At 34.7% G+C, this 101,726-nt stretch overlaps 3 protein-coding genes, 3 long non-coding RNA genes, 18 other non-coding genes and 2 pseudogenes across 25 annotated transcripts; 10 read left to right on the plus strand and 16 right to left on the minus strand.

Annotated features, from left to right (window-relative positions):
* Positions 1–16,467: 16,467 nt before the first annotated feature.
* LOC145643172 (DNA (cytosine-5)-methyltransferase 1B-like) lies at positions 16,468–31,689 on the minus strand. The gene is made up of 14 exons (XM_081694326.1): positions 31,434–31,689; positions 31,097–31,347; positions 24,278–24,377; positions 21,792–23,277; positions 20,053–21,553; positions 19,574–19,738; positions 19,293–19,485; positions 19,068–19,179; positions 18,636–18,783; positions 18,327–18,524; positions 17,692–17,970; positions 17,445–17,606; positions 17,112–17,330; positions 16,468–16,632 (listed from the first exon to the last, which is right to left on the minus strand). The coding sequence occupies exons 1-14, from the start codon at positions 31,687–31,689 to the stop codon at positions 16,501–16,503; spliced, it is 5,202 nt and encodes a 1,733-aa protein (XP_081550452.1). The 3' UTR covers positions 16,468–16,500.
* Positions 31,690–36,210: 4,521 nt separating this feature from the next.
* On the minus strand, positions 36,211–39,876 carry LOC145556243 (uncharacterized). The gene is made up of 3 exons (XR_014091815.1): positions 39,479–39,876; positions 38,230–38,275; positions 36,211–37,820 (listed from the first exon to the last, which is right to left on the minus strand). It is a non-coding gene; the product is annotated as an uncharacterized LOC145556243 (long non-coding RNA).
* LOC145556909 (U2 spliceosomal RNA) lies at positions 37,975–38,170 on the minus strand. The gene has a single exon (XR_014092002.1). It is a non-coding gene; the product is annotated as a U2 spliceosomal RNA (small nuclear RNA).
* Positions 39,877–39,999: 123 nt separating the features above from the next.
* LOC145556996 (U5 spliceosomal RNA) lies at positions 40,000–40,116 on the plus strand. The gene has a single exon (XR_014092080.1). It is a non-coding gene; the product is annotated as a U5 spliceosomal RNA (small nuclear RNA).
* An 802-nt stretch (positions 40,117–40,918) lies between these two features.
* LOC145557176 (U1 spliceosomal RNA) lies at positions 40,919–41,079 on the plus strand. Its single transcript, XR_014092227.1, has one exon. It is a non-coding gene; the product is annotated as a U1 spliceosomal RNA (small nuclear RNA).
* Positions 41,080–42,975: 1,896 nt separating this feature from the next.
* On the plus strand, positions 42,976–43,091 carry LOC145557031 (U5 spliceosomal RNA). The gene has a single exon (XR_014092112.1). It is a non-coding gene; the product is annotated as a U5 spliceosomal RNA (small nuclear RNA).
* Positions 43,092–44,943: 1,852 nt separating this feature from the next.
* On the minus strand, positions 44,944–51,971 carry LOC145556244 (uncharacterized). The gene is made up of 4 exons (XR_014091816.1): positions 51,684–51,971; positions 50,840–50,974; positions 48,775–48,859; positions 44,944–45,164 (listed from the first exon to the last, which is right to left on the minus strand). It is a non-coding gene; the product is annotated as an uncharacterized LOC145556244 (long non-coding RNA).
* On the minus strand, positions 45,074–45,175 carry LOC145557088 (U6 spliceosomal RNA). Its single transcript, XR_014092163.1, has one exon. It is a non-coding gene; the product is annotated as a U6 spliceosomal RNA (small nuclear RNA).
* Positions 45,656–45,852, minus strand: LOC145556873 (U2 spliceosomal RNA). Its single transcript, XR_014091965.1, has one exon. It is a non-coding gene; the product is annotated as a U2 spliceosomal RNA (small nuclear RNA).
* LOC145556897 (U2 spliceosomal RNA) lies at positions 47,128–47,324 on the minus strand. Its single transcript, XR_014091988.1, has one exon. It is a non-coding gene; the product is annotated as a U2 spliceosomal RNA (small nuclear RNA).
* Positions 48,612–48,753, minus strand: LOC145556932 (U2 spliceosomal RNA; annotated as a pseudogene).
* LOC145557053 (U6 spliceosomal RNA) lies at positions 49,947–50,049 on the minus strand. The gene has a single exon (XR_014092133.1). It is a non-coding gene; the product is annotated as a U6 spliceosomal RNA (small nuclear RNA).
* A 1,235-nt stretch (positions 51,972–53,206) lies between the features above and the next one.
* On the plus strand, positions 53,207–53,367 carry LOC145557238 (U1 spliceosomal RNA). Its single transcript, XR_014092284.1, has one exon. It is a non-coding gene; the product is annotated as a U1 spliceosomal RNA (small nuclear RNA).
* On the minus strand, positions 53,225–57,464 carry LOC145556245 (uncharacterized). Its single transcript, XR_014091817.1, has 3 exons — positions 57,429–57,464; positions 54,610–54,690; positions 53,225–53,459 (listed from the first exon to the last, which is right to left on the minus strand). It is a non-coding gene; the product is annotated as an uncharacterized LOC145556245 (long non-coding RNA).
* Positions 54,353–54,467, plus strand: LOC145557042 (U5 spliceosomal RNA). The gene has a single exon (XR_014092122.1). It is a non-coding gene; the product is annotated as a U5 spliceosomal RNA (small nuclear RNA).
* Positions 57,465–64,905: 7,441 nt separating the features above from the next.
* On the plus strand, positions 64,906–65,021 carry LOC145557008 (U5 spliceosomal RNA). Its single transcript, XR_014092091.1, has one exon. It is a non-coding gene; the product is annotated as a U5 spliceosomal RNA (small nuclear RNA).
* Positions 65,022–67,113: 2,092 nt separating this feature from the next.
* LOC145557099 (U6 spliceosomal RNA) lies at positions 67,114–67,215 on the minus strand. The gene has a single exon (XR_014092173.1). It is a non-coding gene; the product is annotated as a U6 spliceosomal RNA (small nuclear RNA).
* Positions 67,216–67,675: 460 nt separating this feature from the next.
* Positions 67,676–67,872, minus strand: LOC145556861 (U2 spliceosomal RNA). Its single transcript, XR_014091954.1, has one exon. It is a non-coding gene; the product is annotated as a U2 spliceosomal RNA (small nuclear RNA).
* A 1,309-nt stretch (positions 67,873–69,181) lies between these two features.
* LOC145556885 (U2 spliceosomal RNA) lies at positions 69,182–69,378 on the minus strand. The gene has a single exon (XR_014091976.1). It is a non-coding gene; the product is annotated as a U2 spliceosomal RNA (small nuclear RNA).
* A 1,374-nt stretch (positions 69,379–70,752) lies between these two features.
* Positions 70,753–70,920, minus strand: LOC145556920 (U2 spliceosomal RNA; annotated as a pseudogene).
* A 1,141-nt stretch (positions 70,921–72,061) lies between these two features.
* Positions 72,062–72,164, minus strand: LOC145557065 (U6 spliceosomal RNA). The gene has a single exon (XR_014092142.1). It is a non-coding gene; the product is annotated as a U6 spliceosomal RNA (small nuclear RNA).
* A 636-nt stretch (positions 72,165–72,800) lies between these two features.
* On the minus strand, positions 72,801–72,903 carry LOC145557077 (U6 spliceosomal RNA). Its single transcript, XR_014092153.1, has one exon. It is a non-coding gene; the product is annotated as a U6 spliceosomal RNA (small nuclear RNA).
* Positions 72,904–75,488: 2,585 nt separating this feature from the next.
* LOC145556838 (U1 spliceosomal RNA) lies at positions 75,489–75,649 on the plus strand. The gene has a single exon (XR_014091932.1). It is a non-coding gene; the product is annotated as a U1 spliceosomal RNA (small nuclear RNA).
* Positions 75,650–76,707: 1,058 nt separating this feature from the next.
* On the plus strand, positions 76,708–76,823 carry LOC145557019 (U5 spliceosomal RNA). Its single transcript, XR_014092102.1, has one exon. It is a non-coding gene; the product is annotated as a U5 spliceosomal RNA (small nuclear RNA).
* Positions 76,824–82,206: 5,383 nt separating this feature from the next.
* Positions 82,207–85,491, plus strand: LOC145643173 (meiotic recombination protein DMC1 homolog). Its single transcript, XM_081694327.1, has 10 exons — positions 82,207–82,229; positions 82,334–82,469; positions 83,179–83,256; positions 83,366–83,445; positions 84,023–84,068; positions 84,572–84,633; positions 84,803–84,872; positions 84,960–85,053; positions 85,129–85,196; positions 85,405–85,491. The coding sequence occupies exons 1-10, from the start codon at positions 82,207–82,209 to the stop codon at positions 85,489–85,491; spliced, it is 744 nt and encodes a 247-aa protein (XP_081550453.1).
* Positions 85,492–90,975: 5,484 nt separating this feature from the next.
* On the plus strand, positions 90,976–100,236 carry LOC145641977 (aquaporin SIP1-2-like). 2 transcript variants are annotated; one of them, XM_081693014.1, is made up of 3 exons: positions 90,976–91,332; positions 98,339–98,611; positions 99,869–100,236. In XM_081693014.1, exons 1-3 carry the CDS (start codon positions 91,021–91,023, stop codon positions 100,034–100,036), a joined length of 753 nt encoding a protein of 250 aa, XP_081549140.1. In that variant the 5' UTR covers positions 90,976–91,020; the 3' UTR covers positions 100,037–100,236. The 2 variants fall into 2 exon arrangements, with proteins under 2 accessions (XP_081549140.1, XP_081549141.1); XM_081693015.1 differs by lacking the exon at positions 90,976–91,332 and adding an exon at positions 96,763–97,239.
* The last annotated feature ends 1,490 nt before the right edge of the window (positions 100,237–101,726 follow it).

The following is a 101,726-nucleotide window of genomic DNA, read 5'->3' on the forward strand; positions in this document are numbered from 1 at the left end:
ATAATCATCGTTCATAACCGGTTACAACAATAACCGGATTACAAGAATTTTGCTCCAAAATTTTCTCTCTCCTCAATTTTTAATTATTTTCCTAGTTTCTCTCTCTTAATAACCATGCATAATGGTTATCCGCTGTGCATGCTCTAACCACTCTTATACCATTTTAATAATAATAACCAATTTACCCCAATAGTTAACCTCAACTTTTTTATTATACATTTTCTCTCTCCTACTTTTACCCAGCCCCGCCGCACAATCCCTTTCTTAAATCCTATCATATATAACTAATGTACTTGGTAATAATCAATTTAGCATACATTAATTGAATAAAATGACTTATGTTTAAAATTAATGCATTATATTATTTAATTAGTAAGTAATTAGTTGTTAATTAAGAAATACACAATAATTAAGAAATACACAATAATGCGAAATTTGAAAAATTGATATTTTGTGAACCATAATTCGAGAAATTGTTGAAAATTTGTATCTAAACCTGAGTTGACATCAATTGAAAGGTTAGAATAGTAAAGGTCTGTTCTCATAGACTGAACTCAGCTGAATTGAATAGAACTGAACTGAGCTGAGCTGAACTAAACTGAAATGAATATTTTATAAGAGAATGAAATTAGGAGCTGAACTGAACTGAGCTAAGCTGGACTGAACTGAAAAGAAAATAAACGTATGAGAACAGGCCCTAAGGTTGAAGATTTGGATTATTTTGGGTTGTGATGAGTTCTGAGATTTTGTAGTTTTTTTTCCTATTGGATTTTGTAATATTCATCTTTACACAATTTGATTTACAAGAGAGTAAAATATTCACTTTCACAAAAATTGTTTCAAAATACCTTAATACTAGTATAGCACCCGTGCGTTACACGATGGTGATAAGTAATTTTTCCATATTTCTTTTATATATTTTGTTGTTGATATCATTTTAAAGTAACTTGGCTTGCTTTAAAAAAGAAAAATAAAAAATTGGTATAGAAATATTTAAAAAAAAAAAAAAAACATGTACATAGTCCTTTTTTAAAAATGTTTATTATTTATTGTTGCATTTTAATATTTAATACAATTTAATATAAAATGTTCTAAAATGATGGTTAGACAAAATACATTTAATGTTTCATTATCTATTGTGCTTATATGTTTAGAGTGGAACTTAAAAAATGTATATTATTAGCTATCAATATCTAATGTTGTTGTATATTGAAAGATTCACAAGTAGTAATGAGTATACAACAATATTGATGCCAAAAACTTTTGTATTTTTTTGTTTTAAACCTACTTAATCTTAAAATCTAGCAAGTAAAAAGAAAGGGAAAAAAAATTAAAAAAAATACCACCTCTGGTCCAAATTACTCGCAACTTTGGAATATTTTATATCTCACAAATAATACCCCAATGTTGCGAGTAATTTGGACCGGAGGTAGTAAATAAATTGATGACATCATAAGTGAATTTGGAGGGAAAATTTTTAATGAGAGCTTGACACGTAGGGCACTTTAAGGAATTAATAACATCCCTTGTTTTAAGGAAATTTTAGAAAATAACACCACAAAAAAAAACCCAAATTTTGATTATAACACCACAACAAAAAAACTTTTGTAATAACACCACAAAAAACCTCGAAATTTTGATTTCACCACCTATTGCTAACGCCATCCAAAAAACCGTTAATGGACCCCACATTATACACGTGGCAGTAATGTATTGGATTAAAAAAATGAAATTTTTTTTTTTAAAAAAATAAAACCCAAAAACCCTAACCCAGCCACCACCTTCACCATCGGTGCCGATTCCCCCTAGACCCACCACCGTCACCCTAACCCCCACTGCCGGCTCCCCCATTCGACCACTCTCGAGTCTCGACTAACGAAATCCGCCAAGCCGACCACCTGAACAACGACGCACCACACTGTACCCAACCCCAGCCTAGCCACCAAGCCCGCCACTGGCGTTCACCCCCATCCTCCTTAACCAACCCTGAAAAGCCTATCGTCCACCAGACGCACCGATTAACCCAGCCCGTAACTCCCTTTACCCTAGCTACCACCGAAAACGGCCACTTCCAGTTGCAATCGGCCGGTTTAGGGCCGAAGTGGTCAAATTCGACCCTAAAGTAGCCGATCTCGACCGCTAGTAGCTATTCCGGTGGCTGGGAAGTGCGAATTCGATTTGGTGTTGTTGGAGCTGTGAGGCAAGGCGAAGCTGCGGTGGTTTTCGGGGAGGGGGAGGAGAGGGTTTCGCCGGTTTAGGTGGGGCAGGGGTGCCGACGGCTTGTGTTAGGCTGTTGGTGGTGGGGGACGTACAGGTGCTGCCGGTGGTGCAGTGGGCTGGGTTAGGTTGTTTAGGGTTTTTTCTTATTAATTTTTCTTCTTTTTTTTTATAATTTTTTTTAAAACCAATAAGTTATTGACACGTGTCTGTTATGGGCTCTGGTAGAGGGATAATCGGTCGTTGGACAATCACCCTCAAGCCAAACACTATTTCTACCTAAACTAACCTAAGACAAGTCTAGGGCAAGTAGAGGATCGTATCCACAGGGAATGGGTATGAGTACACCGAGAGTATGAAACGGTTGCAATCTAGTTCGGTCACAAATTGGAGGTTTGATTAAATAACTACTATATGGAGACAAACACTAGGGGGGAAATGGGAATAGACACCAACCAAACCAATGGATCAAAACAATAGGCAAGCATGTACACAAATTGGATGATAGAGAGGGCACTCAACATTGTCTTCTTTTGAAGTCACCACACTAAGCATTCTTAAACCAAACTCAACTAGCAAGATAGGCCAACCAAGTCTTAACAATAGGAAGTAGACTACTAACTCGGGTTTGTCTTTCGATCGGTTCGAGATAGTACTAAGGCACAAATAATTGGGATTTCTCACCTAATTACCGCAACTAAGACTACTACATCATCCAAACGAGGTACCGTAATCAAGATAGAAATTCGGTCTAATCATACAAGAAAAGGGTCACTTCTCTCGAAACTACAACACTAAGCATTCCTAAACTAAACTCGACTAACAAGATAGGCCAACCAAGTTTTAACGATGGGAAGTAGACTACTAACTCGGGTTTGTCTTTCGATCGGTTCGAGATAGCTTAGTACTAAGGCACAAATAATTGGGATTTCTCTCCTAATTACCGCAACTAAGACTACTACATCATCCAAACGAGGTACCGTAATCAAGAGGAATTTAGCATAATCATACAAGAAATGGCTCACAACTAGACCTCATCTTTCAATGCAAGCATAGAAGTGAATACATGAGCAATAAGTGGCCATCCAATTACACATGCAATTAACCAATTCTTTAACAATCAATCATCAACCCAAAATGAACATGCAAACACAAACATCAATTAACCCATGGCTTGGTTGGGTCTTCATCCAACCCCTAGTTAAGAAACTACTCACTAAACATGGTGAGGGACATCAAAACAACAAGTTCCAATTCAAACATTAAGTTAACAAGTTGAGAGGAGTAGTAGGAATAAGGTAGATCGGACATGCAACAACAATTAAGCAAGATCAAGAGAGAAATTAACAATTCAAAGTAAATAAAAACTGAAATTAAAGAGTAAGGGATAGAGGAAAGAGATTACTAATGAAGCTTCAAGGTTGAGAAAATGTTGAAAGGAAGAATACAAACTTCAATTAATCTACTTCAATGATAGAGTTTGAGAGAAACTAAGCTAATTAATAAGAGTTTAGAGAGTTAAGGGCCTAAGAAGACTAAAGGGAAGAAGGTGATCTTCTCCAAGGAAGAAGATGCAGAAAACTGAAGCCAAGGGTCGTATTTATACACCCCGAAATAACATTGTAAAATCCGCCCAAAAAGTCGGGTCTGCATGTAGGAGCGCCCGCTCCTACATAGAGGAGCGCCCGCTCCTCAGGCTGGAGCGCCCTCTCCTGGATCTTGCGCGCCCTCTCCTCCTGCAGCAATTTGAGGCAGTTTGTAGGAAAACAGGGAGGAGCGCCCGCTCCTATATAGGTGCACGCCCGCTCCTAAAAGTGCAGGGGAGGCAGAATGTGGCAGTTCAGGCAGGAGCGCCCGCTCCTAACAGGCTGCACGCCTTCTCCTCTTGTGCTTTGCTTCCAATATAGTTCTTCATGTTCATGCTATGTGACCAATTTCTCCTTGCATCTACAAACACGAACACACACATAAAAAGGAACGGGGAAGCCAAAAGTTGTAATCATACAAAAAAAGGAGTCGGAAAGGGGGATAAAGAGGGGAAAATGACAACAAAATTGTGCTAAAAATACCATGATAAGTGGACAAATAAAACACTTATCAAATTCCCCCAAACTAGCCAATTGCTTGTCCCTAAGCAATTCACTTGGCGCAAAAGAAACCAATAGATTAATCCGCTCAAAGAAAAGCACATGTAAAGATAAAAGAATCCTTAAGCAATAAAACTCGAGCATGAGGTATATGCCTAAGATCAACCACGGTCATGACTAGCCAAGGCCTAGCTAACCTTCCCGAATGTACTCAACTTTGGTCCATTCAACCAATCTTACCGCGTCCCCAACACAAAGTTCAAATTCCCCCTAATGGTAGTGTCTCATGACTCCTCGAAGGAGCCGGAAGAAAAATAGACAAAAGAAGGTTTAGAACACTCGACATCTCAATGATAAGTACCCTCTCCATATGCTTGTGAACCAACTCCCTCCACCGACTATGGCTTCAACTACTCTACTAACATTACAAGACTCAAGGATTACGGCACAAAGTTAAGGCATAGAGAAAACTAGAAGTGCTTTGCAATTAAAGTCAAGCTAAGATATATAGCACTAAGAGCAAACCTAAAGAGGTTTCTAACTTTGACCCAAATTGCAAAATACGAATAAACTTGAAATAAAAACGCACCCCCAAGCTTGTTTAATTGCTAGGATGATGGCTATTCATCACTTCTTTTCTTTCCCTTCTTTTTTTCTCTTTTTTTTTTCTTTCTTTCTTTCTTTCTTTTTTTTTTTCCAAACTTGAACATTTACATCACTAACTACTAATTACAATAAATTAAAAATTGAACTAAGAAAACAAGAATGATATGCCTTAATTTTTTGTGAATAAACAATACATAACAACCTTCATCAATCACTAAGAGTAGTTTAGGCCGCGATCTTGGGAGTTGGGACTCAAGTTGTCGATCTAGGTACTAAATCAAAGAGGATCCTTGCCACTCATTCAAAATGTAGTAGGCTTGAAAATATTACAACCTCACTTTTGGGAACAATATGGGATCAATTACTACCTTTTGGGGTTCAAATTCCTTTGATATGGGCGACAACCTTCTTACCACAATCCTAGACTTTAGGTCTCGTACATTCGGTAAGGTTATTGTCACACTAGCCTAAACTAGCCAATTCTATGTTCAACCAAGGGCATCTAAACCATGCTCGAAATTTTATTACCAAAAGAAAGCAAATATCCATCACATGCAATCCAATATCCTCATTGAGGACTATTCTAAAAGCAATTTTTTTTTTATTTTTTTTTAGAGGAAAAGCAAAAATACTCGGGTTGCCTCCCGGGAGCGCTTCTTTAACGTCACTAGCTTGACGAAAATTCGAAGATTGGTTTCTTCACTAACACCTACAACAAAAAGTTAGTCAAAGAAATCAAAGAAAAACAAATCTATACGAATGAACTAGTCTCACATGTTTCACAAGTAACTCAATGCTCAACGCCATTCCCCGGCAACGGCGCCATTTTGGTAGAGGGATAATCGGTCGTTGGACAATCACCCTCAAGCCAAACACTATTTCTACCTAAACTAACCTAAGACAAGTCTAGGGCAAGTAGAGGATCGTATCCACAGGGAATGGGTATGAGTACACCGAGAGTATGAAACGGTTGCAATCTAGTTCGGTCACAAATTGGAGGTTTGATTAAATAACTACTATATGGAGACAAACACTAGGGGGGAAATGGGAATAGACACCAACCAAACCAATGGATCAAAACAATAGGCAAGCATGTACACAAATTGGATGATAGAGAGGGCACTCAACATTGTCTTCTTTTGAAGTCACCACACTAAGCATTCTTAAACCAAACTCAACTAGCAAGATAGGCCAACCAAGTCTTAACAATAGGAAGTAGACTACTAACTCGGGTTTGTCTTTCGATCGGTTCGAGATAGTACTAAGGCACAAATAATTGGGATTTCTCACCTAATTACCGCAACTAAGACTACTACATCATCCAAACGAGGTACCGTAATCAAGATAGAAATTCGGTCTAATCATACAAGAAAAGGGTCACTTCTCTCGAAACTACAACACTAAGCATTCCTAAACTAAACTCGACTAACAAGATAGGCCAACCAAGTTTTAACGATGGGAAGTAGACTACTAACTCGGGTTTGTCTTTCGATCGGTTCGAGATAGCTTAGTACTAAGGCACAAATAATTGGGATTTCTCTCCTAATTACCGCAACTAAGACTACTACATCATCCAAACGAGGTACCGTAATCAAGAGGAATTTAGCATAATCATACAAGAAATGGCTCACAACTAGACCTCATCTTTCAATGCAAGCATAGAAGTGAATACATGAGCAATAAGTGGCCATCCAATTACACATGCAATTAACCAATTCTTTAACAATCAATCATCAACCCAAAATGAACATGCAAACACAAACATCAATTAACCCATGGCTTGGTTGGGTCTTCATCCAACCCCTAGTTAAGAAACTACTCACTAAACATGGTGAGGGACATCAAAACAACAAGTTCCAATTCAAACATTAAGTTAACAAGTTGAGAGGAGTAGTAGGAATAAGGTAGATCGGACATGCAACAACAATTAAGCAAGATCAAGAGAGAAATTAACAATTCAAAGTAAATAAAAACTGAAATTAAAGAGTAAGGGATAGAGGAAAGAGATTACTAATGAAGCTTCAAGGTTGAGAAAATGTTGAAAGGAAGAATACAAACTTCAATTAATCTACTTCAATGATAGAGTTTGAGAGAAACTAAGCTAATTAATAAGAGTTTAGAGAGTTAAGGGCCTAAGAAGACTAAAGGGAAGAAGGTGATCTTCTCCAAGGAAGAAGATGCAGAAAACTGAAGCCAAGGGTCGTATTTATACACCCCGAAATAACATTGTAAAATCCGCCCAAAAAGTCGGGTCTGCATGTAGGAGCGCCCGCTCCTACATAGAGGAGCGCCCGCTCCTCAGGCTGGAGCGCCCTCTCCTGGATCTTGCGCGCCCTCTCCTCCTGCAGCAATTTGAGGCAGTTTGTAGGAAAACAGGGAGGAGCGCCCGCTCCTATATAGGTGCACGCCCGCTCCTAAAAGTGCAGGGGAGGCAGAATGTGGCAGTTCAGGCAGGAGCGCCCGCTCCTAACAGGCTGCACGCCTTCTCCTCTTGTGCTTTGCTTCCAATATAGTTCTTCATGTTCATGCTATGTGACCAATTTCTCCTTGCATCTACAAACACGAACACACACATAAAAAGGAACGGGGAAGCCAAAAGTTGTAATCATACAAAAAAAGGAGTCGGAAAGGGGGATAAAGAGGGGAAAATGACAACAAAATTGTGCTAAAAATACCATGATAAGTGGACAAATAAAACACTTATCAGGCTCCACTAACGGATTTCATCTACAAATCCATTATGTGGTGGTTAAATCAAATTTTAGGAATTTTATATGGTGTTATAATGAAAAAAAAAATTATTGTGGTGTTATAATCAAAATTTGGGTTTTTTTGAGGTGTTATTTTCTAAAATTTCCTTGTTTTAATAATAGTTAATAGATTGGGCTTATTTTATAGAGCAAAAAAAAAAAGAGTTGTGTGTGTGTGTGTGTGTGTGTGTGTGTGTGTGTGTGTGTGTGTGTGTGTGTGTGTGTGTGTGTGTGTGTGTGTGTGTGTGTATAGGGGAGGGATCCGGTGAGAATAGGTTCATATGTGAGAATTCATACTTATATGAGAATTGATTTTAAATTTAGAACATGTGAGTAAAAGTTTACAACATACGAATAAAAATTTAGAACATGTGTCTGAAATTAAAATTTAGAACATCTGAGTAATAATTTAGAACATCTATGTGAGTAATATGTTTAGAACATTTGATTTAAAATTAGAACAAGTGATTAAAAATTTATAAAATATGCTTTATGAAATTTTAAACATATGAGTAAAATTTAGAACATCTAATTTAAGATTATGAACATGTGAATAAAAATTTAGAACAAACTGATATAGAATATAGAAAGTGTGAGTAAAAAATTTAGAACATATGAGTAAAAAAAATAGAACATACGCTTTAAAATCTGGAACATATAATTAAAAATCTTAGAACACACATTTTAAAATTTAGAACATATAAGTTAAAATTTTGGAACAAGTTATTTAAAATTTATGATATTAAACTTAACTAATTTATGGTTTAGAACATGTGAGTACTAAATTAGAACATTTGATTTAAAATTTAGAACATACGAGTAAAAATTTAGAACATAAAGAGTGTTCTCACATAAGAAAAATTCTCACATAAGAAAAATTCTCACGAGAGCCTCCCCCTATATATATATATCAGATAAGGGTAAAGACTAGAATAGACCCGGTATACAATAACTTATTGTAGACGACCCAACCTTCTAGTATACCATACAAATGTGATTATATCATACGGAATGTGATTATATTACTACAAAAGTGATTATATCATCCTGAAACTGTTATGTATATGTATTACTCAAAAAGTGATTTCATCATTATAAAAAGTATCAAATAGTAAATTACATCAAGATGATTTTTAAATTTTATCATCCTAAAGATAATTATATAATCTCATTAAATGGTTTAATATGAGATTATATAATTCAAAATATGACTCATAAAAAGATAATTATATTGTCTAAAAAAGGGATTATATCATCCAGAATGTGGTTATATTATTTGAAGTGTCAAATTTTGGGTCTACAATAATTTATTGTAGACCGGGTCCATACAAGACCAATTGTTTCTTACAAATAATGTCATGATTCTAATGGAGAAATTTTTTTTGAAACAGACGAAATAATAAACAAATAGTTACCAAGAAACTAAACATGTTGATAATAGATCAAATCAAGCAAAATATGATCAGCTTAAGTTCTTAAAAATACCCTTATAAGATCATTTCAAATATGCTCTTTGAACCAACAAATTATGTTCAATCAATAATCATGAAACCAACCTATCCCAAACCTAATAGGAAGTATAAGTTAAGTCAAGACCTTCACAGCCAAACTAAGGCCCTGTTTAGTTCACCTGATTTTTACTTATCTGATATGGGTGTGCTCTGATCTAATTTGGTCTGGTCTGGTCTAATCTGATCTTATTATCTGAGTTGACCAATCTTTGACATTAATTGTACAATAATCTGTAGAGTAAAAATATATCAAGTGAGATCTTGTTAGATTCGTATTAATGTGTATTTTATTAATATGTAATTTTCATAATTTTTTTCATTAAGAAATTAGAGATATTTAGCGATAAAAAATTGTACATAAAACGATGATCTGATATGAACTTATTTTTTATGATCTGATCTGAACTTATTTTTTATGATCTGATCTGATCTGAACTTTTTTTTTTTTTTGAAATAAGTAAAAATAAGGGGAACTAGACAAGGCCCAAGAGTCATTACTCCCTCCGTTCTTTTCTAATCACAACGTTTGAGATTTTGCGCTATTCACGCACAATCCTTAACGTTGCAGTTAAGAAGTACGAATGAAGTTATTATTTTTAACCATGTCAAACTCGAAACCAATCCAATCCAAAAAAGTAAAAGTTCAATCGCGAATACACGACTCATTCCGACGGGTTAACCCATGGTGAGCTTTTAGCACAACAACAACTGGGCCTATTGCACTATGTCATTTAAACCAAATAACAAATCCATCATCAAATCTCAGCAATACTGAACTCAGCAATAGCAGGTCTTCTTCAACTCTAGAAGTGGTGAAAGATTTGAGGAGAGAGAAAGAAAGAAAAAGAGAAGAAAAATGGGGGGAGGTATGGAAGCATCGAAGAACAAATTCATTGAAGAATGGGGTTCTGCTAGAGAAAATCTTGAGCACAATTTCAGATGGACTCGTCGTAATTTTGCTCTCATTGGTATCTTCGGGATTGCTCTTCCTGTTTTGGTTTACAAGGGAATCGTCCGAGAATTCGTAACTCTTCTTTCTCTTTCCTTTTTGATTTGTTGATGTTGTTCTGAATTTTTTATTTGATTTGTTGCAATTTGATTTTGTTTTCTGATTTATGGGATTAGGGTTTTGGGATCTTACCAAATGTGGGTCAAATTCAAATCCAGGGATTGAAATGAATTGGGTTTGATTTTATCAGTTTTTAAATTTAAATGTTGTAATTTGCTGTTTGTTTGTTTCGTTGAGCTTGTGTTGTTCTATGTAATTTGTGATGGGAATCGTGGGATTTGCAAGAAATAACTGTAGCATTCATGGATTATAGAGAAAAAGTTTCGTAATTTGAAGAGAAAGTGTACATGCTGCTGGAGTTTGGTTTGGATTAGTGTTTGTTTCGCAGGTGGAATTGGGAATCAATTGAATTCTGATGTTTGTACCAATGGTAGTTGTTAGTCGGGGTTGTTCGTTGGGCTAATAATCAGCAAGAGTAGGTTAGCCGACTATGGTAGCGTATTTTACCGTAGGGTGTTTGTGTACATGTTGTTGGAGTTTTGTTTCCAATGGTATTTGCTTGGGAGGTGAAAAGGGGAATCAAATGACATTTTATGTCTGTTTCGATTCAGGTTGTTAATCGAGGTTGGTTTGTCTTTATTAAATTGCCAGAAGACATTGAATGCGTTTTACTTGGTGATTCAAGTTTTTGGGTTTAAGTAGTCGCTAGAATTCCAGAAATTCTTGAAAGAGCATGAGTAGGTTCGGTTTGGTTGGCTAGAGTCAAATTTCTAGGAAAATTGGTTTCCAAAATTCTTCTATCTGATTCGGGTTGGAGTAGAAAATGTGATACTGGGCAAGAACTATATTTCAAGGGAGTAAAATCGCCCTGCTCTTAAAGCTAACAAGGGCACTGTATGCAGCCCTTCTACTAACCTTTTGATCCAAACGCCTTCGCTTATTTTTGGTATGAGCTTCTGGCAAAAACTTCCTTCTACCTCTATATGGGTTTATAAAAAACTCGATTTAGCCTTTTATGCTCTTGTTCATCTAACTTCAAAAAAGCAATGGCTGTATATTGCTGATCTGTATCAATGAACTTAGGTTCATTCACCTGTGGAGCTTCACTAGTGAATAAGGTTTAAAATGTTATATTTGTACTGAATAGAATGGAACTTTGGATTTGTTGAGTTACGTGGTTGTGTTAAAGGAAGCTAACAGTGGTTGTGGGCTTCCAGGGATTGTGTCTGTTTAAGATGGAAGTGGAGATGAGACATGAGAGAGGGGTTTGAATGTTTAATACAATTGGTTATCTCTACAACAAATAGTGAACTTGAAAAGTTAAATCACAAAATCTAAGAGAACTACCAAATGACCACCAAATTCTCTAGTGCTTTATACTACTACCTCCGTTAACAGTTATTTTCAACATTTGCCATTTTCGGTTGCTATCTTTTATGTGCAACATTTTTTTTTCTTTCCACTTTTAGTAACTTTTTGCCAATTAAATGACCATATTACCCTTACTTAAACAACTTAGACATCTAATTAAATCACTAACTTGATTTAACTCTTTACCTAATGAATTTGATTATTGTAATCATTTTCACCAAAAATCATTTTCATCAAAATCATTTATCTGTCTCACCATTCATCTCCCTCACCCTTCTTCCATTTCATCAGAATCATTCATCTCCCTCACCCTTCTTCATCTTCATCAAAATCATTCATCTCCTTCACCATTCAACTTCATCAAAATCATCCATCTTCTCTTGCAATTTGGGTTCGTGTGGTCGTGGGTTCAAATTCGTGGAATTGCGTTCGCCTGGTTCGTGGGTTTGAGTTCGTGGGGGTGGTTTTTAGGGGTTTCAGTTCTAGTTCGTGGGGGTGTCTTGAGTTTCGTGGGGATGGGTTTCAGATCTGGTTTGTAGGGGTGGCGTGAGTTTCGTGGGGGTGGTTTTAGATCTGGTTTCTTGTTGGTGGCTTAATTGGGAGTAAATTTAATTTGTGGTGGTTTCGATTTAATTGAATTTCGTGGTGGTTTCTTGGGTCGTGGTGGTTATGGGTGTGTTCGTGGAGGTTTTCTGGGTTTTTATGTGTTCGTGGTGGTTTGCTGGGTTCGTGGGTGGTTTGTTGGGTTCGTGGTTGGGTTTTGGTGTTTCTGGCTGGTTCGTGGTTGAGTTTCGGCGGTTTGGGTTCTAAGTGTCGGCGGTTCTGGTGGTTGTCGGTGGTGGTCTGGTGGTTGTCGGTGATGGTTCTTGGCTTATGTGGTTATTATGGGTTTTTGTTTATTTTTTTTAGGTAGGATTAATAGTTAATCAAGTGCCCTTAGTTTTTAATAATCATCCTTTAAAAGTTTTGCCTAGGAGTCCGTGCTACCCCCATTTGTTGCAAATAACTGTTAACGGAGGTAGTATATAGTTTCTATTCAGTATTCCCTATTTGTTGAGTTATGTGGTTGTTTTAAAGGAGGCTTACAGTGGTTGTGGGCTTCTAGGGATTGTGTCTGTTTAAGATGGAAGTGGAGATGAGACATGAGAGAGGGGTTTGATACAATTGGTTATCTCTACAACAAATAGTGAACTTGAAAAGTTACATCACGATATCTAAGAGAACTACTGAACGACCACCAAATTTTCTAATGCTTTATAGGAGTACTATATAGTTTCTATTCAGCATTCCCTTGGTTAGGTGCAACATTCATTAATCCCAAGATACAAACCTTTGCTTAGTACACCATGTCTCAGATAACTAGGGACTGGGAAAGGGGTATTTAGTTAGATGAAATTCGTTCTGACCCTAGGCTGCTTTTAAAGTTACAGGTTTAATCCTCTTATCTATGACACTTGTAAATATATAATCTTAAAATGTCTAGTTTTCTTTGCGACACACTCATTCTGTTCCTTTTACTTGTAAAAAGTGTACTCATATCAAAGAGACTCTCCTTCCACTTTATCCTAAGAAGGCATTAATATATCCAATTGGCAATATGTGTCAGCTCAAAATATTTGATTTGTAAGGTTCTCATTATGTTTTAATTTTGGATATTGGAAATTTTGGAATGTCTTAACACTCAAACTCTTGAATTTACCTTGCTGTACATGGTTTATAATTTGCCTCAAACTTATATGGATACGTGGGTATGTTCCTCGAAGCGTAACAAGGAAATGTAAAGCCTTTAAATGTCAGTGTCACTAGTCTGACATTGTTGAGTATGGGTACAGGTCCAAGTATTAGACTTATTGGAGCTTAATTCTATTGTTTATTTGTTATATATCCCTTTTCATAAAAGGCCTTTGCACTCAAAGGGGTTGAACAGTTATGAATTATCATAGCCTTATTAAGCTTCCTCTATATGACTGGAGATAAGTCAAACTGGTGGTTCTTTGATGGCAAGGGCAGGACCTGGTAGCTTTTAAGGTTTTAGACTTTTAGTAGACATCATGATGGAGACATGAAAGGGGTATTCTATAGTCTGTAACTTAAATGCTTCTGAGGTAAGTGATTTGACTATTTGAGGCTTGTGGTTGGAGTTATACTGGTAATAGGATGGGTGTAAGTCATCTAGGCATATTATTGGATCTGATTCGTTAAGTGGCCGAGATTCAAGGGCTTGTTTAAGGGAATGTCTTTAACTTCATTGATATTGCATTAAGTTAAATGATTGGATTTAAAGTGCAGCACACTATCAGTACACGAATCTGAAACTAATACTTCGTATATTGGCTAGGAAAAGGTAATGGAAAAGTTTTGTTTTGTGTGCCTGCTTTACTTGTAATTTTTTTCAACGTTGTTAATTATTCTTGCTATTTTCTACCATGGGGGCTCTCTGTGGCACAGGAATGTATAGCTTTTGTCTTTTTGACCTATGTTAAGTAGGATGTCTTTTTTTTTTTTTTTTTTTTTTTTTTTTTCCTTCCAAAAATTAAAGAAATGGTAATAGCATGTAAAATATACAGTAATAATTAAAAGTACTTCGAGCCGGTTCATGAACTTTTTAAGTTGAGCAAAGTTTTCGAGCTGAGCTGCAATAGTTCACTAGCCAGCTAGGCTCATGAACACCCCTAACCTTACTGCAGATAATGTTGTATATCAACAAAGAAAGCAATGTTTTGTTGTAGTTTAGTTGCTGTTCTATGTGCACTTCTTGAGTAATCATATGATGGGATTCTTGGGAACTCCACGTAGTGTTATCTAGTTTAAGTTAGCATTTGGTAAATCACCATGTCTGAGCAGAATCCTAGTTATCTGAGTGTTTCCTAAAGAAATTGTTTGTATCTATTTGATGCTTTTTTATTACTAGGATGAACGGAGTAGCATTTTGTGATTACCATTTCTTGACTGTTAATTATGATTGTGCAGCACATGCAAGACGAGGATGCTGGGAGACCATACAGGAAATTCATATGAGTATTGCTGGTATCTTGTGTAATAATGGTGTTTAAACACACAAAACAAAGCTTTGTTAGGCACCAGGACAATTGCTTTTCAACATTGGCTATTTCTGTCTCTTGATTTCCCTTGTAGATTTTATATTCATCTGCTTTGAACTGAACTCTGATTATCGTTGGAGATCTTAAAGGTTTTGTTGCTATTCTTCTTACTCCTGTAATGAAGCATGTAATTTTGCTCCCTATTTGCAAATACGCATCCTTTCCCTTTTTGCTTAATTTTTGCTCACGATTTTAGAAAGTGAAAAGGTATTGTGATAAATTGGAAGGATAAATGTGAGACTTTACTCAAAAAAGAAGAGAAGATTTACCAAATTATAAATGGTGCAAGCTGTGACACCCCAAAAGGTGAGGGCAGGTAAATTGGGACAAAGGTCCCAAAGTTATTATTCACAAAATGCATGAGATTCAGTTTGTAGTTTTTCATCTTGGATTATCCGAAAAGATTTTATGTTTACCACTGCAAATGTGTTGTAAGATGTACATGAATTTCACTTATGTTCGTCGTAGGATCCTCATGATATTGGGATTTTGGCTGTTAAAGACTTCCAAATGTCTTCGGCAAATGTCTCTTTAGTCATGTGAAAAAGAAGTCATCCTACCCTTATTTTTTCTTTTACAAACAATAATCCTACCTTTCCGTAGCAAACAACTAAACACTCCTACTTTGCCTCTAAAAATAAGCAATCTCTGTGGCTGGTTGATGCAAAACACCCCCAATCTTAATTCTATGAGCGATTGAGCCCGACTTTCAATCAACTCTAGAGAATTTAAGATTAGCTTTACCCCTTAACAAGCTTTGTTCAGAGGGTGCTTACTGCTTAGAAATGCACAAAAAATCCATCTTTAAAAAGTTTTCTAGAGATTTTATCTTGCAAATATGAAGTAGTTGGGCATTACCTCTGCCATTTTTTGTATGAGATGTTGTGAAATTAGAAAATTGGGGATAGCGTTGCTGCATTGGGATTATTAAGGTGTTGAGATTGTTGACTTGTTGTATGCTGCTGCTAGGGATACGAAAGAAAACAAATTCAATCCAAAACTGAACCAAACTCGGGTTACTCTGTATTAGGAATTACTAACACCCATATCATAGTGTTAAACTTGTCTAAGTGGTCAGTGAATTCATCTGTAGGTCTTTATGCCAGAGCTTTGCTATCTAAATAGCGTATAGTACCGTGTCACACTATATGATCTAGCAGTTAACTTGCCTGAGCTCAACAAACCTCTTGTGTACTTTTATTGTTGTCGTTGTTTCTTAGATTTGGCTCCATAGTACTTTAAACCTGATGCTCATTGTACTGCAGTTTTATCTGTGGCAAATTTAAATACTAGTACTTTCCTGCTACAACACTGTAACTTCAAGATTCTATACATTACCTTGTCTTCTCCTATCTTGAAGAGAAGCAAGGCTCAACTGTATCGACTAAGAGGCGAAAAATAATCCAATCTATACACACTAAAGGACATGATGGATCAAATGTTCTACGATACCTCAACTTCTCAAGGCCTATATTGCATCATTCATATATGACTGATGATATAAAGGCCGAGCTCTCAAACAAGCTTTCAAAGAACGGTTATAAGTGATGAAAAGAAATGGTTCATACGATATCCTCTCTGGCTTGAAAAAGAAAAACACGTCCGACACTCTTAACAGTATTATGAAAGGTTCAGTTTAAATTGGAAGCTTCAATAAGTTTTAGTTTTTTCCACTGTGGTTCATTAGGCAACAGCCTCCAATGAGGAGAATAGTTTGCTGTGCAAAAAATGTACATCTTAAAATCTCATGTGAAAAGTTCACTACAAGAAAAGGTAACACAATCTTAATTCCTCATCATTTGGCAAAAGAAGTGACTTATCATATGAATGTCAGAATATGATATTTTGTTAAGCAGATCTTTGGATCACCTCTTTTAGCTTCCTTCCAAGTGCAAACGCCAAAGGTGGTGGAACTGCATTACCAATTTGCCTGTACCTATGTTGAATGTTGCCAGCGAGTTTATAGCCGTCTGGGAAGCCCTGAAGGCACAAACAACAAAACTTCATTATTAAAGCCATAGCTTATTGTATAAAAGCCTAAATTCGGCATGGAAATCATTTCAGAACCTATTGCAGGTCTTGACCGAGTTTGAAAACTTAATTGAGGAACACATTCTGATCTTGTAACACCAAAAAGTTCCTAGAACTATGGTTTGTACTGGCCATGTAATGGCTACTGAAGCCAGAAAACATGCGTGTACTAAACTTAAGAACTAACTCGTATCAGTGGCTCTAGCAAATGAACATTTTATAGTTTGCTTGACTTGTAACAAGTACTACAGCTATATACTTCAAGCAAGCAAAAGTTTTCAGTGTTGTAAATGATGAATAGCACTAATTTTCGTTAACTTTCAAGAATATGATTTGTGAATATTTGCTGTTCCAATCAATTTAGCTTTGTGAACCCTTGAGCAAAAAGTTAAGCAATTGAGAATGAGGTTAGGAGGACAATGAGGTACCTGAGATCTAGCGCATTCACGGACAGTAACAATTCTATCCTGATCTGGATGAAAGCACATCCCAACCTTACCCATGGGTTGAGGGTCAGTTATAGATGTAGGAAAATTCCCTTCCCAATCCAACCTCCCAAACAACCCCTTCCATTGATTATGCCTTTCAGCTGTGTTTGGCAGGCACCAAGGAACCAGATCAACCATCTGTCCTGTAGACAAGCGAACCTGCAACAGAGAAGGATATCGCCAGTGAACAAAAGATTTTGTTACTCCCTCTGCCTCTTGATAATGACAACATTTTTATTTCAAACTGTCATAAAATAAGGTAGGTAAACTTACCTTCTCTTCTGGTAAGTCGCGCCAATCAGCACCAGGGCGTTTTGGGATTCTTTGACAGCGAATCAAATTTAGCTCATTCATTTCTTTTGTTATATGATCAGTTAAAGTCATAGTATCTCCTCGTATCATCTTTTGATACCAAGACATTGAATCATTTTTGTACTGCGAAACATAAGATCAGTATAAGTGAGCAATGAGAAGTAACCAAAAGCTGAAAAATTAGAAAGTTGTAAATGGTAAATTTTACCTCCATAGGTGTTATGGAAGCCCCATTTTTGACATCAGGGAGATCACCAATCGTATCTCTGACAGTTATAGAACGGAAAGGGGCACCAGATGCTGTGCTTCGCACAGCAGCATATTGGCGACTGCTGTCCAATGAGACCTTCAGCTCAGAACCGGCAAAAACATGCATCGGCTCAGGCCATTCAGGTAAGGTCTCTTGAGGAGATGCAGCCCATATGAATGCTCTCTTACGAGATTGAGAAACTCCAAAAGCACCAGCCTCCAAAATGCCAAACCTCACCTACACAAAGGCCATTGAAGAAGGTTCAGAGACATATCTACCTCAATCCAAAATAAGTTTATACATTCTCCTAACCTCTCATAATTTAGGTATGAGTTGTATGACATGATTTTGAAGACAACTTTTTACTATGTATTATAGTTATACATCTATTCTCTCTTTCTCTCTCAATCACTTGATTTGTAAGCTTGTATTAGGAAATTCAATCATAAATTTTTGATTCATTACTATGGACTATGGAGTATTTAGAAACGCGAATACCTTTTCCGTACATCCTAAGATTGTCTATTACATACAGACAAGGAGTGGTGTTTTATGCTTGACCAAATGATTCAAACTGAAATAGAAAAGCATACCTGATATCCCATCTCAAGAAGTGAAGCTATTGTCAATCGAAATGTTTGGCCTTTGTTGAATGAGATGAAGTTCCTTACATTCTCCAAAAGGAAATATTTAGGGCGAAAGTAGTCAACAAATGACAAGAAGGCCAAGATCATTTCACATTGAACCTTACTCCATGCACCTTTATTGAACCTGTTCATCCCTGAAAACCCCTGCAGAAGAAGAAATAAAAGTATACAGAAGTGAATTGCTTATACATTTGTTACGAGTGTCATTGGCAAATGTATCTTTAATGAGGAAAACCGAGAGCACTTCACATCTACCTGACATGGTGGCCCTCCATTAATAAAATCCACTTGTCCTGGCCGAGGCAACTTTCTGATAATGTCGTCATCAAGCTTTTCAGCCAACTCTGAAGTTTCAGAATCAGTAATGCAGTCATCTTCATCTCCACAAGTAGACATAATTGCCCTGCACAAGTCTCATTAAACAAGATGTCAAAACTGTCACTACCTCATTCTGGTATAAACCTCTAAAAAATAAGATAAGACATGATTTTTAAATTATATGAAGATCATAAGTTCATACTATCCTTTCCCATATTTGGTTTAAGTAAATCATAAAGCAATACTGATTTTGGACAGCATACTATGAATTCCGGACAGAGGAGTGCATCATATAAGACGAAATGAAAAATAAAGGAGCCTCAAAACAACATAATAGTGGGCTGCAGAACAAGAAAAGAGTTCTCTGACCTGAGGATCACATTGCAGTTGTTAATGAATACAACACTTTCAGGATGATTAAGGTTAAAAGCTTGTCCTGCAGGCTCTTCGTACTCGATTGCCCATTTGGTCAGTGACACACCTACAGTTACCGGAAAACAGGTCATCTATGGTGATCTTTTACATGTATAAAAAGAAACAGATGACCACCAAAATGACTATACAAGACATCCCTTACTATATGATCAGAATTACCTGATTGCTGCAGTCCTTCTGACAAACCTCCACAACCAGCAAAAATGTCTAGAGTGGCAAGCTTATTCTTCAGCAATTCATCTTGGACAGTACCTTCAGTTTCTCCCTCCTTAACCTTACCTTTGTTCTTTCTAGATGCAGAATCATCAAAAAGCTTTTCATTCGACGAACTCAGCTTGAGAGAGGTGGGTAGCTGTATAAGAAGTCCAACACAAGCAGTTAAAATGATACAGTAACTGTGCTAGCTCAAATGACATTGCAGGACACAGAAAGGAAACTACCTGTTTTAATGCCCCACTATCCGGATCATAAAGAAGCTCACAAAAGAAGACGTGCTCGTGGATAAAGGAATAACCTGAAGATAGGAAGTCACTCTTCTTCTTTACGTCACACTTACCTTGAATAGCAGTTAAGGTCAAGACATGCACTTTCTCACTGTAATAAACCTGAAAGTATCATAGGAGCATGTCACTGTGATCAACAATAACCTCAAAACTGTGCATAGAAACTTAAAAGCCTTGAATTTATGTACATAGTCATAGTTGATAGAACGATATTCACACAATTCTCATACAAATATTAGCCAAGGAAGCTTAAAACCTGACAGTACTCTAAATTAGTCCCTTCTGCTATCTAGTTATCTCATTGCATATTTTTGATAGAAGTATTTCTGTGATTTGAAAAAAGAAATTATCGGATATTCACCAAACACACTTAAATGGATGTCATGTAAAAATAAAAGCCACTTTCATTTTTTTACCTCGCATATATGAGAACGATATGCTTTTTCCTCAGAGATGTCATCTGGCCTGAAGAATCTCCGAGCTTTAATTTTCACAGATTGAGGAGTAACTTGCCGTGAACCCTTAGGTGTATCAATCCCCAAGAGCTGAAAAATGATGTATGGCTTCAAGCCAACATTTCTTCCACCTTTAAATTTTTCGCTTTCCTTCTCATCTTCAAATTGACGCGGAGCAACATAAACAAAGTCCAGAAGATTGTACTCAGTTCCCAAATACATAAATCCAGTGTTGGATGAATTAATTCCGAGCTTGTTATTCTCCTTCTCCGTTTTCTTAGTTTTGCAAGCATGACATATTCCGTTACCAATACCCATAGCATCACTTGGAAGTGCAAGAAATGCACAATTTTCAGGGCAGTAAAAACTTCTTACATAGTATTCCATTGGTAATCCTTTGCTTTTCCTCTCATCTGCTCTTGCACGGTCCATCTTTTCGCTGTCAGCATTATTTTTACGATGCTGATAACCCCATGGCAATGACCGAATCTCAACCACAACACTTTCTTTAACTTCCTTCAGATCAAAGTCCAAGCAGTCATTTGTTAAGAACACTTCTCTTTCATTAGCAACATTGCCTAGGACCGTCTGAAATCCTCTTAGCATAAGTCGGCCATGAGCCATCTTTCTCCCATCTGACTTTTCATACATGTATTCCACAAAATATATAGGAAGAAGATCTTCAGAATCAATTGTTTCAACAATGACACAGCCCCCTACAACCACGAAATCTCCAAGAACATCAGCTTTTTCGTACAGTGCCTCATTAGCAGACGTGTTTTGTGTTGACTCATCAACCCACTTAATATACTGTACCGAACATTTCAGCTTAACTCTCCTCACATTTTGATGAGATTTAACAGTCTCCATCACTGGAATATCATCGTCTTGCTCTTCAAGATCTTCTTCAGCATCTTCATCTTGCTCCTCCAAAGGCTCTTCTTTAGAGTCAGACAGAACTGTATTCTTCGAGTCCTCAGGAGAATAATTAGAATAAAATTCACCCCAAATTCTATTGATCAGCCTAGTTGTCGTAGCTGGAAGCAGCTGCTTTTTCTTAATAGGAACCATAGCTGCTCTCGGATTCAAATTGATTCCTTTCTTTGTCACCGCCTTTTTCTTCACTAAACATTTTGTATGATGCCTTTCTTCCATTTTAGTTTGAAGTCCAGAAACAAAAGGACACCTTCTGATATTATTGTCAGGATATTCTGCAAACTGCTGTAGTATTATCTGCCCATGAACTACAACATATCTCTCAACAGCAATTGGATTGGAAGATATAAAAGCAGGGTGACACTTCTCAAATTCTGAGAGTCTCTTTATCACCTCTTTAACAGAAAATCGTGCCACACGACTCTGCTCCTTCAACAAAGTAATGATGCTGATAGAAAGCCTTGCTGTTCTCAAAACCGTCTCATACCACGGGGCGTACTGCTTTGAGGGCTTCCCAAGCCTGTACCTGCATTGAAGAATCAAACACACTTTTGTTCAAATACTAAGAGAATTAGGCCCTGTTCAATTGAAAATCAATAAAAATAACTTCAGTTCAGTAAAATTAATTTCAGTTTAGCAAAAATAATTTCAGTTCAGTAAAAATAAGGTGAACTGAACGGGGCCTTAAAACATACTTGATCATTTAAAAAAGTGATAATCAAAAGTAAAGAACACAAAATCGGATAGTAAAAGAGACACATTACCAGGCCAAATCAGTTCTGATTGATATGAAAACCATAGAAGCTCCAAATTCAATCATCCACTCTTTTATTTCACTCAAATAAACAGGAATTCCATCTACTACATTCTCGAGTTCAGTAGAAGTGGAAGATTGGATAGAATCATCATCATAACAAAATCCACTCCCTGTGTCTTCTGTCATAATCCCAGACCCGAAAATTGCAAAATCAATCTCACCACAAGGTTTCATGGGCAGAAGTTCTAAAGAAACCAATCTGGAATCAGAGTTATAAAGTGACCAATTATGAAGCATGTTTTTTGGAAGCTGATCAGCATCATACATACACATATCGTCGAAGATAGTGTACTCATCAGTTTCATCACTTGTTGGTTTGTAGTATGCTGGAAGTGGATAGTCAGCCGCAATCTCATCTTCATTCATCATAATATAGTACTTACTTGAGCTACGTTCACGCCTTCCCTTTCTCTGATTCATGGACCACCAATCCTCTTCATCTTGCAAAAGTCTAGCCAGTTTTGCATCCTCATCTTCCTCAGGAGCAACTTTGAGCAAGTTTGAACTATCTGCCTGCTGCCCTGCATCTCCAATTTTTATAGACAAAGCTCGATTTTCTGGTAAACACGACGTATTCTTTTTGCACTCTTCCTGAAGGGCAATAAGTACAGGAAAACCACTGAATTTCTGATCACTGTCCTTGCTCATTGTATCCAACCCGATAAGCTGGTTATATATGAAATCACCCTGTGAGATGAGGAATTCCTTTATGGATACCCCGGTGGAGAAATTTTTACTGCCTTTCATGGACCGAACAACTGCTGCTAGCAACTCGTGAAGACCTATATCGACATTACCTCCAGAATACTTTGACAGTGTCCTGTAAACCTGAACACAAGCATGCACCTTCTCAAAGAAATGACTGAATATTTTCCTGTAGGAAGTTGCTGGCTTGATACATTCATAATCAGCAATTTGTGTAGAAACCCATATCACAGGTAAACCATCTTCAAAGCCAGATATTCTCCATGATTCAATCCGACCAAAACATCTACATCTCACACCATTTTCTTTACGTTTATCAGCATTAGGCTTGGATGGATGAATTACGCCAGTTATAAACAAGTCGGTGACTTGCAGCATATCGACTGACTGCAGTTTTCCACCCACATCATGAAAACTAAAGTTTGAGAGATGTCGAGTGGATGCATTGGGTTCAGGGTGGGAAATATCTTGACATACTGTCAAATTAATTGCAGCTATTTCTTCATCAACAACAGGTTCTCTTTTCACATTTACCACAGAATCATCCTCATCAGGCATACAAACTGCCTTCTCCTTAAAGTCTAAACATGCTGCAGCGCGCCTTGGCATCCTCCGGCATGGCAAAGCATCCACACCAGTTGTCTCATCTCTGCTTCTCTTTTTCTGTCTCCGTTTAGGAACAACTTGATCATTACTGGTTTCTGAGGAGGTGCTTCGGTTATTGGTGTCTGAAATGAGTAATTTTTATCATAACAGACGACATAAACCATTCTTCAGTCTTAAATCTTAATAAATTCATAATTACAAAATAAATTACAAAATATTTTGTTCTAATAGAGTAAAACTAAAAACAGTATCAATTAAGAAATACGGAGTATAAATGACAGATTAACTAGATTTTCATTTCTTAAGCAATACTCCATTTAAAGATTACCTCTCTAATTAGCTATATCTTTCTGATGTACCTCAATTAATTACAGACAAATGAACCATTTACATAACTCTCCATATGTGCCTTATTAAAAATCAATTTCAAATACTTCCCTCGACAGCAAAATTTACTGCATCAATCATCTTAAAAAGCCTATCAGATATCTGTTAACTCCCAAAGTATCTTTGCATCTGATAAAGCATATACTCTGTATTCCTTGTACTCGTATATGATATGCATCATGCATGGTCATAAATCCCTTACCAGCCATTGTATGTATAATTTAAAGATGAAGTACTTTGTATGACATAAATCATGTGACACAGATACATAACACTACACTACATGTAATATAATCATACAAGGTACAATATATGCAGTAATAACATAAGAATGACATGAGTCAGGAAGAAGGAAATAAGCACATAAATGAATAAAACATATTCCTTGCGTCTCTTAAAGAATCATGCATCTACCAAATTTGGATGTCCGACAATGTAGTATACATTTCATTTTCGTAAGTTTTTCCTCTCTACTTTTTCCCTAAAACATGGCCCAACACCATTGAACTCAACACTTTTTCCTCTCTATCTTCACTTCCTCAAGATCTATCTATGCTACAAGCTAGTGTTTTAAAGGGAGTAAATATATCAGTTTTCAATTACGTCTGAGAGTTGCAAGTTCAACCGCCCCTTCACTTTACTAGTGACAGAGAACAATAATTGGCAAAATGCTCAAACAATCATAGACTCATGAAAAAAGTCAGACATGCACGTAGACATTGTAACTTAACCTACCGGCTTCATGGAGGCTCCCATCTAATGCCTCCGATTTAGATGGATGATCACTCACTAGGTTCTCTTTGCTACATAAAGTTACCAACGACTTAGACTGCACCTGCAGGGATGACAAGCAGAGATCATGAAATTATGTTATGAAACTTATGATATATAATGCATCAGAATAAGCCTGAAAATTTAAAGCTTACATAAAATGGTTCAAAGTTGTAGGGAATATCACGATGAGGGAATCGAGCCTAATAGCATATACCCATCTATTTATGGGAATGCCACCTTCCTAATCTAGCATGAAGCACAAATTCTATAATTCTTCTGAGCTAGATTTCTTACTACTACTAAAATTTATTAACTTATACGAATACAGACCAGAAATAATTAGAAATCTACAAGAAAACAACTACACACTGGTCTTGTACATAACAAGCCTCTGCTGAAGCCTAACATAGTTTCAAATTTGATGAATGATTGACACAATGCTTCCCCTCGAACATTTTCCTCCACTGGTCCATGATTCATGATCAATTGCTCATGCTGTTTTAAAAGCCCCAACTTGAAAACTATTACGTGCAATATTCACTTTAAGGCCAAAACTATAAACCCTTCAAGGGCTCCAACTTCTAGCTTCTAGCTATAAACACTTAACCATAGTAAGCGATTTTTTGTGTTCTCAAAGGATTGAACAATTGCATTGATTAGAACGTGTAAGAAACAAATCTTTCACTGCACTTCCACTCAACACCCATGCATAGTATTTCAAACACTAATCCTATTGATCTTAAACTCAGGACTGCACGTCTTCAACCTCAATATCGAATCAACGACTACCTTCATTTGATGATTATCATCAACGACCACCTTCATTTAATGATTATCATCATCAGAATTCCCTTGAAATGGGAAGCTTTTGCACATCACTTTTTTTACTAAAGAAAATTTAAATCTTTTGCGCATCAATAGTCTTCTGGCCTAGTTTATTTTTTTTGTATACAAATAAGATACAGAAGCTTTCCTAAGTACTTGTACTAACCAGCAGTAATTTAGAAACTCAAAGGCTAGTAGGAATTCTTCGAGCCAGCATATATGATAAATATATTAAGCTTAAAGTTTCAAAAAATTGAGTATAGCAACCACATTCAAAATTTTAAATTATACTCATAGCTCTATAAAATCAACTACTAACCTCATTTAAGAATGTATACCATTTTTTTTTTACTTGCATTCAAAATCACAAAAGACAATGATGTAGACGTGATTCAATCTACATACCCCGAGACTAAACACGTAATCAAGTTGACATCCCATAAACATAAATATCATTTAACCAAGTTGACAATCTCAGCTATACAACCACATTTAAATATGCACTATAAGTCCTATAATAACCATAAAACCTACTTCTCAAAAAACCTAGTATAAACTAACTTGTTCTTGAATAAGATATGTACAAGGGCCACCACATAGTACTAGTGCACGATTAATAATTTAGTACTCGTATAGTTATATTTGATATGTAGGTCCAAAAGAATTTCTAGATGAATGACATTCTTTCAAAGATAACATTGAACCTACTAAAATATATTGAATTTTTTATTTGTGGTATGTTAAAATTCTATTTTAACTAACTCACCCCAAGTCCCCAAACGGTGTATTTACAGATTTTCTAGTCAAAATCATAGATGCAAATCAAATGTATCACAATAACATTAAATACCACAACAAGTACAAATGTTGTTGTAGAAAAATTTACTCATTAGCAACGGTGATACATTTAACAGTTGGGTGATACATACATTGAACGCTGGTCACGATATATTATAATAAGCTTAATAGTATGATATAGTATACTCTGTTAAAGATTGTGATACTATGTTAAAGTCTGTAAGCGTCATAAAAAATAACATTCCATATGTATAGAATTCTGTTAGTAATTAGAGATATAAAGATTACATAATAATATTATAATAATACCCTAATAGTTACACAAAAATATGTACTATATCATCTACAATCTACACTATCATATCCATACAACTCTATCAAGCCACCAGTCTACCAGGTACCACGGTACCACCACCACCACACGTCCACACACACATATATGGTTCGGACAACTAATTAATGTAACATCGCGACTTACTAAGGTACATTCAACACTTGAGTGGTGAATACACAACTAAACAGGTAATTTTATTAGAGTATTAACAAAGATTTTAACTACTTTTAGATGGAAAGCGTCAAATGGAGTTAACTTACGCCCTTACATACCGTATCCAAAATGATTTATTGAGTATAATCAATGTAATCGAAGCTAATGTAATTTTTTATTTTCAAAAGCTTATTACAATTATGATGAAATCTCATTTACTCTTTGTTTGGATAGGAAGAAATGGAAGGAAAAGAAGAGAAGAGAAATGGAGAGGGACAAAATCTCTTGTTTGGGTAAAAGATTGGGGGGAAGGAAGGGGAAGGAGAGGGATGGATCCATTTTCCCTTTCTCTATAATAACCATAATCTCTCCAAAATTGGAGAGATTTGGAGGGAAAATGGAAATCACCTCCCCCTCCCTTTCTTTTCCCTTCCCTTCCTCCATTTTCCCTCCCCTTCTTTTCCTTCCTTCTTTGCTATCCAAACAAAGCGTTAATCTCTCAACAGATACAAACCAACATATTAAGAATTTGATATTAAAAAAAAAAAACAAGTAGTTTCGAGTTCATTGCAATTTTTAAAATCAACATGACTGTTACATTGCTATGAATTTTAAATTTCATTCAAAACAAAGTCATTAAAAAATTCATACATATTTAGAAATTTCAAGATTAAAACAAGATGTCAATCATTCTTTCAAAAATAATTCTTTTACCCATAATTACCCAAGATAATCCTTTGTATGTTATAAATTTTTTAAGACATCGGACAAATTGGAGTAACAAATCAATTTCAAACTCTAAATATCTACATTCTCCTTAAAAACAACAAACTTCCTAACCATTTAAGAACAAATTCATCAAATTGTATTCAATCTCGAGTTTTTGAAACCAAAAAATCACCTTAACGAATGTTTCCAATTTTCCATCCATCAAAATTAAAGTTGCACGTTAAGAAATTAAGAACGTAGAAAATGTAACAAATTTTAAAGGTGACAATGTAACACATTATAATGACAAACAAAACAAACGAACATAAAAGTTAATCAAATATATTTATGTACCATTTGAAAGTAACAAGAGACCAAAGTAGCACCCGAAGATTAAAAGTAAGTGTGCCGCCGCTATCGGAGCAACCGGGAAGAACGAACGTTCGCCGGACGGAGAGATTTTCCGACGATCGTACGGACTTCCTCTCTACTAGTACGACTACTAAGCTAGTGTTTTTGCTTTTGTTTTTTTTATATCTTTGGTTGAAGTGAAATAAAACGAAGAAGGAAGTTCAGTATATAAAGCAAAGTGAAATGAAAAGATGGATAAGAGAGTTGTCGGCTTTAGGAGTTGAAAGGGCGCCAAATTGCTTAACTCAGTTTACAAGTTACTGTATTAACATGAGGCTCGAGAAGGATTTTTCACTTTTTACTATTGAAATCATGATTCTTTGTAAGGTTTTTACCGTTTACATTTGACTTTTACAAGACTTTCTTTTACTTCCTCCTTTTTTTTTTTTTTTTTTTTTTTTTTTTTTTTCTCTTTTCTTTTTTTACTCCCCAAATTTTGACTACAAATTATTGTTAATATACGTAGTATTACCTCCTTTAACAGTTATTTGCAACATTTACTAAAAATGGGTGTTATCTATTATTTGCAACATTTCCAAATCTTTCCATTTTAAGAAACTTTTTTAAATGAAATTATAAAAACACCCTTATTTATAACTTTATAATATCATTTACATACTTAAAACATAATTGATTAAAAACTAATCTAATCTAATAAACTTATTTTATCTTTCAATAATCATCCATCCATATTCATCTCTTTATCCCCATTTTCTTTCTCTCTCCTCCTTCATCATCTTCTTTCTCTTCCCCATAGTCTTTCTCTCTCCTCTTTCAACCACTTTCATGAATTGAAGAAGAAAGACATTCAATTTCAGATCTGAAAAATGGTTTCAGTTTTCTGGGTTTGGGATCTAGGTTTGTGGGTGGTGGGTTCCTGCGGCTGGTGTGGATCTTGGTGCGAGGGTCTCGGTTTCTTGGGTCTAGGTAGTAGAAGGGTTTTGGTGGCTGGTCGGTGATTTTGGTGGTTTGTGGTTGAATTTGGTGGTTCATGGGGGTGATTTTGTTGGTTTGTGGGGGTGGATTTGGTGGTAGTCGAAGGGTTTTTGGTGGTTTGTCAGTTATTTTGGTGGTTAGTGGGGGTGGTTTTGGTGGTTCATATAATCGGGTTTTGGTAGGGGTGGTTTTGGTGGTTCGTCAAAGGGTTTTTTTGGTGGTGGTTTTGGATTTTGGGTTTTAGTGGTTTGGTGGTTTTGGTGGTTGTTGGTGGTTTTGGTGGTGGTTATGGGGTTTTTAATTTGTTTAATTGGTTTTTTTTCAAGATTAATACTTAATCTCATGCCCCTATTTTTCAATAATCATGCTTATAAACTTTTACCTAGGAGTCTGCGTAGACCCCTTTTGTTGCAAATAACCGTTAACGGAGGTAGTATAACCGTTAATGGCCACTGTATGTTTTCCGCACACTCAAACTTGATGACCGCACACCCCCTTTTGGCCCCACTATAATTTAATTACTTTCCTAATTTCATTATAAGTGCACTAAGTCTCACGTGACAATGCCAATGTTTTATTTTTTTTGACTTTTTCTTTACTTTATGCATTTTATTTTAGTTATTAATCTATTTTCTTTTATTATTATTATTATTGTTGTTGTTGTTGTAGCTTTTGTTTGTTTTAAGTCTGAAATAAGTGTTAAGTATTTCTAGCTGATTTTTTTTCCCCATAAATATAAATATGACATTTTTTTTCTTCAAAAAAATGACATTTTTTTGTTCAAAAAGAAGGATATTTTTTTCTTTACAAAAATGACACTTTATAATCAATTTGATATTATAAAATATTAAATTAAAAATCTTAAATTAATAGCTATGATTATCTCAAATTAAGTTTTTAACAAAATACATACAAATGTTGGGCAAAAGTTAAATCAACAAACATTGTCTCAAAAGATATATGAATACGATTCATCAACCAAAGCTATTCCAGAGATCTTGTGCCAGTAACTTCGAACTACCTACTCCAATGACGAAACTTGCATCCATTACGACAAAACTACAATAGGTGGACATCACACAATATCAAATATTCTTGACCTTCAAAATATTAATTAAACATGTTAATATAATATATTTTAGGAAAAATTAGAAAAAATAATCCCAACTTTCGTCAATTTTGGTAGAATAATCCCAACTTTCCTTTATTCTTGAATAATCCGAACTTTGGGGGGTATTCTTTTTCTTCAATCCCAAATACCGGTTACCGGTTGAATGGGTTTTTTTTTTTTTTTTTTTTTGTTAAAGTGACACGTGTCAAAATTAATTGGTTAAAAAATATATTTAAAAAATTAAAAAAACCAAAATTAAAAAAGAAAAAACCACCCAACCAAAACCTTAACCGCCCTAAAAATCCGGCTACCCGCCAGCCAGCCACCTCCCTCGTCGGCTGGCCGTCTCTACCCCACCACCTCCCTCGTCGGCCCAACCACCACTAGAGTCGCCGCTTAGAGCAAAGCCACCATCCCCTCCCCGAAACTCCCTCGCCACCAGCCAAACCCCAAAAACCACTAGCCTTACTCCTGAAAACCCCAAAAACCAGCAGCCCTACTCTCGAAAAATCCCTCTAAACCACCTTTCCCACCGTCAAAAACCACCAAAAACCCCTTCCCAACCGTCGAAAACCCTAGCCGCTAGGGTTTCGAGGTGGAGGAGGAGTAATTGGGGTTTTTCGGGAGTGGGAAAGGGCTTGCTTTGGTGGTTGCGTGGGGGGGGGGGGTTGAACGGGATTTCGGGAAAGGGGAAAAACGCCGAGGGAAGAACGCGGTCCACTGGGAAAGAACGACGGCTTTCCGGTGATGGTGAGGCGGCGGGTTTCTGTGGTGGTGGAGGTCGGTTATGGTGGAACGGTGGGGAGGGGAGGCTGCTGGCTGGGTTTATCTTTTTTTTATTTTTTTTTATTTTTTTGGACCAATCAGGACTTGACACGTGTCAAGTGACCTGATATAATAGGTCATTGACTTTGGTTGACCGGTTAGGGATTGAAGAAAAAGAATGACCCATAAAGTTTGGATTATTCCAGAATAATCCTAAGTTGGGATTATTCTAGCAAAATTGATGAAAGTTGAGATTATTATTTCTAATTTTCCTATATTTTATGTAATAATACAATAGCATGACAATATAAACACAACTTACCAAAACTTTGTACCTTAAGATGGGTTATTATAATCCGAGTTTGGAGGCAAAAGGTTCAATCAACAACAAAAGAGGTGGATGGACTAGTTAAGTCATTCAAAATTGGAGGCATGAGAAGGACATTGAAGAATTTTGAGTAGTATTTTTAGGACATCTTCTACGATCATGATTCGTGTTGCCACATACACATGCTGCACCTTCTAACCTTTTCGAACATCTCAAAACCTAAGGATCCCTCTTTGTAGAAGTACTTTGTTTTTTCTTTTTTCTTGAATTAGTTCCAAGAGTTTTAGATTGACGAATCATGGGTTCAAGAACCAAAGGACTTGAAGAACTAACAAATTGGAAAATTTGTTTTCAAATATATTCTTTTTTTTGTAAGAGGCAATTATGATATTTGAGTTGTAACTCTTGTACAAGCACATCAATCCGATCTCCATGAACATCTTGATTCTCTCTATTCTTTGAAAGTGATATGTTGTCAATTCTCCATTGGTAATGAATGATGTCAAGCTTTAAATCCTCATTTTTCATCCTTCTCATCATGTGAGCACAAGGGAGACCCATAGTATTTGAAAAATGACCAGTATTAGTAGGAGTCAAAGAACCGGAATAAGCTAGCTCAAATTGGTTAAGGAGTTTTCTTATTGCAAAATGAGAAACACGACCTATGAGCTTACTTAAGAAGGAGATATGCAAGTCATAAGGAATGCGTATCTTCTCACTTGACAATTGTGTTTTAATCTCATTATACTGATCTGATGATCAACATCATGACAAATTTTTTCCTTCACTGTGCGAAGGTCACCACTCGAAACTTCAAGGTATTTCTTCAAAGTAGAATGTGAACCTTTGGCTCTAGAACTAACAACATGCCCAAAATGCATATATTCACTTGACCATGCTCTAACAAAATATTTTTTCCATGGAAACCAAGTATTCTGAATGTAAATGAGAATCTCCCTGTACTTCCCATACTTCACTTCATTCAATTTCAGACCAAACTTCATTAAATTGATTTTCAGTTGAAGATTTGATCAAATTTGTCCAATCGGACATAAACACATCCCATTCATCACCATCATAAAAAAAAGGCTATCACTTTGCTAAAATATTTTTTTTAATGTGTCATACACACAACAAATTACAAGTATTAGGGAAAACAACTTTAATTGCATTCATCAAAGCCAATTCTCGATCAGTCACAATCACCGATGGTTGCTTATCATAACCCAAAATCTTACCAAATTTTTGTAGTGCCCGGCCCACACATAATCACTTTCCTCCTTTCTAAATAAGAAGGCCAAACTTCAAAAGAATGATGTATTAAAACTAGTAACTCCAACAATATCAAGTAAAGGCATTTTATACTTGTTAGTCTTATAAGTGCAGTCCATCACAAAAGTATATGAGTAAATTCTTGCTAATTCAATCGAACTTGGATGAGAAAACAACAAATGTGTCACATGTCCTTCATTATCACACTCAACATCATACATAAAACAACCTTTACCAAGTTCATCCATCAAAGCTTGGATCATTGAACAGCCTCGTAGCCCATCTTTAATAATTTCAGCCTTCACATTATAAAGTGTTCTAGATATTGCTTTTAGATTAGAGTTACCTTTTTGAAGTTTTATAAGTATATGTCGTGGAGTAATGCCGGCAACAATCATCTCTTTAATCTCATTAACTTCCTCCCTTGAGAAACGTCGGGTATAAGGATGTCCCAAAATATCACTTGATAAATCATGGTTATGAGAAAGATCTTTAATTTCAACTCTCCAACTAGTGTCTTGGTTCTTTCTTCCATAAATTTGAAATGGGAAATTCATTAATCGAGTTTCCGACTTTTTCTTTCCACTATTAGGGATACGGCTACGATTAGTTCGATATGATCCACCACAATCACAACCAATAATAACCCATATGTTTATTTTGGATTTTTGAATCACCGTAACAAAGCCTTTGAATAGGCCATTCCCCGAACAGTCTCCAACGATGTTTCTCTAATTGAAAATTTTTGTGATGAAAGTTAATGCATATCAGTTGGCATTTGTGGAGGTTGATGATTATCAAATTGTGGTGAACCTATAAAATCAAAAAATTTAACAAGAATAGTCACAAAATTATATTTTGAATAATAAAAAAGCCATTAGACATATACACTTAGCCTACTGCTAAGAGTACGATAATACGAGTTTGTTCTTTTGGTTTTACAATAATACTCTTTTGGTTTTGATTAACACCAAACTTAAAAAAAAACTAATCTTATTATACTATTTTTAATCTCAAAACCTTAAAAATCTGAAATTGAGACATATAGTTTGCAAATAAACTGATTTGATACTAAGGTATAACAATATTGGAATAAACTTGACTTATTATAAAAAAATTATGAAAAATTCCCTTTAAATTCCTAGGTTAATTTTAGGAAATTTTAGAAAATAACACCACAAAAAAAAAAAAAAAAAAGTTTTGATTATAACACCACTAAAAAACACAAAAATTTGATTTCACCACCGCCTAGAGGATGCCGTCAAAAAGCCGTTTGTGGACCCCACCAAGTACACGTGTCACTTATATATTGGTTAAATTTTTTTTAAAAAAAACTCAACCCTAAGCTTAGCCACCAAGCCCACCACCGGCAGCCCTTACATGCCACCGCCAGTACTACCCCTACTGCCGCCAAGCCACACCGCCGTCCACCCAGCCACCCCCCACCCTCCTTAACCAACCCCGAAAAACCCTATTTACCACCAAACTAAACGATTGACCCATCCCCCCACAACTCCATAAACCCTAGCCACCACAAAAATGGCGAATAACGGTTGAATTCGGCTAGTTTAGAGCCTGAGTTGTCAAATTCAACTCTAAATTGGCCGATCTCGACCACTAGTATCTAATTTTGTTTTGGAATGGAAGAAAAATGGCGGTGGCTATCGGTTTTGAGTGGGGAAAGGAGGTGGTTGCGGGGGTTGTTTGTTATAATAATTTTTTTTTTTTTTTTTTTTTTTTTGTGGTGTTAAAACCAAAATTTGTGTTTTTTTATGGTGTTATTTTCTAAAATTTCCTTAATTTTATTGTATAATTGAGTAAAACTCAATCCCCAATTACAAAGATGCTTGTAAAAAATAAAAGATTGAAAATTATTACCATGAATATGAGAATGTGAAGAATTGTAGTCTTCAGGGTCATTCTCCTCTATCACATTCTGCAAATCATCTAACCCAAAAAGCTCCCAAAATTCATTATCATTAATCCCTTCAAAATCAAATTCTCCATCCATCTTCCTAATTATAATAAAGTGCAATTACAATTGAGATATTTTGGACAGGTGAAGTTCCATAAAAAGGTATAAGCTTTTGGGGTTAAAAATTAATGGTGGGGTCTAGGGTGTGTACAGGGGAGTTGGAGTAAAAAGCAAAATCAATGTTTACGATCGACTTTGGGAGCTGGGTAATTTACCCACAAAAGGTCAAAATAAAAATTAAAAAAAAAAGTAAAACATTGGCATTGGCACGTGAGACTTAGTGCACTTAGAAGGAAATTAGGAAAGTAAATTATAGTGGGGCCAAAAGGGGGTGTGCGGAAATCACTGGCCCTAAGTGATTGGTGACCTAATGAACATGTAAGTTTCTTTTCTTCTACTGTATAATTTAAATGGCAACCACTTCCCATCCCCTTTCCAATTAGCAAATTCCCTTCCCTTCTGCTTTCACTCGGCAGCCCCCTCCCTTCTCTTTTCTACCTAGTACCCACTTCCCCTTTCTCCCTACATATCTTAATTTCCATTGAAATATTAACTCCACTATTTTTATTCTATTTTACTTACTTTTTTTGAAATAAAATTGATTCATTAATAAAAGTCATACGACATCTACAAAGAGATTTAGATCTAACAAATTAAATATATATAGTATAATAATTAAATCAAATAAAAACATTATGTAATTAAAGCTACGATCGTTGTTGCAAATCGTACATTCTTTATACCCTCTATCATATCGCTGTGATTTACAGCCTTCTTCAGCAAAGGGGTCTATCGATCTGCTGTGATTTTCGTCCGATTCGCTAGAATGTAATCGAAATATTAAACTCTTTTTCGATCCCGCACAAAACTTTACCCATGAAACATCTCCATAGCAATCCATGAAAAATAAAAACAAATCCTTTCTCAAAAGAGAGAAGAAAAACCTGATCTTTCGAAGGAGCCAAATCCTCTAAAGAAGAAGAAAAACCCTGTCTTTTGAGGGAGAAATGTTCCTCCTGGAAGATGAAGAGTTATTATAAACCTAAAACGGTAGAAAAAGCACACAAAAACAAACGATTGGGGCATTCCACCAATAAAAATCGATGGAAGCCCCGGACTACCCTCACTTACTTCTTATTATAATGAACTCAGATTTTTATTGCCTAAGATCATGTCCTGCTAAAGTGTAACACTAAAAAAATGGAGGGAATTCATTCTTTATCTAAACATACCTTTATGAAGATAATGATATGGCTCGCTCTTTCCGATCCTGTTTATCATTTGGAATTTTTCCATGCATGGTTAAAAAAATTTCTATCAATATTTCTATATTTATTTGAAATTTGTAAATGTTTTTACCTTTTTTTTAGTCTCATTTGTTAGATCAAAACCTTTTGCATGCCCCCGATTTACAATAATTTTATTGTACATCGAACATTTTACGAAAAGTGACCCTTTTTCTTACAAAAGTGACCCTTTTTATTTACAAAAGTGATCACTTTTTTCATAAAAGTAACCCTTTTTTTCCACAAAAGTGACTTTTTTTTTTTTCACAAAAGTGGTCTTTTTTTTTCTTCACAAAAGTGACCCTTTATATCACAAAAGTAATTAAGTTACATATGCAAATTGCAAAACAGAGTATCAAAATCTCACTAGTTTTTTTTTTTTGTTTTTTTAAAAAGTAACCCATATTGTGTTACTTTGATTCAAAATTTCTACTACTTTGATGTTATTGCTATTATTGTTACTTGATATGTTGTGAAAGATGAATTATCGATCAATTTCTATTCAATTTATCTATTAACGAGGCTCAAGCTCACGACAATGGCGGCGGCGGCGGTGGCTTTCGTAGTGGGTGAAAAAATAGATGAACATACATACATCGAAATTGACAGTATTGATCAAAACATGAAAATTATGTTACAAAATCAAGATAAAATCGAAAAAAAAGGAAATTGAAGAACAAAGGAGAGAAGAGAGAAGAAGGAAGTGCAGAGGAGAGAGGAGCAGAAAAAGAAGATAAAAAAGAAACCCATGAGAAGAGAGAAAAAATAGAAACTGTAGTACTCCGTAAAATTTTCGCACACTCAACACCGCCATTCATTAAATTATTGTAAACCCGCTTTTTTAAAACTTTTGTGTTGTTAGATTATGGAAATAATCTAATTATGTAGAGAATATATTAATATACTGTATTATTTTGTGTATATCTTTAGTTATTATTATTTTTTTAAACAAAACATGAAGGGCTTATTATTGTAAATCAAAATCCACTAAAGATAAAACACTTTGGGGAAACGAATCCATACAAACTAAAAATTCATCATTTTCTCTTATATCTCACCTAGCTATTAGGTGAGCTACTGTATTCCCGCCCCGTTTAACATGAGAACAAGAGAAAACATCAAAGCTATTAGATAAACGACTTATATCATCATATAACAGAAACATTGGAGCTTGACCCTCCCGAGGTGAAGCAACAGCCTTCATGACATTAATGGCATCTCCATCAATCCATATTTTGCTGTAGCCAAATCTGCGAGCAACTTGTAAATCAAACCTGGTAGCTACAGCTTCGGCAGCAGGCCTTGATGTAGGAGAGAAGACTTGCTTAGCATAGATGCAATCGTCATCCACCATCATCTTGAATCCCATGGTTGTGACTTGTGAGTACCGGATCAGGTGAAGCTTGCTCAAAGATATATTTGTAATTTGTTACGGCATAACCAAATACCCCCCAGCCAAAGACATAATGCTGTTAACTTCCTTTATATCCACCTTGCTTGCAAACCAAAGGAGTTTTGAGGAAAAGGAACCAGACGGGGATGCAGCAATTGTTTCATTGTACTCGCTATTACCCTACACCATTCGAGCATAGTCACATTCAAATAGGACACGATTAATGTACTCTACCTCCAGTCCACAATAAGCACATAACTCGTCTTGAGTAATATGGCGACGAAAAAGGATTTCCTTGTGACCTTTGCAAGCTTGCCAAACAAAGTGTGCTAATTTCGGGGCCCCTTGAGATTCCAAACTAGTTTCCACATTTCAGCATTTTCCATACTTTCAATCCTGTTTTGCCCCAATACACCTAGCCAATAACCTGATTTTACCGTATAAATCCCATTCTTTGTCGGCTGCCAAAACATCTCATAGAAGGTAAACTCAAAGACAGGTAAAATAGATTGGCACACAGCAGGTTGAAAGAACTCCTCTACAACGTTTACATTCCACACCCCACTGTTCTGATCAATGAGTTCTGCAACAGTAAGATCTGGCCTGTAATTGGCATTAGGATTGGGCAATGGGATTACGCTACCAGGCAGCCACTTGTCACTCCAAACCTTAATGTTCGACCCATTGCCAACTCTCCATCGCAGCCCCTCAATGAGACAGGGCAGCCTCACTGTCCCAATCTTCAACTTCTGTTCCCTGAAACATAGAGCAAGCACGCCGTGCTTCCTCCTTTGTGATCAACCCATGCTCCATGCTAGTCTTAAGCAAATACTTGTACCCCGACTTGATTGAGCTTCCCTCCACACCATCATTCTTGATGGCTTTAACAATTTGATCCTCACTTCAAGAATGGAAGTGTCCTAAATGGCTTTATCAGTTAAGATTCATCGCGCTCTTTCTAGAAATTTAGCTGATGTTCATAGATCAGATAACACCCCCTTGCAAAACACAGAACAGTTTAGAATTCAGATTAGCCTAAGTAAATACAAGGAACACTCAGCATATACTGTCTCACACCAATTAGGATCGTAGCCTAAGTAGTAGCCGCCATTGCACTTCACGAGGTACACCTATACCTCATAATTTGTGGCATCAATGGACCTGCGTTCGTGTAGCCTCTGCCCCACTCTAGATACAGCTTTTGTTACTCTGAAACCACAACATGCTGTCAAAAACTGATGCTAGTTAGAAAAAAAAACCATAGAAAGTAAATGCTTAAAGTCACTAACTCAGAATTGTTTCAACAAAAGTTCAAGATGAAATGCAAGTTTCAGCAGTTACAGATTACATTAAACTAAATTTGGTGGTGATTGCCAGGCCCGTGCAGTAGTGCAACGCATGGGCGACACTTGAGAATCCCAGCAGCAAGCTACTGTGATGGATTCTCGCCCTTAAAAATAAATTTAATATCGTTGTGAGTCATTGACCCACGTATCAGATATTAAACTGATAAGAACAGATACTACACTTGATCTTAGCCAAAAGGCCGAGAAAGGTATGATTTGCTAAGCTTTACAAACGTCTATTTATTTTCTGGTTGTTCCGGGTAATGCTTCACCTATCCAATGTGGGATCACGAACTCCGGAAATCTTCCCATCTCTACCTGGACAGAATTACGATATGGAGTCAGAAAAAGCAGGATTAATAGTGCACTAAGTAAAATGAAAAGAAAAGAAAAAAAAAAAAAAAAAAAGCAAGGAGCATATATGGGAATGGGGTAGTGTTCAACTTTCGATGAAATTCATATCACACATATCTCATGTTTGTTTGCCATCTAAAGAGGAAGTCTACATTCTAATGTGGGTGACTTCGAGTTATGTGACTTATGTCTATATCGGGATTTTCAAGGCATGTCATGTCTTAAACCTAAGAGATTGCAAATGAGTTATCATCATTAAATAGTTTAGTACTGCCTCCGTTCTACTAAAATTGCCCCATTTTCAATTAATGGATGTCCCAAAGAGTTAACTCATTTCATCTATGGAATGTTTTTCCCACTTGTCAAACCATGTGTATCCTCAAAAAGACAACAAAAAGAACCAGCATGCCTACTCAAATGAGCCAAATTTTAAATTAGTGGGAAAAAAATTAGAGCAATCTTCTTAGTGAGATAGAGGGTGTTACAGATATAGCAAACTTCAATAGTCCTAGATTTAATTTTCTTGTAAGTTGCAAATTAATTTTTATCCTCATTTGTGACAAAAAAAGGCCAAATATTACAATTAAGCTCTTCGTTAAATCATGCATCAAAGTTATAGGATGAGCCATTTGTTTTGTCCAGGATGAATTTAACATCATTACAAAACTACTATAGTGATAAACCAGAGCGTCAGGGTAGCTAATCCTTATGGTCAATGTATCATTGTCCAAAATGTGATAGGGGTTTAAAGGAAGTGGAGAGCATTAGGGCCTAGTTTCAACATTGACCATTTCCAATCTGGAAAATTCAGTTGTAACATCAAACTGATTGTTAATAGTGTGAAGCAACAACCTCATATATTGGAAGTAGGTTGAAACATTTGTTTTTTCACCTTTTCCAGCACACCTCATTCAACCACATAAATGTAATCATTTATCTATTGGTATACAGGGTTGTTCTGGATAAAGGTTTAGGGAACATGATAAGGGCCAGTATCTGGATATTGGTTTAAGGAACATGATAAGGGCCAGTAATGATCTTCTATCCGGTCTTGAGTGCCTATATAGTTAAGACATGTTAACTACCTGGAAACTCGCTCATATAGTTAAGTTACAAATAGTTCAATAGGAGTGTAAAGTAAATCTTTTTTTTATAGATGTTGTGTACCTTTGGAATGTTGTGGCTTGGGTATAGGAGTCAAACGGTAAGTGTTATGTGGTGATTGCCCCTCCATGTGAGTGGTCATGAAGCTAAAGAGCAGCTGCCCAAGGTGTCACATAGAAGAGATCCTTGGGGCAGGCTAGTACTTGTGATCTTACATCATTGTTTAGTGATCCCACAGATGTTGCAGCTATATTTTACGCATCGATATGAGTCCATATGACATCTCATACAACTAGCCCCAAAAGTGAGTGCATCTACATGGCAGCTGTGACCACTTTGAATAATCAACTTCATTGGCTGTTGGTTTCATATTTCATCTAGTTGTTTAACCAAGTGCGGATAAAAAAAGAAAAGTGTTACAATTAATTAGAAGAGGGAGTAAATTAGGATGATATGTCTATGATTTTATGAAGCCTACATATATTACTTCCAGTGAAAACCAAGACAATACCACATCGTGTAATTTAAGACCGCTAAGTACAACTCTATACATATGCTTCACTCTTTCGCAGTATACTCCACGCAGCCATGCAGTGAGCACAAAGCGAACTATTCTTTCGCCTTTTACTAAAGAATACCGTGTGCTCGCTGCTTATAGTGGCATACGTTTATTTTTGGAGGGAGTTCCTTAGATGGAGCTTCCATTAAACTAAGTGCAAGTATATATTGCGATCTATGTAATTATTTTTACATCATCTATTTTGTTTGTCGATTAAATTGTAAAAACATTTTGGCTGTATATTGACCCTACCCAATAAGGACCTTGTCTATTAAAGGCCCTATCCATTAAAAGCCCTTTAAGCTTGACCCTGACCCTATTATTATTGGGCTACCCTACCCAATAACCAGCTCTACTTGTCACAATAACTACGATGAGTTGGGCACAGATGGTGCACTACCCAATCACCAAGAGATATTCGACCACTATTGAACATACACGGCCAACAGGGGTAGAGATCAAATGCATTAATTTACCTGGTATATATAACACTACAAGATTTTGATCCTAACATCTTGTAAAACATCAGAAGCCAAATGCAGTATCACCCCAGCCCAGCCCTACTAAAACTAGAAATACCAACGAGCAAGACAGAGATACAAAGGAATCATGTGCTGCTGAAGATGCGAAGAGAGGAAAATAAGCATAGGAACTGTTTTAAAGATACAAGTCAATGCAATTCAGTCATCTGAATCTATTTTTTCCAAGAGATCACAAGATTGATCAGTTATGTATGCTTATTTAATCATTCCATCTTCAATATTCTGCACAAAGATCTGGGGAGTTGATACAATGATATAAACATGTATACATGAAATACTCAATTATTCACCGTAAATTTATGAAAGTCACTTTTGTAAGGAGATACTGTCCCACATCGATTATTTAACAAGGGGCGTACGAGAAAGATGACTATATAATAAAACTGATTGTGAACATACAAATTACTTACCTGGACGGGGTCAATGAGTGATCAAGAAGACTCATGGCCTAGGTAGGTGACCTCCATTGCACTTTAGGAGGGGTGCCTGCTTAACATCTTCCCAAGAGGAAGAGTGTACGTCATAATTTGTGATAGAGGGGGCCTGCGTTCGCGCGGCCCCTATCCAATATCTAGTTCAACCTTCATTGCTGTACTTTTTAATGTCAATGAATTATCTGAAAAGAATTTATGTAGTAAAAAAAATCCAAGTAAATTAGCAACCGCTTTATTATACAAGTGAACCAATTTGACGCAGCACATCAGACACTGTTGGAATTGATTAAACTCTACCAGCTGTGTGAAAGTTAACAAAAAATCCTAGTTCCTTTTGATAATGATATAGCAATATAGCATAATTGAGTTACATGTAGAATCATAAGCATAGAGTAGTCACACATAAGTAGGATAAGTTTCAGAGTGTAGGTAGCTTAAGTGATATACTAGATTAACAAGCTCGCCTCAGACTATTGTTGAATGATTGTATGGGACTTTCAGTCAAAATATTCGAAACTTAAACCAGACAAATTAACCAACCATCTAGGTTGGAGAGGTAAAATCTTACAGTCCCAATGATACACAAGCAAAGAAAAAGATATCCAACTATAGAGCACATAAAGGATAGAGGTCAACCATCATATATACGCGCAAGGACTTAAAATAATAGAAATTTCATCAACCAAGGTTGGGTTTACGCACTCCATTCATAATCTCAAAGAGCTCGTGCAAAGGAAATTCACCAAACTCACAATGCACAAATAAGTAGCTGTCTGTGAGCATTTGTGAGCATTACATGTGAGGAGAAACTATGAAGAGCCGTATCTGATCTCTAATTCTAGAGTTCAATATATTTTATCCCCAATATATTTTAGTGTTGGTCATTAGTTGCGATGGTAGGAGCTTTTGGACATCAACTAGCTTTTTGGCCCGTGCAATGCACGGCTTGTTCATAGAAAATTGCATTGAGAGATGAGTGAGGAAATACCAATAAATAATTATGAGTGTAATATGTAACTGAAAACATAATTAAATAAATAAAAATCTTGGGACTTTAATTTAAAATGAGACTTAATAGAAAGAAGATGGAGGGACTAAAATCAAAGAGAGAAAATAAAAAGGTTGAATTAAAGAGGGGAGATGAAGACAAAGTATTTAATGAAAGAGTTAAGAAGAATTGTATAATTAAAAATAAAAAATATAAAACGACATGTGTCACATTAAGTTGAAGAAAATAATAGAGAAGTGTAATAGAAAGATGACATATGTCTTTTTTGATTTGCTTTTTTAAATATTAAGTATAGATATAGATTTATTCGTTTGAACCTAAAATTGACTCTAAACCAAACATAAACATGTCACGTTTACCCAAATTTATCCCCTAATCTCTAAATTACACTATATGTCAGGCTCTCTTAAGTGTCATACCTTTTCCCATTCCTGATTTTTCCAAGCAGTTAGCTAGTAAACACAACTGTAATGTGGTGTGACCGACTACACATCAATAAATTAGGTACTAGGTTTCCATAGAAGTTACTTAGTTGTTGATTTTCACATGGAACACTGTTAATGGTATGTTTCTCACACATGCTGTAATGGAAGATCAATTGTTAAATTGTGTCATCTTAAAACTCCAGGTTCTGATGTCATTATTTTCAACACGGACTGAATGAACTATGCTATCCAGAGGGCCTGAGAAATCTCTATATCCAGTCTCCATGGCCAAACGGTATTTCAATTTCATATTAAGCTGGAAAAATTCAAATGTAAAACCAAAAAATACAGAAATAATGAGGAAGTAAAAGCCAGGATGACATTGTGTCTCTGTAGAATTATTCCCTATAAGACAGCAAGCACATGCATTTCTTAATCTGTGTGGATCAATGTTTTTATGCTTTGGAGCATAATTATTGCAATATTATGATGTAAAAGACAGGCACAACCTTCCCACATCAGTCAAAAAAGAAAATCTAAGCTAGGACTTTTTGGTATAAATAACAAAGCTTGTTACAGCAATCATCACGCAGCCATGCAGTGAGCACAGAGCGAACTATTCTTTCGCCTTTTACTAAAGAATACCGTGTGCTCGCTGTATTTAGTGGCATACGTTTATTTTTGGAGGGAGTTCCTAATAGGAGCTTCCAAAAAAACCAAGTACAAGTGTTTTAAAAAATTATCATGCTCTTCAAATCAATGATAAAGATCAATTTGCTAAACTGTTGTATGATATAAGCACCAACTCAATCACAGAGAATTAAGGACTCGAGGAGGATATATGCCATACATGACAACAATTTAAACTCTCCATATGACCATATCAGGGTTAGAAAAATAAAACTGTTAGTGGCGCATTTATAAAAAAGACTGCAGAAGGAGAACATAACCTGCTCGGCTGCTAAAAGGAGAAATAAAACTGTTAGTGGCGCTGTTAATTATAAAACAGACTGCAGAAGGAGAGCATAGCCGGCTAGGCTGCAAAAAGGAGAAATAAAACTGTTAGTGGCGCTGTTAAATATAAAACAGATTGCAGAAGGAGAACATAACCTGCTAAAAGAAGCTCTGAATGTCCCAAAAAAAAAGGAGAGAAGGGACAAATGTTAGGACTGTATCTCAAGGTGGCATCATCTCTGCACGCGAACCAGGATGACTGTCAGTACAACTGCATTTATTAAGCAGAAAATACACATGAAAACCCTCACACAGCAAGTAGTTTTCTATACTTACTGTTACACAGCTAGTATAGAAACCACAGAGAATAAGTCATAATTTGTGAGTGGGAGCCTGGGCTCTTACAGAACTTACCTAATTATATCAGAATAATAAACTTGCAGTATGTATAGCTACACTAACAGCCTCAGTAGTGCTTGTAGAAGTGTAAGTTCCATCAATCAGGACTCGGGAGAAAACCAAATACTACTGAAGAGACATCAAGTCCATTTTTCTTGTTCTTGCCAGCACCAAAACCTCAGCTCTAGCTGTTCAAGCACATTCTCTGGTCTCTTGAATTCTACTGAATTGGACAGGGGTGAAAAACACCATACATTTGTGTCATTTCACACAGAATACGCATGCATTCCATCAAATCAGCAAACGAATGGTGTATATGCACACAATATTTGAACCGGATAGTATGTATCAAATTGGTACATATAACCAGAAATATAGGCAGGTTTTATCGGAGTTTCTCTGTTGAAAGACTTGAAACCCATTGATTGAAGATGTCAAAGAGTAGTTGAGCAAACTATTCTTTCACACTTTACTGAAGAATACTATCTGCTTGTCGTATTAAACAGCATACATTAGTTGTTGAATGGGTTCCTTCAAGGAGCTTATAACTAGCCAGTTGTCCTTGACTACTGGGACTAAGGTACAAACAAATTACAACTGTAACAATTACTACTCTTTGAAGCTCAGCTCGGCTTATTAACAGCCCTACAGAAGGTACAAGTTTAAAAAAAATATCACATTGGTTCTCCTTTTCAACTACTCTCTTCTCTCATACTAAATAATGTTCACGATGTTCCTTAAATGGCTTGTACTATCATTTCCTTCTCAATTTTGCATTGACAGTAACACATCCAAAGAGTTCCTACCAACATCTAGTTTTCATGAGCTTAAACCTAATTCCCTTGACTCGCAGTCGGGCACCATCGATTAGGGCGTCCATCACAAAAGGGTATTTAGGCAGCTTATCTCATTAAACAACCTATATGTCTCTAGCATCTTTACATTGGATTACAATTCATGTGCTTGCAATAAGTGTCACCAAACACCATTTTCTATTTCTTCTATATCCACTATGTCTCCTCTTCAAAATTGTTATTTAGCTATAAATAATTTGTACGTATAAGTTGGTATACATACAAATTATTTACAGCTAAATAACAATTTTAAGGATTGACTTGACCTAGTCAATCCTTATCAAGCACATTATGTGGAAATGTATGTCATGAGCCACATTAAAGCATACCATGTCCATCAAAACTCAAGACAGCTTTAAAAATAAAGAAGGTACGCTATTAAAGATAATATTTTAAACAAAATAGGAAGAAAATATATTTCCTGTAAAAATTATAAAATAACAGCAGAAAGGGGGCAAAAGAATAAAAATAAGAGCAGGAGAATAGATTTGGACCTTTTCTGGATTTTGTGTATCATCTTGGTGTAGAGGCCATGCTAATCTTCACAGTATAGTTCCAATTTATGGGATGTACCTGAAGTGAAAATTAAATAGTGAAGTTAAAAAAAACTATTTAATGAGGACTTCGCATATTTCAGCACCACAATAATGTATGTTGATGTAGAATTGCAGGTTTAAGTTACAGTACCACAATGAATTTCCGGTCACATAATTGTCTAAGAGCCTAACAACATATCAGGAATTTGCACTGGCAAGTGCCAAGAAAAATATATTCTCATTGGATCCACCTCTTCACCAGTCACTACATATTCCACCACTACTCAAATTGTGAACGCTGTAGAAACGACAATTATTTGATCACAGTAATCAGACGGGGTAAATTTAACTAATAAAGAACACTTCTTGAACAATTGACCATCAAGCCTTAGTAGATTAGTCATCTCAGTAACAAAAACTCAGAAACATATTACTTAAACAACATAAATTTTTCCATGCCATCATAGAGTACAGAATACAAATCCATACAGTTCGAGAGATTCTGAGAAACTTTTGAGCTGAGTATTGGTGAGGTGCGCCAGGCCCGTGTAGTAGTGCAACGCATGGGCGACGCTTGAAGATCCCAGTAACAAGCTACTGTTGTAGATCTTCCCCCTTAAAAAATAAATTTAATATCGTTGTGGGCCATTGGCCCACGTATCAGATATTAAACTGATAAGAACAGATACTACACTTGATCTTAGCCAAAAGGCCGAGAAAGGTATGATTTGTTAAGTCTAATCTCCTGCCTTTTATTTCCTGAAATCGCCGTACTCTCATTACTTCTTTTCGATGTGGTACATCAATCCATAACTAGAGGCCAAAAGAAGGGCTAAGAGAAGGACTGGATCATAAAAGACTTGAAGAAGCCTGAATATAAAGCAAACAGCATGGGAACTCAGCTTTCAGTTCCATGGAGGAACACCATAAAAGAGAACTAAAGAAGTGTGACGGTCCAAATAGAAGCTTTATCAAAAGACTATACATGAAGATTAAAAATGAGCCAGCCAGTTGATCTTTATGATTGACGAAATTCGTCAATCTAATGGCATAATTGTAATATTGAAGAGCAGTTTCCATGCCATCTCATGAGTGAAGATAACGCTGCTTTGACGACTGTTTGTCATTACTTCACCAACACCACCATTAAAATTCCCTCCATTGAAAAGCTTCCTGCTTCTTCCTCTATTAAATCTTCCCCAACCTCGACCACCATTGAAGCTTCCCGACCTTAACCACCATTAAATTAAAGCTTCCCCGACCTCGACCACCATTGAAGCTTCTCCAATCTCCGCCCACCTTCCCCGATTTTAACCCTATGAAAGTAAGGTGAAATTAGGGGCATGGTCAACCCCAAAGGGTAGGGGTGACTATGTCCTCCATTGAAGCTCCATCAATTGAGCTTGATTTTTGAAAATGTAGAAAAAAGTGATGTCGACGGCAAAAGGGATGAGATAGCAAATGTCAGTGGTTATGATGGTTGTGGTGGTGAAGAAATGAGGTTGAAAATTTTGGAGTTGAGAACCATTGTTGATGTGAGTTAGAGGAGTAAGGAGAGAGAAAGTACTAGAAAAGAGGAAAAGGGAAGGAAGAAGCTAAACTAATAGACATCCTAGCAAATTTACAAACATATCCCAATTAATTCATTAAAGTGTCAATTTTACCCTTATTATTAACATATTATGTCAATCATAAAAATTATCTGAACTAATCAACCCTTACCTTATCGGACTTTATTAGACCTTATATCAGATATTATATAACCTCATAGAGTTATTATCCCTTATCTCATATATCACCATGTGACCTGTTTTGAAGCAGAAAACCTTCAAGATGGGTGTGACAGCTGCTGCAACAAGTCCACTTCACAATGAAAAAAAACACCACCATCTCAAAAATGTTGTAATTTAACAAGAACTATGTGTAACCAACGAAAAAAGAGACCTACACCTTAATATATGCAATATGCTCCTCAGATAGAAATTTGAAATAATGATTTGGTGAGGAGTGCCAGGCTTGTGCAGTAGTGCAACGCATGGGCGACACTTGAGAATCCCAGCAGCAAGCTACTGTGGTGGATTCCCCCTCTTAAAAAATAAATTTAATATCGTTGTGAGTCATTGACCCACGTATCAGATATTAAACTGATAAGAACAGATACTACACTTGATCTTAGCCAAAAGGCCGAGAAAGGTATGATTTGTGCTGTTTCATCTCCAGCCTTTTATTCCATAACGTTTCCGCACCCTCGTTATTTCTTTTCGATGTGGTACAGTACTTCAGTTTTGAATAATAAATCAATATCATTTCTTATTAGGAGTTCTGTTCACATAAAGCTTCTAGAACTCAGAGTAAATAAAGAGTGTGTTAGCAATAAAAGGACCAAAGTCCAAGAATCTAGTGGGTTTTGTGACGAATATAGAAAGGTTTATCACACATAAATACTCCATATTCAGAAATTTACTACGTATTAGGGTGGAGTGGAATGTGAGAAAAGAAATTTAATAAAGGGGTCCACATCACATGGATTGAGTGTAAAATTTTTCATTTTCAGGAAGATTATGTGTGGACATCCTAAACGGAGTGCAGGAAAAATCATTTGTGAACGGAGGGAGTAATATATAACAGTAGGTTAGCTGCTAATGTGCATATCCAAACTTCCATCCTGAGCAAATGAAGAAATTGGTTTATTACACAAAAACATCCGTCGGTTTTATAGTCATTGCAATTTTCACATAATCCAACTTTGTCCATAAGTTTACTTCATTTCTTTTTAGTTATTCTTCCCTATTTGGAATGTTTGAAAATAGTTATTCAATTTCACACTTTGGTAATACGACCTAATTGCTCTTACCGATGATACAAATCATACAATGTTGCACCATATATTGGCGTCATATGATTCGTATCCGAGGATTTGGCACTCTACTGATTTTGTCCCATACTTTGATACAATCAAAAGAACGTCTGGACGAATTTTCTATATATCATATAAAATTTTCAAGGATAATCTTTTGGCACTCTACATTTACACCCCTCTTTAACAAGAGTAAAGAGACCATGTTCCAAAAAAATAAAGCCCAACTTTTAGTGGTTCGCGAATAAAAATCTCGCCTTTCCATGATTCCTAATAATCCGAACTTTTAAACTCATACTGTTTAATGAGCCCCGAGCGGCCGAGCCTCCAACAATTAAAAAAAAAGCCTATTGTAGGCTTGTAGCATATTATCTGTCCATAGTCACAACTAATTGGTGTAATTAGCACATTATCTATCCATCAATAATTCCTTAAAAAAAAAAAAAAAAAAAAAAACCTTCCCAAACCACCACCACCGACCTCCTCCCCCACCATTGCTGACCACATTCTTCTCCACCACCCAACCTAAAATCTCCTCCCCCCTCCATCAACAACCTAACACCTAACACCAACACCACTCCCTAAAAAAATAGGAAGGCAACTTGGGAAGTCATGTGATTAAGTGACTTAGATTTATGTACCAATAATAAGTAACCTCATAATAGGGTAGCCACTTCCTCCCTCTACATGCAAGTTAAACCACGTAACAGATATTAAACTGATAAGAACACACTACACTTGACATTAGCCAAAAGGCAGAGAAAGGTATGGTTTTCTTAGTACAAGTTACCTTTTTTTTCATGTGGCATTGACCTTTTCCTTCACCTTTCTGATGTGGGATTATCAAACTTGAAAATGTCCGAATGGATGGATACCTGGAGAAATTCACAGTCAGCAATTAAGATGATTGTATGAAGTAGATAACTCACATAATTATGTATTTGTTACAAGTCAAAAAGTGAGGGCACAGAATATTCTCAGTTTGTCACACAAATCACATTTTATTTGCCATAACTATTCCAATTTAACCGGATGAGAAAATATATAGAGACCATCACTGGGATAGCACTCAAGATCTCAGGATCTGCCTGTGTTACTTTTCACTCAAGATGAAGAATCCAGCGACCTCCCTGTGTTACTTTTCAAGTAGACTCAATATCTTACTATCTTGTCTACTAAAAAAGGTCTAATGTAACATGCATATGCTAGGTGGTACAACCCACCTTCTCTTAACAAAAAAAAAATTTAACCCCCCTTCCCTTCCTTATTTTTCCCCTTTTGTAAGAAGGTTGAACGGTTGTACCACCAGGTGGTACAACGATTGTATAAGGAAATTGTCAGTCAACTACATCATTAATTGTGATTGTCATCCAAGATGTGGTAAATGTTCAATTAAGCATCAAAGGCAATGAATGGAACACAGTCAATTTGAATAAATAAGAAAAAAGAAAAGAAAAAGTCATTCTACAGCACAAATAAAACAGTACGGCTAGGAGAGCATAATCCAACACAGTACTCACAGTGTACTCAATAGCGACCACTAGGAATCAAATTAGTGGATATGAAAGTTGAGAAGGAAGGAACACAGATTTTGTTTCTATATACACTATTTTTCAGCAGACAATCAAGTGCTAATTTCATGGTAGAGAGCATGTAATGCAGTCAACAGCAAAAGAACTTTATATCACTGGAGGGAAAGAAAGGGGAAAAAAAAAAAGCAAAACACATATTAAAAGCAAGGGCAAAAAGGTCAAAAAAATAGGGGCCATACTAATCTTCTCTTTATCGTTCCAATTTTATTAGATGTCTCTATAGTCTATACAGTATTTTTCAGCAGACAATCAAGTGCTAATTTCATGGTATAGAGCATGTAATGCAGTCAACAGCAAAGGAACTTTATATCACTGGAGGGAAACAAAAAAGAAGCAAAACACACATTATAAACAGGGGCAAAAAGGTCAAAAAAATTTGGACCATTTCTCGATTTGTGCGTGTCATCCTTGCGCAGGGGCCATGCTAATCTTCTCTGTATCGTTCCAATTTTATCAGATGTCTCCGAAGAGACAATCTATAGTTGAAGCTTGTGTAATATAAACAAAGTGGTATCTGCATATTGTTTCAATGTGGGAGATCCAGGCTTCCCACACCTAGTTACCTATATGGCCATATCAGCCTCCAATAACCTAGAAATTTGCAATTCTCAAATTACCATCCCCTATCTTTTAAGTAAACTATTTTCTGATTACCATTAGTACATGTTACAAAACAAACCTCAACATTTCAAAAATTCTACGATCCGTCTCCAAGCATGACCGACTTTAAGACTATGCAATTCTAATTTATTTTTAATTTTTTGAAAATGACTTCAGAGCCATTCAGACAAAACAGAGCACATAGAAAATAGGATTGATCCGCCATGGAGGGGAAATTTGGCAATCAGGTTCACAACTCTGACATGAAATAATGCCAGCCATTCTGAACAGCTTGCGAAGATGACTCCCATTTGATCTTGTTTGAAGTGTTTAAAACAAAGATGGATAAAATAAAATTAAAAACTGATAAAATTGACAAAAACAGTTGTATACAACATACACAGGTGATGTCAAAATTGCTAGAGTAAATTTTAACAGCCTAACACCTCTAAAATTGTTTTCCAAGCCGAGTCATAGGGGTGTGTTTAAGCCTGTGTAGTAATGTGATAGAAGGCAATGCTCTAAGATCCAGGTAAGCAAGTTACAATTATGGAGTATTCCCTTCAATTAATTTAACATCATTGTGGGTGAATGACCCACAAATCAACTATTCTGCTGAAGTGCTGATAAAAACTTAATAACAGATACTAAAACTGATCTTACCGCCAAAAGAGAAAGAAAGCCATAACAGTCCTCTATCGAATTTCTGATCATTCCAGCCTCAACCATCGCCTGTCTGTGAGAGACAGAGTCAATATTCAACATGTGGAATGATCTATTTCCAATCAAAGATTAAGCCTGTAATTTAACATAAACAATTTAAGATGATTTCAGAAACAATTTTATCTGAAACAAATTAAACAACTAGTGCCTTTCAACACACACACAGCTTCTGCGTAGTTAGGAGCCTACTTGTATTCATAAAGTAAAGCATTAAGAGCAGATAAATGGGACAAAAACAACTAGAGTAAAAATTTATTGCCACTAAGCACTGTCCAAAATATAAAAAAAAAAAATAAAAAAAAAATAACTCGTCAAGAACTAGCAAAGGTTAGTGAGCAACTACCACAGCAGACAAGCTTTATCTTCGACAAATTTTCCAGTACAAAGCATTATCTTCATTTATTTAAATGGGTAACTAGCAAATGTTCTAATGGATGCAATAAAGTAATAAATGACAAACAAATTTATGCAGTTCACTAATAACGTGTTAGCTAAATATAAAGGAACGGTAAAGAACAATCTCAACTTATTACGTCATCCAGCTTATAGCAACTACAACTGATTAATCCTTGTGGCATATTAAGCACAAGGCTACAAGCCTACATCCTACTAAGGCATAAATCATGTTTCTTTGAAACCATAAATCATTGTTTGTTCAAATTGTAGGAAAAGATAAAACCAAAAATCATGAGACCGGAAGCTAAGAATAAAAGCATCCTCCAACAAGCTAGGATAATTAATTATATACTTTGTATTAGCCCCAACAAATGGTAAAGAATGATACCCTTTTTATAGCAATAGCCTTACCACCAGTTACAAACACTACATGTCTCCACAGAAGCCAAAATCTTCAGAATATCCAAGTGTCAAAGAATTGAGGAATTAGAATAATTAGCAGTAAGATAACTAAAATATTTATAACATAATCACAACATTTTTTTTTCTTTACAAGCAATAATCTGATAAGGGATAAATCCTTATCTGAGCTTTGATTTTCAGAGCTTGAGTATTTTCCAGAAGAAATAAAGAATAGAAGACGGGAGAAGAAGAGTATAACAGATTAGAGGGGAGAATTCAGTGTATTTTCTTAATGAGAAAATATTACACTAATTAATCTATATAGCTCTTCTAACAACCACAAGCAAATAACAGAATAAAAGCATCTATTACAGCTAAGCAAAAACGACCAATTAGCCAACAACTAGTCTTACTGATTTTCTTGCCAAAAATAACAAAAAATGCTATTCTTCTCTTCTTTCACTTGTATCATAATCATCTAAAGTACTTCTACTCTCTAAAATACCGCCGAAATAGGAATCAGAAGCTGAGCTGGCTGAATAAAAAAAAAAGGATATAGATGAAATGATCCTGTGCTCTCTTCAAAAACAAAAGCAGACCATCAACAGCTTTCATACTATAATAACTTCAATAAGATCTAGCTTGTTAACCTTTAACAAATGAACAACCTCAGAATGTAATGCCATCGAATATAAACCACATTGACTTTCGATTCAGTAACTATTACTGATCTCACCTAAAGCATAGTCATCTCAGGTTAATAGAGCACATAATATTAAGCACTCAAACTATATTTATGAAAGAAATAAAAGAAAAACAACAATGGCAAACACACATACTGAAAGAAATCAAAGAAAAACAACAGTGGCAAACACACATACAAACTTTAACGTAAAACAACAATCTCCTCACCACACAAACATCCTTTTAACAAGCCTCTCTAAACACAATCATCCGAGAACCAAATATCATCAATAATGTGAAATTTAAACAGCTTTCCAAGAACAATCCAATAGAGATCCTCTTACTAGTAGATAGTATATCTCTTGTATAAAAGCAATTAGTATAGTGGAAATAAACTAGAATAAATAAACTCTTAACAAAAGGTTCACATAAACTAATAATGTGACTTTGTGAAAGGATGTAAAAGGTTCACAAAATTTTAGCTGTCTATACTAATAAACTAGAATAAATAAACTCTTAACAAAAGGTTCACATAGATTACTCACAAAATCAGGAGTCGTATCTTCAGAACATCAGACAAAAGTACCACCCCATGAACCAGCCATAGACCAGGTACCAAATGGTAGACGAGGTTTTGAACTTCGTTCCTCTACTCCACACTTGTCTAAACACCAAAATGGACCATTACATTACCAACTATATTGTCCCATTTAGAGGTTTTTCAGCAAAGTTTTAGAAAATTTGTTTATTGCCCCACATCAATGAAATAACAGAAATGTAAAGAGCACCATAGATATAAAACGAAAGCGTAGAACATTAAGAAACATACTTACCTGGACAGGGTCTATGGGCGATCAAGAAGGCTCATGGCCTAGGTTGGTGGCCTCCATTGCACATTAGGAGGGGCGCTAGCCTAACATCTTCCCAAGAGGAAGAGTGTATGTCATAATTTGTGATAGTGGGGGTCTGCGTCCGCGCAACCCCTGACCAATTCTACTTCCAAAATTTAAATACATGTTGTAATTTGTGTTATTGAGAGCCTGCTACTCAGATGATAAACAACACATTCTGCTCACTCCTGATTTCATATAAAAACAATAAGTCCAAATAGGCAACTGTAATGTAAATAGCCCAACATATATTATACTCATTATGTCTACAAGACCACAAATAATTTTCAAGGATGCCTGCAATAAAAAATCCTATTACTTGAAAAAGAAGTTCTCTCACTCAAACCATGTAAAGTTGATCCCTCTACTAACTCTCTTTCTCTTACTCTCACCCCACCCTACTAAATTCCTTAATGTGCGCCAAAGCCTATTAGAAAGATTTCAAGTTGCTCCTACACATGCCTAATTGTGTCTAATTTTCTAGGGTCTACAAGTTTTACAGATTCTGTAAATAAAGGCTTCACTATATTTGGGTCAAGTATATTTTTGCACTAACATAAAATTACATGTGTGAAAAATACATTTGTGCCATTTTAAAACTCCAAATTCGAAAGTCATTTTCTCAACGTAACCATAGCACAAACTCTAGCAATCTAGAGGAATCAGATGAATCTCTTTGTTCATCGTTTTTCAGCCCTGATGGCCCGAAGTATATCAAGGTTCCATTCAGCAGAAAAACTCAAAGGCAAAACAAAGGTTCAAATATATTAAAATCTCCTCTTAGGAAAGAAAGAAAAAAAGTGTTTGGAAATTGGATACATATCTAGGAAAGTAGGAAGTAGCATTCAACAAGTGGCATTGTCAGTCGATAGAGTCCTCCCCACTTAAGAAAGCAAGAGAAGAAATCTCTTTGTTTGTGGAAAAGTCACAATAATTACATTCCTACTCTCTGAAATTATATTTCACAGATAACAAAAAGATACAAGGGAAAGTCACAAAAGTCCCACATCAGTCAAGAAAGAAGATCAAAGCTCGAACTTTACATTATAAATAACAAAGCCTGTTACAGTAAACTTCACGCAGCCATGCAATGAGCACAGAGCGAACTATTCTTTCGCCTTTTACTAAAGAATACCGTGTGCTCGCTGCATTTAGTGGCATACGTTTAATTTTGGAGGGAGTCTTTATAGGAGCTTCCCACAAGCAAAGTGCAAGTTTTTGATAGACAATTAGCTAGACAATACTCCACCTTAGTAGCTATCAAAGATAAAGAGGTGAATTTATATACGAGCACCAACTCAAACATAGAAAATCATAGTTATAAGCTTACTGTAATACCTTGCTGAAGTGATAAGCTTTTTTGTGATACTTTGCAACAGTCTCAGAGGAATGGTGCTCGCTCAGGGAAACTACAGGACCCTGGTGAAAAGAATGAGAGCAATAACATAATAACATATTAAAAAGAATGAGCGTAATGTAATAACAATGTATCAAAAAGGTAGAGCTGATTTAAGTTATCCATCTATAATAAAAAGGGAAATAAAATTAATGTGACAGTTATTCAGAAAACAGGCTTCAAGGTTGGTGAAGGAAACATAAAAATTCCCTATAATTTAAACAGGTCGATAGGGTAGTTAAGTCTAATGGCTTCTAGAGCACAGAGAGGAGAGGCTTAAATGGAACAAGAAAGATCCTTACAAACACACTTTTTTACCCTATATGCATCGATGTCATGCTCTTTCAAGAAAATCATTTAAGAATTAAGACTACATAATGGCATATGGCCATCATCTCAATAGCATAATAGCGATCGCAGTTAAGGACTCAGTAATTCTGCTAGTCATGCAGTTACTGATGGCTGCTGAAGGTTTGAAGGAACTAGATTGAAGTTATCCTCTCAGTCCTCAGTTTGCACTCAACAAAGATTCTGACAGCGATATATGATAGATATCTGATTTCCTGAGGAGTGGCGGGTAATGCAGATTGCTGAAGCTAGAGTAGCTATTATTAAGCGGTAAAGCTGTGCTTAGGAAGAGACGAAGAGCAGCTAGACCAGGAAAAAGCAAACTCCCTGAAGCCTAGGAACTTTCATTACACAGCAAATGAGGGAAGAAAGAAAAGAAATTCACTTAGCCGGAAAAGGGCAGTTTTTGTCAGGCAAAAGAAAGATATAAGGCCAAGGGAAAATACACAGGATTCTGGGAACAGGCCGCCAACTTGGCAACTTCTATGATCAGCTATTGAAATGATTCACTAGACCAGAAGCAAATTTTTTGGTTCACTAGTCTGAGGTAATGCATGAAAAAATTCAATTTATGATCTTTTGAAGAAAAAATGTATTAGTGGAAGAAATCCAAAACACCAACAACAAAGCAACATTACAGAGAATGGCATTGTGTAGCCCAGCTCTTACTTAAAGCTATGTCATTCAGCACATGCTACACTTATCTCAATCACACACCAAGTGCTACAAAATCAATAAAAAAAATGCAAAAAGTGTGAAACTGAAAAGAACATGGGCATCATTCTGTTTAATCTCCCCCTATTAGCAACCCTTAACATATATGACAAAGTAGAACTCAAGTCCTATCCTGAATTCTATGCTATAGTATAGTTATAATTTCTCAAATTCAGGCAGATATCTTATGAAGAGTAGCACAAGCTTGGATGAAGGAAGAGGGATGTGGTAGACACATATATGCATTACATTTATGATCATGCATGAGCGAAGTGTAAGCAATTATTCAATAAAATTTTCTAGCTTGTGTGCTTGTCAAGAAAACTCGATAGGCCAAGAGACATTACCCAAACCATAAGTAAAAGGGATTCAAAAGCTTTGAATTATAATCATTGTTCAACAAACTGACAAAGCACGATATTATATATCACCAGAACTGGTGTCTATAAGTGTTTATTGGATAATGGCAGTAAAGGCAAAAATTACAGAACAATTACATTCTTTTCCCCAATGGATTCAGAACCAATCATAAGTTCTTAACTAATAAGCACTCTACTAGTGTAACAAGTTTCAAGATTAGTTAGGATAAACAAGCAAGTAGCAACACAAAAAACTATTTTGAACTTTGATTTCAACTTGTAGCTTTCTCCAATCATCACCATGAAAGGACATACTCATGTCGATAATGGAAAAATGGTTCAAAAATTTTACTTGTACAATGTAGTACAACAATATTTTGCAAATACCAAATGCAGCTTATCATTTGCGAATAAGGACATTATATTAATTTTTACCTCATAAAAATGCTATACTTAGTACGGTGTCCGTTTCTTTTTAGTTGCAAAAAAACAATTTTTTTATGTCTTACATATAAAATACCCCTTTGTTGCAATTAAAAAGAAAAGAGGTAGTATTAAGTTATTTAACTGAGTAATTTCACTTGATTCCAAATTTCCAATCGTCAATATACTTTTACAACTCGACTTCATATAAGTCACTAACATCACATTCAACTTGCAATTTTCATTACGCTAAAATAATACTTCGTATTTCCCAGCTATATAAAATAAACAATATTTTTATGGTCACATATATTAGAGCCTAGGCAAAAAGGTTCAAAACCAGCCTTTCTTTTTTCTTTGATTTTCAATTAAGATGTATATGAACAACTAAACTTCTGTAGTTATAATTTAAATTAGAATATCCTAATTTTGCGTTATCTAACTCATTTCTTCTAAACTTATTTTATACAACCCTTATAACTTTTTTTTTTTTTTTGATGTAAACGGAAATAAGGGTCTGTTCCGATTTACTGAAAACAATTGAATTGAACTGAACTAATTGTGACTGAATTGAACCGAAATGAATTGTTTATGAGAAAAGAAAATTAGGAAATGAAGCTGAGCTGAAACGGAACAGGCCCTAGGATGAACTAAACACGACTTAAACCATTAGACCTCCTCCATAGTATAATCACACTAAAATAAGTAAAATGCACAAAGTATATACAATTAGGAGAAAATGTAACGCATCAAAACCATAAATCACGATTTATTAGCTTAGAAATTCGGACATTTCACGATCTTCTATCTTAGATAAAATAATCAACTATAACTGCATCCCATAATTTCACAAACTATGAAAAGGGTATGATTAGATCAACAAAAGTAAATGAAACAGGAGCAAAGCGATGGATTACCTAAGTCTGCTAGCACTGATTGATGCGAGATAGTCCTGTTAGACAATATAAAAAATTGAGAGAAATTTAACCCCAAATTGTGATTTATATAAATTACCAGAGTACTAGTTTACCTTGAAGTTGAACAAAATAAAAGTAAAAAAATTTGAGAATGATCGTGGTTTAGCGTGACTTGTGTCAATGTAAAGCTCAAAGATATATGAGGGCAACTGGGCAAGAAGTGCATGTTGCCCAATAATGAGCAAAATTTTGGGTTAAATTAAGACAAAAATGGCTTACATCAATGAGCAAAAACAAAAATGCTCATAAGCAAAATAAAAATTGCTCATAAGATGAGCACTTTTAAAGATAAATAGTATTTATGTGGGGTATTAAAAACAAGTAAAACAAAAAGAATAAAAATACTAAAGTAAGAAAGAATGATGTAGTAGAGAGAGAATGGTGGAGAAATATTTTTTTTAAGTAAAATTTCACCAAATGCCCCTCATTAATTTTTTTATTCACCAAATAACCATCAAAACTTTCAAATTCACCATATATCCTTCAATTTAACAAAAATGTCACCATATGCCCAAACGACTAACAGATGTCAGGTGTGTTAACTACGCCACGTGGCAGTATCTTATTGGTTGTCTTTTCAATTAATTAAATTTAAAATAATTATTTATTTAATTTTGTTTTTAAAAAAGAAAAACCAACCCCAACCCCAACCCCACCCAAACAACCACCAGCCTGCCTTGAACCACCAAGCTTGCAACTCAGCCAGCCACCTTGCGTCGGCGACTCTACCAGCCACCTTGCGCCGGCGACGCTGCCAGCCACCCTTTCCCCGATTTGCAAATCTCTTTTTCTCCCTCGGAAATCCCTCCTTTCCCTTGACCACCGTCGGCATCCGAATCCCCTCCTCGCGTCAGCGATATCGCCCCTCCCCGTGTCGGAAAACCCAAATGCCCCTCCCCCTGCCATCTCCAACCGATGAACCACCACGTCGAATCCCAAAATAAAAACCCCAAAACCAAAACCTAGGGTTTCGATTTTGGGGTTTTATTATTTCGAGGTGGTGGTTTTCGACTTAGTTGGGCAACAACGGCGTGGGGGAGGGGATTGGGCTGCCGCCGACGATGGGGTTTCAAGGGGAAATGTGGAGTGGGGAAGGCGGTTAGGACGCCGGCTGTAATCCCCCGTATTTTTAAATATTTTATAAATGAAAATTTATTTTATTTATAATATTTATTTGTTTATTTTCATAATTTAATTTCAAAAGTTTCAAATTATTAATCTGGTTCGAAAATTATTTGAACAAATTATTTTATGCATCTTTATTCTACAATTTATGTCCAATCACACAAGCCTAACTCATTTGTTTACTTAATCGACCCATTATTTTTATGAGGCCCAATCTTTCTTTTTACCCTACAATAATTCTCTCCTATAAATACCCCATGAATCTCCAAAAATTTCTCACACAAAAAGGTTAGTCTTATTTTCATCCTCCTTTGTTTCATTATTTTGCTTAATGTTAATTTAATTGTTTTGGGTTTTGGTTTTAGTATAAAGATTATATTTTTAGTATCAAATTATATTTTAATGGTATAAAGATTATAAATTTCAGATTATATTTATGTTATAAATTTCATATTTTATGAATTATAAACTTAGGGTTTCAATTTATTGAAAATCATGATTTTAGGGTTTTTATGAACAATTGATTTAGGGCTTTTATAGTAATGATGCTTTGAAATTTTGGTGATTATAACTACTGATTAGTTTAACTTAATTCCAGATTATTTTGAACACGTAGATTCGTGTTTTAATTTTTAGATTTTCGTTCGTTAATATTAATCCCGTTTTAATCCGATTTTGATGAAAAAGTATTGTTTTCCATGTGGAAACAACGTTTTAAGAAAGAAACACTACCTTTGGTAGTGTGTGTACCACCCTCTCGTGGCCAAATTCAGCCTCTAAATATGATTTTCGGGCAGTTTTTGATTTTAACGAAGTTTTTTTATACTTAAAATATTATCCTTGAGTTTGATTAATAAAATTAATTATGTTTAAAGTTAATTAAGCATAAATATATGTTTTTATTGAAGTTTTAAGTGTTGAAAATAGTTTCTAAGTACTACTTTTGATGTTTTATAAAGAGGGTTTAATCACCCATTAAAAAGGGAGATTTTTAGGGGTTTTTATATAATTTTCAGATTTTTATTAGACTTTGAACTTGCTGTAACTTCATGTATAAGAGTGTATTTTAAGGTTTTTATGAAGAAAATTTAAAGAACTATATATAAGCCTTTAATTTTAACTAAAGGGAAGGTTTTAAAGTGTTGTTTGATTTGGATTTTGAAGGTTTTTAAGTAAGTTAGCATTGCTATAAATTTGATTGATTGGGTATTGATTGAGATATTATTTGGCTTAGGAGAGGAGTTTATTGAAGGTGATTTCTAGTTAGTAAAGTGGCATACCAATTCGTTTGCTCAAGGTACGTACAAGATACGATACCTTGCTTGTAGGTGCATGTTTAAGGACGGATCGAGAACTTAGTATCATGTATAGGATTGATTGGGTTAAATTGTCTGGTTATACATTGTGAATTTCAAATGATGTGCACTAGTTTATAATGCAAGTATTATTTGTGCTTTAATTATGCAAGGAGCGCTTAAAGGCAAAGGTATGTGATTGGTGTAAAGATCAAATTATTACTCGTTCATGATTATGTAAACAGGATGAGTAAAGGAGAAATTCAAGTCTTGTAAGACGAGGTTAAGGTTTTGGGGTGCCTTATGCACTCAAGGTGTTTATACACCGAGGTAGTAATGGAATAATTAATAAATGTTGTTTGTCACTTATAAATCAAGAATCTAAATTGAGAATTTGCCATGTTTGATTGAATTGCTTTTGGAATGTTTGTATTGATATGTATATGAGTCATCACCAAGTCTAAACCTGTAAATCACGTAAAGTGCAAGATGGATGAGCAATAAAACTCTGGAATGGTGCACATCTGGAGTAATGACAATCAGGGGTTGGGGTACATGGGGTATTAGCCGTGTACTTTTATCGAGGCCGTCTGATCTACGAGTCTCTTATTTCAAATATTATTTTTCTAAAACTAGGAGTTAGGTGAGATCTCATACTAACTACGGTCACGGAGTCGCGCCCGTGGTCGTTGGATGTTTATTGATGTTTCCGAAAGGAGGCATGGGGTTTTTCTTTATTGATGTTCCAAATGGGACATGGGTTGGACAACCTTGTTTATTGCTAAATCCAATGAAATAAATAAACGAGTCAGTTAATATTTATTAGTGAGGTCTTAATAAATTTGATAATCGAGTCATGAATTGAGTCTGTATTTAATGATGCTTGTACTTGATTATTAGTAGCATGTTAGGTATTTTCTTAATTTGTTTTCGCAGCTTGTATGTACTCAGCTTTGCTGACTGCGTGCTTTTGTGTGTGTCTTTCTTTGGTCATGGCCTTCACCTTTCAATGACCCTGTGACGATCCAATTTTTACACTTGTAATATTGGGGAGCAGAATAACCACAGGTTCTTACACATGCAGCATTCATCAGGGTTGTGGGATCTTGAGTAGAGAGTTGGTTGTTTGCATTTTATTTCTTTTGCAAGTTTGAATTTACTTTAATTCTATTTTATTTGACACTAATTCTTTTGGGTTTGAGTTTATTTGAACACTGAATTTAATCACTTACTACTTTTTATTGGGTTTTGAATAAGGGCCTTAATGGTTCCAAGTTGTATGACTTAATTTGGTTTCATTCGTTGGTTTTGAAACTTATTTATAACTGATTTAGTTTTTCCGCTGCTGTTTTCTGATAAAGCCTTAACGTTTGAACACGTGGCGGTAGCACGCCAGTAATTCTCTTGAATATTGTTCAGGGTCCTCAGAGGTTTAAAGAGAGAATTATTGGGGTGTTACACCGGCGATGGGGGAGTGAGGGGAAAGTTTTTCCGCGGAAAAATAAGGCTTTTAAGGACGGGACATGGTGGTTTAGGGTAAGGACAAGGATGTCGGCAAGTGGGGGAAAAGGTGTGGACACCGGCGTGTCGAAGGGCGGGGGCCAGCGACGAATTCCGTGCGCCGATGCAATTGTTCAGGGTAGCGGGGACAGGGTCAGGTGGTGGTTCGAGTTGGGTTGTGGTGGGTGGGGTTTTATTTATTTTAATTTTTATTTTTTGATAATTTTTTATTTAAAATAATGTTAAAAACAACCAATGAGAAGCTGCCACGTGGCAAATTTTAGCCTTCATTAAGTAACGGAGTTAACGTCCGTTAGTCATTTGGGCATATGATGACATTTTTGTTTAATTGAAGGGCATATGGTGAATTTGAAAATTTACATGAGTATATGGTGAATAAAAAAATTACTCAAGGACATTGGGTGAAATTTCCGTTTTTTTTTTAATCATTGGTAAGATAAAAATATGATTACCAAAATGCTCTTGAGTGGGAAGAGAGAGAACGAGAAAACCAATTTTTGCTCATTATTGATAGTGCTCTAAGATGTAATTATGTACAAATGTACAAGTAATTAAAACCAAAGGGCTAGGAGTTTTGGGAGTAAACCACTTTTTTCTTTCTCCTCTTTAGTGAAGTAACCCACTTTATTTTTAGAGGCATCCCTTGGTTTCTCAATATGAGAGAAATGTCATGTACTCCCTCTGTCCCCAATTGTTTGTCCCAAATCATAAATTCACTTTATTAAGGCTTTGGGCAAAAAATGGTGCACATGGGTGACACAATTATCAATGAGGAGAGAGATAGAGAGAGTGCAAGTGAGAAAACATGCCAAAAGTAGTATGGGGCAATATTTTAGGGACACCTAAAATAGGCAAGTGGAGCAAACAATTAGGGACAGAGCGAGTATCTCATATTCTCATAATATAAGTATGAGTGTATAACTGTAAATAAACTAGAATATACCATGCTAATGCATGGGATATAGGTATGTTTAGGAAAAAAATAGTATAATTGGAGGTACCAAAAGCCCTCGAAAATGGGGGTTGTTGAATTTTGGTACCCGTTTAAAACCTTATTTTATTTTGGTACCCATCAAAGTATAAAATTAAAGCTTTTGGTACCTCCGTCCGTATTCCGTTAAGTTTTCCGTTAGTGGGGCCCAGCCATGCTCCTGCCACCTCCCAACCACCCCTTCCTCCTCCTTAACCACTACACTGCCAGCCTCTCTCCCCGTACCGCCTGCCAGCAACCCCGAAAACCACCCCTTCACCTCCAAAATGAACCACCGAAAGTTAAAAAGTTATAAATTTGTCTAAAAGAAGTAATTTTTTAAGTAAATAATTTGGAGTCTGTGAGTTATTTTCACACACAAAAAAAAAAAGAAAAAGAAAAAAAAAAAAACTGAGAATTGAGAGTTTGGTTTTAGTGTGCTGTGAATTAAGTGATACAAAATGTCTCTTAAATTATATATAAGATTTTCTTTCATTATTATTGAACTATATTTAATTTGCTAAATAAAATTATTTTTACTAAACTTAAATTATTTTTGTTAAATTAAATTATTTTAATGCTTTAGTTTATCATAAATTATTTTTTCTCAATCAAGTTATCGTATTATATTATAAGGTGAAGAAAACATAGCCTTCAAAACACTTGTGAGTATTAGAGTAGGAAAATTTGCCAATTACAACCATTTTTTTTATTTTTTAAATTTTTTTTTTTGTGCAAATTGCAGCCATTTAAAAAAGAAATTGCAGCGTAAAAATACTAAAAAACTGTAAATTACTACCCAATTTAGTTTTTTCTAGATTTGTGTGTCAAAAATATTTCATTAAGGTTTTAGGGGTCATGTTAGCTCTTAAGTGTTTGAATTGATCTCGGAATTGGCAAAACAACAACGTAAGTGCATCGTTTCGCATATTAAAAATGTATAGATTTGTATGCAATTAGTTTTTGCCATGAAATCGAGGTACTTATATGTTAAATTTTTTGCCAATTTCGAGTTCAAATTAATGCCTTAAAGACTAAAATGGCCCCTAAAACCTTTAACTGAAAATTTTTTGCACGTAAATCAATGAAAAATTGAATTGAATTGAGTAGCAATTTACAATTTATTACTCCCACCGTCCCAAATTACTCGCAACATTTTGACTTTTTGCATTATTCACACATGTCATTTTGACCATTTTTTTAGCTATTATATGAAAGTCAATGTAATCATGTATGGTGTTGTTGGGTACATTTTAATGTATAATTTCTTAATATAAATTTTTTATAACTTTTATAAATATATAACAAAAGATATCGACGTTGCATTGACAACCGTATCCAATCAAAATGTTGCAAGATGGAGTAGTACTTTTGGACTGCAATTTGCAATTTTATTTTAAATACCTGTAATTTATAAAATACAAATTTTAAATGGTTGCAAGTAGCAAATTTTCCATTACAGTATCAAGCGGTCAAGCCTTTATTCATTTGGACTTATTCTATTTTGTTTAAATTTATAAAATAATACAAAACTAGATTAGGCTCGTGCGATGCACGATTTAAATATTATTTTACGATTTTAACAATATTATTTAGCTTATTTGTGTGTAATATGTATGTAGTACAAATAATTTAATCAACATCTAATAAATTGAGATATTAATAAAGAGTAAAAGCCCCAATTCATATAATCTGTATAATAAAATATACGGAGTATGATAGAGGGGGCCTGCGTTCGCGCGGCCCCTATCCAATATCTAGTTCAACCTTCATTGCGGTACTTTTTAATGTCAATGGATTATCTGAAAAGAATTTATGAAGTAAAAGAAAAAACCAAATAAATTAGCAACTGCTTAATTACAAGTGAACCAATTTGACACAGAATTAGCACATCAGACACTGTTGGAATTGATTAAACTCTACCAGCTGTGTGAAAGTTAACAAAAAATCCTAGTTCCTTTTGATAATGATATAGCAATATAGCATAATTGAGTTACATGTAGAATCATAAACATAGAGTAATCACACATAAGTAGGATAAGTTTCAGAGTGTAGGTAGCTTAAGTGATATACTAGATTAACAAGCTCGCCTCAGCCTGTAACTCCAGGTTCTGCTGTCAATATTTTCAACACGGACTATAGCATTTAAGTAGCTTTTACAGACCGCTATCCAGAGGGCCTGAGAAATCTCTATATCCAGTCCCCATGGCTGAACGGTATTTCAATTTCATATTAAGCTGGAAAAATTCATATGTAAAACCAAAAAATACAGAAATAATGAGGAAGCAAATGCCAGCAGATGACATTGTGTCTCTATAGAATTATTCCCCATAAGACAGCAAGCACATGCATTTCTATGGAGCAGTGTTTCTATGCTTTGGAGCAAACTTATCACAATATTATGATGTAAAAGACAGGCACAACCTTCCCACATCAGTCAAAAAAGAAAGCCTAAGCTAGGACTTTGTGGTATAAATAACAAAGCTTGTTACAGAATTCATCACGTAGCCATGCAGTGAGCACAGAGCGAACTATTCTTTCGCCTTTTACTAAAGAATACCGTGTGCTCGCTGCATTTAGTGGCATACGTTTATTTTTGGAGGGAGTTCCTAATAGGAGCTTCCAAAAAAACTAAAACAAGTGTTTTAAACAACTATCATACTCTTTAAATCTATGATTATAAAGGATCAATTTGCTGAACTGTTGTATGATATAAGCACCAAGTCCACCAACTCAATCACAGAGAATCAGATAAATGAGATGAATTGAGTAAAATTTGTAATAATACCTTGCAGCAGTCTGAGGCATCATGGTGCTCAAGGACTCGAGGAGGATATAATGATATATGCCATAACAACAATTTAAACTCTCTATATCAAAACTGTTAGTGGCGCAATTATAAAACAGACTGCAGAAGGAGAACATAACCTGCTAAAAGGAGAAATAAACCTGTTAGTGGTGCAGTTAAATATAACACAGAATGCAGAAGGAGAACATAGCCTGCTAAAAGAAGCTCCGAATGTCCCAAAACAAAAGAAGAGAAGGGACAAATGTTAGGACTGTATCTCAAGGTGGCATCATCTCTGCACACGAACCAGGATGACTGTCAGTACAACTGCATTCATTAAGCAGAAAATGCACATGAAAACCCTCACACAGCAAGAAGTGACCACAGAGAATAAGTCATAATTTATGAGTGGGAGACTGGGCTCTTACAGACCTACATAATTATATCAGAATAATTAACTTGCAGTATGTATAGCTACACTAACAGCCTCAGTAGTGCTTGTAGAAGTGTAAGTTCCATCAATCAGGACTCAGGAGAAAACCAAATACTACTGAAGAGACATCAAGTCCATTTTTCTTGTTCTTGCCAGCACCAAAACCTCAGCTCTAGCTGTTCAAGCACATTCTCTGGTCACTTGAATTCTACTGAATTGGACTGGGGTGAAAAAACACCATAGATTTGTGTCATTTCACACAGAATACGCATGCATTCCATCAAATCAGCAAACGAATGTAAAAGTGTAAGTTCCATCAATCAGGACTCAGGAGAAAACCAAATACTACTGAAGAGACATCAAGTCCATTTTTCTTGTTCTTGCCAGCACCAAAACCTCAGCTCTAGCTGTTCAAGCACATTCTCTGGTCACTTGAATTCTACTGAATTGGACTGGGGTGAAAAAACACCATAGATTTGTGTCATTTCACACAGAATACGCATGCATTCCATCAAATCAGCAAACGAATGGTGTATATGCACACAATATTTGAACTGGATAGTATGTATCAAATTGGTACATATAACCTGAAATATAGGCAGGTTTTATCGGAGTTTCTCTGTTGAAAGACTTGAAACCCATTGATTGAAGATGTCAAAGAGTAATTGAGCAAACTATTCTTTCACACTTTACTAAAGAATACTATCTGCTTGTCGTATTAAACAGCATACATTAGTTGTTGAATGGGTTCCTTCAAGGAGCTCATAACTAGCCAGTTGTCCTTGACTACTGGGACTAAGGTACAAACAAATTACAATTGTAACAATTACTACTCTTTGAAGCTCAGCTCGGCTCATTAACAGCCCTAGAGAAGGTACAAGTTTAAAAAAATTATCACATTGGTTCTCTTTTTCAATTACTCTCTTCTCTCATACTAAATAATGTTCATGATGTTCCTTAAATGGCTTGTACTATCATTTCCTTCTCAATTTTGCATTGACAGTAACACATCCAAAGAGTTCCTACCAACATCTAGTTTTCATGAGCATTAAACCTAATTCCCTTGACTGGCAGTCGGGCACCATCGATTAGGGCATCCATCACAAAGAGTATTTAGGCAGCTTATCTCATTAAACAACCTATATGTCTCTAGCATCTTTACATTGGATTGCAATTCATGCACTTGCAATAAGTGTCACCAAACACCAATTTCTATTTCTTCTATATCCACTATGTCTCCTCTTCAAAATTGTTATTTAGCTATAAATAATTTGTACGTATAAGTTGGTATATCAAGCACATTGTGTGGAAATGTATGTCATGAGCCACATTAAAGCATACCATGTCCATCAAAACTCAAGACAGCTTTAAAAATATAGAAGGTATGTTATTAAAGATAATATTTAAAACAAAATAGGAAGAAAATATATTTCCTGTAAAAATTATAAAATAGCAGCAGAAAGGGGGCAAAAGAATAAAAATAAGAGCAGGAGAATGATTTGGACCTTTTCTGGATTTTGTGTATCATCTTGGTGTAGAGGCCATGCTAATCTTCACAGTATAGTTCCAATTTATGGGATGTACCTGAAGTGAAAATTAAATAGTGAAGTCAAAAAAACTATTTAATGAGGACTTCGCATATTTCAGCACCACAATAATGTATGTTGATGTAGAATTGCAGATTTAAGTTACAGTACCACAATGGATTTCCGGTCACATAATTGTCTAAGAGCCTAACAACATATCAGGAATTTGCACTGCCAAGTGCCAAGAAAAATATTTTCTCATTGGATCCACCTCTTCACCAGTCACTACATGTTCCACCACTACTCAAATTGTGAACGCTGTAGAAACGGCAATTATTTTATCAGACAGTAATCAGACGGGGTCAATTTAACTAATAAAGAACACTTCTTGAATAATTGACCATCAAGTAGATAGATTAGTCATCTCAGTAACAAAAAATCAGAAACATATTACTCATGCCATCATAGAGTAAGGAATACAAATACATACAGTTTGAGAGATTCTGAGAAACTTTTGAGCTGAGTATTGGTGGGGTGCGCCAGGCCCGTGCAGTAGTGCAACGCATGGGCAACGCTTGAAGATCCCAGTAGCAAGCTACTGTGGTGGATCTTTCCCCTTAAAAAATAAATTTAATATCGTTGTGGGCCATTGGCCCACGTATCAGATATTAAACTGATAAGAACAGATACTACACTTGATCTTAGCCAAAAGGCCGAGAAAGGTATGATTTGTTAAGTCTAATCTCATGTCTTTTATCTCCTGTAGTTGTCGTACCCTCATCACTGTTTATCGATGTGGTACATCAATCCTTAACTAGAGGCCAAAAGAAGGGCTAAGAGAAGGATTGGATCATAAAAGACTTGAAGAAGCCTGAATATAAAGCAAACAGCATGGGAACTCAGCTTTCAGTTCCATGGAGGAACTAAAGAAGTATGACGGTCCAAAGTAGAAGCTTCATCAAAAGACTATACATGAAGATTAAAAATGAGCCAGCCCCAATTAATCTTTATGCTTAACAAAATTCGTCAATCTAATGGCATAATTGTAATATTAAAGAGCTTCCTGCTTCTTCCTCCATTAAAGCTTCCCCAACCTCGACCACCATTGAAGCTTCCCGACCTTAACCACCATTATATTAAAGCTTCCCCGACCTCGACCACCATTGAAGCTTCCCCAATCTCCACCCACCTTCCCCGATTTTAAACAAAAACCCTATGAATGAAAGGTAAAATTAAGGGCATGCTCAACCCCAAAGGGTAGGGGTGACTATGTCCTCCATTGAAGCTCCATCAATTGAGCTTGATTTTTGAAAATGTAGAAAAAAGTGATGTCGGCGGCAAAAGGGATGAGATAGCAAACGTCAGTGGTTATGATGGTGGTTGTGGTGGTGAAGAAATGAGGTTGAAAATTTTGGAGTTGAGTACCATTGTTGATGTGAGTTAGAGGAGTAAGGAAAGAGAAAGTACTAGAAAAGAGGAACAGGGAAGGAAGAAGCTAAACTAACGGACATCCTACCAAATTAACAAACATGTCCCAATTAATTCATTGAAGTGTCAATTTTACCCTTATGATTAACATATTATGTCAATCATAAAGACTAACTTGTATTTCCTCATTAAAAATGATTTTGTCTAGGAATCATATAAAATAGTGTTTCTCTTGACCTTAATTTACATATCTTATCTGAACTAATCAACCCTTACCTTATCGGACTTTATTAGACCTTATATCAGATATTATATAACCTCATAGAGTTATTATCCCTTATCTCATATATCACCATGTGACCTGTTTTGAAGCAGAAAACCTTCAAGATGTGTGTGACAGCTGCTGCAACAAGTCCATTTCACAATGTAAAAAAACACCACCATCTCACAAGAACTAAGTGTAACCAACGAAAAGAGAGACCTCCTAACATACAAACAGTTCAAAATTTTCCAACAAATATGATCAAATATTTATCCTCGCACACTAACTGCCTATTCTTAATATATGCAATATGCTCCTTAGATTGAAATTTGATATAATGATTTGGTGAGGAGTGCCAGGCCTGTGCAGTAGTGCAACACATAGGCGACACTTGAGAATCCCAGCAGCAAGCTACTGTGGTGGATTCCCCCTCTTAAAAAATAAATTTAATATCGTTGTGAGTCATTGACCCACGTATCAAATATTAAACTGATAAGAACAGATACTACACTTGATCTTAGCCAAAAGGCCGAGAAAGGTATGACTTGTTCTGTTTCATCACCAGCCTTTTATTCCATAACGTGTCCGCAACCTCGTTATTTCTTTTCGATGTGGTACAGTACTTCAGTTTTGATAGGAAATCAATATCATTTCTTACTAGGAGTCCTGTTCACAGAAAACTTCCTCAAGAGTACATGATAAAGAGTGTATTAGCAATAAAAAGACCAAAGTCCTAGAATCTAGTGGGTTTTGTGACGAATATAGAAAGGTTTATCACACATAAATACTCCATGTGTTCACAAATAATATTCTTGTTAAATTTAGACCTACATGTTAAGAAATTTATTACGTATTAGGGTGGAGTGGAATGTGAGAAAAGAAATTTAATAAAGGGGTCCACATCACATGGATTGAGTGTAAAAAATTTCATTTCCAGGAAGATTATGTGTGGACATCCTAAATGGAATGCAGGAAAAATCATTTGTGAACGGGGAGAGTAGTATATAAGAGTAGGTTAGCTGCTAATGGGCAATTCCAAACTTCCATCATGAGCGAATGAAGAAATTGGTTTATAACACAAAAACATCCTTCGATTTTATAGTCATTGCAATATTCACATAATCCAACTTTGTCCATAATTTACTTCCTTCATCTCTTTTTAGTTATTCTTCCCTATTTGGAATGTTTGGAAATAGTTATTCCATTTAACACTTTGGTAATACGACCTAATTGCTCTTACCGATGATACAAATCATACAATGTTGCACCATATTTTCACATTGTATGACTCGTATCCGAGGAGGGACTATAGGATTTGGCACTCCACTGATTTTGTCCCATACGTTGATACAGACAAAAGAATGTCTTGGCGAATCTTCTATATATCATATAAAATGTCTAAGGATATTCTTTTGGCACTCTACAGTTCCACACCTCTTTAACAAGAGTAAAGAGACCAAGTTCCAAAAAAATTGTATTTAAAAAGATTGATTATAATCATCCCACCTTTTTAGTGGTTCGCGAATAAAAATCTCGCCTTTTCATGATTCCTAATAATCCTAACTTTTAACTCATACAATTTTATTAGCCCCAACAGTAGGGTTTTTTTTTTTTTTTTTTTTTTTTTTTTTTTTTTTTTTGTAGCATACTATCTACCCATGGTCACAACTAATTGGTGTAATTAGCACATTATCTATCCATCAATAATTCTTCAAAAAAAAAAAAAAAAAAAAAGAAAAGAAAAAAAACTTCCCTCCACCACCACCAAGGGCACCGACCTCTTCCCCCACCATTACCGACCACATTCTTCTCCACCACCCGACCTAAAATCTCCTCCCCCCTCCATCAGCAACCTAACACTAAAACCCCTCCCTAAAAAAAGGAAGGCAACTTGGGAAGTCATGTGATTAAGTGACTTAGATTTATGTACCAAAAAGTAACCTCATAACAATGTAACCACTTCCTCCCTTTACCCATCCCCTCTCAACTTCAACAGCAACATGCAAGTTAAGCTAGGTAACAGATATTAAACTGATAAGAACAGACACTACACTTGATATTAGCCAAAAGGCTAAGAAAGGTATGGTTTTCTTAGTACAAGTTACCTTTTTTTTCATGTGGCATTGACCTTTTCCTTCACCTTTCTGATCTGGGATTATCAAACTTGAAAATGTCCGCATGGATACCTAGAGAAATTCACAGTCAGCAATTAAAAAATGATTGTAGAAAGTAGATAACTAACTCACATAATTAGAAGTATTTATGTATTTGTTACAAGTCAATAAGTGAGGGCACAAAATATCTCCAAGGATCAACAGTTTCATCTTAAGCAATGGTTCATTCTCAATTTGTCACACAAATCACATTTTATTTGCCATAACTATTCCAATTTAACTGGATGTATATCAAATAGCCCAAAATAGACAGAGACCATCTGAAAGTAGAATAAGGATCTCAGGATCTGCCTGTTGGGTGAAATAGCACTCAAGATGAAAAATCCGGCGACCTCACCGTGTTACTTTTCAAGTAGAGTTAGTAGTATCTTGTCTACTAAAAAAATTCTTATGCAACATGCATATGCTAGGTGTTACAACCCACCTTCTCTTAACCAATAAATAATAAACGAAAAGAAAACATAATAACCCCTGCCCCGCCTTAATTTTCCCCTTTAGTAAGAAGGTTGAACGGTTGTACCTCCAGCTGGTGCAACGGTTATATAAGGAAATTGGCGGTCAACTACATCATTGTCATCCAAGATGTGGTAGATGTTCAATTTAACATCAATGGAATGAATGGAACACTGTCACTTGGAATAAATAAGGAAAAAAAAAAAGTCATTCTACAGCTAAATAAAACAGTATGGCTAGGAGAGCATAAGCCAACACGGTACTCCAGTGTACTCAAAAGAACCACTAGGAATCAAATTAGTGGATATGAAAGTTGAGAAGGAAGGAACACAGATTTTGTTTCTATACACTATTTTTCAGCAGACAATCAAATGCTAATTTCATAGTAGAGAGCATGTAATGCAGTCAACAACAAAAGAACTTTATATCGCTGGAGGGAAAAAAAAATTAGAAGCAAAACACATATTAAAAGCAGGGCAAAAAGGTCAAAAAAATAGGGGCCCTACTAATCTTCTCTATATCGTTCCAATTTTATCAGATGTCTGTATACAGGGAAAAAAAATATATATATATTATAAAACAGGGGTAAAAAGGTCAAAAAAATTTGGACCATTTCTCGATTTGTGCGTGTCATCCTTGCGCAGGGGCCATGCTAATCTTCTCTGTATCGTTCCAATTTTATCAGATGTCTCCGAAGAGACAATCCTTATCTGGAAGCCAGGCTTAATAAAGGGACCAGTAGCTTTGTAAATAATCAATGTGGGACTAGAGATTAAAGCAGTTGACTTACAAGTTACAAGTCTTACAACCAAGTTGCAACCGTGAAAGATCTTTAATAACCAACAGTAGTAAAAGTAGTGACAGTAAGTTGTCTGTAGGGAGGGGAAAGCAAAATAGAAATATATGCAAAGCATATGAACAACACCGGCAAGGCGGCAACCCAAGTTGTGCCAATTCTTTGATTTTTTTTATCTGAGGCAATAAAGCAATAAGGTTATGAATAACAGCACCATGTAATCAAAATCTAACTTACAAAAACATAATCCAACATATGGTAAGCAAAATCTGCAAAGGAATCAAATTATAGAGTATGCATGTTAAGAGGTACGGAGTAGCATAGTTTAATAGTTTTTGCTTTTATAAACCCCATTATAACTGAAGAGACGGCATAAGCACATCACAATAAAGTACATAAAACTTCAGAGTTCAGAGCAGAAAACAGAATAAGCTGTAAACGACATATAGGATCAAGTGAAGAAAAACAGACTAGAGAGGAAAATTTTTAAAAAAGCTGAATAAACACTACAGATTGATGCTGGAGGGGTAGAAAAGGAAAAAAAAATTTGGATCATTTCTCGATTTGTGCGTGTCATCCTTGCGCAGGGGCCATGCTAATATTCTCTGTATCGTTCCAATTTTATCAGATGTCTCCGAAGAGACAATCTATAACAGAAGCTTGTGTAATATAAACAAAGTGGTATCTTCATATTGTCTCAATGTGGGATATCCAGGCTTCACACCTAGTCACCTATATGACCATATCAGCCTCCAATAACCTAGAAATTTGCAAATCTTAAATTACCATCCCCTATCTTTTAAGTAAACTACTTTCTGATTACCAGTAGTACATGTTCCAAAACAAACCTCACCAACATTTCAAAAATTCTACGATCCGTCACCAAGTACTAGTGACTTTAAGACTATGCATTTCTAATTTATTTTTATTTTTTGGAAATGACTTCAGAGCCATTCAGACAAAACAGAGCACAAGAAAATAGGATTGATCCGCCATGGAGGGGAAATTTGGCAATAAGGTTCACAACTCTGACATGAAACAATGCCAGCCATTCTGAACAGCTTGCGAAGATGACTCCCCATTTGATCTTGTTTGAAGTGTTACAAACAAAGATGGATAATAAATTTAAAAACTGAGGTGTATACTATTACTTAAACATATTTAATGTGAACCAAATTTACACACATGTTGCTAGAATTTCATTCCATAACTTTGGTTTTCTATTATCATACTAACAACCCGTATATATCCATCTATAGATTAGATGTTTGACAAGGTATGCTTAGGAAGTGCTTTCTATGCTCTTTAAAATTCTTCTTTCATACTTCAAGTGCAGTAGTAGTTAAGGACCCTAACTAAAGCGTTAAGCATACATAGTCCTGGCGTCCTGCCATTGACAAAAACAGTTGTATACAACATACGCAGGTGATGTCAAAATTGCTAGAGTAAATTTTAATAGCCTAACACCTCTAAAATTGTTTTCCAAGCCCGAGTAATAGGGGTGTATTTAAGCCTGTGTAGTAATGTGATTCAAGGGCAATGCTCTAAGATCCAGGTAAGCAAGCTACAATTATGGAGTATCCCCTTGAATTAATTTAACATCATTGTGGGTAAATGACCCACAAATCAACTATTCTGCTGAAGTGCTGATAAAAACTTAATAACAGATACTAAAACTGATCTTACCGCCAAAAGAGAAAGAAAGCCATAACAGTCCTCTATCGAATTTCTGATCTTTCCAGCCTCAACCATTGCCTGTCTGTGAGAGACAGAGTCAATATTCAACATGTGGAATGATCTATTTCCAATCAAAGATTAAGCCCGTAATTTAACACAAACAATTTAGATGATTTCAGAAACAACTTTAAAAGATACAAATTAAACAATTAGTGCCTTTCAACACACACGCAGCTTCTGCGTAGTTAGGAGCCTACTTGTTTTTCATAAAGTAAAGCATTAAGAGCAGATAAATGGGACAAAAACAACTAGAGAAAAAAAACTTTTTGCCACTCACTCTCCAAAATAAAATTAAAAAAAAAAAAATCCCTCATCAAGAACTAGCAAAGGTTAGTGCACAACTACTACAACAGACAAGCTTGATCTTTGACAATGTTTCCAGTACAAAGAATTATCTTCATTTAATTAAATGAGTAACTGGAAAATGTTGTAATGGATGCAATCAAGTAATAAATGACAAAGAATGAAACACAAATTAATGCATTTCACTAATAATGTGTTAGCTAAATTTAAAGGAACAGGAAAGAACAATCATTACGTCATCCACCTTATTGCAACTACAACTGATTAATCCTTGAGGCATATTAAGCATAAGGCTACAAGCCTACAGCCTACTAAGGCATAAATCATGGTTCTTTGAAACTAGAAATCATCGCTTGTTCAAATTGTAAGAAAAGATAAACCAAAAATCATGAGACCGGAAGCTAAGAATAAATCATCCTCAAACAAGCTAGGATAATTTACATTATATACTTTGTACTAGCCCCGACAAATGGTAAAGAATGATACCCTTGTTATAGCAATAGCCTTACCACCAGTTACAAACACTACATGTCTCCACATATCCAAGTGTCAAAGAATTGAGGAATTAGAACAAACAGCAGTAAGATAACTAAAATAGTTATAACATAATCACTAACATTTTTTTTTTACAAGCAATAATCATCTAAAGTACTTCTACTCTCTAAAATACCACCGAAATAGGAATCAGAAGCTGAGCTGGCTGAATAAAAAAGGATATAGATGAAATGATTCTGTGCTCTCTTCAAAAACAAAAGCAGACCATCAACAGCCATAGACCATCAACAGCAGTAAGATAACTAAAATAGTTATAACATAATCAAAAGCAGACCTTCACAAATTTTTAGCTGTCTATACTGATAAACTAGAATAAATAAACTCTTAACAAAAGGTTCACATTGATTATTCACAAAATCAGGAGTCGTATCTTCAGAGCATCAGACACAAGTACCACCCCATGAACCAGCCATAGACAAGGTACCAAACGGTAGACAAGGTTTTGAACTTCAATCCTTTATACCGCAATTGTCTAAACACCAAAATGGACCATTACATAACCAACTATATTGATCCCATTTTGAGGTTTTTAAGCAAAGTTAAAGGAAATTTGTTTATTGTCCCACATCAATGAAATAACAGAAATGTAAAGAGCATCATAGATATAAAACAAAAGTGTAGAACATGAAGAAACATACTTACCTGGACAAGGTCTATGGGAGATCAAGAAGGCTGATGGCCTAGGTTGGTGGCCTCCATTGCACATTAGGAGGGGCACTAGCCTAACATCTTCCCAAGAGGAAGAGTGTATGTCATAATTTGTGATAGTGGGGGTCTGCGTCCGCGCAACCCCTGACCAATTATACTTCCAAAATTTAAATGCTTGTTGTAATTTGTGTAATTGTGTTACTGAGAGCCTGGTACTCAGATGATAAACAACACATTCTGCTCACTCCTGATTATCATATAAAAACAACCAATAAGTCCAAATAGGCAATTGTAATGTAAATAGCCTAACATATATTATACTCATTATATGTCCACAAATAATTTTCCTGTAATCCTTTTCAGGATGTCTGCAAAAATATTCCTATTACTTGAAAATGAAAATTTCCTACTCAAATCATGTAAAGTAGATCCCTCTACTAACTCTCTTTCTCTTACTCTCACCCCCACCCTACTAAATTCCTTAATGTGTGCCAAAGCCTAACAGAAAGATTTTCATGGACACAGGGAGATATGATGAGTTGGCAAAGAAGCAAGTTGCTCCTACACATGCCTAATTGTGTCTAATTTTCTAAGGTCTATAATGTTTTACAGATTCTGTAAATGAAGGCTTCACTATATTTGGGTCAAGTATATTTTTGCAATGACATAAAATTACATCTGTGAAATAATACATTAGTGCCATTTTAAATCTCCAAATTCAAAAGTAATTTTCTCAACGTAACCATAGTACAAACTCTAGCAATCTAGAGGAATCAGATGAATCTCTTTATTCATCGTTTTTAATTTTAGCCCTGATAGCCCAAAGTATACCAAGGTTCCCTTCAACATAAAAACTCAAAAGCAAAACAAAAGGTTCAGATATACTTCGTATTGAATATCTCCTTTTAGGAAAGAAAGAAAAAAAGTGTTTGGAATTTGGATACATATCTAGGAAAGTAGGAAGTAGCATTCAACAAGTGGCATTGTCAGTCAATAGAGTCCTCCCAACTTAAGAAAGCAAGAGAAGAAATCTCTTGGTTTGTGGAAAAGCCACAATAGTTACATTCCTACTCTCTGAAATTATATTTCACAGATCACAATAAGATACAAGGGAAAGTCACAAAAGTCCCACATCAGTCAAGAAAGAAGATCAAGCTCGGACTTTAAAGTATAAATAACAAAACCTGTTACAGTTTACTTCACGCAGCCATGCAGTGAGCACAGAGCGAACTATTCTTTCGCCTTTTACTAAAGAATACCGTGTGCTCGCTGCATTTAGTGGCATACGTTTATTTTTGGAGGGAGTTCCTTACTGGAGCTTCCCACAAGACCAGTGCAAGATTTTCTATAGACAATTAACTAGTTAACTCTCCACCTAATTAGTTATCAAAGATAAAGAGGTAAATCTATATACGAGCACAAACTCAAACATAGAAATCAGAGTTATAAGCCTACTGTGATCACTTGCTGAAGTGATAAGCTTGTTTGTGCTACTTTGCAACAGTCTCAGAGGAATGGTGCTCGCTCAGGGAAATTACAGGACCCTGGTGAAAAGAATGAGAGCCGGTAAAGTAATAACAATGTACCAAAAAAGTAGAGCTGATTTCAGTTATCCATCTATAATAAAAAGGGAAAATAAAACTAAAGTGACAGTTATTCAGAAAACACGCTTCAAGGTGGGTGAAGGAAACATTTTCAAAAAAATAAAAGGTGGGTGAAGGAAACATAAAAATTCCAGAGAGAATAGGCATATATATTCTATTACCAACCCTTAACGTATAACAAAACAGAACTCAAATCCTAGCCTAAATTCTATGCTATAGTTATAATTTCTCAAATTCAAGCAGATATCATATGAAGTGTAGTCGTGTAGACACAAGCTTGGATGAAGGAAGAGGGATGTGGTAGACACATATATGTATTACATTTATGATCAAGAGCAAAGTGTAAACAATTATTCAATAAAAACTTCTGGCTCCTGTACTTGTCAAGATAAATCGATAGGCCAAGAGACATACCCAAACCATAAGTAAAAGGGATTCAAAAGCTTTGAATTATAATCATTGTTCAACAAACTGACAAAGCACGATATTATATACCACCAGAACTGGTGTCTATAAGTGTTCATTGGCTAATGGCAGTAAAGATTACAGAACAATTACATTCTTTTCTTCAATAGATTCAGAACCAATCATAAGTTCATCACTCATAAGCACTCTACTATTGTAACAAGTTTCAAGATTAGTTAGGATAAACTAGCAAGTAGCAACACAAAAAACTATTTTGAACTTCGATTTCAATTTACAACTTTCTCCAATCATCACCATGAAAGGACATACTCATGTCGATAATGGAAAAATGGTTCAAAAATTTAACTTGTACAATGTAGTACAACAATTTTTTGCAAATATCAAATGCAGCATATCATTTGCTAATAAAGGCATTATAATTATTTTTACCTCATAAAAATACAATACTTTGTACCATCTCCGTATTTTTTAGTTGCAACAAAACAATTTTTTTTATGTATCACAAATAATACTCCTTTGTTGCAACTAAAAAAAAAAAAAAAGGTAGCATTAAGTTATTTAATTGAGCAATTTCACTTGATTCCAAATTTCCAATCGCCAATATACTTTTACAAATCGACTTATATAAGTCCACTAACATCTCATTCAAATTGCAATTTCCATTACTCTAAAAATAATGGAGTACTTCGTATTTCCTAACTACCATAAAATAAACAATATTTCTATGGTCACATATATTAGAGCCTAGGCAAAAGGGGTAGTTCAAACCCAACCTTTTTTTTTTTTCTGACTTTTTAAGATGTATATGAACAACTAAACTTCTGTAGATATAATTTAAACTTAAATAATCCTAACTATTTTTTATGAGTTAGCGTTATCTAACTCATTTCTTTTAAACTTATTTTATACAACCCTTGTAACTATTTTTTTTTTTTTTTTTCATGTAAACAGAAATTAGGGCCTGTTCCGATTTACTGAAAACAATTAAATTGAACTGAAATGAAATGAATTCTTTATAATATAAGAAAATTAGGAACTGAACTAAAATGGAGCTGAGCTGAACGAAACAGGCCGTAAGACGAACTAAACACGACTTAAACCATTAGACCTCCTCCATAGTATAATCAAACTAAAATAAGTAAAATACACAGAGTATATACATTTAAGAGAAAATGTAACGCATCAAAACCATAAATCACGATTTATAGCTTAGAAATTCGGACATTTCACGATCTTCTATCTTAGATAAAATAATCAACTATAACTGCATCCCATAATTTCACAAACTATGAAAAGGGTATTATTAAATCAACAAAAATAAATGAAACAGGAGAAGCAAAGGGATGGATTACCTAAGTCTTCTAGCACCGATTGATGCGTGGTAGTCCAGTTAGACAGTATAAAAATTGACAGAAATTTAACCCCAAATTGTGATTTATTTAAATTACCAGAGTGAAAAAGTTTACCTTGAAGTTGAACAAAAATAAAAGTAAAAAAATTTGAGAATCATCGTGGTTTACCGTGACTTGTCATGTCAAAATGTCAATGCAAAGCTCGAAGATTTAGGAGGGCAAGGAGTGCATTCCCAAAAATGAGAAGAAAAAAAAAAATTGCTTTTTGTGTGAAATTAAGACAAAAATAATTTATATTAATGAGTAAAGCAAAAATATTTTTGAGCAAAATGAAAATTGATCATAGAATGAGCACTTTTAAAGATAAATACGGAGTAGTAACTATGTGGGGTTTTAAGACAAGTAAAACAAAAGGAATAAAATTACTCCGTAATATAGACAAGAAAAATGTAGGAGTGTATTAGTAAAAGTAAGAGAGAATGGTGGAGGTTTTTTTTATTATTTTTTTATTTATCATCGGTTGGATAAAAATATGATCACTAAAATGCTCCTAGGTTGAAAGAAAGAGAAAGTGGGTAGAGAGAGAACGAGGAAACTAAATTTTGCTCATTGTTAATAGTGTTATTCTAATAAGCAATAAAACAGATTTTACTTATCTCTTGATGTATGAACCAAACTGACAGTAGCCGTGCCGTGGAAATCCACTAACCTAAAAGCCGATTCCGCGTTACCTCCCGGTGCAGTAGACTAGAAGCGCTTGCCCTCCAAGATAAGCACGCCGCTGGAGTTTATGTGCACTCCATAACGCGATTAACACGATTATCTTTTATCATACTATTACCTCAATTACTTTTGATAACTTATATGCCTTTAAAAAAAAATTGACTTAAACTAACATAACTTTTTTATTTTCCTTCAATGTATTCAACTCCATAACAAATTAGCTAGCAATTACAATGTCGTGTTTTTTTTTAAATGAATCAAACTAAGGGCTTGTTCTCTTACGTTGAAATTCAGTTCAGTTTAGTTCAACTCAGTTCATTTCAGTTCAGCTCCTAATTTCCTTCTCTTATAAAATATTCATTTCAGTTCAGCTCAATTCAGTTCAGTTCAGTCCAGTCAATAAGAACAGACCCTAAATCAAATTTATTTACGATTTTTTTTTTTCATTTACACCGTTGTTTTTAATTTCCATCTCTATGTTACTCTATACAATTTTTTTTTCTATCAAAAACATATAACCACCTGTATTTTTCTTTATACCAAATTGAGATTGCTCTGCTCTCTAGTGACAAAGTTTGTATGGAATCAAACCCCACTAATGAGTAATGACACTTGAATTGAGGATTTCCTTACCCTTTGGCCCTTCCCCCACTTCTAAATAATCTTATACGTAGTATATAATTGCAGAGTCGCTTTAACGAGAATCCTCCAAAATTCCAATGCTCAACTCTCATATATTTAGTGTTTTTTTTAAAAAAAAAAATAAATAACTACCAATCTACTACTTTATTTTAATTTTTTTTTATAATTTTTTTAAAAATAAAATCAAAAACTACCCATTCACTATTTCCTTTTTGTTTTTTTTTCAAGGGACTACTACTAATATTTCACTTTGTGGTTTTTTTTTGGTACGTAGTATAACATATGACATGCATTAGCACGAGTATACATTTTTTTTATCAACAATTCATTATAGCACTCAAAATCCCCAACATTTCACTTTTTTTTTTAAACACTACGTACTAACATTTCACTTTGTTTTACAAGTATTTTTTTTGGTACATTGTATAATACAAAATCATGCATTAACACAAGTATACAGTTCCTTTATTAACAATTCACTATATTACTCTAAATCCTCAACCCTTCAATTATGTGCATTTTTTAGGGACTATCCTCCAAACATTTTCCACTTCTTTAATCATTTAAAAAAAATAAAAGTACAACACGTTTTTGTGCAACTAGCCTCAGAACAAAGTATGTAACTCCTAGAGCAAGACACTGACCCATATGACATTAACAGAGTAACACGAGTAACCCCTATAACACTGAACGAGTAACCTCTATAACTTTGAAAAAGTAAACTCCTTAATAGCATTGTTTGGCTACCGACATAAAAGAGTAAAACCCCATTTTTTGAGCTTCTAAGCAAAGCATAAAATACTTCCCTCGTTCTTTTATTATTGCACCACTTGTCTTTTTAGGGAGTTTCACAAATATTGCACCATTTCCTCTTTAGAAAAAAAATTATTTGTGTTCACACTTTAAATAGCCAACATACCTTTGCTTTTACACACTTACTTTTTAGTTTATCAATATGTCACATGGGCAATTTTGGCCCTGTTTGGTAGTTAGCTTATTGGGGGTATATTAGCTTATTTGACTAACTTTAGCTGATTGACTAGTCAAACAAGCTAATACAAGTGTTTGGTACTAAGCTTATTGAAAGAGCTTATTCCACTAATTAAGCTCTTTTTGAAAAAGCTTATTTTAGGAGCTTTTTCAATTAGCTTATTCATTAATTATTGTGAAATTACACTTATAACCTCATTTAATTTAAAATCCTATCTAAACTACCTACCCAACAATTAGCTTATTGGTCATTTCACATACTCATTCACCTTTAAGCTATCAGCTATTTACCAAACACTTTTATATAATCAGTTAATACAATAAGTTAGTCAAATCAGTTAATAAAATCAGCTAGTCAAAATCAGCTAACTCAATCAGCTTCAGCTTTCAGCTTTCTCCCAAACAGGGCCTTTGTATTTTTACCTTTCTCTCTTTTACTTTTTTCCACTATCAAAATATTTGTACCCCAACCCCTATGGTGCAATAATAAAAAAACGCCGAAAGTATCGTATTTTAGTATAGCACAACAAGTGTCAGCACATTATTAATATGATTATTAATACTCAGTACAACAAAGCTAATTAGGATTTAACATAACCGATCAGTCCAAAATCAACCATTATAGTTCAAGTATAAATTACAACATTAAAATCAACCATCCATATTTTAATTTTTTTTTTCATATCTCGTGCATTTTGCACGGTACACTCTTGTTTGTTAAGTATTTAACTGTTAATCCGAATTTAGAAAAAGAATTTTGAGCCTAAAACAGGTAATAGCGACTTCAACTTCCATTTAATTCCGCGCCTAATCCATCATCTATAAAAAGAGACCTCCCGCCTTCCGGAGCACCGAAGAGCGAAACCACTCATCAGTCATCACAATTACAATTTCTCTCTAAAAACCTCAACCTCTTTCTCTTTCTAAATTCACACTTCTTTCAAAATCCATCAAAGTTTCATCTCTAATGCCGGAAATGTACGCACTCAAGTAAGTTCTCTTCCAAAATTCGCAACTAGAAATTCGCTGCAATAATAATATAATGATCTGAAGATCTTTTATATGAAATTTCATAATTTCAAATTTTGATACAGATCTGAAGAACAGAGCCAACAGTTGCAGCTTGTTCAACGAGAAGAAATCGAAGATGAAGAGGACTTGTTCGAAGCTATTGATAAGTGTATGATTAATGATTTTCTCTCTAAATTTATACCGATTCACTTGATTTCGGTATGAAATTTGAATTTCAAAAGAAATTGCCCAAGAATTCCAGTTGCATAAATTTGGAAAGATACTATGTTTTTCTAGCTGTTATTGTTAGTTTTGGTTGAAACCTGGCTTAATCGCTTAATTCATATAGATTTTTCTCCGATTTTAAATGAAATTATGTGTTTCTACTTTCGATTGCTTAATTAATTTTTATTATGAAATGCTTTTATATTTTCTACCTATTTCGCCTAATTTTTGAATTTTTTCACGAACGGTTATATTTCATAGCTCATACTCTGTATTGAATTTCCTTTGATTTTTCTCTTGAAATGCATACAAATTCAAATTTAGTAGAACTCCAATTACGTGCTTCAATAGTTGATTTGTCGTAAAGCTGAAATGTTTTTCTCGCTAAACGCTAAAAATATCGTATGATTACAGTCGCATAGATTTTAAAATCAGAATCAACAATCCAGACTTTATCGCTTAAATCTTCCTCAAATTTTTCGTTCACTTTTTTTTTTTTTTTTTTTTTTTTTAGTGAATCCAGACTTTTACTCTTTAATCGCTTAATCATAGTTAAGCTGGAATGATAACCAGCAATATGTTTAGATCATCAGAATTTTTTTTGGAGTTCGTCTAATTTGAAAATAATTGCGATAAGTGCTTCATTCGTTCAAATTATTCGCAATTTTTGGCGTAATTTTTGAAAATAATACTTAATGTTCAGAAATTATCTTTCACTAGATGGCTAGATGCTTCAAGATGCCAGTTGCATTGTAATGGCTTGATGATGCAGACGAAGAAGGTTTTCCATCATTTTATATTTGATATTCTAAATTTGAATTTAGAATTATACTACTCGTATTGCCTTTGAAACTTCTTAATATACCGTTTCTTTTTTTGTGTATGTGAAGAATTTGACTGGTATTAAAGGATTATCTGAGGCTAGAGCTGATATTCTGATAAAATATGCGAAGCTGCCGAGAAGATTGTGGTAAGTTCTCTGCAATAATGCAATCTGATTTCTCAATTATTCGGTCTGTCAAATTGGTTTCGAACCTAATCAAATAATGTTGTTAAGCTTTAATCTATCCAGAATTATGGTTACCTTACAGGAAGTGATGCTGTACTTTGATAAATTTTAAAATTATGGTTACCTTACAGGAAGTGATGCTGTACTTTGATAATCTGATTTCTCAATTATTTGCTCAAAGTAAGATCCTGTACTTTGATAAATTTTAAAATTCGGAATTTGAAAATATGAAAATTCCGTTAAGGACTATCACTTGTTCTTATAGATTTAAGTTTATAATTTATGAAGTTTATGCTCTTGATTCCCCATCCTACTGCTGTGGCAACATTTCCAGGGTTTTCCGTGTTTGTTGAATCATTTTTTGCTCAGAAAATGACTAGCTGAGGACTAGTTTCCAAATATTTTTACTTCTTTTCTTGGTTTTAAGGCTACATTTTACTTTTTGATTGATTATATACTAGCATAAGCAAATTTAATTATGTTTACTAGTTACCTATCTAATTTTCTGACCTCATGGCTTGATAATGATTCTGCTCAGCTCTGAAAAAACTCAGCTAGCACATACTCTATGCGTGTCAACACAGGTAAAGCTTCTATTGTATGCCAGATTCATGATCTTAAACATAAACAGCTAAATTTTGTAGGCATTAAGTTTAATCAGCATACTAAGAAGAAATAACCACTAGATTAGACTATATTTTTGTTGGGATTGCAATTTGATGAAAGTATTAAAGCGCTTTACAAGTTACAACCTCTGACTTGTATGGTTGTTAACAGTCAGGTTTTATTGTTTCAGTTAATTTGCTACTTTAGTCGAACATTTCAACCTTAGAATCGGATTTTCAGGAAACTGCAGGGTATTCATTGACAAAATTAGGATGATAGTGTACTTGTATTACTGAGTTTGTAAGTCGGTGACACATTGCCTCAGTTGCTTTTTAAAGGGAACAAGAAATGGTCTCACATGTTCTGTAAATGAAGGATAATTTGTCCGTGTTTGATATAAACATGTGTTTTGATTTCCTTGAGGGTAGAAGTCTCAAGTTAAACTGGTAAAGTTTACTTGTTTTGCAATGCTTACCTGCAGCTTCCGACTAGCATGAGAGGAGGAAGTGGGAACGTTGCCTACATCGACACTGAAGGAACTTTGTATTCTCTCTTGTCATTCTATTTAAATTTGTAGTACTGAAACAGATTAAAAATTGTGCAACTGAAGTAAATTTAAAAATATTTTTCTCTTCACTGACTACACTACAGTCAACCAGATCAAGTATAAAGTTTTTTAGGATATAAGCTGATGCTTGTCTTGCTTCCTTAGCTTTTCGAACTTTCCTATTGTGCCAGTTGCTGAAAGGTTTGGGATGGATGCTGCTGCTGTCCTAGACAATGTAAAAGGCAACCTGATGATGACCACTTAATTTTGTGTCTGAATTTTATAACACGTGATGATTTATTTTTATCTTACAATCTTATAGATCATATATGCACGTTCATATACGTATGAACATCAGTACAACCTCCTTGGCTTGGCAGCAAAAATGACTGAGGAACCCTTCCGATTAATGGTGAGTACTCACAATTTTGTTTACCAGAAAATCCTCATGATATTCTTGGCTAACATCATATTTTCATTGAATTTTTTAGATTTAGATTCCGTCATTGCTCTATTCCGAGTGGATTTCACAGGAAGAGGAGAGCTTGCAGACCGACAGGTATTTTGTTGAAAGATATTGATAGAGTAAGCTTTTGGTTGAAGCCCAGGAATATGTTTTATACTCTATCACATATGAAACAACACACTATCCAAGGCACACAAATATATATGTATGAACACTTGAAGGATCTCCTTGATGCAGTGAATATCTCATTTATTTCTCTGCTTAGTTCTATATAGTGACTGGAATTAAATTGCATTTTCAGCAAAAACTGGCCCAAATGCTGTCTCGTTTGATGAAGTTTGCTGAAGAGTTCGACATTGCTAGCAGACATTCAAATCAATATATCTGATACCAGAAAGAGCAAAGGAAAAGTTGCCAGGTTTTCCTACTGCCATCATATTAGTTTCCATAACAAAATATGTTCACTCAATTAATGTCAATACAAAAGTAAAAATAATAGCAGTTTCCAAAAAAAAACAATTATATAATTAATACAGTACAAATTTTTATTAATTAATAATAAAGGAGTAAAAAAGGAAACAAAATTAAAACTTAACTGTAAAATTATACTCCAAAAAGGGGTAAGAATACATGTTATTCTTATTTATCACACATTATTTAAGTAAACAAGAGTTTTAACCAATTGATATATATTTTTTTTATTTGAAAACCAACCAATTGATATTATAGTTAAAATATTGCAAAGTAAATTAAGTCGAGGGAAAAGAAAGAAAAATTATACGAAGTATTACATTGGGTGAACAATGAAGTCAACCTATAAGTTCTATAACGAAGCTATAAAATGGTTAAAACATGGTGGAGTAATAAAAGTGGTAGCCGGAATTTTTGGGGTTATAATTCTTTGCTTCTTTTGTACGTGGTGTGCTGTTCAAAGAGAAGAGAGAAAGAAGTTAAAGAGGGATAAAGCACGATTTAGTGCTATGTGGCAAGAATATTTACGTTCTCGACCGCCATCGATCGAAGAGGAACCACCACCACCGGCACCACCTAATTGTGTTTAGGCTAGTGTTTCGTTAGAATACTTAAAACTTAGCATTGACTAAGTTAGTACCTGATACTCTTTTATCAAGTTGTCGTTTGGTTGACGAAAAAAACATTAAAAGTTGAAATTCCTATGAATTGAAAATTTTTGGTGTTTGGTAGATAAATTTAGGAATTTCCACTTCTTACAAAATGAAGAAGCTTTATTTTCTAGGGAAACTTAGGGAATTGGAAATTCCCAATTGGATGCTTAACCAAACACTTTTAAATTTTTTTTAGAAAATCCAAGTACGAAATTGAATGTTAAAGGAATTGCAATTCCTACTTTCAACCAAATGAGCCTACTTTCAACCAAACGAGTCCTAAATCGACAATTTACTGGGTTCTAAGAGGTAGAGGGAAAAATCGGTAGTATCTTCAATCTTGTATTGTGACAATAGAATTGTCCGTTTGTATTGTGAATTTTTGGCACGTACACCTTTGTTTAAAATATGTTTTCAAATTGCTGTATTACCAATAGATTTATTTCAATGTTTACATTATTAAGGAGTAAAATATTATTTTTATAAGAGTAAATTTTATAAATATCGATATAAACTATTGTAGTTATATTATGCATTGATGACAAACATAAAAAAATCTATATATTTCAAGTAAAAAGAAAACAAAGGAAATATGTTTGTGTTTGATTCAATAATTGATTTTTTTGTGTACCTCTATATTATTAAAGAAATGTAAGACTAACAAGATACCTCCAATCATTCCTTAACCTTCATTAAAATTCACTAAAATTCTTTTAGTTCAAAAAAATTTGAACAAAATCCACCCAAAGAAAGGGAGATGTTGTCTACAATTATCATTTACAATCTACGTCAAAAAAAAAAAAATAAAAAAAAAATCATGTACAATCATTGAAAAATGAAAACAAAATCAACAATGAAATTTATTACTCCGTACATTATTGGTGGGTCTTGAAGAAATAGTTTTGTGAGTTTAAATGAAACAGAGATAAGTTATTCAACATCTATATAAAAAACGAATTATTAGCATTATTATATTTTAACTTAAACCACTACTATAATGATACATTTCATGTCTACAATGTTTTGTTAAAAAGACTTAATCATATCCATACACTTGAAGTTGACTGAAGCAAATTAATAATTTCATATACTGATATTAGAAACTCTCTCCGTCTTAATTACATGTATATTTCCCGTTTTTCACGTGAATTAAGAAACTTAGAGATTCATTAAAACCCATAATTGGAAATTACAAATGTGCATGTGGGGTTAGAGAGAGATAGTGAAAAAGAAAAGGTAATTGGGACCTGTTCACCAGATTAATTTCAGTTCAGTTCAGTTCAACTGCAATCAGTTCAGTTCAGTTTAGCTCCTAATTTCCTTCTCTCATAAAATATTCATCTGAGCTCTATTCAGTAAATGTGAACAGGCCAGTGGTAACTATTGAAGAGATAGAAAGTTTGTGTTGGAAAATGATGTCAAAAGTACGTACAAAAAATTAAAACTAAAATTGATGACAACTCATAAAAAAGAGGGAATATTATCAAAAAGTACATTCTTTAAATAGAAATAAACATGTACGAGTAATTTTGAAACCACTAAAAAAGAAAGTAAGCATGTAAATAAGGGAGTAAAAGGACGGAGGGAGTAATATATTTTTTGATGTTCAATAATGATTGGAAAATATATATTTAAATAGTACGAGTACTTAATTAAATGTAACTAATTTAATTTATATTTATATTTTATCACATTATATTTGTTTAAAAATCTCATTTATAATATACATAATGACCCGGGGCATTGCCCGGATCAAAAACTAATTTAAAGTTATATACAGAGTAAGTTTTGAACACTTCGACTTTTGAAATTTAGATACAAGTTTTTGACCATTATTCATACAAGTTTTTGAAAATTAAATTCATACTACGTATAAGTTTTTGATCATAAAATGTTAGAATTTTATATATGAATTGGGTGGGTGGACTCACCCATGAAATGGACTCACTCAACATTTTGTGGGGTCTAATTGAATGAGAATCGATCCCAAGATCTCTTGGAATCGGGAGGGGAGCTCTAACCACTTGAGCTATCCCTCACTCTCTTATGGGGTCTAATTGTGATTATACTAGTATTGTGTTATAATTTGTGTTGCTTGCTTTACCCTAATGTTGCCTTTATTACTCTTCAATTATTATTACTTCCTACTTTAAAATGAACATCTCACAATACTTGCAACACATTCTATTTGGAAAGTTTTTATATTGAAAGTTGCAATATTACATTATTATCCTTATTTTAAGCTCATTGGCCATTACATTATACTCGTACCAATCCTCTCACCCTCATTTTAAGTGTATAATACATGTTAGACTCACTTTTTTTTAAAAAAAAGAGTTCACTTCACTTTTCTTAAACACCTTAACATACATTTTTTTTTTATATCAAAAGAACATTTGTAATATTAATAAAGAACATGAAAATATTATGTAATGAACATTATTTATGTATACCCACCATAATTTTAAGACAAAATTCAAATAACAATACATAATAATCAATGAAACTTATATCACAAATAAAAGAACATTACATTCACAATCAAAGAACTTGAACACATGTTCTCTTCACTCTTTTTTTTTTGTGTAAATATGTTATTTTTATTTTAGGTATATGTTAATTACATTTTTATACTTCGTAGGATGTTCTTTTCATTACATATGTACGTTCTTTACATTTGTATAGTATTTTTTTTTCCGCGAAACAACTGTATGATGCAAGGTACCCACGCCTGTAGGAACCACACACTACTAATATAATCAGTTAGTCAAATCAGCTATCACAATCGGCTAACTTAATCAGCTAACTCCCAAACAGGGCCAAAACCAATCCAAAAATAAGTATATAATATCAATATTTATTAATTTATATTACATAATTAAAAATTAAAAATATTATATATTTTGTTTAATTGTTGCACTTAGGTTATGTTCAATTCAACATATTAGTTTATTTTAGACATAGCTCAGATTAGACTAGACAAGATCAAATCAAATCAACTCTTATTTTTTTTATTGACTTTATTTGGTTTAAATATCTTCATTTTCGTAACTTAAAAACTTTATAAAATACATTTATATTTAAATTTTATATTATGACCTTTCATTTAAGAATTTTATTTACAAATCGATGTATCTATAACAATAACTAAAGTAATTATTGCTGACATCACTACTATCCACGAGTCGAATTCTTATAGTAAAAATTTCTGCCAAAATAACTAATGAGATCATTATTTGTTTTTTCAACATATATACAAATTTGAAAATAATAAAATTAATTACATGTTATTCTAAAAGAATTTTTTTTTTCACTGACTACACAATTTTTCATGGAGTCATTAGATTATTTAATTTTCCTATAAATATTATCTTTCACTTATGTACATAATTATTAATTACTAATACAAATTTAGTACTTATTTTGATCCATTTTTATTTGTACGGAGTAGCGTTTAATACTTATATTTATATATGCATGACTGCATGAAGCTATTTTATTTATGTTAGACATTAATGATATATATTTTTTATTTTACTAACTAGATACATTTAACATATTTTTTTTTTTTAAAAAAATAGTATATTTAGTTTAATATATATTGGGTGATCGGGTACCCAGGCCAATTGGTTCCGGGTCCAAAAAATTGGGAATTGGAATTGGAACCGGTTGCAACCGGTTCCTAAATTTATTACCCGGAATCGAAACCATCGGGTCCAATTCCATATCCGGACCCGCCGGTTTCTAACCGGTTCCAGTTCCAATTCCGGGTACCCGTAAATTTTGCTCACCCCTATTCCTAAGTAATAGAGGTACTCACAATTATTTTATTTTCTCAACGATTTTACTTTATTTTTCTAACTATTTTTTAAAAAGTGAATTTATTTGGTGACCCGACCCCAACTTGACCCGACCCGAACTAACCCGACCCGAATTGACCTGACCTGAATTGACTCGACTTGAAATTGACCGGGCCTAAAATTGATCCTAAAAATTGACCCGACCCCGAATTTAACTTGATGTGCTGACCTGAATTTAACCCGAAATTTTGACTCGACCCGACCCGAACTGACTCAAATATCTAATGACCTGAAATTGACCCGATCTCAATTGACCCGACCCAAATCAGACCCGAACGACCCATTTTCTAGGTTTAGTGATCACCAAATAGGATATTTGATATAATTTTGTAAAAAAAATTCCCTTCAAAATGTTATTTATTTTTTCAAAAATTAAAGTTTCTTTAAAAAAAACTGGAATTTTTTTTACAATTTTTTAAATATTAACACATAAGTTATTTCATTTCAGTTGATTATCAATATTAATAAATTATATTATTATGAATTTGTGTACTATATGGGACTAAAACTAGTTAGGGCTTGTTCTTTTCACTAAAAATTCAGATAAGTTTAGTTAAAGAAAAAATAAGTTTTGATAAGGTTAGCCAGGTTTAAATTATGTTCAGTTAAATTCAGATAAATTAAAATTAGTGGAAATCATGTGAATAGAACACACCTATCAAATCAGATCCCACAAAATCAGAAAAAATTTATTCAGAAAAATAGCTTAAACAAAAATGATAAAGAGTATCTAAACAAATTTAAACCAAAAATCTAAATTTCTTTTCCTCATCCTTAAATAAGCTGACTCATTCCTCCATCCCCTATTCCTATCTCCATCTCCACCCTCCTTTATCAATACCCCCTCTTCCCAATAAAACCAAAATCAACACTACAAAATCAGATTCTCACAAAATCCAAACCCAAAAAAAAAAAAAAAAAAAAAAACAAAAAATGGCGCAAGGAATAGGAAAGATGATAAAAACCGCCGTAGGAGACGGCTTAATGTCCTTCGGATGGATGTTTACGGCTTCGACACTCGGTATCGCCACCGCGGTCGTAGCCGAATATTTTGGAGTTAATGAGGATAGTAAGTTGATCCATGCTATCTTCACCGGTATTATAATGATTCATATTGTATTTTGTGAAGGTATGACGGTGGCTCTTGGTGGTGCTTGCTTTAATCCCACCGCTAACGCCGCCATGTATGCCGCCGGTATTGGTGATGATACGCTCTTGTCGATGGCTGTCCGCTTTCCTGCCCAGGTAATTTATCCTAACTTTCCTTTTAACTTGGTTTTTGAGTCACATGATTTGGGAATACACTATTTATGATTCATTTGATAAATACTTGTATAATGAAAATGAATTATTTTAACAGCTGGTTTGATAACTGGTTATTATAATTATAAAAAGAATGAATTTAAGTGTAAAAATTGATATTAGTCCTATCATTTTTAATTTGATAGGAATAGCTTTTGTATTTAATTCTTAATGCGGATGAATTATGGTTTTGTCATGGCCTCTTTGAGGCTATTTAGATTTTTTTTTTTTTTTATTAAAAAAAATATTATATTATATGGGATAATTCAATTTGAGGTTTAATAGTGTTTATTTATACAACTTTTTTGACACAGTTTATTTATACAACTATAGATGAATCAACCACTAACATATGTTGGTCAAATGGATGTACTAATTAAGTAAACTTGCTAATCATCAATAGTGATTCTCATTAATTACTTGAGGTCGACTTTAGATGGTGGTGGCCAGGTAGGCGGGAAGCTATCAAATACAAAGTACTTCTATTTCATCAAGATAGTTAATCGTTCCGTTTTTTTTAATGGAATGTTATTATAAAATAATATCAAAGAAACATCTATATAGATCTATCAAAATAGATTGTTTATCTGATGCACATGATCCAACATGTCTCCATTAAAGAACTAGAAATGGAGTATCAATCACTAAGTTTGTTTTTACCTTCTTTTCAATTCTTTTCGATGAATAAAGAATATAGGACGTGTTAAAGTTGTTGCATCTATGCATATGATGAACTATATTTTGTTGCACCGTTTTTGAGGGGGTAGATCTTAAAAGTATGGGTACTAATAACACTTTTTGTCCCAACACATAATACAAAGAGAAAAGGCAACTATACAACTGGAAATATCCACATTTAATAATACGGCTAAGCAACAAATTGGTCGTTAGAAACGTAACGAATAAGAGATTATACAAAAAAAAAAAAAAGAGATTATACAAAGTATTTGGTGATTCATACGTTATGGGTCCCACCTTTCATCTCTACAATTGAATTTTGACCAATAATCCAGCTCCAAAATTTTTGGGGGTGAGATTGAGAGAACAAACTTCAATCAACAAGGGAAGGACAAATATGAGAAATATAAGTGATAGAATACCTATAATCGTATATTGAGTTGATCTTCTAACAAAAATCGAAATTACTTTGTACTCCGTATTTGTTATTGTACAACACAATAACGAAACTAGTTAATGATATTATGTATAGGTATAACTTGAGATCATGCCATCTATTAAAGTCTTCCAATAAAATCGTGTAAAGGTTGTTAATTAAGAATTGATGAGAAGAACTCCATCTTTTGAGATGAACAACCTCAAAATTAGGTAACCTATTTGCAACATTATTTTATTTGGGCTTATGAAGGTTGTTAAGAATTGATGAGAAGAACTCAAGCTTTTGAGATGAACAAACCTCAAAATTGGCTAACCCATTTGCAACATTATTTTATCTAGGCTTATGAACCTTTTTCTCATATTTCACACAAGTATTATAACAAATTATCTTATTGGATCTCATTAGAATTTTTCTTTTTTTTTTGGACTTCATTAGACTTTTTTAGATTTATTAACTGTCCCTTAAAAAAAAAAGAATTTATTAACTGTTTTTGGTCATATTTGAACTTATCACCCATTATATTATCAGAACTTATATTCTCTTAATATTATCTTATCTTATTCATTAAACGCAAAATAAGTAGAAATAAGTTAATCAAAGAGAAAATGCATATCGTTGATATTATCTATAAGCTAATTTTTCGCTGTCAGTCCTTATCAATACAATTTACAAAAATCTAACCACCGCCCATTCCCTATGTATATATCTAAATCATTCTCTAAGGTTTGAAAAGAGTACTCCATATTGCTTTTGTGTTTTGTCTTTATAAAAACTTCTAATAACGGACACACACATCTTCCTTTAGGTTATCTACACTTAAAATTAGTATTTCCTAGTTAATATCACCCAATTCTCGATCTTCTTCAATCTGATTAGACAAATTAAAAAGGTGGTTTGGCAATTATTTTTAAACTAAAAGAGCAGAAACTGGTATTGTGTTAGATTTAACATTCACAATCAAGCAACTAACAACAATAAAGGAGTAACACTACTTGCATTTCTTAATTATTTTTTCTATCTCAATTAAGTATATAACACTAAAGTGGTGCAAAATCTAGATGATGCAATTTTCAAGTCTAAAAATCTGTGTATTGCCTTGTTGACCTCAAAGATGCACAACTTTACAATTCATTGACTTTTGATTAGAGATGGTCAAAAGCACGCCCGACCCGATCTGAAACCAATCCGAAAAATATCTGATTTAGATTTGGACTCGTGTGGACATAACAATTTAGTATGACTTAACTTTAAAAATTTACCTGACTCAACCCGACCATATCAGACCCGATCCAATCATCCGAATTGACACCCCTACCTTTGATGATTAAGATTTAAGACGGGATTGATCTCTACCCACTTTCTCACCAAAAAAAAAATTAAAAAATAATAAAAAATTAAGACGGGATACATTTATTTGAGGACATAGGAGATGACCCCAAGTGGATTGGGGATTCGATCCTCATCGCCCATTCCTCTAATAAGGTGGAGGACCTCCTGTATCTTATCGACTTAAAAAATGGAATGAATTTATTTAGGTATAAAACCTTGTATCTAGTTTGTTATTATATCAACATCAGTGGAAAACTAGGAACCTTGCAATTGGCAAAATTGTAAAATAATAAATGGCCATCCAGGCTACCTACCAAGAAAAGGGTGCGACTACCCATCATTAGGGATGACAATGGGTCCGGGATCTTACCTAGATCCTGTTAAACCGTATCCCACCCTAAAATATGGGTATGGGTCTTATTTCTGTAGACTCTTATGGGTATGGGCAGGGTATGGGTCTAGGTGGCATCGGGTAGGGTAAGGGTTTAGGGTTTATAGACTCAGACCTTACCCATGGACCCTTAAGACCCATACCCTACCTAGACCCGTAAAATATATTAACATAGAAAAAGTTTCAAAATCAAATAGATTAAAAATCTCAAGGATGTGGATTTTATAGGATGGCAATGATGAAATTGAGTATGATACGAAAGACAACTATTAATAGAAGGCTATTGACTTTGTAGTTGTGTAATTAAATTTACAAGAATAATAATAATAATTTGTATTTACAAGGACAATAATAAGTTGTATATCTATCTATCATCCTAATATATTTGTTATATAATTGTTTTACGATATGTCAAATTCATTTCTTATGTATTAGTTTTTTTTTTTCACAATACATGCAATCCTACAATTAAAAATAGGTAATAAAATTTGGGAAAAAAAAATTAGCAAAGGACCTGTATTGGACCCGGAATCCTACCCTGACCCTGCCAGACCCATAGGGTTCTGGTAAGGGTCTTAAAATTTTAGACCCTAAGGTTATGGGTGGGGTATGACGGGTTCGAGTTTGGGTATTGTTAGACCCTACATAGACTATACCCATTATCCATTGCCATCCCTATTTACCGTGTTACCACAAGTCCTCACCATGTTTCGACTAAGGTCTTGTTTAGTTCAACTTAATTTTACTTGTTTCAAGAAAAATATTATGTTCAGAAAAAATTAGTTCAAATCAAATCTTTGTTTTATGTTCAAATTTTTATCGTTAAATATCTTTAATTTCGTAATGAAAAAATATTATGAAGTTACATACTTATATTAATAAAATACACATTACAAATCTAACAAGACCCTAAGGTTAAAGTTTGGTAAAATCAAACGATCAGATATCACAAGATCATATCAGACAATTTCAAATAAGTAAAAATAAGATGAACTAAACAAATCCTTTGAGAGAAACTTTTTATGGGCTTTAAGTTCATTGTCTTTAGGGTACTGATGTGGTTCCTATAGGCCTTTATACCATGTTTGCATCCTTTGAATTGGGGTAGGTTGTTAGAACAATTGGAGGATAAATACAAGAGGGATTGGATACTCTAGGCATGTAACATTGCAAAATTACTAATAGTTTAATTTTGACCATTAAAAATTTTATTACATGGTTAATTTAACATAGTCATTGAGATACTGAGGTTAAAGATGATTGTGGTTGGTAGTCTGGTACCCGTGCCTCTGGTGAGCCCATGTTCCATGGCAACATAGTAACATACTAACATGTTGTGCCTTGTCTACATGGTGTCCGGGTCATGTTGTACTGTTGTGTGTGTCTGTTAGGTCGTGCAATGACTCGTCTCAGTCCGGCCTAGTGCCATCTTTATGTGCAGCACAAAGAAGAGACCAAAAAGACCTTTTGTTTTCAAAACCAATTTACTACGGAGTTGAATTTTGTATCTGGGTTTTTTTTTTGTTTTTTTTTTGGACACCATGTATCTGGGTTTGTTATGACACTCTTGAACAAAAAATAGTGTGACATGTGACAATATTGGTTTAAATTATTACATATAATTACTAAGTATAGGTATAGATAACTATTACTTCCTCCGTCCTTTTATTAGAGTCTCATTTCTCTTTATTTGTGAGTAATAAATATTAGAAATGGAAATCTAATAAAAAGAAAGAGGAGTATCGAAGGTGAAAACATACACATGCAAGTAAACTAAAACTTGTGCAAATGTATCTATTCTTCCAATATCTCCTAATTATCATAAAAGCACGACAGCCTCCACGGCACACGATGAACTTCTCTAAACCAAAAGATGATGACCACGAGTATATAATTATATAATATCTTTCATTAAGCATCATTTTTTTAAAAAAGAATTTCATTAAGCATCGTAGTATTCAACCATTCAATTTCTTTAAAGCATCGTAAAAGTATGAATGTAATTTAAAGATGGAGGAAGTATTTTGTATTTCTCTTTTACTCCCTCCTTTCCTTTTTTATATTCCTTTATGGGCATTTTTCACGGGAATTAATAAACACAAATATGAATAGTTAAAGTACATTAAAAAAGTAAATTAGCATTGGGTATGCAAAAAAGTAGGGAGAGAAAGTAATAAAAATACATGAAAAAACAAAATTTACATAAGAAATTTAAATTTGCACAAGTATTGTTGCAAATTGGAGGAAATTTTAGTAAAAAATTAATATTAACGGTTGTTGAAAAAGGCAAATGAGGTGAACATTTTGGGACTAAAATTTGCTTATAAGAAACTATCAAAAGGGACGGAGGGAGTAGAAGATAACAACCACAAATATATAATATCATCATTCACCAAGCATCATAATATTCAATCATCCATAATTTGTTGGTGCTTATAAAGAATATTTATATAAACCATAAGCAATTTATTTCTTCATTTATTAAGCATGAAATCCACGAGGTACACCAAAAATTCAACAATCAAATAATTAATTAACAAAAAATTAAAAATAAAAAATTAGGTAAGTCACACTAATTCCTTAACCATAAGCTATACCCTTTCAATCTCCATCCTATCACCCGTTGACACCTGCAAATCCCATCATACCCAACAACTGAGAGAGAGAAACTCTCTGAAAGAGGAGAGAGAAACCTTCCAAGCTCGCAACAATGGCGTCAACAATGGCGGCGATTAAGATGGCAATCGGAGACGCTGTACTCACTGCCATGTGGGTTTTCTCGGCGTCAACCATCGGCCTTTTCACTTACCTCATTTCTACTTCGCTCGGAATTCAGGGACCTTTAACCCTAGTTATCACTACCTCAATTGTCGCAACTCTTGTTTTTGTCTACACTTTTGTCGGGCAATTGCTTGGTGGTGCTAGTTTTAATCCTACTGGAACCGCCGCCTTTTACGCTGCTGGTCTTGGGGGTGATTCTCTTCTTTCGTTGGCGTTGCGATTTCCGGCTCAGGTTGATTTTGATTGTTTCGGGTTTTTGTTTTGTTTGATTTGATGGGTTTGGAAGTGGGATTGTTTAGAATTGGTGAATTTGGTTGTTATATGTTTTGAATTTTGTGTTGTGTTAATTGAAATTGGATGATCATTAATGTTGTTTGAATGTTAATGTGGAAGATGTTTTAGTTTCAGAAGTTTTGATATCAGTGGAGTTGACTTTTTGTGTTTAATTTGATTTTCTGTGAAAGTGTGGCCGAGACTTTAACCAATTAAATTAGTTTTAATGTAACGTGGTTTAGTGATGTGATATGATTATGCCAGGAGAGTTTTTAGTAGGGGGTGTTGGTGTTTAGTTTCCATTGAAATGGAATGTATGTTTGATTGACAGAGTTGACTTAACATGCATGGGGAGTTTGAGATGTTTTCTCAAGAAGTTTCAGGATCACTGTCGTTTTAAGTAAGTGTAGGAGTGCAGGACTAGGAATCTGGGGTGAACGACTTTGGTAGTAATTGAAGTTTTTTTGTGGAATGTTTATATCAATTCTTGTGATTTTGGTTCATGTTGTTGAAGTATATGGTATGAAAATCCTGCTAGATTTAACTAATTAAATGACTTCTTGGCCAAGATTTTATTTTGCTGGATTTTCACTAAAACATCAGTGGTCAAAATTGCTTTCTTTTTCATCTGACTAGCTATCAATTGTCTGTTTGTCTCGTTTTCATAGTTGTTAGAATATGCAAGTTTTTCCCTTTTCTCTGTAATTGGATGCGTATTCACTATTTGGTCTCGCCTGATGCTTAAGTGATGCATAATATTTGGTTAGAAGTTTTATTAGATTCTTCTTCTTAATTCACAACTCCAAACTTTGAGAAAATTCCAATAAACAAGCATTTAAAAATCACCTGTTGGCTTTCCCTTGACAAGTGATCTTGTGGTTTATAAGTGTACATCTATTCTATGCCCTTTTTATGTTGTTACATTTTGACTATGTAAGCAGTCACATCCTCTGTAACATTTAATTTGAATTGTAAAGATTAAAAAATTCGTTTGAAACTGTAAGGTGATTTTGCTACCAATATATATATTTCTGATGATATGAATTTTTTTATGGCAGGCGGCTGGTGCTGTTGCCGGTGCCATAGCAATCTCAGAAGTGATGCCAAGTCAGTACAAACACATGTTGGGGGGACCTTCCATTAAGGTTGACTTGCATACTGCAGCCATGGCAGAAGGGGTGTTGACTTTTCTTATAACCTTGGCTGTCCTCATCATTATCATCAGGATTCCAGGTCATATGTTGGTGAAGACATGGCTGCTTGCCATGGCTACTGTAACTTTGGTTGTTGCCGGCTCCAGTTATACTGGACCTTCAATGAATCCTGCCAATGTAAGTATATTTTTGCTGAATGACTGTGTTCCATATCTGTTCTGAGCTTAAAGTCTTTCCATTGATTTAATCATGTCCCCATTAGCTGGTTTATGTGCACCATTTATTATAAGCAGTTTCATCACTAGTGATTCTACCCAACAACATTCCCCGCAAATCTTCAATCATAATTTGGATTATTAAGTGGCTGGAAAACGTAGCTTAATAGGTTCAAAACAGGATTTATGTCCTGATCAGCCCAATAAACTAAGAACAGTGGGATCGTCCATTCATAAGCTGCTTCCCTGTCTTTAGTGTCACTGCCCTTTATTTTTTTTCTTCCTCTGCTATCCTTTTTTGGACTATGCTCTTCGCCAAGTGAGAGTAGTTACCTACTTACCTCTCAGGACTGCTGTTGCACTGTCATTAGTGTCATACTTCTGTATCAATTAAAGGAATGTTGTGATTATGCAGAATGAAATGCGTTATGCATTACTTATTAATATACCCTGCAGACTTTTGCAGAAAAATGAAGTTGGCAACTGGTACCCATAGAGCTTCAAAACCAAATGATATCATTGTTTTCCTTTCTTTATGACAATGATAGATTCAAGATACTTTGCCTGGTATAGTGGAAAAGTACATATGTTAGTGATGTATGTTATGAACATTAACCCCTCTTAAAAAGACACCAGATGAAAGGGTACATAATGCAGAAAAGATGACATATGAGTATGATTTATTTTAAGACTTGTGTGCCTAATAATATTAGAGGAAATATACCTAAGTTGATTCAAACAGTTGAAAAGTGTGCATATCAGAGTGTTGCTAAATAGCATAGGTCGTATTTTGATTCTACATCATTATTACATAGGGTAAATCAATATTTTTCCTAAAATATTTTTAAAGCTCCTATAACATAGAAGTTGAGCACAAACTTTAGGGCTTACTTTGATGCCATTGCTGTGGCCATTAGTGGAAGCAGTAGACGAGGAGCGCTTTCTGTTCTCTCCATGAGATTGATTGAGCAAAAAACGCTGCAGTTTTGCAAATTATGCCTTGACCATGAATAATTTGTCCTCCAATCGATGTCTTCGTAATTTGATCCATGTTCTTTGCAAGCTACGTGGTTTAGTCCTTGAAATAAAAGAGATTGCTGTACATAGGCTACAACTACAATGATTTTGTTTCTCTTATTGTATTACAACTACAATGATTTGTTTCTTTTATTGTATTACTGTGTAGTAGATAATTAATTTTCTTATGTTGTTCTTGCAGGCGTTTGGATGGGCATACATTAGAAAACAGCATAATACATGGGATCAGTTGTATGTTTACTGGATCTGTCCCTTTATCGGTGCAATTGGGGCGGCTTGGGTGTTCAGAATCATCTACCCATTGCCTAAAAAGCAGAAGAAAGCGCCAAAGAACAGGAAAGCAGAGTAGTTTGGTTCCAGATTTCTACAAGGAAATTAGTTGTTCATAAATTAATGTGGTAATTTAACCACATTCTTATTTTTCATTACCTTCAATTGTAATATGATAACATCCGAATTATGAATTCTCATAGATTCATAGGTGGGTTTGGTAAGATGTTAGGAATGAAGTTGTGCAATTATATTACACAAAGTAGTGTTTCAGGTTTTGATTGCAGTTGGCCTTTAAATTTTGTCAAGAACGAACAACAAAGCAAAAGAATATAATCCAGCCAAGAATTCCTAGTTGCAAAAGCTATATTATGGTCCAAGCTTAATACACACGTTAGCATGACTAATGGAACAAGATGTAAAAGAAGATATGGAAAGGATGTCTTGCTGATAATGCTTGAAATTTTGGGTGGTACTGATTGAGCTGCCTGCAATAAGTGCAAACGAGTATATATGTCATCTCTGATTTTCAGGCTTTGTAAGGCCTCGTTAGACTGTAAAATCCTCTGGCTGTACTGATGTAGTGGCCAAAATGCGCTCTCTGCTGGTCAATCTCTCACTAGCAGATCCAATGCTAGCTGTGCTGCTCTTCTGTCAATTCCATTTCCAGGATCCATGTATCTATCAACACCTTAACAGCTGCACCAATTTCAAGTCCGGCTAGTATATGACTGTATGACCATAGTTGTTGACAGTAGCAGTGGACTTGTTCACAAAAGTTGAAGCCGATAAAGGTTGGACAATCTTCCAGATTTTCCCTTGTTGGCTCATTATATGTGCGAGTGGGTGCGCGCTTGCACACACGCTCACACAACTGCTTATGTGAAGGGGAAGCTGATGCTTTATAAACCCTTACCTGAGTAGCCACATGAATTTTATTACTCATCCTAATTTCATGACGAAAGTTTATTGTGCACATTTCAAAAAGGAGGAAAAGTAAATAACTTGTGTAGCAAAGCATCAAATCAGCAACTTTAAGGCAAAGAACACATGCATATGATGCATTCATGTATGATGTAACATCAAACTATTCCTTCAATCATGCAATTAACACGGCGTTTCCATTTACTCCTAACAAGAAGGGAGGCAAGAGCAAGCAAAGGGCTTTCTAAGATGTACTTTTCCTTTACATCCCTTACTAGAAAAAAAAAAGGCATTTTACCCTCACAATCTATCGACAGTCACAAATCTCACAAAGTGTTTTGTATTTGCTAGTTTGCTTCTTTAATTACCATATACCTTGCTTAAACCATTTGGGTTTGTTGCTTGGTTCTAGTCTTCCACAATTAACAATTTCCTAAATCTAGTTGATGTGTTTGTCAATTGGCGCCTTCGAAATGTCGATTTCTTTAGTTGTGGTGACTTGGTGGCCTAGTCGAAAAAGGGTGAAGTGTTATGGCGGACTTGTTGTCTCATCAGTCCTAACCTCTATTGCAATGGATCACAAATGACAATTACATCTTTTTTTTTTTTTTTTTTTTACAAAAACACCACATGATAATGTTACCCTCTTACATTGTTCTTTACAATAAACATAACAAACTCTACCTATTAACCATACTAGTTTTACAAAATCTATTACTCCATCTATCATTTTTTTCCCCTAAAGATTTTGTGTTATATCAAACTATCAATCATACAAAACTTATGAATTTTGTAATAAATAAATAATTCTTATATAAATAAGTGTAATTTACATCCTTGAGTGA

The sequence above is a fragment of the Chenopodium album genome, chromosome 8, assembly GCF_948465745.1.
Source record: "Chenopodium album chromosome 8, dcCheAlbu1.1, whole genome shotgun sequence".
Classification (NCBI taxonomy): Eukaryota; Viridiplantae; Streptophyta; class Magnoliopsida; order Caryophyllales; family Amaranthaceae; genus Chenopodium; species Chenopodium album.

Bases quoted from the DNA above. Each gene is read 5' to 3' on its own strand.
- LOC145641977 (XM_081693014.1), top strand. From the start codon at position 91,021: ATGGCGCAAGGAATAGGAAAGATGATAAAAACCGCCGTAGGAGACGGC. The intron at 91,333-98,338 runs GTAATTTATCCT...TTTTTATGGCAG, and splicing joins CTGTCCGCTTTCCTGCCCAG to GCGGCTGGTGCTGTTGCCGG. The intron at 98,612-99,868 runs GTAAGTATATTT...TTGTTCTTGCAG, and splicing joins CTTCAATGAATCCTGCCAAT to GCGTTTGGATGGGCATACAT.
- LOC145643172 (XM_081694326.1), bottom strand. From the start codon at position 31,689: ATGAAGTTTGGTCTGAAATTGAATGAAGTGAAGTATGGGAAGTACAGG. The intron at 17,607-17,691 runs GTAAAATTTACC...TATGTTTCGCAG, and splicing joins CTTCCATAACACCTATGGAG to TACAAAAATGATTCAATGTC. The intron at 16,633-17,111 runs GTACCTCATTGT...TTGTGCCTTCAG, and splicing joins GTGAATGCGCTAGATCTCAG to GGCTTCCCAGACGGCTATAA.
- LOC145643173 (XM_081694327.1), top strand. From the start codon at position 82,207: ATGCCGGAAATGTACGCACTCAA. The intron at 84,873-84,959 runs GTAAAAGGCAAC...ACAATCTTATAG, and splicing joins CTGCTGCTGTCCTAGACAAT to ATCATATATGCACGTTCATA. The intron at 85,197-85,404 runs GTATTTTGTTGA...TTGCATTTTCAG, and splicing joins GAGAGCTTGCAGACCGACAG to CAAAAACTGGCCCAAATGCT.